General features: G+C 43.8%; 3 protein-coding genes across 5 annotated transcripts; all 3 read left to right on the top strand.

Moving 5' to 3' along the window:
- The first annotated feature begins 25,157 nt into the window (after nt 1–25,157).
- Nucleotides 25,158–49,352, top strand: MMP2 (matrix metallopeptidase 2). The gene is made up of 13 exons (XM_074370724.1): nt 25,158–25,679; nt 28,055–28,281; nt 29,184–29,332; nt 30,432–30,560; nt 30,793–30,966; nt 33,806–33,979; nt 34,789–34,962; nt 36,801–36,956; nt 38,197–38,332; nt 41,778–41,914; nt 42,979–43,138; nt 46,865–46,974; nt 48,438–49,352. Exons 1-13 carry the CDS (start codon nt 25,524–25,526, stop codon nt 48,539–48,541), a joined length of 1,986 nt encoding a protein of 661 aa, XP_074226825.1. The 5' UTR covers nt 25,158–25,523; the 3' UTR covers nt 48,542–49,352.
- A 2,099-nt stretch (nt 49,353–51,451) lies between these two features.
- On the top strand, nt 51,452–118,227 carry LPCAT2 (lysophosphatidylcholine acyltransferase 2). Of its 3 annotated transcripts, none has more exons than XM_045523125.2 (15): nt 51,631–51,769; nt 60,683–60,772; nt 65,351–65,490; nt 66,714–66,899; nt 68,193–68,305; nt 70,209–70,269; nt 71,180–71,238; nt 72,506–72,540; nt 76,096–76,150; nt 83,022–83,104; nt 85,837–85,962; nt 87,546–87,699; nt 107,369–107,467; nt 112,604–112,739; nt 116,545–118,227. In XM_045523125.2, the coding sequence occupies exons 4-15, from the start codon at nt 66,734–66,736 to the stop codon at nt 116,724–116,726; spliced, it is 1,269 nt and encodes a 422-aa protein (XP_045379081.2). In that variant the 5' UTR covers nt 51,631–51,769; nt 60,683–60,772; nt 65,351–65,490; nt 66,714–66,733; the 3' UTR covers nt 116,727–118,227. The 3 variants fall into 3 exon arrangements, with proteins under 3 accessions (XP_010961944.2, XP_045379081.2, XP_074226824.1); XM_074370723.1 differs by having other exon boundaries at nt 66,682–66,899; XM_010963642.3 differs by lacking the exon at nt 60,683–60,772 and having other exon boundaries at nt 51,452–51,769; nt 66,682–66,899.
- On the top strand, nt 94,061–101,379 carry CAPNS2 (calpain small subunit 2). Its single transcript, XM_010963641.3, has one exon. The coding sequence runs from the start codon at nt 100,461–100,463 to the stop codon at nt 101,202–101,204; it is 744 nt and encodes a 247-aa protein (XP_010961943.1). The 5' UTR covers nt 94,061–100,460; the 3' UTR covers nt 101,205–101,379.
- Nucleotides 118,228–129,151: the final 10,924 nt, after the last annotated feature.

Below are 129,151 nucleotides of genomic sequence, written 5' to 3'. Positions count from 1 at the left end.
ACAATCCTTGCTTGTCTAGTCCATCATTTATCTGTGTCGGGTTCAAAGCCAGATGCTCCCATGAGAAGTGATCCTCATCTAATGCAGCCCTGGACCCAGTCTCCTATGGAACATCACTGCGGAAAGATGTTTGGTGCAAAAAATTCTCTGTGGTCAGACAAGTTCACCTTTCTGGGTCTTAGTTCCTCACTGTAAAATACTGTTCCTGTTAATATCTACCTCCTAGGATCTGTAGAGTCACTAAGATTATGTCACGTCTCACAAAATGTAGAAAGTTACCCTGAGATGTCTGTGGATGGTGCGTGGAAAAAGACTTAGGTAATGTTGACTCAGAAAGGAAGTTTTCTTATTGCACCAAAGAGGAAGTCTCAGTTTGGTGCTCATATAGCTTGAACGCTTCTTGGACACTTGCCAAATAACCCTTAACTTAAGTAGAGAGCGAAGCATCCGGCTCTTGGTAAGCAGCAGGGTCCAACTGGGATGCTAGACGGACGCTTAGAGGCGTATGGAGTGAGCCCTGGGGACAGGAGCCAAACGGCCAGTGGCGTTTGAGCTGGGCCCTGAAGGAGGAAGACGATTCCTCTAGGTAGAGCAAGGGTGGAAGGACATACAGGAATGAGAAAGGTCACTTCCCCCAGAATCAGGGGTTCTCAGCTTGGTTTGGGCCATGGACCCCTCCAGTGAGGTCCATGAACCCCTTTACAAGAACAATGTCTTTTTTTTTTTTAAATGTGATTTGAAAATATCTGTATTGTTCCCATGGCTTTTTAAAACATTGTGATAAAATATAGATAACATAAAATTTGCCATCCTAACCATTTTGATGTGTACCGTTCAGTGGCATTAAAACACCTTGTTGTGCAGCCATCACCAGCCACCTCCAGGCCTTTTTTTTTCATCTCCTCAAACTGAAACCCTGTACCCATCAAACACTCACTCCCCACCCCTCCTTTCTCCAGCCCCTGATAACCACCATTCTACTTTCTGTCTCTATGAGTTTGACTCCTCTCAGTTCCTCAGATAAGTGGAATCACACAGTATTTGTCCATTTGTGGCTGGCTCATTTCACTTGGCAGAAAGTCTTCGAGCTTTGTTACAGATAATGTTTTCACAGGCACAAAACAGAAAAATAGGATTACAAAGAAAACAAATCCTATTAAATGATAGTTACTCAAATAATTTTGAACGCTACAGGAATTCATGAGCTTCGCTTAACCTTTAAATAGCAAGATACGGAGGTGGATCTAATAGTTATCATTTCAAGATAGTGATGAGTCTATTTGAAGATATCCTAGAGCAACTATCCTGTGATATTAAATAGCTGTAATTTCTGTGGATGACAAAAGCCACACGCAGTGCCAATACGGTTATAGTTTGTTACCTACATTCAGAATTGAAGGAAATGCTAACTTTCAGTTAGGAATTAGAAAAAAAAGTGTGTGTATCTGTGTGTGTGTGTGTGTGTGTGTGTTTGTTTGTGTGTGTGTGTGTATAAACTTTTCCTGTCTAAGCTCACAGACACCCTGAATTCTCCCCCAGGGATTTTTTAAGGGGCTTCTGCCCCATGGAACCCTAGTTAAGGAGCTCCACCCCAGAGAAGGGGCGTTTTTATTCTCTACCAGCTTACGTCATTCTTGGCTCAGAAGTGAGCCAAAGGCCAGAGCCTTCCAGCTTCCACTGAGCCCCAGAACCTGGCCCACTCTCCACACCAGCGAGTCCCTTTCTGATCCATTGGCGTATACTGGACAGCAGACAACCTTCACTAACCCCATCCCAACCCCTACCCCAAGCATGGCGTTTGTGCTGCAGCCCGGGAAAGGGGATGCTTGAAATCGAAGACAAGCCCCTTTTTGCTCTGAGAGCTGCTCCCTTTAGCCCTATGGCTGATTTCCCTTTGTTGTACGCACAGCACTCGACAAAGAGGAGGAGATGGTCTGAGACGGGACAGCCCCGACATGCGGACGGGGGCTCCTAACCCACAGAGGAGACGCACTGCCTCATTCATAGTAGTTGTTTAATTTTTCTCATCTGCAAACAGGCTTTGGATCACCAACCTTTAATTAAGATGCAGTTTTCTTTTCAAAAGCAATGTGTTCTAATAAATACCATGTGAGCTGGGGCGGGGTGCTGCAGAAGTTGTAACTGCAGCTGAAAACCATGAGACTTGCAGCAGGCTAACCATGGAGACCTTCTGGGAGGGGATAGTTTCCATGTGCCTCAGAGAGGAGCACACGCCTCGTGGACCATGTTCTCCGGCTTCAAAGCCAAGCCACCCTCCCGTCAGCTCTGCCTTTTTGTGTGGAGGAAGGACCAGAAGAGGCAGCGTGTTGGCTGGGATGACCTCTGCCCTGGCCTTCTGACTTCGGAATCAAGAAGGTACACGGAGTGAGGTTAGAAGTATTCCTACTGCGTTGAGCCTGAGGGGGTTTGGAGAAGGGAGTTCCTAGAAAAGAAGATATTTCTGCATTGAAATGTCTTGGCTTCCCTGGGACTGTTCCCTCACCCCTCACTTAGGTTTGCCAGATAACATACAAGATGTCCAGTTAAATTTGAATTTCAGATAAATAATGAATAATTTCTGAGGATAAGTACGTACCGTATGATACGCTAAAATATGCAAAACCATTATGGTTGTTTATCTGAAATTCAGATTTAACTGAGTGTCCTGTATTTTTATTTGCTAAATCTGGCAGTTCTATCCTTACTCAGATGGGGCCTCAGGATCTTGGGAAAGAAACACTGGCCCAGCCTGGGACATCCTGAGGTCAGCTGCCAGATGTCTCTACAGTCAGCAAGAACGTGAACTTTGGAGTCCTAAAGATTTAAAGTGACTTCCACCTCAGGCCTGTCTCTGCATAGTATCTGGTCCTTGAGAAGGTTACTTGGCCTCCCAGAGCCTCATCTTTGTCCTCTGCAGAATTTGAAGACTGAAAATCAGGACTGATGTTCAACCATATCCAGGGGTCCAGCCTGTCCTGGTTGTTTAAAAATTAAAGCCCTTCCCAGGCCAGTTGTTAAGTAGCCTTCCAGGTCCCCTTCCGTCTGGCCAGCCACCCTGGCCCCTCCCCTGCCTCCCCCAGACCTCCACCTCTCCTCATGCTGTAAAGAGTGAGGGCTTCACTCCATGTCCTTTCTGATTGGCAGGTATCGTGTTGTATTGATAGTTCAATAGATTGGCTATCACTCCTGTTAGGAAATCCAGCTCAAAAAGTTGTTGTAAGAATTAAATGAAATGATGTTGGAGAACTGTGTGATACAGGACCTGGCCCACAGGTGACAGACACATACAATGAATAAATGAATGAATGAATCCATATACTACTTACAAGAGAGAGTCTTGATTTTCTTTGTACATAGCAAAATTATTCTCTCTCTTTGTATATATATATATATGTATATGTATACGTAATTCATATGCATATGTATTTATATGCATATGTGTATATATACACACACATACATATATATGTGTGTATATATATGTATACACATTAAAGATCATTCTAGTTCCAATTCAATTCCTTCTGCTTTACACAGAGGAAAGCTGAAATCTAGTTTAATTTACTGCCTTATCTAAACAAGGCCACCTCTATGCATCAGAGGAGAATTGTTTTGCAGAATCGTTGCAAAGATTTTTCTGTTGTTGCACAAAAATATCTTTTATCCGACTGCTACAAAGCCTGAAATTTCCGCATTAGCATTTTCGCCATCTTTTAAAATTGAACTAAGGCTTCTCCTGGTACTTCTCAAAGCCCACTCTCTTTAAGCTAGAAATGACCCAACGTCATCCCGAGAGACTTAAGCTGGCGGGGGGGGGGGGGGGGAGCGGGTGGTAGATAGGAGATTCTAAACGAAGCTGAAAGGGCACCGAGGTCTTGCCGAAGACACGTGTGGCCAACTTTAAAACTTGGTGACAGGCTGCCTATGCACGGAAGTGTCCCACTGTGACAGTTGTACGTTTGTGCTGTTGCATTATACAGAAGGACAAAATGCATAAATACTAACTGATCCTTTCATTCAAAAGAACTCCAACAAGAAAGCCTGACCCTTTGGTGATGTCTTCTGCTAGACAAAGCTAAAAGTCTTGTGGCTGGTCAAGGGTTTTTCAACTGGATGGAGGGAAATGTTTTTCACAGATCTGCAAAACATTGATGGTAAAACAAAGCCTCAAAATATCCGGGAGCAAAAATCTAGCTGGGACCGTATCTGTTCATACACGCAAATGGATTCCACCACTTGGGTTAATGCTCCCTGTTGGTGTTCAGCGCCACTCCCATTTGGATGTGTCTTTATCTGCTGTCAGTTACACTCAGCCCACCTCCATGCCATCTGGGGGACGGTTGCTGGTATAGACGAAACTGTTTTCTCCAAAACATAATGAACAAAACCTCCAGTCATTTGATTGGCTTAGTTTGGAAGATCAGAGCCTTCGGGAAATGAAGAAAGCAACCTCTAGAAAAACAGGGTTTCAGATTGGGCATTTTCTTCCAATATCAATATTTGTGGTCTATTCATTACCAATAGACGATCACTAAAACAAGGAAGGATTTTCCCATCAGAGTCTGATGAGTTTCCTTGTCTTTTCTCTGAATTCTATTGTAGTCCACTCTGCCCATCGGCTGCCTGTTTTAATTAATTTTGCCCTGCATTCAAAGGTTTTGCGTGTGTGCCTCTCTGTTTGATTTAAATTCCTTTTTGCAAATAAATAAATAAATAAATATCAAAGCTAATGAGGCTCTGAAGATTTGAGATGTAAATATCATATGCAGATTCTTTTTTGGGGTCCCAGCTCAGCGGAAGACCAAAAATAACACTTGGAAGTTTGATTAAGAAATCTCAGGCTCCCTCCAGACAATCTTTCTGCTGGCAATCCCAGTTATTTGACCAAAAATCATGCCCCCTCAACCCCCACACCCTCAAAACCCCAGAAGCAAGTTTCTTTCAAGAACAGCTCAGATAGGCACAAGATTGAGTTGAGCCCTTTAAGATCGTCTCCCACTGATCGATTCATGTCTCTCTTGAGAGGTTGCCTGTGTACACACTCATGCACGCGTACAAACTCACACACACACACACACACGCACTCTCTCCAGACCTTCACATGTGTCCCCTACGCTCACACATACGACACACACACCAACTCCTAGACACATTGTGTATACACATGCCCTCACGTACACCCACACCCACCAACGCAGGCACACATGCACACACACGATCATACACACTCTCACACACCAACTCACCCGTATTCATACACCCAGACACCCACATCCATACTCTCAGGCACACTCACAAAAACAAACAGCACATACATTTTCACACACATGCACACAAACTCACACACACACACACACACACATTCTCACATCCAACACATGTATCATGCTTTTCCCAATCCAGGTTTCCCATTTCAAATTTATGCCACATAGGTTTGAACCGTGTCTCCAGCATCCTCCCCAAAGACATCTCTGGAGGGCATTCCTGGACCCCCTCCCTCCTTTTGGGGGTACAGGGGGCCTCCTGGGGTACAGTTATTAAACTGTATCTGAAGGGCTGTTACATTATGCAATCTGCTTTTGACTGGGGTATTTGTCTCCTTTACCGAGAAGGTCTGATTCATTTCCCAGAAATTTTCATCTGCTATTAATCTTTCAGGAGATAGTTAGTGTTGTGATATTTTCAGATATTGTTTTTGGATGGCGGGGGGTTGGGGAGAAGGGGAGGGCGGATTTCACGTGGCTGTCCCCTGGCAGTTTCTGAGATTACTCAGTGCTTTAAGCAGCTCAGAATTGTGTGACAGCATTTCCATGCAAGGGACTTACAATCATGTTTCATTAATTCGACGTGAATGAAGCCTCATTTCTGGCCTTGAGGAGCTTAAGATTTATGTGAAATTAATAACAGAACAGATGTCTTCACAATTTGGTTCCTCTGGAAAAAAAAGAGAAAAAAAAAGGAACCTGATTACTTTGAAAACTTCAATGCTTGAAAATGCAAACCCAGGGAGTTTTTACTCCAGGGTAAAGAGTTACGCCTTGATATCGTCCACATCTCAGAACTAAGTGGAATTTAAATGTCAGATTTATATTAAATAGTCATATTCCCCATTATGACATATATAAACAACAGCTTATTACTTTCATTAATAAGATGTGTTGGACATTTAAACTAAAGCTTCTGAGATAAAGCTGGCACCTCATAAGCGGGAGACACTGGGGAGGTGGAGGGGGGGATATGCAAGCAGCCTGGTTTTGAGCTTGGTTTCTGATAATTTAATCATCGATTCCTCCTAGGAAAACAAAATGCAGCTGTGCTCACACAAACTCACCACTTTATAAAGGAGTTCTCTCCGGCAGATGTCTGTGCTGGGGGAGGTGAGGGGCAAGCTCTCCATTTCACAGGACATTTTAAGTCTTGCCTCTTTATTTTATTCTTCCCTCTCACCTGAAATCTCTTTCCTTTCTTCCTTCCTTCCTTTCTTCCTTCCTTTCTTCCCTTTCTTTCTTTCTTTCTCTTTCTTTCTTTTTTTAAATCTAGGCTTCTGTATCACTAGGCACCTCTCCAGCTGAATTTTAAGACTCCTCCAGGCTCAAGTGTGGTTGCACCCAGTAGGAGCTGAGTTTTGACTTCTCAAAATCCAAAGAGGGAAAATGTTAAGGAAAGATTACCCATGGCCATGTTCTGGAGGAGGAAGTGAGAGAACCAAGAGCCCCAAGGATGGATGGATGGATGGATGGACTGACAGAGGGATGGATGGGAGATCCCCTCCCTCTGACTAAACAAATTAATGTGGTGGCAGGGGGAGGGGGAGGGGACACTAAATGGCAAAAGCCCAGAGTTAAGGTAGTCGGTTCCCAAATCAGGTCCCTCTACAACTATGATGACCCTTTCCTCTCTTTATGACCTACTGTGTGTCCTTGAACTTGCCATCGCCTGACTTCTGCCGTGGAGAAAGCAAGAACATTGGGCCAAGCAATCAGAAAGCTCCTCCAGTTCACCTCCTCTGTTTACTCTCAGTTTTGGCTTTCCAGACACTCACTGTCTTACTTCACCTCCCCACCTCTCTCCTTTCAAACCTGGACAAGGTCAGAGGTCCCCTGCTCCAGCCACCTCTGATGACTGACCTGTAGGCGCCAGTCGAGGAAAACGCTCAGGTCCAGCCCTGGCACTTACTGGGGGTGTGGCACTTACTACGGGCAAGACACAGAGTATGTTGGACTCTCCGTCTCCTCATCTGAGAGCGGACGGAATAACCCCGGCCCAGGGCTGTTGGGACAATGATATGAGCAGATGCTGGAGAGGAAGGAGGTATCATAGCAGCTACGGTTGGCATTTCACAGCCCCTCGGGGGAGGGCAGTGGACTGGAGGGAGACGAGGGGATCCACGGATGACTTGAGGAAGCTCTGCAGGCTGCCACCAAGCCCAGTGAGAGAAGATTGTCCACATCTTCTCTCCCCTTGGCTGAGTGTGCAGCAGTGAGGACCAGGCCAGACGCAGAAGGCAGGCCCCCTCCAGGGGGGCGGGCGCCGCTCAGACTCCGACCACTGTCACCCGAGGGGTGCAGGCCAGTGGCACTGGGGGGCCATGCCTGCCCTTCCATCTCTTCAAGGAAGCCAGAAATATGAAATTTTATGTGAAAGCTTCCTGGTTTTGAGCAGAGATCACTCTAAGGTCACAAACTGTTGGGGTCAGATGTATTTCAGTATTCAGAAGTTTTCCAATTTAAAAAGACTATACGGTGGGGAGGGTATAGCTCAAGCAGTAGAGCGCATGCTTAGCACACACGGGGTCCTGTGTTCGATCCCCAGTACCTCCACCAAACAGAAACAAATAGACCTAATTACCTCCCCTTCAGAAGACAAATAAGAAAAAAAAGATCATATAATGCCACTACCACTGATTACTTGTAAATACTCAATTGCGGCCAAGAGTTGCTCTTCCCTTTGCTAATAAAAACTCTATTCAATTCACATTTACCGGTCTCCTGAGGTTGTTATTTTTATCTCCATTTGACTGACCAGGAGGAAACAGAGACTCAAAGAGTTTAAGCAACTTGCCCAAAGGGACAGAAGCTAGACCTGACCTTTCCTCCCGCCGCCCTTTGGCCCATGTGGCTTGCCATTCGCTTCTACCCAATTCTCCTCTTTTTGAAACTGGGGAGGAATGGGTCCTACCCTTGAAAAAAGTGGGAAGGAAGTGGTTCCTAAGTGGAGTCCTGGTCATTCATCCTGTCCGCATTTACTGAGCTCCTGACCCGTCAGTTCTCTTAGGTTTGGGGCTGTGAAGGGGTTTGGAGGGCGGAGGAGGAAGGAGACGGAAGAACAGTACTTGTTAAGGTATAACTGGTTCCAAAATGTTTGCTCTTAGGCAAGAACCGATATTGGCAACAATTCCTGGAAAATGAGCCAGCAGTATGTAAGTGCAGATGTAAATGCAGATCAAGGTTAAGATCCACAATCGTAGGTAGCACATGCGCACACTAAAAAAAAATTTAAATATGAAAAGTCTCTCTCACATTCATCACCCAGCCCTGCAGTTTTTCCCCTTAGAAACAAAGACTTTAGTTTCTCATGAGTCCACTCAGAGGAGGTAAAGTTTGTATCAGTGAGGCTACGGACTTCTCCAGAAACTCCCCCAAAAAACAGTGTATTACCAAACTTTGTCACGTTGCCAATCCAATCAGTGAAAAAGAGTATTTTTTCTTAAATTGCCTGTTTATAGTCTTAGAACATGTATCTGTTCAGTTATTTGACTTTTATCAGTTTATGGGAACTCTTTGTATATTCAGTAAATCCGACTTTGTAGGACATAAACTGCAAATCGTTTCCCGCGTTTGGATTGCTTTTAGTGTTTTTGTTGTTGTTGTTGCTATGCAGCCTTTAAAAAAATATTTATTTGTAGGCAAAGTGATCAATGTTTTCTTGTATGGATTCTGGTGTTTCATTCACATTTTGGAAACTCCTACACAAGCTGAGTTTATTTTAAAGTTTCCCAATTTGAAGTGACTCATCTGTGATTTCTTCTGTAAGTTGTGAGATGGGATCCACTTTCCCTTTTTTCCTGATGAGTACCCCATTATTCCAAAGACACATATTAAAGAAATCTTTTCCCCACTTATCGGAAACCCCTGAAGCTTGGTAGCAACTCCTATTTCAGCCTTCTTCCTTTATTTCATTGCTTCGAGGCTAGACAATTATTTCAGGCTGATCATATCACTCCCAATGCTTGTGGGAGTCATTTTTGCACAGATTTTAGGTGCTAGAGATAAATCGGTGTCGATGAAAAACAAGGGCTGTAAGCAGACTCCAATCAGAGAGCAGCATCAGTTGACGCCGAGGCTGTGATGGAAAGACTTCCCGTCAGGAACCTCTGATTGTGTTCAGGCTCCAGCCACCAAGAGAAAAAATTTGAATACCAAAATGAGACATAAAAGTGTGTCGTTTTGTAGGCAAAAATCTGTAGCATGAGGGCTGAGAAGGTCCTCATGTGGACAGCTTCAGGAGCGAGCTGTTAAGTCAAGGTTGTGATTCCACAGTCCTGGTCACACCACCATCTCTGCCACTGGAGCCCACCTCATGCTTTACAGTGACAACCTGAATTCCTGGGTCCTGCCTTGAGCTTGAGGTGAACCTGGGACCTCCTTTCCACCAGGGAAGGCCTGGGTGCCCTTTAATCTTCTTAGAGCAAAATCCACTGAGCAAAATTATAATTTGATATGGCTTCACTTGGCCAGTAGAAACTCATACACCGTCTTAACATCATAATGCATTGTGAAAAAGAATTGCTAAGCACCATGAAACATAGAGAACCCTGGGCTTCCATTCATCTCCAGCTTTGCACGAAGGCGGCATGTTAAAGTGATTTCAACTTCAGAGCAGATCTCCCCAAAGAGTGCTCCAGTCTTAATTAAAATGTCAGTGAAACACAAAAGTGCATCGGGGACATTTTGAGAAATCGTTCCCTTTTCACTTCTGGACGGCTGGCTGTTCTTTCCCTCTTGCCTGCCTCCTGGTCCACTCAGTGCAGACACTCGGTGCTCCTTTCTTCTTTGTCACTGGGGACCCCTCGTCCAGACCCTTTACCATCCCTGTGGGAGACTGGAGGGAAGTAGGCTGCAGATGCCCGCTGGTTGCTTCTCTGTATCTCCAGCTGCCCAAGTTAGAGGCATGGGCTGGCATCACCTGGGTGCACAGCCCGGACCTACAGAATGGGGGTGTGGGATGGAAGGGAATGTGACAGAAACAGAAACCACAAGTTCAGTCTTATTTCCAGCCCCATTCCAGTATTATCTTGACTTGAGAGAGGGAGGCAGCTAGATAACAGTTTTTAAATAATGCTCTGTGTGTGTGTGTTTTAAGCAAAGACCAGGGATCAAAGTCAAGGTCTTTAGACCAGTCTTGGCTTCTAAGTTGCACTTGACTTTGGGCTAATGCCTTCCCTTCTCCAAGCTTCTCCTTTCCCATAGCACAAGCTGGAGAATCTTCTTTGAGGCTTGAGGTTTTCACCTGTGACCATTTCTGGTCTGGATCTTAACCCCATTTCAGGCCCCAGGCCAGTGCTCACGTTTGTACCGATGTCATCTCGGTTCGGGCTCACCTGCCTGAATCTGCCATCACTTCCTTCCTGTGCCCTACCTGGACCATAACCACAAGAAATCCCCCCACAATTGCTGGAATAGCTGCATTTTAGGTTAGCCCAGGGAGAGCAAACGGAAGTGACACCCATCAGCTCCCCCGAGAGAAGTGACGGCCCGGGCTGCAGTCTCTTGCTCAGAGGGGGACTCACCTTCTGTATCTCCACCGTTCTCGCCTGTCTCTGTGCCGGGGAGGTGGTCGGGGGTGTGGAGTCTCTTAATAGCACATGCAAGGCAGGCCCTGCTTTATAGGTAGTGATCTTCCTTGTTGCTGGTGCGGGGACCCTGGGAAGATGCCAGCCCTAATTGTCCCCATCTGAAGCCACTGATACCTCATGAGAACAGGACAGTTTGACCTCTCACTTCTGCATCCCCAGTGCCCAGCAGAGACACTGCCTAGAAGAGGTGCAGCCTTTGCGGATCCACTGACCCACTCGAGGAAAAATCATTTTGCTGATGGGGAATTAAGGCTCAGAGAAGAGCAAGGACTTGCCTGAGGACTGTTCTTCCCACTGTCTTCACACACACACACACACACACACACACACACACACACACACACACACACACAGAGAGATACATACTCCGATACCAGCCATACATATGCATACTCACATCCATATCCAGACACACTCACACACAGACTCCAGGCATATACACACAGGCACACAGATAAGCACAGGGACGGACACACGTACACAGACAGAGCTTACACACTCACACATGGGCACTTGTACGCTTAGACACACGCATGCAAACGCTCAGACACAGATGCACATGGAGACACACACTCATGCACAGGCACGTGCAGTCACACAGGCACACATTTGCACTGATGCACACACCCGTTTCCCCCACCTTTGGCCCCCGGAGGCCACTGCTGCCGCAATTTCTGCAGCTTCCCGTGGGAACTCATGTCCCACATGCAGAGATGCCCTTCCTCTCAAAAGGTACCCAGGTTCCTGCTGAATGTCTGACTCTCACTTGAGTAGCCTCTCTCAGGCAAAACTGTCACCTTAGCAGGGATCTCCTGGGCCTCAGGAGGTAAAAGGACGAACCCAGTAGGACATTTCTGCTGACAGGGAGAAAATGTCACGTCATTCTCGAAATCCCATCTTTTAAGTGGCATTTACTTGTCCCGAGGAGGGAGGAGGGAACACACCTCAGTTTCACGATTGCATCTAGACTCAACCTCAGCTGGAGGAATTCAATATTAACTCATTTATGTCTGGAGTTGCAAAATCGCAACAGGGCTTCTCTGCTGTTCTTTGTCAAAAAACTCAAGACGGTACTGTTAGACCATGCTTGCCTGCTCTCCCTGGGCCTGATTCTCTGAGTTCAAGGTCCCCATTTTCTTTATTAGCTTATCCTTTCCTTTGTGTCTTTGTGCCTTGTGGGTCTTTTTACGTTTCCTGCACAAATTCACTGATTTGGGGCCATTTCGGGTCTATTTTGTGATCATCCAGCCCGGGGCTTGTATTCAACTGCCTTTCAGAATTTATGGGTATGCATTTCTCCAGCAGATAATTTGGCCATAATTTAACATTTGTGGGTTTTTTCCCAACTCTTGCAGACATTCTTCTTTTATGGGGTTAGCAGCCCTGGGCGGGGCGGTCAGGGGGGACCCGGCATGGGGAGACATGCTTGGGTTTGATCTGCCTTTGTTTGAACCTGTTGCTGAGAAACGGTGTATATTTTGTTCACCATCTCATCCTTCAGCTTTTGATAGATAGCAGAGGGTGTTTTCTGTATAAGAAGGAACCAAAAGTACGCAACAGATTATACATTCATTTTACCATTATGACATCGTACCAACAGATAATCCACACACACACACAAAAAGCTTGGGATTTCTTAAAAGTGAATTTAATTATAAGGAGTAACGTGTGCTGGAGAATTATAATTATGAAAAGTCGTGTTCTGTATGGCTGAAATGACAGATTATATTTCAAAGGCTTACTGCAGAGGAATTAAAGGACCCAATTTATTAGTTGTAAATGTATGATTATTGCAGCTTTGCTTTAAAAAAAAAAAAAAGCCACACACACACGATCACAGTATATTCTAGCTGGATTTACTGTGTCTAATCCTTTCGACAAGAATCGTATTTGGCACCGGAAGCTGCCACTCCGTTAATTTGTTTGTGAGACAGAGACAGGGAACTAATCTTCGTCTTCTGATCCCTAAATGGCAATAATTTCAAGTGCTTTGTGGGCATGTTTGGTGTCTCTCATTCCCGTCCTTGCAAAATGGTTCAGAAGTTGATGGGGCTCAAAAAACAGAAATATCGCTGTCAGGAAAGAAATAGAGATGGTCTCTGGGATGTTGGTGGGGAGCGTGGGGAGGGTGGGGTGGGAGGTACAGAGACTTCAAAGAACTTGGGACGGGGCTAACTTTGTTTATGCCAGCCACCGTGCTAAGCACATTCAGCATATTATCTCAATAAAGACTCTCAACACTTCCTGGAGGTAGCTGTATTGTGAACTTGTCTTACAGATGGGGAAACTGAGGCTTGGAGAGACCAGCAAACAACTTGCCCGGGTGACTGAGGTCTAGAGTGGTGGAGACAGGACTTGAGGCCAGGTGTGTCTGGCCCCCACACCTACACTATGACCACAGCCTCCCCATTTCTCCCCCATGTGGGACTCATGGGCTCCCTGGAGAGAGGGAGAGAGGTAGGCAGTGGGCGTGTCGCAGGGCATTAAGTAGGGCTGGAGGGCTGTGTTTCTAGCACTCTCAAAGACACAGGAAGGAAAAAGGAGGAATCAATCGTGCCGGGTCAGGATGGGAGCGTGGCATTGGGGGAGGTCCTAAAGGATCAGGCAAGACTTTGTAGACGGGACATGGAGCCAGGCCCTGGGAGACAAGCAGGTTGCTCCAGGCAGAGGAAAAACGTTCCCAGCAGAAGGAACAGCCCGTGGAGGAGACAAACGCTGAGGTGTACACAGCAAGCATCCTGTGTTTTCAAACCTGTGTGATAAGAATGTGAACAGGAGCAGGAGAAAGGGACATGGTGAGGAGGGCAGCCTGGACTAGTCACAGTGACGTGTCTCTAATGCCCAGCTAAGGAGCTTAGACTTTCCTCTGTAGACAATGGGGAACCATCAATGATTAAGGAGCATGACTTGCTGGTCACAGGGGAAGAGGTTGCCAACAGGGTCCAGGTGGGTAACGGATACGAGTGATGCGGGGCCGGAGAGGTTATATAAGCCAGAGGAGGCACACTCTGTCTGGAGGGCTGGCCACTTCTCAGCTCCAGCCTGGGGTGGACAGTGAGAAGCAGGTGCCCAGCTTGTTAAGAGAACCTGGAAGAATTAGCAGCTTGGCAGGCTGCTTGCAAGCCAGCCCCATCTCTGTCCTTATCCATGCCCCTTAAAGCGTGAGCCCCTAGTTCCTCCCCTCATGCCTCAGAGCCTCTTTCCTGCCCATGGTTCTTCACGGACCCACTGAACATGACCAACATGAATGCATGTGCGTTCTCCGCCTCGGCCCTGGTGACCTTGCACCTGTCACTGTCTCCCCCTTGGATTCTGTGACAGTCAGCCTCCACCAGGTGAAGGGACGGGCAGGTGCCTCCCGGTCAACCTCTGAGTGTTGGCACTGGACAAGGACCAGCTGAGTTGGACTAGAGTGGCAACAGGATGTGGAGAAAGTTCCAGAGCTGGAAACTGACCTGGGCATCACAGTGGGAACTCCAGCCTGTGGTGGGAGTTTGTGGGTCTCTGGGCGACGGCTGGGAGGGCAGCGGACTAAAGTCAAGCTGTGGATTTTCCTATTTGAAGGGCTGCCCTGGCCTGATGGGGGAGGATGGGAGGTGCCTACAGGAAAGGGGATTGACTGGATTCTTAGAAAAACAATAGCCAGAGCTTATTGCTGCGGCAGAAGGATTGGGGTCACCAGCTGGCTGTTTGATACCGTGATTGGTTCCTGATGCTTCGGAATTCAGGGGCAGGAGGCAGCAGGGGGCTCTGGCTAAGCCTCGGGCTACCTACCCCCTCCCGAATGCCCTCTCTGGGACCTACAAGGTGTGGGATGTTCTGATTGTCCACTTCTCCTTCCTTCTCACTTGGCTTCTCTTTCACTGGAGTGTGGCAGGGGGTGAAGTCTTAGAGATGTTTATCTGAGCCATGTATGGACCTCACGGTGGCTGTGCAGGAAACTGACACATCATCTCAAGCTCAAGGCTGTTGACTTGCTGTTCCTGGCCTGGGTGCCTGCTGAGGACAGTGGCTTGCTAGTGGGGTAGGGGCCTGGCTTGGGTGGGAAAGGGAGACATTCTGAACTGGGGCTGGTAGAAAAAAGTTCATCCCTGTAGGTAAGAAACCACGTACACACAACTAAGAGATCTCAGGAGGGCAGGGCCAGAAGAAAGCACAGGGTCCCCATTGTCATTAGAACACAATCCACTGCCTTAGCTTTGCCAAACAGCACAATCTGGCCCCACAGTTACCCCCAACTTCATCTTCTTTTATTTCTACCCTGCCTCAGTAGGATTATTTGGGTGCAAGCAACAGAAAGAAATTCTGGTTAACATAAAACAAATGGGCGTTTATTGGAATGATAACAGGGGTGGAGGTAAAAGGTACCAAGACGGAACCACCAGGCCCATGGGGCATGCGTGGGCTCCCAGTGTGCTGTTTATATTGGTGTCATTCAAGATTCCATTGAGTGTTCCGTTGGCTGAGCCCAGATCCTAAGCCCACCCCTGCAGGGTGGCCAGAGGAAGGAACTGCCCCAAGAAGGCTCCAAGGACCCACGTGCCTTCTGAAGAGGAAAGGCAGGTACCCTGATGTGCCTTCCCAGCAATGCTGTTCTCAGTGGGAGAAGGGAAGTCCCTCAAAGGAAGTGGGGCAGATGCTTGGGAACCAAACCCACAAATGTCCCGTATGACCTTCACTCACTCTGCTCCAGCCACAATGGCCCTTTTGTTCTTCAAATACAGTAAGCTTGCTCCCACCACAGGGCCTTTGCACCTGCCATCCTCTCTACCTGAAACACTCTTCCCCTGGTTCTGCACATGTCTGGTTCCTTTTCCTCCTGCAGGAGTCAGATCTCACATCAGCTTCTCTGAAAGGCCCTCCCTGATCATTCATAGGTTTCCCCATCAGATCATCTTGCCCCCATCCTTCACAGGTCTCCCAACCACCCAACATTATCTTGTTCATTAGTTTATTAATTTGTCTACTCTGTATTGCCTATCTCCCCACTAGGAATATAAGCACCATGAGAGCAATGACTGTAGTTAATTGCTACTGTAACTCTAGTACCCAACACAGGGCTTTAATACATAGTTGCCAAGGCAATAAACAAATAGGAACAAGGAGACCCAGACAGAGAAGGTGGCTTGGCCAAAGGTGACCAGAGAGAAGATAATGATGTCCCCAAAGATGCAGAAGCCAAACCTTGCCTGCTCTGGGGCACTGGGTGGTCCCTGGTTAAAATCGCGGGCCTGAAGCAGACTGCCTGGGTCAGTGCCCACTAACTGTGCCTCAGTGTTCACTGCATAAAGGGGTACCCCTATGTGTAAAGGGATAACCATAATAATATATTCTCAGGAACTCGTTTATAGGATCAGAGGAACCAATACATGTGAAATGTTTCGAGCAGAGCCTGACGATGTCATGATGTAAGTTGTTATTATTCTAGACCTTCTGAGTCCTCATCCCTGATTGACAGATCAGTGCCCAGCCCCACCATCACCCCAACAAGGATGAAGAAGTGGCAAGCAAGACAGTTACAGTAATAATCAGAGAGATAAACTGCAGCCTCATATGACCAGGGCCAGGAGATCCTGCCACAGTGACGCCAGCTCACCTTTGTAGAGCCCTTCGTTTGCAAGGTGCAGGTAACAGATCCCAGGTTTCCTATTGGCGAAGGTGCTTCCCTCCTGCTTTTCCACATGCCCTAGAGCTGGGAAGGAAGATGCCTGCTCCCTCACTCACTATGTTCTCACGGGTGAGTGACTGCCACCTTCGGAACCTCGGTTTCCTCCTGTTTAGATTGAAAATGAGAATCTCAGATGTGAAGTGGGTTGATGATTTTATTATGGAATAGGTGGGCAGCCAGTACAAATACATCTCTAAGTTCCTTTAAGTCCTGCTTCTCAAACTTCAACTTTCCTTGAGTTCAGAATCACCTAGAAATCTTACCTAAAATCCAGGTTTTTAGAATGCACCCCTCCCACCCCGCAAAATCAGGCTCATTAACTCTAAAATGGAGTCATAGGATATTTAAACAATCTCCTCCAGGGATTCTCAGGTTGAAGCTGATAGTGTGTGATTGCGCATTAATGCCACTAGATGGAGCCACGAGCCCGGAGAATGGTCTGACCCAGTGGGCTCCTAGCTCTGAGGCTGCTTCACCAAGAGTGGCCACCAGATGGCGCAGTCTATCTGCAGAAGGCACTGTTCTTCCGAGGTGTGGGGTTGGGAGGATAGCCAGGCCTTGCAGAATCAGTGGTCTGAGGGGTACACAGACATCTTTCCCTGCTGAGGTTGGTTCTAGCCTGGAGAAGGCGCTCTGAGGAGACCTAGTTCTATTTTCAGGGTGATGGGAATCCAGCTCCTAGTTCCATCAGAATCCCCTCTGCCAGTGGTTTGGCTGCAGGGGTGCTGGGAGGGGTGGAAGACAGTGGGGTTGGGGTGCTGGGCTAACAGAGGACCTAGCAGCTCTGGAACTAACGGCTGCTTCAGGGGAAAGAATCAATAGACTCAGGTTCTAGTTACACTTACATGCTGTGTGTCCTTGGTCAAGTTATTTACCTTCTCTGGGCTCACTTTTCCCCTCATATTCGTAGCCTAGTCACCAGTTCATTGGGAGGACTGAGCACAGTGACCTTTGTGAAGGTGCCTGCCTCAGTCCTTAGATCAGAGTGAGCTCTTGGGAGTGCCTGGTTTTCTCTCCCTGTGTGACTTGGGCAAAGCTTCCTGTGTGCCTCAGTTTCCCCATCTTTCCAGGACAGCTGTGTAACATGGTGGTTGGGTGCAGGGGCTCTGGTGCCAGATAGCCCCAAGGGGCATCCTGGTGCTGATGCTGCGTGTGATGATCTTAGCAGGTCCTCCTCTCTCTGCCTCAGTTTCCTCAAGTATTAAAATGCAGATGCTGATCATATGACTTGCTTCAAAGGAGCACCATGGGAATTCAGCATCCATAAACGACCTGGCCCAGGGCCTGAGGCTCTCCTTCCAGTGGTGACTTCCATCAAACTGAGAGGTGTAACCAGACCCTAGGATCCATCTAGATCTGACATGCAGTTAGTCTTTAGTTAACAGCCTCTTCCTTTCTTCTTTCTTCCTGACTACACCTGCCTGTCATCTGGGGTCCACCATTAGTGCCCCAAGTGCTCAGGAAAGCCCCAGAACCTTGGACTTTGCCCCAAGTCCTCTCTGCAGCCTCCATGTCATGGGGGGCCTCAGCCTATTTGAACACATCTAAGTACAGGGAGATCACTGCCTGGTTTCCATCTACCTCCCAGTAACCCTCGCTTCTCAGGGCCATTCAAGCTGCGGTGGGAATGTGGGCCCTTCCTCACGGATGCCCTGGAGCCCATGGGCCAGATCTGCACTCCAACATCTCTTCCACCACGCGCTGCCTGCACAGGCAGAACTGACCCCCAGGAGCCTAGAAAGGGGGGTTCTCTGTCAGGCTTAGAGACGTGCAGACAGACAGGCAGACATCTTGCCAGCAGAAGCACCTCAGTGGTGAGCCTTTCCCAGGTATCATGTGGATTACCCTGCACGCTTTTAGGTACAAATAACAGAAATGCTACCCAAATCAGATTAAGTTTTCAATGGCTCGTCAAACTGAGAAATCCAATGTGGGACGGTTTCAGGTAAAGATAGATCTAGGGTCTCAAATAGTGTTCCCAAGTCTGTATACTCTGTTTCCACCTCCGCTTTTGGGCCAGCATTATCCGCTAGATAGAAGCTGGCAAGTGCCTTCTGTACCCAGAGGGCCGGGTGCTCTGACTGGTCAGGCCTGGGCCATATACGAGGGAGGGAGGTGTGGTTTCCCAGGAGAACCCAGTGTGCTGTACAGTGTGCTGAAATGGAGAGTGGGGGCTGAGCAGGCACAGATTATCCTGGCTAGAAGCCACAAACCTGGATAAAAACAAAGGCAAAGAGAGAGAGGGGAGGTGGGCAGGGGCAGAGCCCCAGGAGAGGCAGTGACCCAAGGACTCAGAGACCCTGCGTGGGAGTGATGGAGACAGAATGGAGGGCCAATGGCAAGGTGGGGGCAGCAAAGACAGAAGCTGAGGGCCCACTTGTCCTTCCCAACCTAGTCATAATTGTTAAGCTGTCTGAAGGTCCTTGCATCCACCCACCTAGTCCAGGGTGACCAAAGAAGGTTTCGCCTGTCCTCTGTCTTTCTGAGGTCCTTTGGGTGAGCAGTTGTATCAGCCTAACTTATGTCTCAGCCTAACTCATGTCTCAGCCTAACTCAGACACTTTAAGACCTCAATCTTTCTCTTCACTGTTGGGAAGTCCCACTTGAAGTCTACCCTGAGTTTCTCCTGCTGTTGGTTACAAATTAACAACTCTGTCCTGAGACTCCCCAAAGTCTAAAGCAGTCTATTCTCCCTTGACCTACTCATGGCAGAAAGGAAAAACCTAGGATGGCACAAGAGAACCCCCTACATTTTGAGTCATCCAATCCAGGTCAGAGCCCCTGGGTGCTCATTCTGGCCTTTCCTTTTACTCAGGATAACATCCCACCATTCCCACCTCCGGTTACTGTGCCTGCCCTTCCATCTCCCGACATCTAGGCGAGATTCATTAATTTATTCAACCATTTATTTGACAAGTATTAATTAAGCACCTTCTGTATGCAAACCCTGTTCAGGATACTGGGGCCACAGGTGACATTCTAGTTCAGGAGTCAATAAACAAATATTAAAGTTAACGAGATCATTTCAAGACAGTTGTAGCTGCCAGGAAGGAAACAACACAGGAGGTGGATCCTTTCTGGGGATGGTCAGTCAAGGAAGGCTTCCCTGGGGAGGTGGCATTTGAGCTGATTCCTAATAGATGAGAAGATCTGCAGGCCGAGAGGACGGGCGTGTCAGTTGCATCCTCTGGGAAGTGCATTCTGGGATGCGGTCAGGAGTTCACGAAGTTTTGGAGGATAAGGCCAGAGAAAGAAAAAGAGGGGGGAAGCAGGATGGGGCATAGCCTCCAAGACAGCGTTTCGAAGAAAACATCAAGCGGCCCCAGAGGGGAGCCCCGGTACCCTGTGTGCTCAGTCAGCATCGGGGCTTGGCCGAATGAGCGCGGCGGAGGCTCAAAAGCTGAGGCCGATTCCTGCTGCGGTGGGCGTCAGTTCACTGCACTCTTGGCCACTGAACGACATGTTCTTTCTGGAAAGAAGATCTGTGGCTGCCACAAGAGAGTTGCCATCTCTCAGGAACAGAGAGAAAGCCAGTGTGGCTGGAGTATAAAGAGTAAGTACGGGAGGGAGGAGGTGGTGGGCGTGCCGGTCAACTTCCGTTTGCTCCTCCAGGTGGCGCTCCACCTCCCTCCCTCCTGGGACCTCTGGGCCCAGACTTTGTGCTAGGGGAGCCCAACAAAGGGTCAGAGGGAGCAATGAGAACAAAGGAGGATGTTTATTCCTGGATCCGTCCGCAGGAGGTCCTTCCGGCTGCCGCTTAGTTCAAGGCCCCTGCTCTGTACAATTCTCTGTCCTTTGGGGGCTCCCAGAACTGCCCCTCTTGCCAACTTTTTGGGCCTGTGATGGTCACGGACCTGCTTCTGGCCAATTGGTCCCCCTACACTCCACCCACACACTTTGGATTTAATCCCTTTGTCACTAAGCTCTCCTTGAATTATCCTCCTTCTGATAGTGCCATCTGCTTCCTCCCGGACTCCTGACTGTGTGGAGGGGACATGGCCTGGAATCCACAGGCCTCAGCCTGGGGGTTGGAGTCCTAGTGGGAAACCCAGTGGTACCCGAGGTTCCCTGATCCCAGAGAAGGTCCTGCCTGCTATGCTCCTCTAGGATTGAGTGTGCTGACACACTCCTGTGCCCCCCAGGACTGCTTCTCAGATGTCCCTGGGACCTAGAGGCAGAGACAAAATGAGGGAGGGCTGTGACCTCAGGCAGAGGGTCTGACTGGTTCTGGTTTCTCACCTGTGTCTTTCACTCTATCAGTCAGGAATTTCAGGTTGCAAGTGACAGAAACTCAACCCAAACAGACTTAAGCAAAAAAACAAAACAAAACAAAACACACACACACAAAGTTGGGAAGAAGGGATATCAATATATCACACACTAAACTAAAAAGCACAGCATACTCTGGCTGCAGGCAGGGCTGGATCCAGGAGCTCAGGCTCAGCATTTCTGCTCTGTTTGGTGTATCTTCAACCTCAGGAAGACTCTGTCCTTAAGGATACCTCCATTCTTGCCTCACACCTTCATTTATAGCTGAAAGTGTAGACTGCATCCCAAAAACCTCCAGCGAAAGTCCCAGAATTAATTTTCATGGGCTCCAATTGTTGCCGGTGTATGCAACTGGTGTTCCAGGTTCTTGTCCCACCCCAGAAAGAATTCAGAGACAAGACGTAGTGGTTAAAAAAAGTAAAGTGAGGATTTACTAAAGGATGGATAGTACACTCTCAGGGGGAGAGTGGGCAGGCTCAGGTGAGAAGCTGCCCTGAGTTTCTTTGGCAAGTTAGTTACATAGGGTGTAAAAATGAATGGATGGAAAATTCATTGGGGAGGGAAGGGTTTGGGGTCATATTCCCTGATTATCATCCCAACTCCACCTTCCCAAAGGGAGGAGGGATTTTTGTCCTTATTTAGTCTGGATCGGAAGTGTCATTCCATCGGTGCATGATGGGTACTTCTGATCTGCAAGGCTGGTTTTATTGAAATGAGGGCATAATGAGCAAATGGTTACATTCGAACACTGGCATTTCCTGCCTTTTCTCACCTTTCTTTGTTGATCTCCAGGCAACTCATCACCCCCCAAAAGTGTGACCCCTTATCAGCCCAAATGTTCCCGCTTTTCTTTCTCTGCCCAGGGACCCCTGGTGTTTACATGATGTGTGGTTTCCTGCATTGGGCTTGTGCCCCTCCTTTCTGCCCAATTCCTGCCATTTGGTCTGCGTCCCCCTTTCTCTCCTCATATCTAGCTATCTGCCTGCTCTAACACAATAGATTCAAAAGCCTACGTCTGAACCATCACCCAGCCAGTGGTTTTGGATCTGCTTTTTAGCCAAGCCTGGGTCACATGGAGCCGGGAGGTAGGTCACATTCACTGAACCTCACAGACCAAGAATTGGGGAGAGGAGGTTCCTTAAAGGAAAATTAAGAGGCAACTACCAAAACCAGGAGGACAGGGCCTTGGAAAAGTATTAACAACAGATGGCTGCTACCTCCCCGGAGGCCTTGTTTTCTTGTTTGGTAGCTCACATCGTTGTTTTACTTCTTCATCAATACAAATTTTATTTTTTCCCCTCATTTTTAAAAATTTGAAGTATAGTTGATTTACAATTTATTAGTTTCTGGTGCATAGCATAGTGATCCAGTTATGTGTATATATACATCTTTTTTTCATCTTCTGTTTCATTACAGGTTACTACAAGCCATTGAATATAGTTCTTCGCGCTGTACAGTAGGACCTTGCTGTTTATCTATCCTGTACATAGTAGTTTGTATCTGCCAATCCCAAACTCCCAGTTTATCCCTCCCTCCCACCTCCACCCCTGGTAAATTGGTAACCATTGTTTTCTATGGCTGTGGGTCTCTTTCTGTTTTGTAAATAAGTTTGTACAAACTTTATCTTGATGCTGATGTACCCCCGCATCTGGAACAGTGTTCAGTAAAATGTTCCTGAATGAATGAATGAATGAATGAACGAGTGGCAGAAATTGATGCCATGTCCTGGTGTCACCTAATTGTAACTTGTATTAATTTCTTAGAGCTACTGTAACAAAATAGCACAAACTGGGTGGTTTAAAGCATCAGAAATTTATTTTATCATAGTTATAGAGGCTAGAAGTCCAAAATCAAGGTGCCGTCAGAGCCATGCTCTCTCCAAAGGCTCCAGAGAAAAATGCGTCCTCACTTCTCCCAACTTCCAGGGGCTCCTGACGGTCCTTGGAATTCCTGTCTTGATGCTGTGTCATTCCAAACTCTGCCTCCATGGTCACGTGGAGTTCTCACTGTGTGTCTCTGTGTGCAGATTTCTTCTCTTTTTAGGATGTAAGTCACTGGATTAGGTCCAGTATGACCTCATCTTAACTTGGTGGTACCTGCAAAGACTGTTTCCAAATGAGGGCACATTTACAGGTACTGGAGGTTAGGCCTTAAACATATCTTTTGGAGGAACACAATTTACACCTGCATTACGATCGGCTAAAAGATGTTGCAGTAACAACTGCATGCCCAGAGCTCAGTGGTCTACGAAAGTTTGTTTTTCTACAGGGAGACTGGTTGTTTTCATTCTGTGGTTCTGTCATATCAACATGGGGCTCCCAGGGTTACCACAGCTCCCAGGGTGACCATGGCAGGTTGCCACTAAAAAGAGAGCTAAAGGGGTCCACAGGGGTCTTGGAGTGTGTCACATGCACTCACAAACAAGTCCATTATCACCAGATACTGACTATGTTCTGCTAGTCCCCTGGGTATCAGTCGCTGCTGGGCACTGCCACTGCTCTGCTGGGCACCAAGGACACCTGCTTTTGCAGCTGTCCCCATTTCTAAATGGGTACCAGTCACCTACACTGGACCCCAATGCCTCTGGATTGCCAAAACTACACAGGTTGTGAAGAGGTGCAGTCAAAGCTGCCCTGTGCCAGAGGACCCCCAAAGCAGTGTTGTTTATTCCCACATGTCTTACAAAGATTTTTGGGAAAAGGTTAAACTTCAAATGGGGTGAGTGATGTAAATGAGCAAAACTGAGCTGAGTGAGTCACATGAGGGGCAATAGAGAATGGTGGGGACTGTGGCAAACCAAAGTCCACGCCTCATCTAGCGGAGGCAGCCACTCCTTAACTTCAGCTAATTGTTGCCATGTGGAAACTGGCACCCAGTCTTGCCAGATTTGGGGGAAATTTTTGAAAGAAAACCAGACAGTCAGATTTTTACATGAAGTTTCCCAAGTTTCAAAATGCTGTTCAGGCGGGATTCAGCCCACAGGCCACGAGTTTGTAAGCCCTGCTTTAGTGAGACAACTTTTTCCATTTTCACTCCCAGCTCACTGCTCTCCAACTTGGCTCTCCAGTTATCCAGAGGACTGGACTGGAGCCAAATGGGGCTGAGCTAGGAGGCAACCCCCCACCCGCACCCCACTGACCTCAGACTCACCCTCCCCCAAGCAGTCAGGCTTCTCCCTGGGTCAGGCTGATGGGCGGGTGTCCTTCCTTTGGGGTTAAATCCCTCCCAAGGGGCGCCTTTCAGACTGACTCCTGGCTGACCAACAGCGCATGCCTGCCAGGCAAGCCTGTACTTGTCTGAAACCCACTGAGACCCAAGCTGCAGAGGCTTTTCTGGTTCTTAGGAGAATGACCAGACTCATCGCTATGACGTCTAAAGTCCTCACAGGCAGATTGTTGCTGATCCTTTCAGCTCGTGACTTTGCTCCTTTAATGGGTCCCTGCTGACCCCCAGTCCTATCTCCTCACCCCGCCCCCTGCCAGATCTTCAGATAAAGGAACTTCCTTCTCCAGTGCATCAAGCTGTTGTTCGCCTATGGACATTTTGTAAAGGCTGTTCCTTAGACTGTGCCCTCAACATCCCTCCTATCCCAACCTCCACCTAGGATTCCCCTATCTTGTCGCTCTTCAGGTCTCCTCAACTCAGAACTCACTTCTTCCAGGAAGCCGTCCCTGACCACCTATGCTACTTTAGGGGCTGAGGTCAGGTGTTCCCACAGCCTGCTGGAGTTCCCCATCACAGCCTAGCACCTAATTAATTCTCCTTCCTGGGAGAGGAAGGGGATATTCCTCAAGGACAGGGACCAAGACTGCTGTGTTTCCAAGTGTAGCACCTAGCATTACGCTTGCCAAGTAAATGCTTAAACATTTACAGAAGGAAGAAAGAAAAGGAGAGGGGAGTGAGAAAGAAAGATAGAAAGAAGGGAGGGAGGGGAGGGAGAGACCCTCCACATTGTTTCCATCTCTCCTTCCATTTCTGTCCATCTCTCTCTGTCTCCATCTCTAATCATCTAAAATCTCTTTCTCTGACAATCCATCCATCAGTGCAGCTGATCATCTGTTTCTGACCCTTCCCCGCCATCTCTGACCCATGCCCCTGGGAGTGGCCGGAGTGCCCGCAGTCCTGCCCCTGCAAGTCACTCCAAGATCCGCTGCTCTCCAGGCTCAGGAGGTCAAGAGCCTAGAGTGCACGCGCCAGATGTTTCCCCACAGAGAGTCCTTAGGTTTCGCGCCTGGATTACGGAATAGAGGTTGGGCGGTCGAGCCCTGCTGGTGCTTGCAGCCGAGGGGGAAAAGGCGGAGAAAGGAAGAGAGGAGAAAAGAGGAGGAGGGCGAGAGGGGGAAGGGGGCGGAGAGGGGCGGGCCTGAGCGGCCCCTCTCTCCCAGCCGCCACACTGCCAGCGCCCTCCCAGCCCAGCCGGCCACATCTGGCTGCTGCCCTCCCTAGTTTCCGCTGCATCCAGACTTCCTCAGGCGGTGGCTGGAGGCTGCGCATCTGGGGCTTTAAACATACAAAGGCTTTGCCAGGACCGGCGAGAGCAGGCTGCGCGGCGCGGGCTGGGGCGCGGGGGCCGGACCATGCGCCGCTGAGGCGGACGAAGCCTAAACCACCGAGTCAAGTAGCCTCTTGGAGCGCAGCGCTGCGCGGCGGAGCAGGCGCCAGCCAGGCGGCGACGCGGCCGCACGCACCGAGCCAGCCACCCCCGGGCGACGCGCGGGGCCCGGGAGCGCAATGACCAAGGCGCGAGTGGCCCGGGGCGCGCTCGCCAGTCCTCTGCGGGCGCTCTGCGTCCTGGGCTGCCTGTTGGGCCGCGCCGCCGCCGCGCCGTCGCCCATCATCAAGTTCCCTGGAGATGTCGCCCCCAAAACGGACAAAGAGTTGGCTGTGGTGAGTTGCTGTGCTGGCCTCATCGAGCCAAGTTTAGACCAACTTAGGAGGTGGAGGATGAGGGACTTCCCACCACCCCACCTCCGGAGGCTGGCGGGGGAGGGGAGGGTCTTCCCGCCACCCGTCCCCAGGGTGGGCAGACAGCGTGGGGGAAGGGCTTCAGTAAACAGCCTGGGGTGGTCCTTGGCCAGGAGAAGGAGGGATCTCTGGCAAACCTCAGGAGAACTTTAGTGAGAGGGGAAGGCCTTTGATAAAAAACTTGGCAACTTTCAGGACCCAGCAGGGGGGCGAGCCGCCAGCGGGGGCGGGGAAGGGAGTGCTTTGGCAAACCCCTGGAAAGGGCCCCTTTTGCAAATAACAAGGACATTGTCTAGTATCTGAGATTTTGCAAAGGGGGCGGCTTTGTAAACAACTTTTGGACACATCTGGAGGGTTGACTAACCAGGCCCTTGGACAGAGTGCTGGTAGGCCTTTGGCAAAAAGCCCAAAGGGGTGTCTTGCAAATGGTAGCGGATCCTTTAAACCCCAGTAGGATTTAGGGGAGAGGGTCTTTTGGCACATGAGTTGGATAAATTTTCGCACACACGAGCGTGAGTGCTCTGGGCAAAACGGGACTTGGCAAACATCTGGGACCTTTGGCACACATCTGGAGAGGGGCCTTGGACAAACCTCTCTACTGGCCATTTTTGGCAAATATTTGGAGCTGGAGGGAAGCGGACGGCGCATCTTTTTCGAATGGTTCACTGAACAAATTGGTCAGAGAGGGTCAAGGGTTAGATCTTGGAAAGTTTCCTCGAACTTCTCCAAAGGGGTCGGAGGACAGAGAGAACTGGCGGGCAGGGCGGAGGGAGGGCCAGCACGAGGGCTCCGGCGCGTGGGGCGGGGGCGGACCGAGCTGGGCTTGGGTCGGAGAGCCGCCAGGGAGCCCTCCCTCCTGGCGGGGCTCCGAGCTGCGGCTCGTATGTTGTTTTGCGAGAGCGCGCGCGCGGGCGCGCCTGGCCCGAGGGGCATTCTGGCCAAGGCGTTGCACTAGCAGGGATGGGGGCAGCCGAAAGGCCTGGGGCTGGGGTCCCCTCAAGATGTTTCTTCCAGCCCGGTTCTCCTTCAAAGCCCTTACCCTCCTTCAGCCGGACCCACCCAGGGAACCACTTGTCAGGCTGTGACAGCACCCTTGCCCCTTTTCCAGCGTCTAGGTCTCTGCCCATTCTGGATAAATAGGTTAGGAGACCGTACACGTTTAGGGGGCTACTTTTCTCACGGGTCTGGAGCTGGTCTGCCTAATGATGGGACTGGGGGTGAGGGTGAGGGAGAAGCTTTGGAGCACTGGGTTCCCATACCCTCTACAGCATACGGAAGTCCATGGAGCCCAGGGGCAGTGCAGTGGGGGGGGGGGGGGGTTGAGAAGCCAGGCTCTAGACTTAGACTGCCTGGCTTCAGATCAGTGGGTGCACTGATTAACTGGCCTGGTAAATCTGGAGCAAGTGACTTGACTTCTCAGTTTTGGCTTCTTCTGCAAACAGGGTAAAAATGGTGCCTGTTTCAGGGTTAAAGGAGAGGTAGTCTTAGACACTTTGAAGGGTAACTGAGACATGGTAAACACTCAATAATCATTGGTCATTATAACAACAACAACTACTATTATTATTATTGCACCTCTATTTCCTTTTTCCTAACTACCCTCTGAAGCAAGGTTATGATGCCAGTGATAAGGTTTCCTGGCTCCTGCCGTTTCTATCACATAATTAATTTTGCATTTATTTGGTCCTTCAGCCTTCCCACACTGGGATTCAAACCCTAGAGACTAGAAACGTCTGTTGTGCACACCACTTGACCCCCACCAGCACTAGCACAGGGCGTGGCACCTTGGAAGTGTCAGAAAGTATTTGCTGAACAAATAAATGAGCTAGCTGACTGGTCCCTGCCCCCCTGCAGGGGCCTGTTTGATTGTGGCCTCAGTTTGCGCTGAACTGGCTGCGCAGTACCCGAAAGGACAGGACTGTTTTCTTTTGGGAAATGGCAGATCCACTGCTTGGGTTCGAGTTCAGTTCTGCCCTCTGTGAGCTGTGTGATCTTAGGCAAGTTTCTTAACCTCTCTGCTTTAGTTTCCTCTGTATGATGGAGATAGTAATAATGTTGACACTGTAGAGTTGCTGTGAGCATTAAATTAAATAAGTTAATATGTGCTGACATCAGTGCCTGGGCATATAGTAAGCACCCAACTTGTGCTCCCAAACCATGCCCCCTTCACCTTTTATGTCCCTCAGCTAGTGGGGTAACCCAGGGCTCCACCCAGTGCCCTTGCGTTCGTGACTCCTTTGGTCGATACTGTACCATCCTAACGTGGCTGCTTGCCTCGGGGTGCTTGTTTCTTCCAGCAATACCTGAACACCTTCTACGGCTGCCCCAAAGAGAGTTGTAACCTGTTTGTGCTGAAGGACACACTGAAGAAGATGCAGAAGTTCTTCGGGCTGCCCCAGACAGGCGAGCTCGACCAGAACACCATCGAGACCATGCGGAAGCCGCGCTGTGGCAACCCCGATGTGGCCAACTACAACTTCTTCCCCCGCAAGCCCAAGTGGGACAAGAACCAAGTCACTTACAGGTGCCAGGGCAGGGCTGCGGGAGGCGGGGCCCTGGGCCAAGGGACACTGCGACTCGTTGGGCGTTGCCCTCTCCCCACTCCAGGAACCCAGGAGGTATCTTGGGAGGGCGAGGCATCTTAAGGAGTCTGCATACAAAGTGCTTTAGGAACAGGCGTCGGACAGACCAGGACTTGAATCTCACACTTACCGGCTTTGGGGCATTGGGCTACTTCCTTTTCAGTCTGCTGAGCCTTGGTTTTCCAATCTACAAAATGGGGTTAAAGCAAAAACCTTCCTCGTAGGTCGGTTGGGAACTGGATCACATACGTAAAGGGCTTTCACAGTGTCCAGCGTTTAGTAAGAGCGTAATAAACGCTACTGTTACTGGTAGGTGGGGTCATTGGGGCAGGTAAAGTGAACTTGATGATCAGTTGCTAATTAGGTTTTATATTATAGAGTTGTTATAATTGGCTGTTAACTGGGCTAAGAGCTCCATTCTGAATGACTAGTGCTGGATTCCAAGCATGAGATCTCTGCTGTGTCCCGTAATTCACTATTTATACCCCTTCCCTCCCCACCAGCCCCCCAGAATGCGGAGACTGCTGAGACGGATCCGGGCTGATCTAAGAATTCATGGGCTCTCAAGGAATTCTGGGTGGGCTCTTCTCCCAGCGCGCTCTGCTCTACATGCACGCACATACATCTGCGTGTGCAGACACACTCACATGCACACACTCGTGCACACAAACCCATGTACCCTCACACGTACGCACACGCTTGCACACCTGTGCACATGCACCCACCCTTGTGCACAGTCATGCAGGCTCACACACAATTGCATATACACACCCTTGCACACACGCACACAATCGCGTGCATAGGTGCAGCCGTACATGCTCATACGCGTTTCTGCCACCTCCAGGATCATTGGCTACACCCCTGATCTGGACCCTGAGACAGTGGATGATGCCTTCGCTCGTGCCTTCCAAGTTTGGAGTGATGTGACCCCACTGCGGTTTTCTCGGATCCATGATGGAGAGGCTGACATCATGATCAACTTTGGCCGCTGGGGTAGGCAGAAGAGGGGCCAGCAGGAGGACTAGTGTAGAGACGGGGGCGATCTGGGCATTAAAGAGGCACAGGAGGCTCCTTTCCAGCTTAGCTAGGAGGGCAGAGATGTAGACACTGGAGTGGTGTGGATGGGAGCAGAGTAGTGTCTGCCGCGTGAATGTGAAGGCGAGGACGTGACCCTGGGTATTCCCCAGAGGCAGTGTGAACCAGAAAGCAGTGGTCTGCCCGCACTGTCCAATTTGATAGCCCTTGGGTTCATAGGGCTACTGACTTCTAAATTAGCTAAAATTAAATAAAATTTAAAATTCAGTTTTGTGGTCACACTAGCCACAGTCCTAGTGCTCAGGAGCCACGTGAGGCTAGTGCCTGTTAAACTGGACAAAGCATGTTCCCATCACGTGGGACGTTCTGTTGGATAACACTGGTAGACGCTGAGGAACCCTGATACGAGAGTGGGTCAGATACTATGGAGCAGGGTAGACTTGAAAGTAAGTGGAATAGAACCCAGGGTCAGGGGTGCCATGCTGGCTGGTGGTGGGAACACTGGCAGTAGTGTAGACATGTAGGAAGGCAGTGTAGACATACTGAGTAGTATGTGACAAGGGTAAGTGTCATGGGCACAGGAGACAATGTAGATGTGGGTAGGTGGGGTGGCCCTGGGGGGCAAAGTGGTTTCGAGGGTTAGTGCTGTGGGTGTTGGTGATAGTATTCGTGATGACATGAAGGTAGGTGATACGGCTAAGAGAGCAGCGTGGGCGTGAGTGTAGATGGTTTAGACACTGGGGACAATGAGGATAGGAGGATGGGTGCTGAGGACACTGGTGTGGCAGTGTAGTTATGTGAGTAGGTATAGTGTCGTTGGCAGTAGTGTAGACAATGAAGTAGTGTAGAGTTGGAGTGGTGTAGACCATAGGATGGCAACAATCAAGTCAGCAACTCTGTTGACTCATTCTGTCCCCAGTCCTGGATAACCCAGCTGGGACTGGGGATGGGGACAGATGCTAGGGGGTGGGCTAACGTGCCCCAACCAGGGGTGCGATATCGCTGGGTTTCAGTGCCCAGCCTGGGCAGCTAGAAGCTGAGAGCCAGTGTGTTTCAGAGCATGGAGATGGATACCCCTTTGATGGCAAAGATGGGCTCCTGGCTCACGCCTTCGCCCCCGGCCCTGGCGTTGGGGGAGACTCCCACTTTGATGACGATGAGCTGTGGACCCTGGGGGAAGGGCAAGGTAAGAAAGTGACCGTCCGCATCCCAAACCTCCTCCCCAGTCCTCGGCATGCCTCCCTGTCACCTAGCAACAAGGACTGTGGCTTCCCTGGCTACCTTGGGCCCCTCCGTCTACTCTGATGGGACCAGAGAGATGGGAGGAGGAGGGAGGTCACACACCCGGGTGAGTGAGACTCGTAGTCTCCAAAGAAAGGCCTGGAGAGGCTGACCCTCCACCCTGTGTGGCCCCTCAGTGGTCCGCGTGAAGTATGGGAATGCCGACGGGGAGTACTGCAAGTTCCCCTTCCTGTTCAATGGCAAGGAGTACACCAGCTGCACGGACACGGGCCGCAGCGACGGCTTCCTCTGGTGCTCCACCACCTACAACTTTGACAAGGATGGCAAGTACGGCTTCTGCCCCCATGAAGGTGAGCGTCCACGTGCCCCCAGGCTTTCCATCCCAAGCTCCCCCTTCCCGGCCTCCACACTCCCCATGCTTGGCACTGCCACTCAGCCAGCATCCCCACAACGTCCTCCAGGCCCCCCGTCCCAATTTGAGCCATCACTGTGTCCCCCTCATCTGTGCGATGATTCACTTAATACTTTGATTAAACCAATTCCCTTTTTTAAGTTTCGCCATTAGCCATAATATTTTTCAAATCGCAGGTTTGACGTGCTAATTATTTTTTTCTGACATGCATTAGAATTAACTTAGAATGAGGGGAGGGTATAGCTCAAGTGGTAGAGTGAATGGTTAGCATGCACGAGGTCCTGGGTTCAATCCCCAGTACCTCCTCTAAAAATAAACAAGCAAAAAAATAAATAAATTACCCCTCCCCCCGATGTAAAAATAAAATAAAAATTTTTAAAAATGAGTTAAAAAAAAAAGAATGAACTTAGAATGATTAAAATGCCCAATGATTCTCTCCAGAATCACTCTCTACACTCTAGTAGGATTAGGGGTTCAAGGGCATGAGTAGAAGCTTAGGGGTGGATCAGAAGCCTAGCAGTGGGATGGGGAGGCAAGACTCAGACGCAGAGGTTGGTACCCAACCTGGCTTGGGGACACTGACCCCAGGAGTTTCAGCCATTACTCCTGATTGTCATGCTGACTCTCTGTGTGTGTGTGTGTGTGTGTGTGTGTGTGTGTGTGTGTGTGTGTGTGTGTCTGGGCACGAGGGCTGTTCCATCTGCCTCTCCCTCTCTTGGTCTCCATCTATCTTTGCTTGTTTCTGCATCTCTGTGTCTTGACAAAGGCATTAGGTTTGACAGTATTTGTGTGTTTTTTTGTCAATGCCTGAGACAAGATTTTCATATATTTTGAAGCCATGTAGAGGAAGTTGTTTTTCAAAGGCGTAAGGGTATGAAGTACACACTCAATCCTTTTTTAGTACACCCTTGACACTTCAAAAATCATAAAAAGACAGCACATACAACTTCATACTCGATCAAGTCATTGTGTTTAATGATTCTCCAGATTGAAAGCCCAGAAAATGTGAGGAAAATGGGAGAAAATCCGAAATTTTTTAAAATACTTTTTTCTTCCCCATCTCATAAAGACCATTTGATCTGCAGATAAATAGATTCCTCTGTCTTCTTGGCTGTAGTTTTACGTGTTCGTGAATCTATCTGACTTTACTGAACCCTGAGCACCAGCCATGCTGACAGAGGGAAAGAAACAAAGAGTGAATTAACTGTGTTCCTGTTTACACTTTTAGTACCAAAGCTCACGCAATGCTTTGTATTAAGTAAGAGTTCAAAGCACTGACCAGAAAGTCAGCAGTATTTAAAAACAAATATATTTCATGTGTCTTGCATTTCCCAGTAGGGATTCAGGTGGCGTTAACCCTCCCACGTATCAACCCCTGTGATCAGAACTGAATGTTTTGATAATAGAAGTGGGAGCAGATGTAATTTGTAAGTTTGGGAAGGGTTTTTCCCTGCTCTGGACATTAGCCATTTACTTGGTCTTTAGCCAGATGCAAGTTCGCACGACATGCACGTGTTTGGGTCTTGCGGCAGAGGTGCTGGTTACTCAGCCCCTCCTGACTGCTGAGTCAGTGTCTGCCTCTCTCCATCCCTTTGGGGGCAGGATCTGAGGAGAGATAGGGGCTTCCTGGGTGGTAGAAGTGCAGCTGTTGGGAGGCCAGAGGCGGAGACTGGTCTCCATCGAGGTTAACTCTTTGCCTTTCCCACTTTGAGGCTACCAAGGCAGCTGACCTCAGTGTTGCCTCCTCCTTTAGTCCCATTGTTCTTGGTGTAGCAGGAGAAGGTCTCTGGGGTAGGGAGAGAGGAGCAGTGAGGATGTGGGTCCCCGAGACCTGTGGTGGGGGGCCAGGGAGCAGGCTCTCTTCTGGCCATGGTGGAGTTAACGGGGGCTGGTGAGGTCACCTCTGGCGCCGTTGTGCACAGATGGTCCTTGTTACGCACTTGTGGTTTTGCGAGTTGGCAAATCAAGAGACGCACCATTTTGTAGCTTAGGGGTGGATGAGGGTACGGGGGAGCAGGGGGAGAACCCAAGACAGACAAGCCCAGACTCTTAATCCTACTCTCTCCCCTGAACTCTCCAGTCATGGCGCATGTCAGAGTGGGAGCCTGGGTGTGTGCTAAAAGGTTCCCAAAGATACCACCTTCTCCTCCTCCCTCCCTCCCCCTCCTCTCCCTCCTGCAGGGACCGCAGCATCCAGGAAGGTGGTGGTGGGGGAGGTTGAAAGGAAGTGAAGCTTTCTCTGTGTGTGCGCGCACGTGCGTGTGTGACAGAGAGTGAGCCAGGGAGAGGGTGAGATGAGGGTGTTCTGTAGTTTTCAGTTACAGCTCTCATCCAGTTTTCCTGTTTCTGTGACCATGAGCAATTCCAGAATCAGCTTTCTCTGAACCCCAGTTTCCCTGTCTGTCAAATGGAGAGGCTCTTGCTCTCCTGCCCACTGTAGATGTAGGGGCACAAGAGTGGACTGGGGCCGAGGCAGAGCTCTGGAGGCCCCCTGCTGGGTGCCAGGTGTTAACTGTTGTATTGCTGGGGTGGGGTGGGGTCCATCAATTCCCACAGGAAGAATGGGGTTGGCCAGGGAGGTAGGGGTAGTTATCCATGGCAGCTCAGAGAAGCAGCAAGTCGCCAACCCGTGTAGATGTTTTTTAATATTTTACCAATGTTACAACTTCCCTGGTGTGAGCCTGCAGGTGGGGAGCCAGCCAGCTCTGTGCCCACACAGGTGTCCAGGGATGGGCAGGTGGGTGGTATCTCTCACATTCGCTCTTTCCTCCCCCCAGCCTTGTTCACTATGGGTGGCAACGCCGACGGTCAGCCCTGCAAGTTCCCATTCCGCTTCCAGGGCACATCCTATGACAGCTGTACCACGGAGGGCCGTACCGACGGCTACCGCTGGTGCGGTACCACTGAGGACTACGACCGCGACAAGAAGTACGGCTTCTGCCCTGAGACTGGTGGGTGTCATGCTTCTCCCTGCCCTCTGGTAGAAAACCGCTGAGAGCCCCCTCCTCACCCCCTTTCCCCAGGACAGAGGTGCTAGGCAGGACACTTAGCAGCTGCTACAGCACAGACGTTGGGCACCAAAGGCCATTTCGGCCGAATTGGTGATGCCTGATGTCAGTCCCGCCCAGGACCCTCTCTGAGTGACCCATCTTCTTTCAGGCCCCCTGACAGTGGTCTCTTCCTCTCTCCAATCTCAAAGTCTCTCTTCCCAGCCTTTCTTTGTCTTACTCTGTATCTCAGTTTTTTAGTCTCTTTTTCAGTAAGGACTCCCTTCCTCCTCCCTCCCTCCCTCCAACAGGTATTTACTGAGCACCTGCTCTCTGCAGGAGACACAGGTAGGCCTTCCGCAGGACTGTCTGTGATGGGTCTCCTGCCCTAGGCAAGTGTGTTGCCATCATCAGCTCTGCCCAGCTCCCTTTGCCTCTGGCCCCTGTGGCCCTATCCATGGGTGGCTAATTAAAGCTCAGGAATCTGGCTGCCTGGGTTTGAATCCCAGCCCTGCCCCTTCCCAGTAGTATCCTCTTGGGCAAGTTACTTCATCTCTCTGAGCTCCAGGCTCCCCATCCGTGAAATTGGGGACAGAATATGCACAGGGTTGTTGTGGAGGGCCAGCAGGGTGAAGGGTGTACAAAGCATTTGATCCAGTGCCCTGAGCTGAGCGAGTACTTGCTAAGCTTGTTTTATTATCCATGTCGTGTCGTTCCCCGGTGGTGGCCTCAGACCCCTCGCTGCCCTCTGACACATGTCCCTAACCCCACAGCCATGTCCACTGTCGGCGGAAACTCGGAAGGTGCCCCCTGTGTCTTCCCCTTCACTTTCCTGGGCAACAAGCATGAGAGCTGCACCAGCGCTGGCCGCAGCGACGGGAAGCTGTGGTGCGCAACCACGGCCAACTACGACGATGACCGCAAGTGGGGCTTCTGCCCTGACCAAGGTACAGGCCCTGGCCATGGGCAGAGGCACCACACACCCCAAATCTTCCAGAGTCCCCACCCGCCACGGGCATAGACACTGCCTCCCAGATGCCCACCCACCCTGGTAGACATGCTGCCCATTCCAGGGGAGACCCGTCCCCTGCTTAGACGTGAGATGGAGACATGGCCTCCAAAATAAAACCCCATCCATCCCAGTACCCACTTCCTGCATGGGAAGGAGCTTTCCCGAGGAGATGCTGCTTTCTTTCCACCTCTCCACCCCTCCAGGTGGGGCTGTCACTGCCCAAAATATCTCAATGCTGGGCGCAGGAACCCTGGGCAGGAAAAGAGAAGAAAATGGGAGGAGCCTCATCCTTGCCCCACCCCCACCCGCCACGTAGCGCAGGCGAGCCCCCAGAGCCCACCCTCCCTGCCCCATTTACACCATCCTTTGCCAAATTGTGAATGGAGGAGTCCTTGTCAGTGTCAGGTGCTGAAAACACAGCTGCCTGGGGCGGCTCCCTGCCCTCCAGGACTCATAGGCTGGAGTGAGAGAGTGTCCAGGAGACAGGCCATGACCGTACTGTGTGGTCAGTGCAGTGAGCAGGGTCCTTGTGGGGGACTGTGCCCACTCTAGTCTGCAGGACCCAGTGTCATTGGGCTCAGAGCTCCAGATGGCCAGGTGAGTGCGCTGGTCCCTGGCCAGCCAGAATTAGGTCGGCCTGTCCTTATGTTCCTTTTTTTCTTTTTTGCTCCCAATGAGATGGAGCTTAAAGAATGCCAACTGATAGAGGCTGACCAAAGGAGATTTTACTTATTTATTTTTTAATTTTATTTATTTATTTATTTTACATATATTGAATGCCGTGTCAAAGGAGTTTTTCTTACCCTCCTCCAAATCCATGCTAGGAAATGTCCTGATTTTACCTGCTCTGCTCCAGCCTCTCCCTAAAGGTGGGATGTTCCACCTGCTGGAATGGTTTAAGGCTCCAAAGCCAGCTGGGTCCACCCGGGGTGCATATTAGTTTCCTGGGGCCGCCAGAACAGAGTACCACAAACCACGTGGCTTAAAACAGTGGAAATGTATCTCTTGTCCTTAGGGAGTCACCTAGAAGTCTAAAATCAAGGTGTCAGTAAGGCCACATCCGTCCATTGTTACCTGGCCATATGTGTTCATCCCTATGCATCTCTCCTGATAAGGACATGGGTCCTTAAGGGTCCACCCTACTCCAGGATGGCTTCATTTTCACTTACATCTTAACTTACCTGCAGAGATGCTATTTCCAAAGAAGGTCACGGTCAAGTTAGGACTTGAATCTATCTTTTGGGGGGACACGATTCAACCCACAACAGCGTGTGATGTAGGGTTTACCTGCTGTCTGTGGCTGAGCCTGGGCAGCTACTCCAAGTGAGAATTTTTTATTGCTTTACCTGGGGCAGAAACAGTGGACCCACGGGGCCAGTCTCTCACCACTGTCTTACCTCTTTGGATACCCCTCAGAGCAGGTTTTGCCCCTAGTCTTTATAGAGAAACACAGAAAGCCAGGAAACAGGAATTTTAACAAATGGAACTCTAAGTAGAGATTTGTTTAAGTGCTGTGTTCTCTCCTTTATAGCACACATGCAGCCCACCTGGAAAGGGCAAGGGGACTTTGGCTGGCTCTAGTTGTAAGCAATAGGCGTGGTCTGTTAACCCCAGAATTTTGGGAGAAGGAAGAATCATGACATGCCACTTCCACAGTCTCAGCACCACCATGGGGATGTCCTCAAATGTCTCCATTGCTGGGGCCAGGCTTGACTCCTCTCTCATCTCTCTCCCTCTCATCTTGCCCCCCTCTCTCCCCTCCCTGTGGCCCAGGGTACAGCCTGTTCCTGGTGGCAGCCCATGAATTTGGCCACGCGATGGGGCTGGAACACTCACAGGATCCCGGAGCCCTGATGGCACCCATTTATACCTACACCAAGAACTTCCGCCTGTCCCACGATGACATCAAGGGCATTCAAGATCTCTATGGTAAGCTGCAGCCTGGGGGTCTTGGGGAGGAGTCTGAGGAGGTCGTACAGCTGGCAATGGAAGCCCAGGGAGTGAAACCATCCAGACCCCATCCATCCAGGACTGCGGGAGCCCAGGGCAGGAGGCAGGAGTGTTGACCTGGTCGGGGGTATCAGAGCAACACCCCAAGGGGCCCTCGGACAGCCCCTTCCTTTCCAGATAACAATAGTATCCGAGCCCCTCTGGGCTCCCCAGAGCCACACTGCGAGGCAGGCAGAGCAGAAATCAGTGCTCCATTTTCTAGGTGGGTCAGCTGAGGCCTGAGAAAGGTAACCCTTCTGGCCCAAGGTCAACCAGGTATAAACCTCCAGGTGAGGTTTGGAATCCAGGAGAGTTAGCTCAATACAGGGTAGAATTTCCCAGCGTGTGGAATGATCTTGATGATACAGGAGTGCAAGTTTCTGGTTTTCCTAACAATTCTTTTATTTTAACATGGAATAGGATCAACACAGCAAGTACCCAAAACCATTTATTTTTATTAATGCTTACGATGAGGCCAGAGTTTACAAAGTGATTCCTTTTGTTTTTTTTTAAGTAAATATATTACAGTACTGATGGTACCTGCATAAAGCCAAAACGGTGAAAATGGTCCTGGAGTGACAAAGTGTCGGGAACATTAGACTTGGGAAAGAACTGCAGTGGGAATGAGAGGCTCTGGGGTCAAGTGTGGCCTCTGTCACTCACTAGCTGCAAGAGACGGAGCTGGTTGTTCCCTCTCCAGACTCAGTTTCCTCATCTCTAAACCGTGGCTGGTTTTCCCAGGGAATGAAGGAGTAAACCCTTGAGAAAGTGCCACCCCCAGTGCTGGACCCACGTGTTCCCTCTGACTGCCTGGACTCTCGTGGGCTCATGAATCTAAGCTTTGGGTTTGAATCCTTGGGCAGTTCATACTACCTTTCTGGGCGTCGGTTTCCTTATCTGTGAAATGGGGGTTATAATGATGCCTTCCTCCCAGGGATGTTGAGAGGACTGATTTGGGGAATACTGGGAAAGCATTTATTAAAGGCAAAGGGCTTCAGGACTCTGGTTTCTGTTCCGTCTCCTTGACTCCTTGTCCCCTTGCCTTCCTTGGGCTGACACTGAGGCCAGAACACTCTTCCTTCTGACCCTCAGCGGGTTGGGTGGTCCAGCCTGGGGACTCAGCCTTGTGGGGAGAACCCCTGGAGCTGGAGAGAGTCTGAGGTCACGTGTTCTCCCCCAGGGGCTTCCCCCGACATTGATGTTGGCACTGGCCCCACCCCCACACTGGGCCCCATCACTCCAGAGATCTGCAAACAGGACATTGTCTTTGATGGCATCTCTCAGATCCGTGGGGAGATCTTCTTCTTCAAGGACCGGTGAGTGCGAGTGTTGCCTTCCTGTCCTCCTTGCCCTCTGCCTCTTCCCCATTATCCTGCCCCCATCCTTTGCTCAAGGACCCCACTGGGGACTTCCCAGGATGACCTGTATTAGACCATTTTTGCTGCATGTCAGACAGTCTCCGGATCTCGGTGGCTACCACAGCAGGCATTTCCTGGGCTCTCTCCTAGTCTGTGGGTCTACTAGGTATCTTGACTTTGGGCTACAGTTTGGGCTCAGGGGTGCTCTGCATGTCCCTCGTTCTCCTGGGATTAGCAGCTACTTGTGGCAGATGGCAGAAGCACAAGAGGCCAGATCAAACCACATAAGCACATATAAAGCCTCCACTCTCAACATGTTTGAGAATATTCCACTGGCTGAAGCCAATCATATGGCCAAGCCCAGCGCCCACTCAAGGGGGTGGTACTGCAAAGTCACATGACAACACACGTGGAGGTGTATTTCTAAAATAGGGATGGAGGAAAGAATTGGGAACAATATCTTGTCTACCACAGGCCTTCTCCTGGAATGGCCTTGACTTCAAATGTTCTATGTATGGGGAAAATGTAACCACAGGGTAGAGACAGGTCGTGTCCTTCATGCTATAAATAAAGGGCCCCACTCTGTCCACCCAACTGTCCTAGAGGCAGGCAGAATCTAGGACTGCATTAAAGGATCCCTCCATCATCCATCCATCCATCCATCTATCTACCTACCTATTATCCATCTATCATCCATCATCCATCCATCCATCCATTATCTATCCATCCATCATCCCATATCCGTCAGTTCATCCATCATCCATCCACATGTCCATCTGCACCTTCATTCATAGAGCATAGTAGTTGAGAGAATGGCTCTGGAGCCGGATTGCCTGGGTTAGAATCTTGGACCTGCTACTAACCGGTTGCATGATTATAGGCAAGGCAATTGTATATCTTCTTTTTACCTCAATTTCCTCTTCTCTAAAATGGGATTAATAGTCCAACCTGTCTCGTAGGGCTGTTGTAAGGATTAGATGAGCTTAGAACAACACCTGACACAGAGTTAAGTGTGTTCAGTCATACTAGCTGTTATTATCAACAAATGACTACTTGGCATCGACTGTGCCAAATCCTTTGCTAGGCTCTGGGAGCTGGAGGTGGGGGGTGTTGTGCTGGGGGCGGAGGGGCTACTTACTGCCTGGATCAGTGTTCTCAAAAAGAGCTCAGTGGATCTCCCACACCAGAACCACCTGGAGTGTGAGTGTTAAAAGTGTGGGTTCCGCCCCCATCCCAGGCCCTCTGACTCGAGTCTCAGGGAATGGGTCCCAGGCATCTGCATTTTAGAAAATTCACTCAGTGATTCTGATGCACATGAGTGTTTGAGCACCCCCAGTCTGGTTTGGGGAACAGAAGCAAGCAGGACTGACAGCGTGCATGGCAGAATGAAAGAAATGTGACCACAGAGGCATTGACCAAATGCTTTGTGGACGCTTCCGACTTACCTTTTCTGAGCAAAGTTCCAGAGAGGAAGCCTCACTGGAGCGAGGACGTTAATTCAGGTGGACAGTGGTGGGGCTGGCAAGTGGGGAACGTTTGAGACAAGAGAACTGCAAGAGCAAAGCTGCAGAGATGTGAAAGTTCCAGGCTTATATAGGGTGGACCAGCGAGCCTGGGGGAGCTGGAAGATGTTCCAGAAATTCTTGCAAAAGGCCTCCTCTGCTCCAGGCACTGGGCTAAGTGCCTGGGGGCCGATGCCAGTAGGGAGAGCACAAGAGTGCAGAGAGAGTTGAGACTCAAAAATGCAATGAGAAGTCAGGTCCATCAGGCCACGAACGCCCCAACCAGGATGTGTAACAGCAGATGTCCGTGCTGTCCTACAGCACCCCCCCCAACAGGGCTGGGGAAGAGGTGAGTCTGGGGGCCCCACTCCCCAGCACAATCCTTAGTCTGGATCACTTCCCCCTAAGGAAGTCCTGACCACACGTGCAGATCTGAGTACAGAGCTAGGAAAGGGCACAGAGCCCGGGCCCAAGTCGGAGCCATCCCTGGCCTGACACGTCACACTTTTCTTTGAAAAAGATGTTGATGAGTGTTTAATGGGTTCGCTGAATTAATCAGTAAATATTTCAGCCCTGACCACGTGCAAAAATTGGTGCTAGATATTGTGAGGAGACAAGAAAAGCAATGCTGTTGGATAATAAAACTCAGACTTCAGAGACAGATCTGGATTTGAATCCCGGTAATTCCATTACCTCTCTGATCATCATTTGCCAAATAAGGATTGTGATGCTTTCCTGTAGCAGGATGTTTTGGCTGCAAGTAACAGAGAACCCCAACTCAAACCAGCTTAAACAATGGAGAGAAATTACTCCCACGTGGTACAGAGTCCAGGGGTTGGGCTGCCTCCAGGGGCAGAAAGGGGGTCATTGACTCAATGAAATCTTTGTCCACTTCTGTCCTCCGTATTGACTTTGTCCTAAGGCAGGGCCACACGATGACTGCCAGTGGCAATCGGGGCTATAAACTTCCTTGCCCACATCCAGCAGAAGAGAGGGAGAGAGATCTCCAGATGTGAAATACGAGGTCACATGGCCACCGCTGAATCAATTACAGTTGCCAGGGAATGTTAAGCTCTGATAGGCTTGGATCAGTGGTTCTTAAACTTTGGCATGCATTAGAACCATCTGGAAGGCTTGTTAAAACACAGATTACTAGGCCTCAAGCCCAGAGGGTCTGATTCATAGGTCCTGAGTTGGGGCCCAATAATTTGCATTTCTAATGAGTTTCAGATGTTGGTCTGGCGATCCCACTTTGAGAACCGGTAGCTTAAACTCATCAGAATGGGGATTGGGTCCACTTTTGGGGAAGGACGATCATCAACGTGGGGTTTTATGAGGAAGGATGATAGGGAGGGTAGACCACCGAGAACGCACATTGTGTTTATAGTATTGTGACATTTACGTTTTACAAGCCACGTAAAGTGCCTGGCACTTAGTAGGCCCTCAATGAACGACGGCTCTTATTACTCTTGCTAAATGCATGAATCCATTATTTCAACTCTAGGAAATGCTTTTGAGTGCCATCAGACCCTACCTCAACTGGCTTCTAATCTGGCAGGAAAGATAAGACACTGCAAAAAGCAAAAATCAAACTACTGTTCGGGCACTCAATGTTGATGATTTTGAGAAGCTCAGAGGAGGGAGAACACAGTATGGACAGAGGTAGTTAAGGAAGGCTTCTGGAGGAGGGAGCAAGAGAGGAAGCAAAGAGATTCCTTCTCAGCCCTGGCATCTTGCAGAGGGCTCTGCCCATTCTCCAGCCCTTCTCCAGCTGTTCTTTGATCTTGGCTCCCCCATCGAGGGAAACATCCTGGGATGTTTCTGAATGGGCTCAGGGAGGCATATGTGGTTACAGCTGCAGAGTGAAGGTGTGGTTTCCTGTGTTCCCTTCCCCCGCCCAGGTTCATTTGGCGGACAGTGACGCCACGTGACAAGCCCATGGGACCCCTGCTGGTGGCCACATTCTGGCCTGAGCTCCCGGAAAAGATCGATGCTGTGTACGAGGCCCCACAGGAGGAGAAGGCTGTGTTCTTTGCAGGTGTGTGGGAGGAGAGCTGCCTGGCCCTCGGCTCCAGGGGGCGCTGCACTGAGGTTCCTGGGCACCTGTGGGTGTCCTCCCTCCTCTCCCGACCCACTCTTTCGACCATCATCTCCGAAACCCTGGGATTCATCTGAGAGACTGGTTCAGACACCCAGCATCAACTAGCATTGGCCCACAGAGCGAACGTTTCAATTACCTTTTAATTATTTTTAGTCCTTCTGATTCCTTCTCTAGAAGTAAAATGACAGTTTAGTGCTGGTGTCTCTCACTCCTGTCTAATGCTGGAGCTTTTAGCAGATGCCCATTTTAGTTAGAATTTTTTTTAAAATACCAATTTGTTTTCATTTTTAATGTTTAATTTATTTCTGTAGACTTAAGAATTAATTCCTGGAAAACACAATATTAAGTTAAGAGTTAAGTAATAGGATGAGGAATCTCTAAGTGGGAAGAATCACCAAGGTAGGGTCATCTGGCTAGCGGTTGGGAAACCCTGCTCATTAATCTTCTTTCAAGCACCTGCTGTGTGCCAGGGATTCAGCCCCTGCTCTCAGGGAGCTCATAAACTAGTGGGAGAGACAGAAAACCAGGCTGTTAACGAGGGAGCACAGTAAGGGCTGTGATGGGGGAGGGAGGCTGAAGTGGAGGCACAGGATGGCTTCCTGGAGGAGCTGAAGGCTCAGACAGCACCGTGGGTACACGTTCCACCAGCCAGCTCTCCAGCTCCTCCATCCCAGAGTGATCAGGGCAACTGCTGGCCCACAGGACACCTTTGTGCAAATTAGAAACAGCTACCCCTTAGGGCAGGCATGGCACTGAGAATCTGTGGCTTGGTGAGTGAAGCCAGGGTGGGACTCACTCCCACTGCCTTTCTTGGCCCTGTACCTTCCGTAACCAATTTGTAGAACTTTATATGTGAGCCCTGATTCTGGGCATTGAATGTGGAAGTGAGCAGAACTTGTGTTCCTGTTGTGAATGGCCCCATTGGGCTCCCCCGGCAGGTGGATGGTGGGAGGAAGAGGCTCCAGCACCTGCCACCAACACACCCTTTGCTTCCACCCCAGGGAATGAATACTGGGTCTATTCAGCCAGCACCCTGGAGCGAGGGTACCCCAAGCCGCTGACCAGCCTGGGGCTTCCCCCTGATGTCCAAAAAGTGGATGCTGCCTTTAACTGGAGCAAGAACAAGAAGACGTACATCTTCGCTGGAGACAAGTTCTGGAGGTAAGGGAGGGCAGTGCGGAGGAGGCCAGCTGCATGGATGTGGAGAAGACACTGTGGCTTCGAGCTTCCTGGGTCACGTTCGGAGGTTGGTGGGCCATGGATACCCCCCTCTCTGGTCTCTAATCTTTCAGAGCTACGGGCCCTCTAAGATATCACCAAGGGTGAACCATCCTTAGGCACGTTATTGGTACAATTCTGGTTAAACTCCTATCCCTTCTCAGAAGTCTTTTGATTGGACCCTTGCCTGTCTGGTCTGGAGCCTCTTATTTTAGGGTGAAGCACTAAAAAAGCGGGTAATAAAAATAAAGAGAACAGCTGCTACTGCTGACGCTGTGTGCCAGACACTATTCCAAAGGCTCACGAGGTGGGTATTATTATTCCCGTTTTGTAAGTGAGGAAACGGGTTCAGAGAGGTTAAGTATCTAGCTTAAAGTCACAGCCAAGTCGTGACAGACTGGGATTTGAACCCTGGGCTTCTGCTCCCAGATGACCTGCTGCTCTTCACTGTTCTACTCTGTACCTGAGATAGTGGGGTCCCAAGAGATGGGGTTGGTGGAGGCAGGGATGGCAGAGGGAAAAATATGATGAAGACTGATGGGTGTGTTGACTGGGGAGCCAGCATCCAAATCTGGCCCCACTGGAAGCAGCAGGCACCCTCTGGCCAGTCTGCCACAGGCCCAGTGGCAGTGGGTGCAGGCTGGTAGGGTGCCAGTTTGGAAGCAGGTAGCTCTCTGCTCCAGCTCATCCAACTAAAGGGAAGGGTTTGGTTTTGAGAGGCCATGGTCAGGGCTAAGGGTCAGGGAGCCCAGACCTTAGGAATTTGGTTGTAAACCTTCACACTCCTTTGATAAGCAAACTAAGCTCCAAAGAAATTGAATAACTTGTCTAAGTTACGTATAGGCAAGTGTGTTGGCCACAGAGTTAGGATTGTCACAGCTTCTTCTGTCTTCTAGCTCTGGGCCCCCTGCGCTGCACCTTCAGGGTCATTTGGTCAGTGGGGAAGGAATGGTATTCCTCCTTCCCCCGCATTGTCCCCACGCTCCTCCTGTGGCTGCATCTGGACCTGTGTCTGCCATCCCTGGAACAATCCTGCTTCCTTCCCAAGACCTCTCTCTCCTCCCCCATCTCCTCCCCACCCCTGTGCCTAGCTGCCCTGCATTCAGAAGCTGTTTATGTCCCAGTCTGCCGTGTCAGAGTGGAATTCCAGACATATCACTAAGATACTTAGCAACTTAAGCTGATTGATATCTTAAGCCTCAAAAAAGAAAACAGTCAGCCAGGAAACTGCAGAGCAGGCACTCTGCCCACAGGCTCTGAAATGCTCCTAGGCACGCACACGTACTGAAAACAGCATCTTGGCATGGTCGGCGCCCCAAATCTCCAGACCTTAGAATCGTGCACAGTAAGAGCCAGCCTCACAGAGACGTGAATCTTAGAGTCACAGTACCCTAGTGTCTTTGAATCATGGTGTTGGGAGGATATTTATAATCATCCTCCAGGCACACCCTGTGAATGTAAACATATGGGGACAGACATGTCCACATGTAATCGTGAGTGTGTGTATGCATGCACACACACGTGCATGCAGACAGAGGGATGCTCAGGCTCCCGTGGTACCTTGCCAGGCTTTGGGCAGAGTTATCTGCTTCCCAGTCCTTTTTCTGCAACAAGCCCACCTCCCAAACCCTAGATCTGGGATGGACAGCCTGCTCTACAGAGGAAGCTCTGTGAATCCTTAAAAGCAGCAGAACTGAACCAGCCATTGCAGGTCCTGGGCTGGGTTTCGAAAGGAGACAGCTCTTTTTCCCAGGAGAAGCAGTTAATGAGCTCGAAACACTGGTCCAAAGTCTGTAGATGCCCAGGCCTCCTTGCTGGAGAAGGAGGGAGCGCCCCAGTGATAGAAGATAAGCAGCTACTTCCAGCTTGGGCATCCCCTGGTTCATGCCAGGGAGTGCTCGGCCCTTGCTTCTGAAAGCTTCCACTAAGCCCACAAAAAGATATTCAATATCTCCTACGTGCCAGGCATTTACTTAGATGCTGGAAAACGGGGGTCAAGGCATAGTCACTCTGCTTGTGGAGCTTAACAATATCGTGAGGGAAAGAGGCATAGGCACACACAAATAAAACAGCAGTGGGTGGTGTGGATGGGTTGCTGGAATTTTAAGCTGGGAAACTTGGTTTTGGTACCTCAGGTCACAAGAAAGCATGTTAGGTTTTGTAAGAAGTCTCGTGATGGAGTTGAGATGAAGGAAGGCTTTCTTGGAAGTTCTCAGGGTGATGGGCAGATGGGGAAGACCCCTGTAGAAGGAAATTCATGGGGGAAGCTGTTGTTGGCATCCAGGGTGGAGGTGGTCGGGCTGGCTGCAGGGAGGAAGAGAGTCAGTGTGAGGCCCTCCAGAGGAGCGCTTGGCTGTCACCAGGATGGCATTCAGACATAGGTCTGTCTAGAAAATTAGCACCATGAGGGCAAGACTTGATCTTGTTGACTGATACGCCCAGCAACAAGTGTGAGCTCATTAAATATTTACAGAATAATAAATAGATTGAGTGTAAGTGGAGGAGCCAAGGAATGAAAATGACCCCAGCCTTTTAAAATTTCTCCAAAAAAATTAAGAAGACAGAGATGTTGCTAGCCAGGAAGAAGACTGCGCCAACCAATACTCAAGGCATTTACACAAACTGATGGCAGGGCCAGGATAACAACTTGCCCTGAGACCGGCAGCTGGGACTGAAGTGACGGGAGGTCCACCTTGTGGCTAACAGGGCTTGGGCTCGTGCAGTGTATTGTGACCTCACTGTCCCGGCTAAGATCGTCGCCCAGGACGTGGACTGTCAGCTCCACTTGACAGATGCAGAAGCGGCATGTGTCTGAGCCACCCAGTGAAGGGCGGTGATGGGGCAGGACCCTGTCCCTGGGCTCCTAGCCTAGTGCTCTTGGTACTATAGATTGTAGGAAACTAACACTTGCCAAATACCTACCCAGTACCAGGTCCTGGGACGGGCACTACGTATGTGTTATTTCATTTCATATATATGTTAATTAAATACGTTAAACACAGCCCATCTTACAGCTGGTAAAACTGAGTGTCAGAGAGCAACTTGCCACCCTGGAGCCAGACAGTCCTGGACTGGATTCCCGCTTAGAAACTGGGTGCCCTTTTTAAGCCTCTGGTCTATAAAATGGGTATTAATTGTGTCATAAGATTGACGTCCGAATTGATTGAGAAAGTAGATGGAAAGTGATTAACGCACTGCTTAAACATTAGCGGTAGAAACAAGCCTTTTGAGGACAGCTTCTTATTACTGAATCCAAGGTTATCAAATTCCAGGAATGTGATTATCATCAAAATGAGAACATAAAAACTTATAACTGTCACGGATACCATAATATTTACAAAGGACTCATTCAGTATGAAGAATAGATTCAGAAAAAGATCCCACAGGCAGTTAGACAATTTAGAATCAAAAAGTTAAAAAGAAAAAAGTGCAGTAATCACAAGATTGTTTTTATGGGACTGTCCAATCGCCTGATTAGTGAGGAGTCGGGTTGGATTTACCCAGGTCTCACTCCCCGCCCCTCGGCTCCAGTTGTTGGCCTCCCCGAAGGGCTAGGTCTGGTTTCCTGTGCTCACCCAGGAGCCCTCAGCTGGGCCCTCCCATCCAGGGGATCGGGGGGTGCTGGCCTTTAGGGAGGCCGGCTGGTTCACCATGGCTGTTTCCTTGCAGATACAATGAGGTGAAGAAGAAAATGGATCCTGGCTTCCCCAAGCTCATTGCAGACGCCTGGAACGCCATCCCTGATAACCTCGATGCCGTGGTGGACCTGCAGGGTGGTGGTGAGCTGCCCGGGCCTCTGTCCGCTTTCTAGGACTCCCCACCCCCGGCTGGGGCCCCGCTCCTTGCAAGCACACACTCCCTCATTGTGTGGGGTGGCATGCAGATCCCCGGGAAAACAAACCATCCCCTTCAGCCCAGTGCTGGGAAGACATCCAGACCCCTGACCTCTGCTCATTCAGCTGGCTCCAGGCAATAAGACCCAGAAAGGCCCCTCACAGCTGCAGGGCCTGGAGCCAGGGAGCAGGGAGGGCGGGAGGCCTGCTGGGGGTGAGAAACACGGGCTCTGTGCCCTGGATTCATTCTGGGGTTTGATCCAGGCCCTTTTGGGTTCTGTAGGAGGCCTTGTGACCGCCTCTCATTAGCAGAAGGATGGCTCCGTTTGAGACAGGACAAACTTTGTTACACCCTGCTGCTGATGTGGCAAAGATCTCCCATCAGCTCAAGTTGTCCCTGGTCCCTTGCTGAATTAAATGGCCAGTACCAGTGAGGGATAGAATTTGGAGCTTGGAAACCATATTCCTGAGGAGGCTTCTAGGAGGTCCTAGAAATGAGTCCAGTTTGGTTTTTTAGAGGATATTTCAATTAAATTCCACACAGATGCTTTTTGAGCTCCTATCCTCTGCTAAGCACATGGCCTTGACCTCCAGAGGCTAAAGGTCTTACATGTCTAAGAAAAAGCAGGATACGGTGAGGTGTTAGGTTAAGGATTATCTTCAGAAATAAATGTCTGTTGAACATGTACAACGTGCATGGATTTTAAAGGAAGTAAATGAGATCATCTATGTCAGAAGTAAGAAATTCCGAAGTCCATAGGGTCCAGGCTGGGAGCATAAATGAGTGAAGCAGGCAGAGCAGACAGTAGGGAGTGGTGGGGTCTGCGGAGAACCAGAGAGCGCATGGCTCGTTTTCAGGGGACCGTTGCTTCTCTGCTTCTGATGATCGCTGCCCCACAAGAACAGGGGAGCAGTGTTATTTGATATTCTAGCTCTTTCAAAAGAAAGCGAGAAGCCTGTATTTTCGTATGATATTTCCAGATGTTTACATGTTGGCAACTTACTCAGAATTCAACACAAGACAAAACTGTTAACAAACTTGTGTGAGCTAAATAAAACCCGTCTGTGGGCCTGATGGGACTAGCAGCCTCCTGGAAATAGAAAGTGCCTAGTTTGGTGCTTGGGCTCAGTGGAGTACTGTAATTTATATTAATAATAGCATCTATCATCTCATTTAATCCTCACCACAAGGCCTAAGAGGGGGTATCTTTATCCACATCTTAAAGATGAAGAAGCAGAGACTCAGCTCAGTTCCAAGCTATCTCCCTTCGTTTGGCCTCAGAAGGGTCTTCTGTGATGTAAAAGCTTCTTCCCTATGGCAGGCAGACTCGTAAAGCTTTCAGGAACCTTCCAGGTGCCATGATATCTTCTCTTCTCTTTTCTCATCCCTCTTCTCTTTCTCATCCCAGGTCACAGCTACTTCTTCAAGGGCGCATATTACCTGAAGCTGGAGAACCAAAGTCTGAAGAGCGTGAAGTTCGGAAGCGTCAAATCCGACTGGCTAGGCTGCTGAGCTGGCCCCGCTCCCCCAGGGGCCTGCCTCTCCATCACTTTCTGCACACCGGGCCCTGGGCACCAGGGAAGGACCCGGCTGGGCCTGGCAGCCCTCAGCTAGCTCTGTAGTTAATCAGCATTCTCACCCCAACCTGGTAATTTAAGAATCTGCAGAGTGGCTCTGCCCTATGTTCAAGGAAAGGTGCTGATTGTACCCCTCCCCGTGTCCCTCCCCACTCCCATATTTCACCAGCCCTCCAGAGCCACCCCCAAAGAGATGCTTTGATATTCTCAATGCAGCCCTGCCTTGGGCTGCCCTGGTGCTGCCACACTTCATTCAGGCTCCTCTCCCTCCACAACCATCTGTGGCTTACAGCACCCTAGGATCCAACAGAGACTGTCTCGAGAGGGCACTGGTGGCCCGACAGCCTGGCCTGGCATGGGGCTGAGGGAGAGGGGCATGGCCGGGTGGCCCCCCACCCCAGACACCTGGCCTTCTCACTGCTGGCTGCCTTAGGACTGTCCCTACATTAGCAGTTTGCTTTGGATGCACTTTGTTCTTTTCTTTTGATCTTTTTTCTTTTTCCACTTTGAAACTGCATTTCCTGACAGAAGGGCTCAGGTTGTCTGAAGTCACTGCACGATGCATCTCAGTCCACATAGTGATGGTTCCCTTGTGCGCTCTATTTAGTATGTCCCTCCTCTGTTACTTCCTTCACTGGATGGAGGAAAACCAAGCCATGGCCCCCGCTCAGCCCTCCCCTCCTCTCCCATCAACAGTTCCCCGTGGGAAACATCAACAGTATGAATAAAGACACCAATTGAGTGGCCGTGTGTTTGCTGGCTGTTTTAGCAGAGCCTAGAGCCTAGTGGGGCTCCCGCCCCAGCCAGAAGAAGAAACTTTTAAAGTCTTAAGTCTCTGCTCCCTGCAGGGGACAGGTGACATCTGGAATGGTCAGTTGCCAAAATAAGCAGCAAGATACTCTCGGGGTGGGTGAGCTGGAGTCCCTCTGTCCTGTGGAAGGAGCCCTCGAACAGCAGCTTTTCTGTTTAATCGCAAGGCCTTGTTCAAGGTTTCCATACTTCTTGAGTCTCAGATTCTTAATAATTGACAGCAATACACATTCTAATACTAATAACAATGAACACCAGTAATACCGGCTCCATTAACAGAACGCTTGCTGTGTGCCGGGCAATTCACATGCATCACTTTATTTAATCTTTACAGCAACCTGAAGGGGAGAGGCCATTATTACTCAAATTTTATTGATGAGAAAACTGAGGCCTGGAGACAAGTAATTTGCCCACGGTACCGTAGATATCGGGTAACATCCTGAGTCAAGGCCAAAGACGACCTAGAGAAGGAGCTTTAGCCAAAGGGGAGTATCTCCATCAGCCGTATTACCCTCCACCTTCCCCATAGTCCCCTAAGTAAACACAGCTAGGGGAGGAAAGTGTATGCTTTCTATTAGTGGGTAAGCTCCTTACCCCTCCTTCCCAGCTGATTGCCCATCCTTAATCCCCTCCTATATAGATAAAAATTCTGGAGCTGCTGCAAAACAAATTAAAGGTCTGGGATTATTTCAGAGGCCCCTTCTGGCTCTGGTAGACTATTGCTTCAGACCTCTCGTGATAAGGCTCTTGGGGAAGGGGACGAGGAGAGGACAGGTCTGTCTGGAGGTAACCTTGGGCCCAGAGTTCTCTTCTATGGCCTGTCCAATGGCTTAGGTCCCTGAGGGCTCTGGAGAGACTGCCTCATGTACTAAAGAGCCACAAGGGTCTGACAGCCTCTACCTGAAGACCTTATGGCTGGGGAAGCTTGTACCATGACCTTAATACATTGTTATTAAGGTTCTCTGTTATACTGAGAATATTCTGCTCCACAACATAATGCCCAGAAGGTGCCATTTCTTGATGCTTTTCTATGAACACTATTCATGCATTATTTTACTTGTTACTACAACCCTGGGGGGTAGGAACTGATCTTTCATTCTGAGATGAGTATGCAAGCTCAGAGAGGTTAAGTGAGTAGCTGAAGGCTGCACAGCTATCTGGTAGGGTTGGAAGAGTCTGTGATTCTGCGGTGGATATGTTGGAAGGAGCAGCTGTCCCAGGACCCAGAGTCAGATCTCAGGGTGCCTCCAGCCTGCTGTGAGCAGCTGATCAGTAAAGATAGGTCATTCACCATCTCCATCTGACTCTCAGGCACTCAGGGCCTGACCAGCAGGTCTCAGGTCGTGGGAACATCCCTTTCCCACCGCAACCCATATAGGTCCATATAGACCCCTGAACTTCCTCAGGATGAAGTGGAAGTTCACTTCCCTTTTTAAAGCCAGGTTCCTCATCCAGCACAGAGGGCAATGAATGGTGTTTTGTCTTTTTTTTAGTAATAGCAGCTCACTTTGCCTTTGAAAAACCATCCCCCCCACTGTCAGTCCATATTTTGAGTGGAACAGATTGCACGCCTGGCACCAATTTCTATGTTAGTCAGGACTCTTTCTGCTGTAACTAACTGATAAAACATCCCACTGAAACGGATTTAAGCAAAAACAAAACACACCAGAAGTCAAACTCGCCCTGGATAATTAATGGAATACAGCCCAGGGGTTGCTCCTCACATTGCTGAATTCAGGTTCTGTTTATCTAAGGTGTATCCCCATTTTACAGAAGAGGGTAACGAAGGCTCTTGGAGACAGTAATTTAGTCAACGTCAAAAAGCCAGTGAAAGCGAAAGGAAATTCAGGTCGGCCTGACTCTAAAGCAGGGAACTTTAACTGTCTCTTGGTGGGAAAGCATCGCTCGATAGGAAAAACTGTCACCTCCAAGAGGGCCAAACTATTAATCCCAAGGGGAAGAGCCAGACACCTAAAAGGGTGGGGCTGCGCTCAGAGGGTGGGGCCAGGGTCTGGGCGTGGTCAGAGTCGGAGGGGGCGGGACAAGACCAGGCGGCGGCTGGGTAACATTGGCGCTTGCGTAGAGGCCCCGGAGTCCTGTGCGGCTCAGCTGTGGCGGTGGCGCTGGCTTGTGCGCTCCGGGGTGGGGTTCGCTTCTGTGTGGTCCCGCTCCCGGCTCGGCCATGAACCGGTGCACGGAGGCCGCGGCGGTGGCGGCCTCTGTGCCGGGCGCGGGCGTCTGGAACGCGGGGCTGCGGCCGCCCATGGTGCCCCGCCAGGCGTCCTTCTTCCCGCCGCCAGTGCGCAACCCTTTCGTGCAGCAGACGCGGCTGGGCGCGGCGAGGCGCATCCAGGTGAGTGGCGAGGGTCTGTCCCGGGAGGCAGATTCAGGTGCGAGACGTGAGTCTGATGGAAAAGGCAGGTCCAGGGAAGGGGTGTGGGTCTGAGAAGGGAGGAGGCAGATCCAGGGGAGGGGTGTGGATCTGACAGGCGAGGCGGTTTGAAGGGGCCATGGGCCCGTCAGGGGAGGTTGTTTGAGGGGATGGTGGGTGTGATGGGGAAGTGGTTGAGGGGGGCGTGAGTCTTGGAGGCAAGGCTCTGAGAAAGAAAGAATTGGATATCTGAAAAGGAGGGACTTTTGAAGGGGTCACGAGTCTGCAGGGGGCAGAGATGTGGGGCTGAGAATTGAGGGCGCTTGGAGGATGATCTAGGCGTGAGAAGAGAAGAGTCTGCCAGGAGGGTCCTAAACATGAGGAGACTGAGCAGGCCAGCTGCAGGGGAAGCTTTCCTTACTGAGAAGGGGAAATGGCTCTTGGAGAACTTCAACTTGAGTGTGTGTGAGTGTAGTGGGAGGCCAACCTCCTACAGAAGAGTGGTGAGAAGTTTTTGTTTCTGCCTTAGGGAAGGAGAGGAGTCAGTTTGATTGGGATGGGAAGAGAGGGAGAAGGCAGAGAATCCAGGTCTGGAATTAGAACAAGAAGAAAGGCTGGGATGATCCAGTGGAGCAAGGGCAACAAGGGTGGGAAATCAGAATCTAAGAAAAGGGATGATGTGGGTCAGCTTGAGGTGTTCAGGAGTTTTTGGTCCCAAGTCAGTGTTCATCCGAACAGTTTTCCTAGATTCTAGGATGAGAGGCAGCTCAGACTTTCTTCCACTGTTAAAAATGGCTGTATACGAAAAGGAAGTTTCCTTTCCTTTTCTTTTTCTTGTAAAATGCTGCTTTTACCATTAGCAATTACATTCACTCTTTGGACTTCCTCTTTGGTGAAGTTAGTGATCAGAAAACAAGATAGGCTATGCAGGCTACATTTGTCCTTTGTGTTCTGCATTTTTAAAAAAATGGTTTTAATGTTTTCCTGTTTATCTCACTTTTTTTTTTAACTTTGGATTTGAAATAGTATAATTTTTGCACAGCCTACTTGTTTGCACTGAGACCATTGTTCTCTGTGATGCAGACAGGTTAATGCAGGGCTGAGCAGCATGGGGTGGTGGTTAGAATAATGGTAAATGGGTGGCTGGTTGAAGAAGGATGAGAGAGAGGAAGAGGGAGATGTTGAATGTAGTAATACCGCTTTGTAAAGAAGCTAAATGTTTAACAATTTGACCTTCACGTCTTTTTTAACTTTGAAAATAAATTTTGCAATAATTTTAGTCTTACAGAAAAGTGACAATAGTACAGAGGATTCGCACACCCCTCATCTAGCGTCCCCTAATGTTTTCATCTTATAGAATCAAAGTCCAGTTATCAAAACCAAGACATTCACTTTGGTGTAGTACTGTTAACTAAATGACAGGTTTATTTGGAGTTCATCCGTTTTTCCACTGATGCCCTTTCTCTGTCCCAGGATCCAATCCAGGATCTGACATTACATTTACAGGTTATTTCTGCTTAGTTTCTCCCAATCTGTGACAATTCTTCAGTCTTTACCTGTTTATGTTCACAATTTGACCTTCATGTCTTTTAATGGATAGATGTTCCCTTTGTATCTTAAAGCTTCTGAAACACTTTAATAAATACATTGACTATCATTCAAGATTCATTTTAGTCTGGTTTAGTTAAATCAGTCATATACTTAAAAGCATGTCCATCTGTTTGGCTTCATATTTTGGAGAAAGGATCAAAGTGGCATTATTTATAAGTATTTACATTGCACCTAGGGTAAATTATTGTTTCCCTTTTTTAAATAGCATTTCTGTTATTGTTTAGAGAGCACTTCCAAATTATTCTGTAAGAGCTATGGTATACCCTATAAGCGCTATATTAACTTAGAATAATGATACATTAAAGGAGGGTTAAAATTAAGTGAGATAATGTATGAAAGAACCTGGTATTGTTTGCCGATCTTAATATTGATAGTTATACTGTTTCTTGTCTGCACATTGTATATAGAACTTAACATTTACCACTTGGATTGGATGGAATAGAATATAGTCACAATATTTTTAAAAAAATTAAAAATCCTTATAGACCAGAGATTTGAAAGTTTTGTTGCAGAAAAATGTGTTACAGCTCAGTGTTATAGCTCAGTGTTACAGCTCAGTTGTGACAGCAACCTGGATCTGGACGAGAGACCAAACAGCGCTCGGAGAGTTGGAGAACTCAGGTTTGTTATGCCAGCAGGCCCAGAGGAGTTAACACTCTGGACCCCGTCTGTAGGTTTACACAGGCTTTTATAGACTGCCAGTTTACACTTTGCAGCATCATATACAAATGAGGTATAATGAAAGTTGACTAATTAGGAACAAGCTTTGTAGAAATGGACCAATCAGGAGTGAGAGAAATAACCAATCAGGAGTGAAGGAAATAACCAATCAGAAGTGAGCTCAGGGAACCAATAGAATTTTAGGGGTAAGTAAGCCATTTCAGAGGCAAAAAGTGAGATAGAGCCTCTGGGCCAGGGAACCGGATGGTGCTGGCAGGAGAGTAGTGGCCCTGCCTGGGGGGTCCTGCCTGTCTTTTTATGGGGCTCCCCACCTCATTCCCCCTTTCTGATGCTCTCATTAACATCTGTAGTTAGCATCAACCTTTAGAGTGGTGCTCCTTATTCATCATTGGGCTCTTCCTGGTCCAGGGGCCTGTACTGAGTAACTAGTAGCTGTAGCCTTAGTGACTCTATTCGTGAGCTAATGAAACGGGTAATGAGATTAAGGATGCAGGGACCAAACAGCAGTGCTAGAAGGATCATAAGGAGGGGGCCTGCTAGAGGGAGGGGCCAGGAGGCCCAACTCCAGAGGTTATTCCATTGTGCCCAGGAATTTTTCTAATTCCTGGTTTCTGCGTTCAGCTCGAACTCGTAGTTGTTGGGCCACATTTCTGACAATTCCTGATTGATTTACATAGAAACAGCATTCCTCATTTAGGAAGAGACAGAGTCCCCCCTTTTCACTGGTGAGCGAGTCTAAACCCCTCCTGTTCTGTAGGACTACTGCTGCTAGGGAGTCCAACTAGTTTTGTAGAGTCCTTAAGGACTCAGCCACTTGCTTTAAATCTTCAATGACCTCAGCAGATAACTGCTGGTAATAGTAGGATGATGAGGCTATTCCTCCTATTCCTCCTAGGAATAGCCCACTCCAGTTGCTATTCCTAGCCTAATGAGTAGTGGTGTTAACTGGATGGCCCTTTTTGATTGAGTGTGGGTCATCAGGGGTACAGGAAGGCTCTGGTTACTAGGTATTATGTCCATCTGTGGGGCAAGGAAGGTCAATGTGCAAGTACCTGTCCAACTGGCTGGCAGGCACTGGTAGGCATGTGCCCCGCATCCTGGGCTCGGTGTGCACCAGAGTTTGGCAGGCATACAACCATAAACAGTTGTGCAGTTATGGGTTTGGGCACACTGGGCAGTGGCCAGATTTCCTACAGAATGTTCTGTCCCCGAGTTATAGATGCAGTCGGGAGCTGTATGGGCCAACTGTATGTTAACTGACTTGGGACTTACATCTGCGGAGTCTGGGGACCAACCAGGGCAGCCATTAAACTTGGTTAGATCTGAGAGACCTATCGGGCTGGCTACATGCTGGAGGGGGCCGGGACACAGGCAGAGCCAGCAATCACTTGCTAGTTTTGGGTTAGCAGCATCAAGAAGGTGATGGACCTTGCTTAATAAGGGACTTAACTGGGGGTCCTGGTTATAAGGCGTGGACCTAGGTCTATTTTTCTTTTCCCAATCCTTACTAGATCTATAGAAGGGCCCTGAGCGTGTGGGCCGGGGATTTTTTCTGGGAAAGTCCTTGCCAAATGCAATTTGGCGAATGGGTCCCATTGGAACCCCCGCCATTGAAAGAGATATGTCAACAACTACTTTTACAAGCAGAAGAAGGGTTTGGGGTTTCATTTTTTCTAACAGGGAGGTATGGTTCCTATAGCAGACACTGACTGACCATTAGGCTTTCTATTGTAGAGAGAGTACAGCTAGTATTAGTTTCTGGCCTATGTTCCAATCCTGGGGTGCAGTGGCTATCAGTCCTACAGCTAGCAATATAGTAACAATACTCATTAATAAAGTAAGGGCAGCAGTTCATTTTATGTCTTGATTGGTGGTTCCTCAGGCTTCCGCTGTGCATTGACTAGCCAGCTTCCAGGTGTGGCTAGAGCAAGGCTTGGTGCTCTCTGGCAGGTGAGGCGGGAGTCTCTGGTCCCGATTTCAGGTGGTTCCTCGAGGTCCTGGTTGATTTACCAGACGTTCTCGTCTCGCGGTGGTGCTTATCTCTTTACTCTGGTATGATGAATCCACGGGGCGATACCTGCAACTTAAAGAGCTGTTGGGATGGTTAGTATAACTGGGTAGGGGCCCCTCCAAGTAGGTTCAAGGGGCTCCTTTTTCCAATCTTTTACCCCGACTTAATCTCCCGGCTCATATGGGTGTAACATTGTTCCCAGTGAGACTGGGATCCTGTCAGTTACCCACCTATGGACTTTTTGCATAGTTTTTTCGAGACCCTGCATTTGCTTATGAAGTTCTAAGCTTCCCACCTCTCTAACTTTTTCTCCTAGTAACATCAGGGGAGGGGGCTTCCCCTATAAGATTTCAAAAGGGGAGAATCCCGTCTTGAACCAAGGGGCATAGAGTACCCACCGGAGAGCCAGGGGCAGTGTCAGTCCAAGGTAGTTGAGTTTCTCGACCGAGCTTTATCATATCCTTTTTTAGGGTCCGCCCATGCTCTCTATCCTCCCTGATCGCCGAGGCCCGTAGGCCTCATGTAGATTCCAGCAGATGTTTAGTGTTTTTGCCACTTCTTGTACTATTTCCACCACGAATGCAGGTCCATTGTCTGACCCTATGGTTAATGGCATCCCGAATCTGGGAATAATGTAATAAAGGCCTCACTCAGAGACTTCTCTTGTTTCCTCAGTCCGTGTTGGGTATGCTTTTACCCATCCTGAAAAGGTGCAGATAAAAACCAGCAAATAGTTGTATCTTCTGCTGGGCCCCATTTCTGCAAAGCCCATTTCCATATCTTTAAAAGGAGCCTGGCCACAGCACTGGATTTCTCTTGGTCCAGTTGACCCCCATTGTGCGTTATTCTGAGCACATCTGAGGCAGCGCTCTGAGACTGAGGCACAGAGGGATGGAAGTTGAGGGATCAGACAGTACTGCTCCAGCAGGGCCTCTAAGGCAGTCTTTCCCAGGTGGGTGAGCTCATGTTGCTGAAGGACCACCTGATGGGCTAATCGTTCAGGTATATATATCTGTTTGTCAGGCGTTACCCACCATCCTTCCTTTCCGCTGGTTCCTCCTTTAGTTTTGGCCCATGAATTTTCCTTGTGGCTGTATGCTGGAGATGTTAGCAGCAGTTTGGGTGCTGGTCGAACCTTTGGGAGGGCCCGATTCACTTGCCACTTTGTGCATAGCCTGATCTGCTAGTTGGTTTCTTCTGTTTATGGGGTCATTTCCTTTTACGACGTCCTTTATAGTGGATATTTGACATGTTTGTGGGCTCCCAAATTGCCTCTCACCGTAGTACATGGGGGACTTGTCTGGCTTTTGCAGCACAGTGGTCGTAGACATGTTGGTTGGTTTCTTTGCCCCGGCTCGCAACCCATGTAGGGGGGCTCTCCGTTAACTCCTCAGAGCCTCCCGTTCGGCTTGGGAGTTAGTGTTCCATTCTGGTCTTGTGTCTGGGGCTGCATTCCGGGCCCATTCCTCCACATCCGTGGTTCCCTCTGGGGCCTGCTCTTATAGCCATTTTCTAGTTTCTGTTATGATCTGCTTTCTTTCTTTAGTATTGAAGAGTGTCAGGAGCAGCTACTGAATGTCATCCCAAGTCGGCTGGTGGTCTGGAAGATGGACTCTAGGAGGTCAATCATGGCCTGGGATTTTTCCAAATATGGCCAAGTGTGGTGTCACCAGTTTAGGAGATCCGTTGTATTGAAAGGCTGGTAGTACAGGATGGAGTGGCCGGGCTGTACGGGGTCATCATCGTTAACTTGTTGGGGCTCTTGAGTCTCCCGGAGAGGCATCCGGAGGGTGGCCGCTGGCTGGGCGGCCTGCAGGGCTGAACAGAGTTTCCTACCCTTGGGCTCTTGGCTGTTAACATGTTGGGGCCCTTGGGTTTCCCAGAGAGGCATCTGGAGGGTGGCCACTGGCTGGGCAGCCTGCAGGGCCAAACAGAGTTCCCACCCCTTGGCACCCAGCTCAGAGCCCGGGGCCACCGTGGCAGTACAGGCGGTGGTGGACCGTCCAGTAGAGGCAGCTGTGGTGGAGCCGCAGAAGCAGGAGGAACATTTGACAGGGGTAGCATTGGCAGTTCTTCAGGGTTGCCCTGAAGAACTGGCCTCATTGTGTCTTTTTCCATCTTTAATGTCAGAACCATGAGGATCTTATATGGTCCTTGACCATTTGTGTAGACCTGGACCCACGGGGCAAGGTTTGGGCGATCATTAGCTTAGAATCAATATACGGGAATTGGTCACGGTGCCCTGCGAGCATGGTGATTATACAGTATATGCTCCCTACAGCTGACAGGTCGAGTGTACCTTCCGGGGGCCATCCCACTCCAAAGGTGGGCCACAATGACTCGCACAACATGCGCAATTTTTTTGGTGTCAACTTAATTCGATAGTTTCCTGAGAAACCCTTTTTGAAATTTTTAATCATGCCGTCCAGAACTGCCAGCTTTGATTCTCAGGATCCCATTACTGTTAGTTGACAGATTTTATGGCCTACAGGTATGGGTCTGCTTCTGGCACTGAGGACTGTGACCCTAGTATCTTATTCCCACTCCTCAAAACAGTGGAGTTCTCAAAAAGCTGGCTGTCTCACTGGGCCTAACATCTATCTGCTTGGCTGCAAGTGCTGCCGATGAGTTCGGGTTTCCACATTAGGCAGGTAACCCTGAGGCTCCCTCAGGCCTGGATGAGCTCTAGGGTTCCCTGTATAAAGTTTTTATAGCCTGAATTGACAAAATATGAGGCCAGGATGGCTGGCCAGTGGCAGACTAAATGAACCAAAATAAGGGGGACCTCAAAAGAGAGTTCCAGCCAGTGCTGTGTTGGCTCCCTCTGGCTCAGGTCTTGTGGTCTTAATTTTAGACTGAGGAGTATATTGAGGCTGATAATAAATTAATTGTGACAGGATATTCCAGGGGACTGGTGACAAGGTTGTGTCTGAAACTCTTTAACGTAGTCTCATCTTAGTCCCTAAGGGCACAGGGGTCATTTATTCATAAGCTGTTCTATGTCCCTTTCCCTCCCATATAGCCACCCTGTGCCGGTGTCGCAAACAAGACAAAGGGAGGGTTTTTGCTGCATCCACCTGGCTACTCCCCTCGCAGGGAGAAAGGTGCCTCTTAGCTTTGGCTGGTCAATATAAACCACTGACTCCGACTGATACCCCAAGGGGCCGATACCGCCACGAGCCACTTGAGGTCACCACGGAACCGCAGGTTGGGACTCACTCAAACTCCGTAGCAGAATGCCGTGGGGCTACAAACTCGAACCTGATCACATACTTTTCAGGCTGCACACAAACACACAGAAATTATTTGCACATTCCCCTCCCTATCACCTGTGCGTCCCTAATCTAACCTGATCTCCCCGTCCAGACTACCGTCAGGCGGGGAGCCTGGAGGAGGTGATCAGTCTCCTCTTCTGTCCACTTGGACACAATCTGATTACCCTAACCTAAATATGGACACTTCCCGGGGCTCCTACCTTGTTCGGCTGTGTTGCTTGGTGAGTTGGTCCGTCCCTACACTGAGTCTGGTTGGGGCACAGCCGACCACAGGACTGAATCACCTCCGCAAATGATGACCCAGAATACTGTCGGGTGGTGCGCCTCCTCATTTGCTTTCGGAGCTCCCAACTTCCAGGCGGTTACTCCACTGCCCCGGCAGCTCAAGGGGCTGGCGTGGTTGGAATCTCTCTGGGGCCTCCAGAAATGTTGCAGAAAAATATGTTACAGCTCAGTGTTATAGCCCGGTATTACAGCTCAGTTGTGACAGCAACCTGGATCCAGGCGAGAGACCAAGCAGCACTCGGAGAGTTGGAGAATTCAGGTTTATTATGCCAGCAGGCCCAGAGGAGTTAACACGCTAAGCTCTGGATCCTGTCTGTAGGTTTACACAGGCTTTTATAGGCTGCCAGTTTACACTTTGCAACATCATATGCAAATGAGGTATAAGGAAATTTGACTAATTAGGAACAAGCTTTGTAGGAATGGACCAATCAGGAGTGAGGGAAGTGGACCAATCAGGAGTGAGCTCCATGCAAATGAAGTACTACAAATGGGCCAATCAGAAGTTAGGGAAATGGACCAATCAGGAGTGAGAGAAATAACCAATCAGGAGTGAAGGAAATAACCAATCAGAAGTGAGCTCAGGGAACCAATAGAATTTTAGGGGTAAGTAAGCCGTTTCAGAGGCAAAGAGTAAGCTAGAGCCTCTGGGCCAGGGAATCAGATGGTGCTGGCAGGAGTGTAGTGGCCCTGCCTAGGGGTCCTGCCTGTCTTTTTATGGGGCTTCCCACCTCTGTTTAAGTATTGTCTGTTTTGTCTAGTTTAAAAGATTGATATACTTTCTTTTAAGTATGACTCATTATAATTAATTCAGATTAAATTTAATCTTAAATGGTGATCAGCATCTTGCTTGAGGAGTATTATCACATTTTGCATCTCATCATAGCGCTTAGCTTTACTCTTCCCCTTCTCTTTTTTTGACTATTTAAGGGTCTGCATGGGAAAAATTAGCTTGGATTTTATTTCCTCAATTGAAATGAGCGTTTGGTTGTAATTGTAGAGTCATTTACCATACCAGAATTATTTGTGTGCCAGGCACAATGCTGATCTCTGGAGATATAGCAGTGAACAAGAAGAAGGACCCCGCCTATCTAAAGCTTATATTTCACTGAAAAAGTTAAACAGGCAAGTACAGAAATATATAAATCTGTGTTTTAGTAAGCGCTATGAAGAAAATCCAGAGAGGAAAATAATTCCAATAAGAGTGTTGGAAGAAGGCCATCCTACAGAGATGACATATTACCAAATGGAAATAGGATGGCTAAGCCTCTTAATTTGTCAAATAATTACTCAAAATTGATTTATAGTTAAGTGCTATTATTTGTCACAAACCTAGAAATGACACAGGAAAAAAAAGTTGCCCAATATTTGACAGCTTAATTAAAACCCATATTAGCTTCTCATTGTGAATGTCTTAGTTAGTTAGTCAGTTAGTTATTTTTAAACAGAGGTACTGGGGATTGAATGCGGGACTTCATGTATGCTAAGCATGCACTCTACCACTGAGCTATACCCTACCCCCACATCATGTTAGTCTTTTTTTGTTTTGTTTTGTTTTGTTTGGTGAATGTAAGTCGTATATAAATATGCTCTCACCTCATTCCAGCTCTATCTCCAGGGTCTATGCCCATGATCCTTTCTTGCAGTCAATATTTCTTGGTCATTTGCAAAGTTGTCTTTATTTGCCCTACCTTAGAGATCACCCACTGCAAATAGTCTTTTCTCCAGGGGTGTTTGTCAAAAACAATCAGAGGTGACTGCTTAACATCACAGCTGCCTTGGCAATGAATAATGATTGGGGCAAACAATAACCAAAAAGCTTATAGGACAAAGCTAGGAAATGAGATGTCCGTAGTGGACTTTGTAAAGCTTTTTCATATTCCTGAGAATCTAGCAGGCTATCCACAAGTATAGGTCTGCGTACTTGCCCCAGGCTATGCACAAACACTGTTGTTCAACAAACAGTGTTGTGAGAAATTAACACAGATTTACATAAAATGAAGAGATATACCATGTTTATAAGTTGGAAGAATCAATATTATTAAGATGATAGTTCTTCCCAAATTGATCTATAGATTCATTGAAATCTCATTAAAAATCCCAACAAGGCTTTTTTGTTTGTGTAGAAACTGACAGATTATTTTTGGAATTTATGTGGAAATGCAAAGGATCTAAATTAGCCCCCAAAAAGTTTGAGGATATATACTTGATTTCAAGAGTTACTACAAAGCTACAGCAATTGAGTCAGTGGAGTATAGACAGAAGGACAGATGAATAGATCAAATTGAGTCAGTGGAGTATTGACAGAAGGACAGATGAATAGATCAACAGAACAGAATAGAGAGCCCACACATATATATTCAATTGATTTTTGACAAAGTTGCCAAGAAAATTTATTGGGGAATGTCAAGTTTTTTCAACAAATGATGCTGGAACAACTAGATATATTTATGGATAAAAATGAGCCTTGATCCCTGCTGCACACCACACAAAGAAAATCATTTAAGATGGATCATAGACTGAAATGTAAAAGCAAAACCCATACATCTTCTAGAAGAACAAGAAAATATAAAATATCTTCATGATCTTGAGATAGGTGAAAATTTCTTAGAAAGGACACAGAAAAGAACTAAACAGAAAATAAAAATTGATAAATTCATCTTCATCAGAATTGGACTCCTTATCAAAAGATACCATTAAGAAAATGAAAAGGCAGCAGGGGGTGGGAAGGGACAGACTGGGATTTCAAAATGTAGACTAGATAAACAAGATTATACTGTATAGCACAGGGAAATATATACAAGATCTTATGGTAGCTCACAGAGAAAAAAAGTGACAATGAATTATATATACATTCATGTATAACTGAAAAATTGTGCTCTACACTGAAATTTGACACAACATTGTAAAATGATTATAAATCAATAAAAAATGTTAAAAAAAAAATGAAAAGGCAAGCTGTGGGATGGGAGAAAATATTTTCATTACATATATTGACAAAGGACCTATATACATAACATATAAAGAACACCTACAAATTGATAAGAAAAGGACTAACAATCCAGTAAAAATGGGCCAAAGACATGAATAGACAGTTAGGTTCAAGGGATGGTCAATAAGCACATGAAAAATGGTGCTCAACATCATTGTTCATCAAGGAAGCATGAATTAAAACCACAATGAGGTATCATTTTACACCCACTACAATGGCTACAAAGAAGGACAACGCTGAATATTGATGAAGATGCGAAGCAACAAGAACTATCGTACTTTGTTGGTGGAGATATGAAATGACACAACCACTTTTGAAAACAGTTTGGCAGATTCTTTAAGCATATCCTGTTCCAACAGGATCACTCTTCATGAAATGAACATGTATGTCCACACAGAGACTTGAACAGTAGTGTTTACTCATGATAGCTAAACACATAATAGGCTAAATGTCCCTGAACAGATAAATGGGTAGATTAATTGTGATATATTCATACAATGGAGTATTACTCTGCAGGTGAAAAGAACCACACTGCTGATATATATGACAACCTGGTTGAGTCTCAAAAATATGAAGTGAAAGAAGCCAGACATAAAAGAGTACATACTATGTAATTTCATTTATATGTAAATATAAAACAGGCAAAAACTATAGTGAAAGAAAGACCGTCAGTGGTTGCTTTACACTGAGGATGTATTAATTGCAAAGAGGCACAAGGGAACTTTTTTGGGTGATGGAAATGATCTACATCTTGATTATGGTGGTGTCTGAATAGGGTTGTACATTTGAAAAAAACTTATCTCTACTTAAAATAGGTATATTTTATTTTATGTAAATTATACCTTAATAAAGTTGATTTTTAAAAAAAGATTACAAACACCAAATGTCAACAAGGATGTACAGTGACTAAAATTCTCATGCACTGCCAGTCACACTTTAAACTGATACAACCACTTTGGAAAACTATTTGGCAGTTTCTTAAAAAGTTAAACCACATCTTTGACCCAGCAATTTCACTCCTGGGTATTTACCTATGAGAAATGAAAGAACTATCCCCAAAAAGGCTTATATAGGAATGTCTGTAGTGGCTTTATTCGTAATAGCCCACAAGTGGAAACAACCCAAATGTTCATCAACAGGAGAATAAACAAATTATCATATGGTCATATAGTGGGATAATACTCTGTAGTCAGAAAGAATGACTTAACTGATACTGAAAGCAACATAGTCGAATTTCAAAAATATTGTGTTAAGTGGGAGAAGTGCTACACACAAGAATGCATGATGTGCGATCCCATTTATATGACACTCAGGAGCATGCAGAACTAATCTATGGTGATAGACATCCAGCATTGGTTGCCTAAGAGGGTAGGAACTGACTGGAAGAGGTACGGGGTGACTTTCTGGGTGGCGGATGTGTTCTGCATCTTGATTGGAATGATGGTTACAACAGTATACATTTATCAAAGCTCATTGAATTATACACTTAAGATCTGTACATTTCCTTGTATATAATTTTTACTTCAAACACACACGCACGCAAGTAATTTGACTGAGATCTGATAACTAGAACGTTTTTGGCATTTCTCGCAAGTTATTTAATGATGCTCAGATTCACATTAAAGGCCAGTAGAGAGAAGAAGGGAAGCACTGTTTGAGTAGTGTAATTGGCAAAAAAAAAAAAAAAAGACATGGGTAGTTTATTTCACTTAAAAAGTATTATAGGATAGCATTAAGAACAAGAGCTTTGTAACCAAATGTGGTGCAAATTCTGGTTCTGCCACGTACTAACTGTGTGATCTTAAGCAGTCTAACTTAATTCCCTCGGTGCCTTTCTTGTATGTAAAACAGCTTAAGGTTGTAAGACTCAGATAAGTTCCTACGTGCCAAGAGCTTATAGTGCCTGGTACACAGTAAGCATGTATTATTTGCTATTCTTCCTGATTTAGTTCTCATTTATTTTTTATTATTTATTTTATATTTCCTCCCCCATCTCATTATTATTAATTATAAAGGGCTGGCAGCTATATAAAATAATACATTTACTTTTTCACGCCCTAATGCCTTTATTAATATTCATCCTACTTAGGACTCTCAAAAAGCTGTCTCCCCTTCTTACCTTGCTAGCTTTTGCTTGCTTCTGAAAGCAGGACGTTTCAGCTTCGACTCCTCTAGGAAGCCTCCCTGACTGCTGAGTCAGACACACCTTTTACTTGTTCCCTCAGCAGCCTCTGTTCACATTCATTAATATACAGATCAAGTAGTCTTTTTCTTTTCTTTTTTTTTTTTTTAGACCTATCTCTCCACGTTTAATAGCTACTTAGTGTTCCATTGCAGGGATGTATCTTATTTACCTCTAGCTGTCTAATTAGATTGTTTCCAGCTTTTCAGCATCATAAACAACACTTAGAACATCTTTATAAATTCACCTTTGTCCAGTGTTTGATCATTTTCTTTTCATTTTTCAAATAGTCTTAAAGTATTTGGTTTTCTTCCCTGTTTCTTTTGCCACATAGTAGGCTTTATGAGGTCAGATATAACTTCGTAGTTTTCTTTGTACTTGGATCCTTGTCTGGTGCAGGGTAACGTGCAGTTCATCTTGGAGTGCAGGCATGAGCAGCTTAAAACTTTCCTCTTACAAGTTTCTGTTTGGTAACTACAGCATTCAAATAATGTCATCTGTTTTTTTTTTAATCAACTTTTACTTTTAGATTTTCTTCCTTGGAATTATCCTGCTTCCAATTCGTGTCCTATTGATTGCATTCACTTTGTTACTGGCATGGCCCTTTGCGGCCATTTCAACAGCATGCTGTCCTGAAAAGCTGACCCACCCAATAGCTGGTTGGAGGAGGTAAGAAATAACTATTTTGGAATGTCACTGTTAGAGACTACATCACTATAGATCAAAAATAGGAGATATGGGAATTCTGTGAAGGGATGAGCTTTTTACCTTTACAGAGATAGAGATCTCAGCTCTAAACTACAGGGCAAGGAGAGACCAGTCATTTCCCTGTGCCCTCTGGAAAAGTACTTTGGCTTTCTGTGTCTCACTTCTCCTTACTGTGAAATAAATTTAGAGAAACTTCCTCAGGAGCTAGTTACTTAATAGCTCTTCCCTATATTATTATAAGCATGTTGAGAGAGTTAGGTAGGAGGCGCATTTTTTAAAGCTCTCATGAGAAGTCTTACAGAAAACACACGTATTTTTCATGAAAAGCTATATGCTTATTCACGTGCGGAGATGTCCACCATGTGTTTCCATTTCTAGGATTATGTTTTTGCTTCTCTGCTCAGTTGAGTTTATCATGGACAGAGACCGGATCTTCTGTGTCTTGTGTGTCCAGCACAGTTCTTGGGACAGTTCGATGAATTAACTCTTCTGTAATGACAGATTCTTTTTAAAGCGTAAACAGTTAGATGTCTGGAATTAAGTGCATCTCTGTTCCAGGGAAGGGGGATGGTGAATTTGCTTTTTAAGATTCTTGATGTCTGTGGGCTGTAATGATATAGGTAACAAGGCTTACTTTTAAAATTTTGTTCCTGAAGTAACTCTGAGGACAATTTCAGGGCTCAGAAAGTGTTTTGGGAGATCGTGGCATCTTTGTTACACCAATATAGATTTCCAAGGTCACTCCTTTAAGGGCAATACTGATTTGGATTTCTCAGTGGAGGATGTGTGTTGAAAATTCATTTTTATTTCTTTATAGTCAAGAATAATTGAGCCACTTACTAGCCATGTGTCCTTGGGAAAATTGCTTCTCTGGGCCTCAGTTTTCTTGTCTGTAAAATGGGGAGAGTAATAAATGCTAGCTGTTTCATAAAGTCAGGCTAAGAATTAAAGAAATTAATATATTTAAATTACTTAGAATAGTGCTTGGTGGAAAGAGCTCCACTAACCTGTTAGCTGTTCTTCTTAGCTCATATTTTAAAATGAAGTATTCTGACCTGTTTTGGTTTTTGCATCGTGCTCTAGAGAAAAACCCTGCTGTTAGCCACAGTTGGCAAAGCTAATTATGTCTTTTTTTGTTATTTATTTCCAAAGGAAAATTACTCAGCCAGCTTTGACGTTTCTAGGTCGTGCCCTGTTCTTTTCAATGGGATTTAGAGTTACCGTGAAAGGCAAGATCGCAAGTCCTGAGGAAGCACCGGTTTTTGTCGTCGCCCCGCATTCAACTTTCTTCGATGGAATTGCCTGTGTCGTCGCTGGGTTACCTTCCATGGTATCGCGACAAGAGAACATGGAGGTGCCGCTGATTGGCCGTAAGTACTTTGCAAGATAACAAAGATGAAATATGTTCATGCCTTATATTTAGAATATCATGTATAGTTTATTGGTGTAGACTTCTTAAGATCTTTAAAATAATAAAACACTTCAAACATACTTCCTTGCTTTTAATGAGGGACTATTATCAAAAGAATGAACTTATGAAAAAAGATTAAAGGCTTCCCTATCTGTACCCTTATCATCCTTTTAAAATCTTATCCTGTCACTGTACCATCACTTCTGTCTGCTCTTAAATAAAACCAGAAAGAACAGGTTTTAAATACCAAACATGGTAGATTTTTGGGGGAGAGAGAATTTAATTGAAGACCTTGTGAAAGCACTGGTTACATGCTATTTCAGTGAATTTCTCTTCGGGGTATTAGGCTGATAAATGCACTAAGTCTTTTCTCCTAATTCTGTTTTCTTCCTTATTGCCCCCAAACCTCCACGGGGGACCAGTGTGTAACTTTGAAAATTATCATGCGGAACAATAAATGCTTCCTGCTGTAAAAGATAATGAAACAAGTGAAATTTTTTTCCACCAGATGCTTTGCTGTCTCTCCAGAGGATTAGTCTCCAAGTAACAGCTCCTAGTTGTTCCAAGGTTATTGCCAAGCACCAAGTGATGAGAAAGTGGGTGTGAAAATTGCCTCATGTTGCCTTGGTGGAGTAATAGTAGTTCTTAGAGCTTTGTCATTCAGTTGAGAAAGACTCACTCACTCTCTCTCTTTTTTTTAGGGTAACCACCTTACTTTGTGTAATATGACACTTTCCTGAAAAGTGGTTTAGCAATAGATTTTTGGTAAATTGAGGTTTATGTTGCATGTGCTGGGAAGCTAACTACTTAGAAGATTATTGCACTGAAAATTTTAGTGAGATAACTAATAATTGCCCCCTACCCGTATGTCCTGTGACTTCACGTAATCAGTTTGCAGGATATTCCCAAAATAAAGCAAGATAATCTTTTAGTATATTCCAAACATTTAAAGTCAGTTGAGGAAGAAGTCTTTTAAGGAGAAAATTGCATTTGTTGCTTTTCAGATTCCTGCTGCTAATTTCTGTTAAATCGATGAAATATATTTAGGTATAGATATCTACCAGTCATTTTGAAACTGGAAGCTAAATTCTAATAAACTTTGAATTAGAGGTTTTTTTTTAAAGTTATTCTCTTTGATTTGCTGTCATTTTAACTTTCCATAAAATTTGTTTTATAATTTATCTGGTATCATTGCTGTAGTAGGCTTTAGCCAAAAAAATGACTTGGTTGTGACTTTTCATTTGTTTTAAAGGTCTGTTGCGGGCTTTGCAACCAGTTTTGGTGTCCCGTGTAGATCCAGATTCTCGAAAAAACACAATAAATGAAATAATAAGGAGGGCCACATCAGGAGGAGAATGGCCCCAGGTAAAACGCAGTAGATATTTATTTAAGTATATTGAGAGTCTTATTTATTGTACGTTTGTATACACACTAATTTGTATCCACAGATAACAATGGGACAGGGAGCAGTCTTTGCTAGATGTCTTTAACATAATAGAAGCAGAATAAATGAGTATTAAGAAATCCTCTTCCCCATAAAATATTCTGTGGAATTGAATGTATCATTCTTTTTTATACTCCAGACTCTTTGAACTGGTTTTTACTTTGTCATAAAAAGTGCTTCTCTACCTCTGAATGTATTTACTGTTTTACAGAGGAGATACTGGAGCTGAGTTATCCTCCACAGTATGGTGGGTTTATTGAAAGTGGTGAAGATCTTTAATCTTTATCAGAAGTATATCTAGATTGTGCATATCTAGATTGTGCTTTGTAGGTTCAGAGAGCGTATCAGAATCACCTGTAGAACTTTTTCAAATTTTCCTGTCCTACCACCTCCTTCCCCTGGAATGCTGTTTGAAGGTGTGGAAGAGGGGCAGCACTGATTGCATAAAGAGAGACTCATGAGTGATGCTGATAAGTGTCCCTCTACTTTGCCCAGGACTTTGCTCATGGTCCTGCAGGGACCTCGCCACCCATGATGATGGGTAGATGTTAAAGTACAGAGATGAGTATGATCACCCAGGAGGTTTTAGAAACCAGGGCATGTGCGGAATGATTTAAAAAGTGACTGGGAAGAAATGGCATTTGGAATAAGGGTTTGATTTTGTTCTTTGGACCCAAGAAATAGATCTAGGACTGGTAGATGAAAGTAAACAAGTAGATTTAAGTTCATTTTGCTCATCTCAAGGAACTTTCTCTCCAGAAGAAGAGCGGTCTGACTTGGAATCTCTTTATGAAATTTTCAGGCATTGGCTAAGCAACCAACTGGGGGGATATTGTAGAAAGAATTCAAGCGATAGAGCAACTACATGACTTTTCATGCCCTTTCCAGCTCTTGAGATTACGACTTACTCTATATTAATTTACTGTTCATAGTATAGCTGTAGAGTATCCACTGAATGAATCTTATTTAATATTGTATCCAATTGTGATAGGGAACCTTTTTTTTTTAATTGAAGGATGGAATTGCACCTATTCCTAATTTTTATTTTGCAAATAACTTATGGTGGCAACATAGCCTAATAATGTTTTCCCTCTCTAATTATTATAAAATGCCCATTACTAACTGCAATGAGTGGGAGGGATTTTGTTCTGTTTTGTTCTATGTACTTAGCAATTTACTCATTGCTAAATTCTAAAAGCTTCAGAAAACCAAGCTGCTGTTTTATTCAGTTGGGAACTATACGGCATATCTTTTGCATGGAAAACATAAAGAAGTATGTTAAAAGCTAAAAATGTGTCCTCAAAAAAAAAATTATTAAATTGTATTCCATGTGTTAATGAAGTCAAGTAAGCATAAAACATATGGCAGGCATTTCCTCCGTATGTCCTGAAACTATATGTTGTAAGAAAGAATATCATTTAGTGGGAAAACGGAAACAAAGAAACAGGAAATGCTTTGGTTAAGCATGTGTAGCAGTAGAAGAATTTAATATTGCCTAAAATGCACAATCTGACCATGACTGAGGGTCTGCATCTTCTTTTAAGCCTATTCAGATCACTGGCATCATGATTAGAAACATTTGCTATATGTATTCTCTCTTCAAAGCTTTATTTCATTTTCTAGTTACCTTAATGGTCAGACTACGCTCCTTTTAGAGGAAAACCAAATAATGTGATTCTGGCTTTGACTAGAATCAAGTGTTGGCCTTTTATTTTATTTTTGCTTTATAAAAATTGGCAACTATTTGTGAAGATATAAGAAAGCAAGTAAAGAGGTAATCTATTAATTAGACTGAAATATTAAATCTATTCCTTTTCTCCCAAGATGCTAATTTTCCCAGAAGGTACTTGTACTAATCGGTCCTGTTTGATTACTTTTAAACCAGGTGAGATCAATTAAATTATGTGTTGTGACAAAGTAGTATGGAAGATTTCTCAAATGACTTGATAATAAATACACAAAATAACTCATTAGTTTGCTCCGAGCATTTCTTCTTAAATGTTTTCAATGTTGTGAATGCACAGAACTTACTGTGTCACTTTCTCTTTTGATATCATAATCCCTTCTTCCTTAAAGTGTCTTGTGTGTGTGTGTGTGTGTGTGTGTGTGTGTGTGTGTGTGTGTGTGTGTGTGTGTGTGTGTGTTTGAGCAAAAACCACTGGAAGATTTTTATTTTCATACGAGCATACCCTCACAGACACCTGGGGTCCTGTGTCATCAAGTTAGAAAATCTATTTCAATTATCGTTATAACGCCTTCAATGCTCCTAAGTTTCACTTCTTTTTAAAATATTATGAAATTGTGAATTTTATAGTAATTTGTAATTTTGTATGTCATTTCATGGTAATTCATAATACTTTAAAATGTTTTTGTATTGGCTGCTAGAATGCTCTGAACCAGTTAGGACTCGCTTCTAGCAAGTGTGATAGTTAATGGTTCAAGCATTTGGTTTCACCTAGATTTTCTTCTCTTTACTTTCTCTTTGTATTGATTTGTCATTCCTTTTTTTTTTTTCTAACCATGTTGAATAATAGGTATATGGAAAATGAGAACAAATGGAGATATAAATAATATTTTAAGTGGCTTAAGCATAATATTTAACCTTCTGCTTATATAATTCTGAATTTAAAAAGTGTCTCATTTTGGTCAACACTAAGGATTTACCAACATTTATCAAATAGTTTATGTGTACTCTTAAAACATTTAGTGTATCATTTATTATTCCTTTTTTTATTTATTGTATAACTTATATTCATATAAAGGGCATGTTATAAAATTTCAATGTGTGATTCTAGGAGCCTTCATTCCAGGAGTTCCAGTGCAGCCAATTCTGCTCAGATACCCAAACAAGCTGGTGAGCATCATTTTTTCCTATGGGAAGAATCCCATAATAAACAGTCCAAACAGCACACATTCTCTAGGACCCTTTTTGTTTTACTAAATAAAATAGATGAATAGATAAATGGTGGAAGCAGATGGGAAGACTCATTCTCCTTGCGACATTTAGTTTTTTAAAAGTTTGCAAGATGGGCATATGTTGGTTGATACCAGCTTCACACATTGCTTTTGCTGTTACTAAGCTGCAGGAATATATTTCCCTAGCTTCTCTGTTGTCACTGTGATGGTACAACTGAGTCTCAGATTCAGGGTCTCTTAGAGTGGACGTGAGAAAACTCTCATAGATTTGTGATTTTCGTTCAGCCTAGAAGGAAACGCCTCCTGATGGAGTGGTCACAGTGGGGAAGGAGTGAAGGAGCAGGGTAAATTTGGAAGAGGCTTGGTGTTTAATTACTGGCTCAGTACTTAGTAGCTGTGTGATGCTTGGCAAGTAGCAGAAATAAGAAAATATCTGAAAAGGACCTGATATCCTGCAGACAGTCCATGGAGTCTCTTTTGCTCCAGCAAAGTACATTGTCATCTTCTGGATATTGATCGTGTCACCATTTTCCTAAAGAAAGTGTTTTTCTGGTAGGGGGAGGGACGTGTTGTTTCTGAGGGATTTCTTTACTAGAGAGTTTACATTAAAAGGCAGGGTGTAATTAGTAACAATATATGTTGTGTAAGATTAAGAGTTCTTGATCAGTTCAACTTTCTATCAGTGGCTGATTTCTCAACCTTAGACACCTATAGTTAAAAAATTAAAATTTATCAAATTTGTACTCATTGTACTTCTGCCTATGGGTGTATTCAAATGTATTCAAGTTCTCACTATGCACTACTTCACTACTATAGTCTTTTCTCCCAAATAACCTTTTTGTTTTTGTTTTTTTTTGAGAACTGGTGTAGTCTGGTTTTTGTAAGCCAATTAATTATCCAGATTTGTTCATGTTAGGAGAAAAATAGTTAGGCATGTACAATCATTTTTTAAAAATTCAGAGCAACTTAATTCTATAAAAAGATAGGTGGTTACCTATGGAAGACAAATCTTTTCCATGTAGACTTATAATCTAAGAATTTATAGATCAGTTCACTGTTGTTTAACAATAATAATATGCTTGTTTTACTTTTCAACATATTGCTTTTAATTTAGAAAGAAATACGAATACCAGTATCAAAATAAGATTTTTATTTTATATGATATTTTTTCTGAACTAACAGTTTGAATTCTATTGTTATTATAGGATACTGTGACTTGGACTTGGCAAGGATATACATTGTAAGTCGCTTATATTGTTAGTTTATATAAATTTTATTCGAATGAAGAAAAAGAAAAAATTTATTCCTTTTTTTTTTTAAGCCTTGTTTTTGCAGAAGTAAAGATTTCTAATCAGATCCTTAAATTTTGTAATGGATAACTCTCTGTAGAGCATAACTGTCATGCCCATTAACCCCCAGTGTCTCCCGTGTGCAGGATTCTAGTCGTCTGTCACGTACTAGTGGGTCTCAAGTGTTTATCTACCAATTCTTAAGGAACATTCCAGTGACCTCATTTGCATTCCACTTAGTGTAAATTTTAGTTTCTTTTCCATTGCAGATTTAGCATCATCTAGTGTCTCCATCATTATTTTACTATATTGGTTTAAGCAGTCTAGAACAATTTAGTCATAGTGCCTGAAATAGCTGTGATGTGTCTGATTTGAGTTGAGGAAATAGCTCACCATGCTTTCAGTTCTATTCTTGGATTTTGAAAGCCTAGGGATCAGCAGTTTCTATAAGTATTTAAGCGAGGAGAGGAATTTCAATATTAAGCAAGCTGAAGTGAAATAGACCTTTAAAAAGAACAGAACATGTAGAATCTGGCATTCTCTCAAGAAGTTCTCTGGTTTAGTTCCCCTGGATGAGACTGAGCCTGTTTAGCTGCCTCCTTTAGTCCATTACCTGAGCAGAGAGCGCTGACATCCCTCTGTGCTGACCTCAAGGAACCTGGCTGGCCTCGGGCTACAGAAGAGACAAAAAATAATAATAAACCTTCCCCAAAGTTTCAAAAAAATATATATAGCCTTTTTACATTTCGGATTTGAGAGCTTTCCCAGGGCTTAGGCAGTAATGCCTTCTGATACTGTTACACACAGAGCTCAAATAGCATTGTTGATGGATACATGACAACCACTTGGAAACATTGAAAAGAAATCATTGTTTGCCTTCAAGTACATTGTAGACAATGCAAACAACTTTTTTTTTTTTTTTTTGGTGGGGGGAGGTCATTTTATTTATTTATTTATTTATTTATTTATTTATTTATTTATTAGTTTTTGGTTTTTTTTTTTTTAATGGAGATACTGGGGATTGAACCCAAGACTGCATGCGTGCTAAGCATGAACTCCACCATTTGAGCTATTCCCTCCCCTACTTCTGAAAATTAGATTTTTCTTTTTACTACCACATACTTAGTTTCTCCATTTTTTTTTTTTTTTTTTTGGTGTGTGTAAATTGCTTTAAAATAATACATTTAAATCAGAATAGTTGGGCCTGGATTTTCTGATTGCATCTGTGGGTTTCATAATGAAAACCTTAAGTTCACATATGTAACATGTATAATAAACATTGACACATGTGAGACATTTACATTCCTGGTATGCTTCAGTCCTTGGTAGGCGAAGTTAAGTAAATAAAACCAAGAATAAAGGGCATAAATTGTAAAGGATATCTAGACATGACGTTACCTTCAGCTCTCCAGGAAATCAGTGTATTCTGTTGGCTAGAATACATGTTTCCTGCTGCTGCTCATTTCGAATTCCTGGTTTTCAGTGTTTGTACAAGGGAAAATGAGGAGAAACAAATAGTATGAGAGTATCTTAGAAAAAGAAGTGCCCAACAATTGAGTGGATAACATATTTTTATTTCCTGAGGTGTGTCATCTTTGGGACCTTTACAAGTTAAGTCCTTATAGAGATAGTGATTTGGGGTTCACTGTGACTCTTTTGGGGATTTGCAGCAGTCCAGCTGGATGTAAAGGTCAAATGGGAGCCTTTTCTGGAAGGGAGACCAAGGGTAAATTAGAGTGGTTTAGTTCATCTGGCCTTCTACCCTGAGACGTGTATGATAGAGGGGGAAAAATAGACTGAATTCAGCAGAGAAAGAGAGGGAAAAAAAAACATATTCAGAGTAAAAGATTTCTTATAAACAAAGAGAAAATCTAAAGATACAACCTTGTTTTGTCCTAGTGCCACTTCTCACTTACCTGTGGTGACCTCCCATTTCCACCTTTATCTTCTTTTTCATTTATTTTTTTATTGAAGTATAGTCAGTTTATAATGTTGTGTCAATTTCTGCTGTCTAGCAGAGTGCTTCAGTCATACATATACATACATATATTTATTTCCATGTTCTTTTTCATTATAGGTTACTACAAGATATTGAATATAATTCCCTGAATATGAACTTGTTGATCTATTTTATATGTAGTAGTTAGTAATCTGCAAATCTCAAACTCTTAGGAGTTCCACTTTTATCTTGTGACCTACTTCACATTCTACTTGGCACTGCATCTGTTACTCAGTCAGCTTTCTCAGTTGTCCTTGTTTCCAAGTACTACTCTGAACTCAGAGTCTAAGAAAGGGATTTTACACAAAGCAGAGATCCTAGGGAAGAGAGGGCTCGGAATAAATGTCCAGAAGGGGACTCTACGGAAGAGCTGTTTTGTGTCAGTCTATTAAGTGGTGTTTGATTTGTCTGGAGTGTGAGGAAGTCATGTTTAAGGAGATCTTATGTGTGGTTTCATTTTTTTTTTATAGCATTCAGAATTTTGAGAACTGAATATCTATTCAAATCATTGAATGCCAACACTCAAGTTAAATAATTAAAGAACAGTTTACTTAATGACAGGCACTGTGGATTGACTTTGTGGCTTGGAGTTGTTAGTACAAGATTTTTTCCCTTTCAGACAGAAGGTTTGAGAACCAACACTTACAAGAACACTTTATAATTAATTATGGAATTGGTAAACCTGTTTTCCTAAATTCCTTCTTTTAAGTAAACTCCTTGTTCAAACTCCTAAATTCCTTAAGTTCCTTCAAGCAAGTTTTACAGATAAATCATATTTTAGTTTCTTAATAGCAAAAAAAAGTTTGGTTGGTCGTTTTCTTAAACATATAGTCCAATCCCCTCTGCCTGATTTCTCGCTCATCAGATACATCTACATGAGGCTAAATAAAAATTCTGTAGAAATTTTAACCCTGGAACGCTGCAAGTAGGAACAGTTTCAAAACTTATCTTTCACAGGTGTGGTTATAACCACTTTGAAGGAAAGCCTTTGTCTAGCTTAAAAATGAAATTTGAAACTTTTCTGAAAATTTTCAGAAAATTAGCTATGGGAAACATGTTAGTAACTGAGATAATGATGATAAAGTTTCAGCTTTTAAGGAAAGACCCACTTTTTTTTTTGGTAATATTAGAAAAGAATTTAGTAATGTGATGTTCTTCTCCGGAGTTTTTCTATGAACACATTAATGCACCTTAAAACGTGGCCTTGGGTAGTTCCTCTAGGGAGATGAATCTGAGTTGTCAAGGAGACTTCAAATTTGAGGTGTGGTCTGTTGAGCTGTGGCTGTGGCTCAAAATACATATTTGGTATTGCATTCAGCAATTCAATTTTCGAGTGTCAAGAATAGGTCTCTAAGCCCAAGAAGCGTTAGAGCTGTAGTGTGGTATTTACAAATACAAAACACATACGAAGCTTGATGTGGGGGTGCTTGTGTGTAAAGCAAGGATTACTGAGTCATGTTAGGTGGTCCTTGCATTACCCGGTAAAGATGTCCTTCTCTCTTTCCAGCATTCAGCTTTGTGTACTCACTTTCTGCCAGCCCTTCACAAAGGTGGAAGTTGAGGTAAGTTGTTCAAAATGTAGCCTGAGAACCTGAGATCTGGCCTTTCCTTTCCTTGTGAGTTTTCAATCTAGAGAGACCATATGTGGAAAGATTGGAAGTTAAGTCCTCCAACTTGAAAGTAAGCCCTGGTCTTTGGCAAATTATGTATCTAAACCCACGCTGTTAGAGTTAGCCCTTAGAATTGCATTAAGAAATACAATTTCCTAACTTCTGGGGACTTGCAGCATGTCGCCATGCTGGCTGGCCAGGTGTGCATCACCTGTTCCTATGTTTTTGTTCCGCTGAGTGCTGATCTCTGCCTGGTTGCATGATACATCTTCACACCCTGACCAGAGGGGCTTCAGTAGCTGGTGGAGCCACATAACTTCTTGGAGAAGGATGTGCTATGAAAGCGGAGAGGTGCTGCTTGGGGTTGTGGGAGAGACACAGAGTCAGAAACCATCACTTTCAGAATCAATCTGCGCACCCTGTTTGAAAGCCTGAGGAAATCGTATGATAAGAGCCGTGAAGGTGGCTTGTATCATCATTCATAGGACAGTTTTTCAGTTTGAGTTACAGTGGCAGGTGGGGAGTGGAGGAGGAATTAGAGTGTTCTGAAAATTCTAACCAGATTTCTGAGACTCTGAAGGTTGATTCCAAGAACTGTGCTGAGTTTCTAGGGATGATGTGGAACGGACCCCTGAATTCAGAATGTTGTTGGTTTTAGCAATACCCTCAGATAGCCTCTGAAGAGAGGGGGTCAGAATATGAATTCTCCAGACTCTTGCCTGGATTTTCCAATTCCATCTATGGGTTTCATAATGAAAACCTCAAGTTCACATATGTAACTCAGAGTCCTGAGTGGGGGCCAGGGCTCCAAGTGACAGGACTCTCTAATTAACATCACAATAATCCTTCTTCACTTTGTTAGGTAACTTAGCTGTTCAGCCATTTAGACGTTGTCATCGATACCAAGTGACGCAGGAGGACAGGTTATATTTAAAGTAGTTTAACTTCAGTGAAATTTTTCAAGACTTGCAGCTTGTCCACCTGCCTTGAAAATACCTGTTTATTCACTACATGCGACACCTCCCCACTTTTCAAACCAGTCAGTATCTCTCAGTGTGACCAGAAAACTCTCAATCTTGGAATATACTTAGATACTTCTAAAGGGGAAAAAAAAAAAAAGAATCTATATCCTAGTAAGTTTAGGAAGTACCAGGGTAAACAAAATAAATCAGATTTCTTTTCTCAGGACTTCTCAATACCTTTGAAATGTTTGACCACCAAACTCTTTTTTTTTCCTCTGGATACCTCCCACGCCCAGTGTTCCACAGAATACATTTGGGGAAACCCTGTTTGAAAGAAATATCTTATTATGTTTAAGTACTCTGACTGAGCACTGCTCTTCCTTCTTAAATAGCTGCTTAGCTAGTTAGCCCTGTTTTGTTTCTCTAAAAAATCCCCAGAAAACCCACACTTAAAACAGCCATACTGTCTTCTCCACAAATTCAGAGTAAATATATATATTTATTATATGTTCCTTCCTCTAAATTTACCCCTCTTTAGCTAAGATCTAGCAATAGATGTGGAAATGCACATAGCACTGTGCATTTTTTTGTCTAGCACACGTGTCAGTGGTCAAACTGGGTTACAACAGAGGTATGCAAATTCTTCATATTTTTGCCCTGACCACTGTTACCACATTTCCTTTCCGTGTCATGGATTTCTTTCTTTTCAATTACAGTATTTGCATTCTCCGACCAGTTCTTAGACCGGTTTGGATAACATTTTCTGCCAAGGAAAGAATATATCCTTTGGTGGATAACTCCACACACAAAATGGCTTTCAACCAGTTTAAAACAGTTGAATAGGTATGGATTTGATGAATAAGAATTGCAGTGCAGGGCAGGAAGATGCGAATGTGTGGACTTCCAATTGGATGTTCTTATTTTAATTAGAATTTTATTTTAGATTTATGAGGGGACTCCTCTAACTACTTCATGATTTTTGAATAGTTTAATTCCCCACTGTTTGGATGTAACTGGGAAATGTCTCCCAGCAGCCTGCTGGACACTCAGGGCACTGGAGAGCTGGGCGCTGACTCTGAGGCCCGCTCTTCACCATGTCGAAGGAAGCCCAGCCCACCTTGAGCTGCCCCGCACGCAGCTTAGTTAGAAGTCTCAGTGCACTTAGTTGCTACAATTTCAGTTGGCTTGGTTGTTCAGAAACACCAATCCTCTCCTTCCTTTTTCTTCAACACTGATAGAAATCCTAGGTATTATTTTTAACATATTTTTAGACCTCCTTGAATATTAATTAAGGAAACCTAATTCAAGAGGTGTTATTCAAGCATAGGGTCTTAGCTTTATGGTTTTTAAGATGAGCTGTGACTGGATTGTTATGAAAATGTCCTTTCAGACACCCTTGCTCTTGTGAGTCATGGGACATCTCAGTATGTTGGAGGCTGTATCCGTCAGTTTCACAAGTGGCCTTTCATTAATGATGATTATCAGACTCTTTAATTACCAAAATCATTCATTATTCAAAGTCTAGAGAATATAATATATAGGACTGTTTCCTTGCCTCCTGTACCCACGCCCTCCCCGCTTCCCCAACACAGACTTAGTTTTGAAAAGGTTATTATTTCCTTGACTCTTGGATCTTAAAAATATAGTAAGTTCCAGACCTCACATCCCATATAATTGATCTTCTGGCCTCCTTGAATGGTGATGCCGTGTGTGTCTACAGAATGGTTCCACTAAAAGTTATTCTTTGAATCATAATGTGGCATAGTGGGGGTACTTAAAGCATCTTTTAATGGTCGCTTTTATCGGCCAGCTACTTCACAAGTATGACTTAACAAGCAGATGGATTAGGGGCATAGGGAATAAGATAGCTAGTAGGGAACATCCCCAGATACGGCATAAATTAAGACCCTGCCAGTTTATCTCCTGAGAGAGACCATAAGCAAAGTCAGACTATATAGCACTATGCAGACAGCAGCTAGTTTCTGAACGGAAACACAGCGTTCGCAGAGATTGTACCATCAGTTTCCTTCATGGGCTATATCTTAGTTTACATTCAAAGTGTATTGACTTTAAAGCAACTTGTTAAAGTAAAGATACATAAAAATGACTTATCTATAGACATAGGGACTTTTTTTGGCTTTAGGAAAATTCCTTTGCAAAGCTTATAGTGAGCTTCCTATGACTGCTAGCGTTAGTGGAATTGCAACTTGAGAAGCATGGACCATGTGTGAAACAGGAAGATATGATGGCACCAGGTCAGAAGGGGGTGTAAGAGGGCTGCCAAGCAACTGTGAGGTTCTGTTCAAGGCACTTGATCCTCGCCCATCACCTTGACATTAAAGAAATAGACTCAGTGTTAGGATCACATCTTTTGGCACATCTGCACAGATTAGAAAGATAAAGGAAGGTCTTTGGCAAAACAAACAAAAAAGTATTTTTATATTGGGGGACAGACAGCATGGTCACCTTGGGAAATAATTTTTCAAGCAGCTCTGAGGACCCGAGCATGAATTTGTAGTAGCCTCAGCCAATAAAGTTTGGTACTTTTGCTTAGTATCCCTCGGTTAGCATCACTCTAACAGGAGTGGGAAGGCAGGATCAGAAGAGGTGACCGAGTTTGTGGTTAGCACCATGGATGTGGCAGAAGTGACAGATTCTAGGTGACAGGCCACATGGGAGTGTCTGACACCTGATGTCCAGCGTAGACGGATGTTGCCAGGAGGAAGTGGGTAGAAAGGGATGAATAGGTCCTGAGAGTGACCGTCAGGTACTTACAGTCTCTGCAGGACCAGGTTGGGGAGAAGTAAATGAGGGGAAACTGAATGAAGAACTTGTCAGAGGAGGAGATTAGAACTGTGTGTTTTTTGTCATGGCCCAGGTGGAGTTGAGAAGGATATCTGTGGCCAAGTGAAGGGGCTGTGAAATCAAGATGTCAGAGGGGTCATCAATGGAGATACTGGGGACAATGAGAGAAGATAAATGTGGAAAGGAAATCTGTGGTCCCTGGGGTCACTGGGGTATTTAGATGTGTGTTGGGGTTCAGTAACAGATAATGGTAGTCCCCTCTCTCTGGCTGACATTCCTTTCCAAATGAAGGCTGTGTTCCTGCTGTGAGCGTTGAATGCCTTTGTACAAATTGGAAATGTGATACAGAGGGCAAGGTCTCATCCAAGGAGAGGTGACTTCTTATGAGAATTGCCATTCAATTGCTCCTCAGGAGGCGTGGGGCCTCCAAGACCAGTGACTGTCAAATCCAAACTTTTAATTATTTTGAACTCTCAGAATTTTTTCTCAAGAATAAATGCCATGCCAATATGAGAATTATTAAAAATCATTTTATGGAAAATATTCCCTGCACTAAGAAGAACCAAGCCCATAGTTCATTGTATTATATTTGGTTAACAGTGTAACAACACTTTATATTTAGAGTTTTCAATATGTGCTTTTATGACCTACCAATCAAGTGTATCATAAATGATCTTTTAGCTTTTTTTTAAATGAAGGATTATATGGCAATTTAAAACTTTGATTGCACTATTTTGTTAGATGTTCTGTGAGCGTTGATTTTAACATACTGTTTTCTTCCTTGGGTTTCTTCCTTGGCGAATAGAAGAGATTTTACTAGAACAGGATGGAGGGAATTTTTAGAAATATTTGCACAGATTGCCCGTTGCTCTGGATATATAAGTGATGTGGAGACCTCTGGTGGCTTAGTTTATTTTTCCATTTTAAAGAGTGACTGGAGACTAAGTGAAAAGCTAGACTTAGAACTCCAGGGGGAAAGGACTTTAGAGATCATCTAGTCAAAATTTTTCATTTGACGAGAGAAGGAACTGAGGCGCATAAAGGCTAAATGACTTTTCTGGAGTCACACAGCAGAGCCATGGCAACAACCCAGGCCCAGGGCTTTCTGCAGCATTCCGCTGTCCTCTTGGAGAGGATGTTAATAAAATAAATGTGAGAAGTAAAATGACATCTAGCACATTAGCCTATGATTCATGTCCATTTTCTCCTAAAAAGGCCGCTTGGGTCCATACTGGCCTCTTCCTCCTCCCTTGGATTCCTGGTCTTACCATCGCTCACAGGGTGATTGAAGGAGCCTCCAGGGGGTTCTCCCTGCTCTTACGTCTTTTTCCTCTTTCGTTCATCTATTCCTTGCTACCCAAGCTACTGCTCAAAAACTTGGACCTAGTCATTTCACTCCCTTGCTTAAACTTCATCTCTGAGTCACCATTGCCCGTAGGCTTCTCAAACATGATGAACGAGATTTGAAAACAGCTCCATGTGAGTCCAAAAGTGATGTTATTTATACAGATCTTTTCTTTCCTTTCACATCGTGACCCTGCCTTTTTCTGTGGTCTTAGTTATATTGTTTAACCTCGTGGAGCCACATTCTTTACCTGTCGAAGAGAAATGTTAGAATTTGCCTCAAGGAATGGTTGAAAGAGTTAATCATATAAAGCCCTTTATGTGAAGTGCCCAGCACACAGTAGGTGCCTGATGGATGGCCGCTCTTGTTGGTAGACTTAGCTTACTGTGTCATAAATTTCTACCCCACTGCAGGGAGAGCTCCTGGAGGGCAGGCCTTCATTGTCGTGTCCTCGGGGCCTAGTGCAATGCCTGGCATATGACAGGTGCTTAAGCAGTATCTGTTGAGTGGAAATGGGCCATGAAACCTTGAACAAGTCATTTAATCTTTGTGAACCCCAATTCCTTATGACTAGAACTAGGAGGATTAGGGAAATGAAATAACACATATGAAGCACCTAGCATGGTACCTGGTTCATAGTTACAATTCAATGACCAGTGCCTACTGGCAAGATCACGTTCATCCTCAAAGAGTCAAGATCAAGTATTAGCTCTTCTGTAAAGCCTTTTTGGCTGCTTTTCCCAGCCTCCTGGCCAAATTAATTATTTCTTATCCTTCACTCTCATATTCCATGAAGGATGGTTACGTGGGGAAAACAAGGGTTTTAGAATCTGACAGCCTTGGGCTGAGTCCTGGTCACGTAACGTGTATAAAGTTAAGTAAGTTAATTAAGCTTTTAAGCCCTCCCACTAAGGGTAATGATAGTTAGCATGTGTTGTGTCGGTCTATTCTACTAAAATATGGATCTTCTTGAGAGCAGGAATTAGGGTCCTGTTCATCTTGCCTGGTATGTAGGAGGTGCTCAAAAAATTTGCAATGGCATAAACATAGCACCAAAACCTTGTTAATGTTAGAAAACCATGAATAAAAACAAAGGCAGTACAAATGAGGTATCACAGAATATCAAGTGAAGAAAAAAAAAGTGAAGTTTATGATAAGCCAAATACGGTGTTAAGCAAAAGGTAGAAAGCCCATATAAGGGCTGAAAAACAAGCAAGAGAAATGACTAAACATAAAGTTTGATCAAGTGATAAAAATATGACCAATATAGGAATGGATAGAGAAGATAAACTATAAAAAACAAAGTATTACAACTAATAACATTTTCACACAAAGAGTGGGTGGTAGAAAAGGCAGCTTTGAGAATAAGATCTCAGTAGCTACAGTTTTACAACTTCCAGAATTCCAGGCATCCGTCGGCTCATTTCATCCTTATGACAACCAGGGAAGGGAGTGATCATGGCCCTCTTCTTAGAGTCGAGAAGACAGTTCAGAGAAGTTAAAGGTCATGCCAGTAACACACAGAAAGACCCAGGGCTTGGATTCTAATCTCTTGAGTCCACGCACAGTGCTCTTCGCATTATATCATGTAACCCATGTGCTAGAAAGGCAAGGGGCTACATACAACGACAGGTAGCTTATAAATGGATTTATTTAGCATTTAATGTCTTGGGCCTCACAGGTGTAATGGGAAGATGTGTTTGTCTTTCAGTTTATGCCCGTTCAAGTACCCAGTGATGAAGAAAAGAACGATCCTGTCCTTTTTGCTAGTAGAATCCGGAATTTAATGGCAGAGTAAGTATCTGTATGTGGTTATAATCGGTAAATTGTTTTTAAATTATTGGCAAGGGGCATTTAATATAGGTTGAAGGTTTGTTTTTTCTTTTTTTAATATTTTTTTAGAAATGGAGGTACTGGGGATGGAGCCCAGGACCTCAAGCATGCTAAGCACATGCTCTACCACTGAGCTGTACCTATCCCCCCATGCAGGTTTGTTTTTTCTTTCCAAGGGCCTCGTTTCCCAACTCATTTTGGTAAATAAAATAATGTGCCCAGAAATGTGGTCAGTAAGGCAATCTATAAATATTCTCCCAGATGAACCCCCAAACTAATGGAGATGTGCCATTGCCGGAAAGGGAACGGGGGGGGGGGGGGGTGTACGTTAACCAGAAGAAACCAGCCAGTGACTTCCCAAGGGTGGATTCTCCCAAGCTGGCCTGTCGATGTCCAACAAAGCTAATGCTGTCTGAGTGGTTCCTGCCGTGGCCCATTTTCTATCTCCTCAGCCTCCATATGGCTGCCAAGACCCGGTGTTTCAAAGGCATTAGTGATTACAGCACCAAAGAGGAGAAAGTTTGTAAGGGAATGCAGTAGGTGCATAGAAAAGGGGAAAGTCACCCCCTTAAGGGATGGCTATAAACTTAGCATTTAGAAACTGCATAACATAAGGCAGGTATTTTCCTGCATGGAAGGGAGTTTTAACTGGCCACTGTTCCTATCAGATGTATCACCTCTCCTCCTATAATGAAAGGATGGGTTATCCCCACCACCCAAGCAGCCTCAGAGCCCTCCAGGTGTGCATCTGCTCCCTAGGCACCACCTCCCTCAATCATTTCCTGCAGTAGGTACGGATCTAATAAGCCAACAGTATTTATTCTCTTAGTAAAAATTCTATGAGAACTCTGAATTTAGCTTCATATCTGAATTTGGCATTATAAGCAAATATTCATATGTTTGATATGCATACTATATATTGATATTTCCCAGGGGAATAACTTTATTTTCAAGAAAGAATACATGTTTCAGTGTTTAGCCAAAAGAGCTCTGTTGCTATGTGTCCCTACATGTACTTGATTTATCTAGTTTCCAGACCAGCTACAAATTTTGCTTTGATGTCTTCCTCTTTTTTCCCTTATGTTTTCAGACCAGCTTGTGTCCAACAGTTAGGAACGAAGATGAGTATTAGGAACTGAGAGAAATTATGTCAGACACTCTGACTTCCTCAAGTGTGTCTAAAAACAGGATGGATTAGTTTAGACGGCTTTTCCCTGGGCTTGGAGGCCTGGAAGTAGAAGGGCTTTGGATAAAGAGTAAGAAAGACCTCAATTGGCTGTCCAGTCTTGGACAAGTCTCCTCCAAGACTGCTTTCCACATGTGTAAAGGGGGAATTCTAATCCTTGCCTGGCCTTTCTCATGGTTTTGGTTATTATGAGAGTCAAGTAGGAAAGGACATGACAACAGCATCTGAAAATGGTGAAGAGCAAAGTCGGTCTAAGGCAGTGGTGTTTACCACCAGTAAGCATTCACCAAGTGCTGTGCTAGGCTATTCGCTTGTGCTATCTAGTAGCAGAATCTTCATAGCAGCTCCAAGGCAGGTGCGGAAACTGGGGCTCTGAGGGCTAAGTGGTTTGCCCAAGATGATGGCAGATAGTGGGGGTCGGGGCTGGGACTCAAGTCCACATTCCCTGTTACCAACACCCGAACTCTTAACCATTATGTTCTGCTGTTTATCATTATAATTCCTGAAGTGTTTTTAATTTTTATTTTCCTTATATTTGGTATGTTCTTATACCAAAAAAGCCATTAATCAAAAACAGCCTAGTTGCAGGTAGGAAAAAAATGCTTTGTTCATATTGCATTCATTAAAAATTTAATGTTCTTAGCGATGATTCAACAAAAATCAAGTAACAGTTGATGACATAATTTTATGATTTTTCACTGAATATTTGTGAATAAAAGTTTAACGAAGAGGGATCTACAGGAAATTATTTTATCAACCACATAGGTTTTCTTCTTGTCACTCACTGTTTTTTTTTCAAGTTCTTATTAATACATTTTTTCCAAGTCTAGTTCACTATTATTAGGTCTCTGAGCAGGAGGGAGGTAGTAGGGGTTATGCTCTCCTCTGAGGATGGAGGATGTTTAGGTTTGGAAGAAATAAGAGCTTATTATCAGTTCTCATCAGTATTTTTTGAACACTGCAGTGTAGCAAGAAGGCAATCTTCAGTCTCAAAAGATGAAAAAATGCAGATGCCTAGCGATTTGGATAGACTGTTCACTTATAATATGTCCAGTTGCCATTGATCCTTTTAACTGGCACTTTCACAGGCATTCTTAGTTGGTCCTTACAATAACCCTGTGGAGTAAGTATTCCTGTGTGCAGATGGGACGAGTGAGGCTTAAGTTAAGTGCCAACAGGTCCACCGCTGGTAAAAGACTCCACTAGGACTTGAACCTGTCTTCTCCTTACTCTCCACGGACTGAAGTCAACTGTTCTTATCGTTACAGTTAAAACACAAAATAAAAATGACCATTGGCAGAAGCACACAGACATGAGGAGATTAACTCGGGCCACAGTAATTTGTGAAGTAGAGAAATATGTCACTTTGGGAAAAGAGCCAAAGCTACTGGTTCAAAAAGTAGTAAATACTTTTCCATTTACTGTCCCTTGTTGACCAATTCCAGCCTAATGAAAAATCATTACCTTTTTTAAAAAGTTGAATTTGTGGGCTTTTTAATACTTTTAGAGCATTGGAAATCCCAGTGACAGATCACACCTATGAAGACTGCAGGTTGATGATTTCAGCAGGACAGCTAACATTGCCTATGGAAGCTGGCTTGGTGGAATTTACCAAAATCAGCCGGAAATTGAGGTAAGCGCATTTTAAAACCACTATACTTTCATAAAGATGTCCAAAAGAGATCTGAAATGCTGTGTGTTTATTTTCTCTGGTTTCATGAATGCTCAACTCTAGAACCTACATGGGGTTTGTTAAGGAAGACAGGGATGTGAATTTGTCTCCCATTTAGTTCATCTAGTTTTGTTTTTTCAAGAACAGTTAACTCAAAAATAAGTGTGTTGATCACAGGAAGAGACCAAGAGATAGTAAATATGAGTCACAGCAGATCTGCTTCCTGACTTAGAAATGACTCAGAGTAGTCAGTCAGTCCTGCTACCTTCTTACAAGAAGGATGGCGTAATTAGATGGTCCTGGCATGAGGTGGTCAGAACTTCTCATGTGAAATCTGAATTGACTTGTAAAGTAGCAATTCTGAATATCACTGAATTTTAAATCCTTCCCCAGATAACCTTTTCCTTCTGAGTATATAATTTATTTTTTAAGGCAGAAACACTCCTTTGTGATTCTAGGATCTAGTTTAAACTGTTTAGAACATTCCTTTTGAGCTATCTGGTATGAAGGTGTAACTCCCACATCCCTCTCTTATTACAAGTCATTCTGTTTGCAGCTCCATCAGGGAGCTGCAGAATTTATTCATTCAATAGACCTTGGCGTCCTCTGTAGGAGGGAGCTGCAGAACCAGTTACTGTACTGAAGTTCAATATTACAAAATAATTTTGGTAACTGATACAGCAAATATTATTTATATCTTCTAGACAATAGTGTTTTTTAAAAAGTATATATATTTTTAATACGTTTTAAATTTTGTATATTTTTTACAGTAATTGTTTTTGGGGTGGGAAGGTAATTAGATTTTTTTTTAATTTTTTTTTAATGGAGGTACCGGGGATTGAACCGAGGACCTCGTGCATGCTAACCACACACTCTATTACTGAGCTATACCTTCCTCCAAGATGACAGTGTTTTGATGTTGTATTTTTACACTATTCCTATAGATTTGAAAAATTTAGTCTCTGAAGCTGGATATAGAAGTATTTGTTAAGTCACCTATTTAATTCTACAAGACAAAGACAGGCAGGCTGTGATGTACACTACAGTATATTTTCCAGTGTTTTAAAAGTGTTTTGTAACTAATATTAGAGGAAGTGCACATAGTCTAATGCATTTCCCATCACCACATTTTGTGAAATGTGAGTTCGTTGTCAGCCAGAAAGCTCCTTGAAAGCAAGAATCATGTTTTTTTTAACAACTTAGTATATACTGTTGACTTACTAAGTAATACTGGGATTAAAATGCGATTTCACACTTTCTTCTCATGTGTCGTTTATTATTTTACCTCATCGCTCTTCTTCCCAGTTACTTTTCTTTCCCTCACATATTTGGGACCATTACAGTTAATGCTAATACCCTTTAAAAAATTAGAAGCCTATATACATGTTCAATATGTGCTTTAAAATATCCATTTTATTCTCCTTTTCAAATGTGACACTGAAAGTATTTTTCCCTCAGACAAATGAATAAAACTGTGCTCATAAAATGTCCATGGGGACTCTAAGGGGCTAGTAACATGTCTTTATGATTCTTTGTCTGCACAGACTGGATTGGGACGGCATTCGTAAGCATTTGGATGAATATGCCACTATTGCAAGTTCCTCAAAAGGAGGAAGAATCGGGATTGAAGAATTTGCGGAGTATTTAAAGTTGCCTGTTTCAGATGTCTTGAGACAACTTTTTGCACTCTTTGACAGGGTAAGTTGAAGCTTAATTTTAAACATGCAAACATTTTTATTTTGCAAGTCCCCACAGAGTACAAATCAGTATGGCAGGTGTTAGAAAAACTTGTGAGGTCCCTGTGAGAAGAAGCAAGCTGAGCCTCTGGTTTAATTGCATGACTTTTGTGCTTTCTTTTCCCCTTAGTGGTAGTAGTAGTAACTAATATAATAATTGTGTGTCTGTATATGGCAACAGATCGGAAATAAATATTGTGACTACATAACCATGTCTGTTACATGGAATCAAAAAGGCTTATACAGCTAGCAAGAATTTTAAAATGTATGGCAAAACTCCTACATTGATGACATGGGTGGTATATTCTTTTCTGAAGGTTGCTGGACTTCCCCCCAAACATCTGAAGACCAGGTAGATTTTATTTTATTTATAACAGAGTTTTCAATTAAAACTTGACCTGTTTGTCCTTATATTGGGGTTCACTTTTCTGCTTACAAATATGTAAGTACATGGAGCTAGATCATTGAATTGTCAGAAAGTTTCCTTTGGAAAAATGTATCAAGATTTCCAACTTCTCTCTTTTTTCATTTGTTTTTTAATATATAAAACTGACAATAAAGTTCACTTTTTGGTTACAGTTTTATGAGTTCTAACCAATGTGCAAAGGCATGTAACTATCACCACGTTCAAGGTACACAACAGTTGCCACACACACACACACACACAGATTTCCCTGTAGTTACTCTTTTGTGGCCAAGCCCTTCCCTCGCCCTTAACCCCTGGAGATTACTCCATCCCTATGGGTTTACCTTTTCCAAGTGCCATATAAATGGAATCATAGCAGCATATCCTTTTGAGTCTGGCACCTATCACTTAGCATAATGCATCTGAGATTCAGCCATGTTGTTGCAGGTATCAGTAATTTGTTTTCTTTCATTACTGAGTGGTATTCCATTGTGTGGATGTGCCATATTTGGTGTATCCACTCCCCAGCTGAGGAAGATTTGGTTTGTTTCCAATTTGCAGCAATCATGAATAAACTGGTCTAAGCATTCGTGTATAGATTTTTGTGTAAATGCAAGTTTTCATTTCCCTTGGATAAATATTTGGAGTTGTGATGTTTTTATTTTGCATTCATCCCTGGGGGATATTTTGGTCAGACATATAGAGAGAATTTGGAGTTGATAGTTCTTCCCTGTCAACAATTTAGTAATGGTGTCCTGCTGCCTTCACTGCCTGTCTAGTTCTTCTTCAAGTCCTTCCCACTATGGTATTTTGTCCAGATGTCGTGCTTTTGGTGTTTTGATCAGAATTTCCCATTGTAATGAGAGAAGAAGAGATAGGCTGAACTGGGCTCATTCCATCCTGGCTGCCACCAGAATTCCCAGTTCTCTGTTAACCACTGGGAAAAGACATTTTGCAAAGAAATTATAGCTTGATGACCGAAATCAGGGCAGAGCTTTTCCTTCTTACCCAGAGCACACTCAAGCTCCTAATGACTTACTGTGAGGTCTCTTAGATGAACTACCCTGTAACATGATGCAGTCAAGCAACCTTCTTCCATACAGAGTGCCCAGGCCTCTCTTCTGGGCTTGCTGCAGCCTACAAATAACCCTTCCTCATCCATGAAATGGTAATGTGTCACCGCAGTGGTGCTGCTATAAAGTGTAATGAAGATTTAGGGGAAAGGAGAGGTAAATTATTGGATGTCATAGTGCATGTGGGGAAAATAGAGGCACTTTTCACTTGTACTTCTGTGAGATTCATACAGTATCTTCCAGTTTGGCTCTGGAAACCATGCATTGCAAGCAATTTTAAATTAAGGTTTCTATAAATATGGACTTAGTGACAGGAAGGAATGTGGCAGGGACATACCAATAAGGACAGGAGATGGGGAATTGGGAAATGATGTGAAACAGGGACCAAGAAGTTCAGTGCACATCATAGACTTTATGCTCATCAGGATTTTTAATCAGGATTAAAAATAATCTCTCCAGAGGTTGCCCTGTCTTTCAGGCATCAACCTGTCATAACAGCAGTAACAGGATTGTTACGACACCAGTTGCGTCTTTTGATGACTGATGATACCTGCCCATGGCCCCATTGTTTCTGTAGCACTGGGAAGTATGGGAAGATTTGAAAGTAGAAAGGGAGTGTGAATCAGGGATTAAAATAACCCCCAGTTAGCTAGACTGATTCACTCTGAACTAGAGCACGCAGTTGGCCCCAAGCAGTTAGGAGACCCATGAGCCTTTGTGGCCTATGTGGTCAATCACATTTCTACACGGACTACTTCAGTCAGCTCACATATCAATTCCAATTGTGAGTTTTCCTCACTCCTTTGTATAGTGTGCAGACTTGGCTTTAGCTACAGACCATGAGTTGCTCTTTAAAACACTTTTCTTTTCATCTCCAACATACTGGAAGGCAGAGAAAATAACCTGGAGTATTAAAGACCAATGCATTTGACCTTTCTTTCTTTCCATCTTCCCTTCCTTCTTTCTTTTTTCTTCTCTCTATCTCTATCTTTCTGTCTTTCCTTTTTTGTTTTTAACATAAACTGCATGTCTGTGCCTGTGAAGATCTGCTTTGTTTTGAGAAGCTGAATTATGCAATTTTTGCCACACCCTGTGCACATCCCCACTTCCATGCTAGGCTCCGTTCCCCTGTCTCTTTAAGGGATTTAGCTGGAGAATGTTCCATGGGAAAGACAGAGAAGTTCCCTAACGTCATAGTTTGTTTCTCTCCTAGTAGCTTATCTTGCTAAACTCAATGCTTAATGAGGGGTGGAGGAGGAAGAGGGTGGGACAGAGGGAGGGCAGGGTGTTCCTCTCGCTCTTTCAATAGCTGTAAGTTTTCGCAGTGCAAAGGGCTCCCACAAGCCGCTCCCAGGTGCCTTTCCCACTTTGCCCTCCTTTTCCCCTTCCCTCTTTTCTTCTCTCAGTCTCTCCCCAAATCTGGTGCAGTTGTGGTTGGTATGTTGAGGAAGGGGAGAGGAGTATCTCCTCTCTCCACATTCTCTTACTTTTTCTCCCCACATCCATTCTTGGCTAGTCTACAAAAACTTCATAATGGTTTTAGTCTCAGTTTGTCCTAAAAAAACAAAAACAAAAACAAAAAACCATGTTGTCCATTCAGTTCCTTCTGACAGTCTGATATGTTCTTTTAGATGGTCAGTTATTTGATGGCAGATAATGTAAAGGTCCAACAGAAATGGAGCATTCATGCTCCAGAGCATGGCATGGCTCACTCATTTGGGATAATTCCCCTTGGAGAGGTCTCACCTGTTTGGGGGGAGGGGGAAAGAAAGAAGATGCTTTCTATCTCTAGGTTCCATTCAGCTCCCTTATTTTCCTGAATGTGCACTGGTCTCGCTGGATTAGAGGCTAATTGGGATTAGTCAGAAGTCCAGATGAGTTAGAGCTGAGAGCTAAGACAATAGCTTTTAAAACAGTGGCTTCTCAACATTTTTATGTATTCATAATTCAGTTTTCAATACTAGATTTTTTAGCCAGCACGCTCGAAGGGATTTAAATACACTTAATGAGACTGAGAAGTAACACTGGCTAAGTCAGAGATAATTATGACACAGTCATTTTCACAGTTGTAATGTCTCAGATTGTCCATACAGCATCACTTCATGCCATTCGTCAGCACTGTGTTATTGAGCAGAACCATGTGCTGCCCTGCCAGAAGTATCTTATATAGTATATACCATGAGACAGAGTCCTCAAATATTCCAGCCCACATATCATCTTTGTTGCTTGCTTGACAGTACACCATGTTATCTGCCTCTTACTAGCGGCAAGTCACGTCTCATCCACATCTTATGATACAATCAGCATAATGTTCCATCTGATACACATCATCCTGACGGGATGTATATTCACTGGTGGCAAAGCTGTGTATCTCAGGGATCAGCAGACTTTTGCAGTAAAGAGCCAGATAGTAAATATTTTTGACTTTGTAAGACATTTGGTCTTAAACTTTCAGTACAGCTTATACAACTACATAAAAAAGTTAATCCATTCCACTCAGAAAGATTGCTCTGTTTATTTCCAATCACTTAAGCCATGTGAGTGTCTTAACTCTCAGCACGAGCAGAAAATCTGCATGATATAACACCCTACCTTCTCTAACAGGAAGGAGCAAGCCAGGGTGCTTGTTATTGTTGGCACTCGTGATTTAACACTTGAACTCATGCCAGGAACAGGGCGGACAGGAAGAACTTGGGATAAAGAAACGCATTCATTCCACACACTGCGAAACAGTAATAAAAGATCTACAGACGTTTGCAGTAGACAAAAATGCTGGATTGTCAAAGTGCTAAGGTACACACACACTTTTCCTGTATATATTTAAACAAAGTACATAGTAATGCCGGAAGGACTAAGTACCAGTTAGAAGGCCGAAATGGGAAAAATCATAATAGTTTTCACTTTTTTTACAGAACAGAAGTGGTTAACCATCTCTCTAAATTTTATTAGCCTGTAGTCTGTTGTGTGCACAACGGTATTGGTAAAAAGAGAGCGTGAGCTCATGCCAGACTATAGCTGAGTAATTAGAAACCAGCCTCTTTCATCTGTGAAGGTGAATAATATACCACTGGTTAGAACTGGGGAGGATGTCAACACGAAGTAGACAGATTCAGTGAGAATAAAGATTCAAAGTGATCCTCTTTAAATCAGGTGAGGAACAACGGTCACTGTGAGTGCTGACTGCAGCCCTTCAATCCAGTCCTTAAACTTTACCAGCATGCTTTGTTTTCATTGGCTTAGGAAATTATAGCAGGGTCAGCAAACTACAGCCGATGGACCAGATCCAGTCTGATGCCTGTTTTGTAAATAAAGTTTTATTGGGACACCGTCATGCCCACTTGTCTACGTCTGTGGCTGTCTACGGCTGCTTTCACAATGCAGTGCCAGAGGTGAATGGTTGCAACAAACATTGAAGTCTTCTGTCTTTTAAATTTGCAGTTCAGGTTTGATATGGACTGTAGTATTTCATAGCTCATGTGAAAGAACTCATGTGGATTCCAGTCTCAATTAATCAGGACTTGGTATATGAAATCTGCTCTAAAGCTCTTATGATAGAATCAGAGAAGAAGGCTATAACTGTCTGAGTGGGCCAGAGGAACGTTTCTATTCAGCTGTACAAGTCGTCCTGCAAGTTTGGTGGTCCTGTATGTCTGACCATTTCCCTTTTCAGTTCTCAGGTTGACTTAACTCCCCAATGTAGTCCATCATGGTATTTTCCCTGCCTGAGTACTGTTACACTAGAAATACCCGTTTAAGCATGAGAACTACCTGCTTGCTTTTTGGTTTCCCAATGCAAGTCCACCTAGGAGATGCTTAGAGGAAGCAGAAAGGAGACTGCATCAGTTGAAGTTGAAGTTTTTTTTTTAAATTGGAACAAGTGAGCAATTACTGACCTCCTCCAAGAGCATAAGGAAGTAAGGAACAGGGCTTTGTAAAGAGCAAATTGTGTCAGACCAATTTAATTTCCTCCTGTGACACAGTGACAGAGATGATAAAGAAAAAGAAATAGATGTTATCTATACGGACTCTAGAGAGACTTTTGATTTCATCCAACACGACATCCTCATCAATAAATCAGGAAGGTCTGGCCCAGATCATGGTGCAGTTGGGTGAGAGCCCCACCTGGCAGGAAAGCGTCACTGTAAGTGGGAGCTGTGCATCCTTCTGTGTTATTCTAGGCCTGGTTCAGTCACCCCACCTTGGAACTCTGTTTGGAGGAGCAACATACTTGGTAGGTTACCAGAATACTTTTGAAACCAGACAATATGTCAAAGTGAGTATAAGGGTAAATAAGTATGTCTCTAAAAGTTGAGGAACCAGACCCAAGAAAAGATTAAATTAAATTCATATATAGCATAAAAACACTGGGGCACAAGAAGGAAACTGAATGTAAGATATGAATGAAGCTGCCGTCACCACTTCATGGCACACGAAGACCTCGACTCACAGATCTAGAGCTGAAAGGACGTTTAGTGTCAAATTCCCCATCTTCCTCATATCACAGAAAGCTGCCAGCCCAAGAGAGGAAGTTATGTGCTCAAGGCTACACAGCTGGTTACTTGCAGGACTGGGACCAGAACTCTGAGTTCAGTATTCTTTTTACTACAAACTGTCACTGTTGACTTTAAAAAAAAAACAACAACTTTCTTGAGACATATTTTAAATATCATGGCATTCCCCTGTTTTAAGGATACAACTCAGTGACTTTTTTTTTTTTGGTAAATTTACCAAGTTGTGCAGCCACCCCTGAAAATCAATTTTATTTATTTATTTGTTTGTTTGTTTGTTTGTTAAATTGAAGTACAGTCAGTTACAATGTGTCAATTTCTGGTTATAAGTCAATTTTCAATCAGCTCTTTTTGGGGGGAGGGGAGGTAATTACATTTATTTATTTATTATTATTATTATTTTTTAATGGCGGTACTGGGGATTGAACCCAGGACCCTGTGCATGCTGAGCACACACTCTATCACTGAGCTATACCTTCTCCCCTCATAAATCAATTTTAGAGCTTTTCCATCACCCCAGTAGGACTGTCATTAACTGTTAATTCCTCTCACTTACCTATCTCCTAGCCCTGGGCAACCACTGTAGAGTTGTAAGTCCTTCTGTGTTATTCTAGACCCGGTCTAGAATAAAGACTAGAATAGAGACTTTCTGTCTGAATAGATTTGCCGTTGGTTGACATTTCATGTAATGGGATCACACAATGTATGGTCTCACGTCTGGTTTCTCTCACTTAGTGTAAGATTTTGAGCTCCATCTGTGTCATAACATGTATCAGTAATTCATCGCTTTTTATTGCCAAATAGTACTCCATTATACAGATATATCACATTTTGTTTATTCATTCACCTATTAGTGAATGTTTAGGTTGTTTCCACTTTGGGGCTATTATGAATAATGTTGCTAAATAACATTCATGTATCACTGTTAGCTTTTTAAGTTCAATAACTCTTCCCCCTCAAATTGAGGTTAAATTTTCCATTGACTGTGGCCTCTTCTCCTGTGGTTTTTCTCCAGATATGGACAGTAGAGTTCCCCCAGAAGGCAGCCAAAGTTGCTATTAATGTTCTAATAAATAGCCTTGGGGGATTAACTAGTCCAGAGAAGAAAAGTCTTGTTAATCTAATAACAGTCTTTTATTCTATGATGGCTTATGAGAAACTGTTAGCCAAATGCTCTCCATCTTCAAAGAAAATAAATGAGAGGAATTGGATTTAAACTTCAATTTAAAAAAAAAAGCACTACAGATAGACATAAGGAGGCCCATTTTATCTGGCAGTGGATGCTATCAAATTAATTTGCAGCATTATAAAAACAAAGCCCATGTCATTTCCTCAGAGAGAAGCTTATGTGAATGGATTTAAATCTGTCTGAGGCCAGATGGCCCCTTGGGATCCCCTAAAGGGAAGACAGTCCTTTTGTGGTGCTTCTTCTGTGTGGTTAAGGAAGGCATTTGGCCTTTGGTGTTCACAGGGACCATGTCATTGTGCCCGTGAGACCAGGTATTGGAGTTCTTGTGCCATAACCAGTCGTCGGAGAGTGTTTCCCAAGCCCCTGCGTGTGGCAGAAGGAGACACGTCTCCCATGTCCTACACAGAGCCGTGTCCCTGGCTATTGTCCCCTCCCTAGTAATAGCTAGAATAATCATTATTCAGTTCTAGAACTGTGCGGCTTACAAAGTAACTTTACATTTAATCTCCTTTTGACTTCTATCAGAGCCTTGGTAGTGTCCACAGGAACCTGTGAGGAGTTCCAGGTCCTTTCCAGTTTTATTCTATCCTGCTGTGCTGCCTTTGAATCGCATCATTCCCAGCAGTAAACTCTCATCACATCAGAATGTTCACCACCCCCTGAATAGCACACATCCTTTTGTTCCTCTCTTTTTACTGTACTGTCTCTTTAAATATGTCTCTTGTCTGTTTGGAGAACCCTAACGCAGCCTATAGTCAGGCCTACACGTTGTCTCTTCTGTAGGTAAGTGTTCTCCGTTCCTTTGCCTCGAGGACCTCATTGCTTCCCTTTTGGGCATCCTTAGTGGTTTGATAATCCAGTACCGTTTATTACGTGTACAACCTTTTATAAGTAGCTTAACTTCTCTGAGTTTTTCTTTTCTTTATCTTGAATGCTTTTCTTTCATTCAGGGGAATTCGATGAAACCTACATAACAAAGAATATGTTATACAAGTATTCTATACAGATGTAATCGTTTAGCATTAATAGTAGAAATGTGAAAATAGACTTCAGATTATACTTACAACTACTTTTCTGTGGGTCTCTGATCCTTGAGCACTGCGATCCTGATATATTCATCTTTATCTGCTAAACACTGAATCCAAGACCTGAAACATAATAAATGAAATTGAATCATGAATTAGGCAGGGGAGATACAATTATAATTTTGCAGATTGAAATAAAGGCCCAAAATGCTGGGTGATATCATGATTTAGTTATTATGTCCTGGCCACCTTTCCCTGAGTTTACCAATAGAACCTCCAGAGACTTCTGAAGGACTTGTACCCTGACTCTACTTTGTATCAAAGGTAAGGTTTCTCAAAGTATTGTCTGGGACCACCTGTCATAGACTGATTTCTGAAAATACTTATTAAAAATATAAAATCAAATCTCACTAATATAATTTTGAGCAAAATAAGCCAGACACACAAAATCAGAAAAGAGAGGCAGTACTACCAATTTTACAGAAATAAAAAGTATTACAAAAGAGTACTATGAGCAACTGTATGCCAACAAATTGGATAACCTAGATGAAATGGACACATTCCTAGAAATGTACAATCTACCAGGACTGAATTATGAAGAACTAGAAAGTCTGAACAGCCCTATAACTAGTAAGAAGATTGAATCAGTAATTTTTAAAAACCTCCCGACAAAGAAATTCCCAGGACCAGATGGCTTCATTAATGAATTTGAAGAAGATTTAACACCAATCCTTCTCAATCGCTTCCCAAAAATCAAGGAGGAAGGAATACTTCCTAACTCATTCTGTGAGACCAACATTATCCTGATACCAAAGTCAGAAAGAGATACTATAGTTGACCCTTAAACAACACAGAGGTTAGGGGAAGCGACCTCCTGTGCAGTCGAAAACTTGTGTATAACTTTACAGTTGTCCCTTTGTTTCCATGGTTCTACATCCACAGGTTCAACCAACCTCAGATGATATCATGCTGTAGTATGTACTTATTGGGGAAAAAAAGTCCTAGTAGAAATGAACCCACATAGTTCATGTTGTTCAAGGATCAACTGTACATGAAAACTACAGACCAATTTCCCCTATGAATATCGATGCAAAAATCCTGAACAAAATACTAGCCAACAGAGTTCAACAGCACATTAAGAGGATTTTACATCATGACTAAGTGGAATTCATTCCCTAAGTGCAACAATGGTTCAAAATCAGTCAGTGTAATAAACCCCATTAACAGAATGAAGGGGAAAAAAAAAAACCTGGTTATCTCAATTCATGTAAAAGAAAAAACATGGATGAAATTCAACACCCTTTCAGATAAAAAACTAGGAATAGAAAGAACGTGCCTCAGCATAATAAAAACCATATACGGAATGCCCAGAGCCAACAAAATACTCAGTGATAAGAGCCTGAAAGCCTTTGCTGTAAGATTAGGAGCACGAAAGGATGCCTGCTTTCTGTACTTCTATTCAGCGTAGTACTGGAAGTCTGAGCCAAAGCAGTTAAGCAAGAAAAGAAATAAAAAGAACGTCAGTTGGAAAGAAAGAAGTAACATTACCTCTGCTCACAGAATACACGATCTTGTATGTAAAAAAAAATCCAGCAGATTAAACACACACACACATACACACACACAAACACACACACACACACACACACACACACACACACACACACATACACAGTTAGAACTAATAAACTAATTCAGAAGAGTTGGAGGATACAAATCAACACACAAAACTTAGTTGTGTTTCTATACACCAACAGTAAACTAAAAAGGAAATTTTAAAAAGCCACTCTATTTATAACAGCATTAAAAAGAATAAAATACTTAGGAATAAACTTAACCAAGGAGGTGGAAGATTTGTACATCAGAAACTACAAAGTGTTGAAAGACGTTAAGGAAGACATAAATAAGTGGAAAGACATTCTGTACTCATGGATTGGAAGACTTAGTATTGTTATGATGTCAATACTAACCCAAAGTGGTCTTACAGAGTCGATTCAATTCCTATCAAAATCCCAACTCCTTTTTTTTTTTTTTTTACAAAAGTAGGAAAATCCATCCTAAAATTCATACGGAATCTCAAAGGACCCTGAATAGCCAAAGTCATCTTGCAAAAGAGCCAAGTTGAAAGTCCTATACTTCCTGACTTCAAACTTAACTACGAAGCTACAGTAATCCAAATAGTGTGGTGCTGGCATAAAGGAAGAAGTATAAAGCAATGGAATAGAATAGAGGGCCCAGAAATAAACCTGTGGGTGTGGATACAGATGATTTTCAACAAGGGTGCCAAGACCATTCAATGGGGAATGAACAATCTTTTCAACAAAATTGTGCTGAGAAAAGTGGATACCCACATGCAAAAAAGATGAAGTGGACTCTTACCTGATGCCATATAAAAAATTAACTCAAAATGGATCAGAGACCTAAACATAAGAGCTTATAACTATCATGTTTTATCTTAGACAAAAACATAGGGGAAAAGCTTTGTGATACTGGATTTTTTTGTTGATTTTTTTGGATATGACACCAAAAGCACAAGCAATAGAAGAAAAATTAGATAAATTGAACTACATTGAAATTTAAAACTTTTGCACACTGAAGGACACTTGTCAACAGAGCAGAAAGGCAGCTCATGGAATGGAAGAAAATATTTGCTAATTATATAACTGATATGGAGTTAATATCCAGAATATAGAAAGAACTGCAGCACAACATCAAAAGCAAACAACCCAATCAAAAAGTGGGCAAAGGACTTGAACAGACATTTCTCCAAAGAAGATATACAAGTGATCAACAGGTATATGGAAAGATGCTCAACATCACTAATCATTAGGGGAATGCAAATTAAAACCACAGTGAGATATGTCACACCCATTAGGATGGCTATTACCAAAAAAAAAAAAAAGAGAGAGAGAGAGAGAAAAAGGAAAAAAAAAAAAAAAAAAAAAACAACCCAGAAAATAACAATTATCAGCCAGACTGTGGAGAAACTGGAACCCTTGTGCAGTGTTGGTGGGAATATAAAATAATACAGCCACTGAAGAAAATAATATGGTGGCTCTTCAAAAAATTAAAAACAGAATTACTGTTTGATCCAGGAATTCTACTTCTGGGACTATAGCCAAAAGATCTGAAAGCAGGGACTTGAAGAAATATTGGTACACCCACGTTCGTAGCAGCATTGTTCACAAAAGCCAAAAAGTAGAAGCAATCCAAGCATCCACAATGGAAGAATGGATACATAAAATTTTTGTACATACAATGGAATATTATTTAGATTTGAGAAGGCAATAAGTTCTGACACATGCTACAGCATGGAGGAGCTTAAAGACACTGTGCTAAATAAAATTAGCCATTCACAAAAGGACAAATACCGTATGATTCCACTTATATGAATTACCTACAACAGTCAGATTCATACAGACAAGTAGAATGGTGGTGGCCAGAGCCTAGTGGGAAGAGGGAATGTTTAATAGGCACAGAATTTCAGTTTTACAAGATGAAAAAATTTCTGCAGATGGATGGTGATGATGGTCGCACAACAACGTGAATGTGCCTAGTGCCCCTGAACTGTACACTTAAAAATGGTTTAGATGGGAAATTTTATGTTACATGTATTTTACCAGAATTTTAAACATTTTTAATTAAAAATTCAAAAACAAGATACAAAAAAGTATATGCTGTATGATTCCATTTATTTAAGGCTCAAAAATGAATCAGTGATGTTAGATGTCAGGATAGTGGCTACCCTTGGGAGAGGAAGGTAACTGGAAACAGGCATGAAGAGGCTTCTGGGGGGTCCTGGTGATTTTTCTTGATCTGGCTGTTATGACATTGGGATATACAGGTTGTGAAATTCTTTGAGCTATACATTTGTGATGTGTACAGTTTTCTATAAAATATTGCACTTCAGAAGGACTCCAAAAATGTAGCTAACAAACACAACAGGCTACAGAGTCAGAATCTCTGAGGGATGGAACCAGGAGACCCTGTGTTTTAAAAATCCCCCTTCCAATTTTTTTTTAAGAACATCGAATGCTGGGAATCTTTGCTAAAGGAAGGGAACTAGGTAAATATTTTAGCAATGCCCAAGAATTCTTCAATCATACTCTAACAATAAATATTCCTTAGAAAAGAAATTCTTGATATCCTGGAGTCATTTACTTTCTCTTGTTAGGAAAATCCATATCACCTTTCAGGTGCTAAGAAAGAACTAAAATTAGCAGCATATAGAAATGTATTGTTTAACATATTATATTTAAAAATATGATTTCTTCTAATGTGTCAGACACAGTATAAGTTAGGGATATTTTATTGAGGTCCTCTGATAAATGGCAGGTGCTAGGACCTAGTGGAATTCGGGCAACTTCATTAGAAGGTGAACTGTCACACCCCAGGGTGTGGTACAATGTAAACAGATTCAGAAAAGCCAGTTCTCCCACTTGTAAGCCACTTAGACTCCATTTCATCTGATACCACCTCCAAGATTTCAGCAGCTTTTACACTTGCTTGGTAAACCGAAAGTATGTTTCTGGCAAAGGCTCTTTTGGAAGGAGCAGATCAAGGTCTTGGCCATGCTCTTGGAGGCCTTCTTGGAGGAGGCGGCCAGAGAAGAGGAGGAGGAGGAAATATTGGAGGGATAGTTGGTGGGATTGTGAATTTCATCAGCAAGGCTGCAGCAGCTCAGTATACCCCGGAACCGCCTCCCACCCAGCAGCATTTCACCTATGTGGAGGCCAACGAGAGTGAGGAAGTTAGGCGGTTTCGGCAACAATTTGCACAGCTGGCTGGACCGGACATGGAGGTGGGTGCCACTGACCTAATGAATATTCTCAACAAAGTCCTTTCTAAGCACAAGGACCTGAAGTCCGACGGCTTTAGTCTTGACACCTGCCGGAGCATCGTGTCCGTCATGGACAGTGATACGACTGGGAAGCTGGGCTTTGAAGAATTTAAGTATCTCTGGAACAACATCAAGAAATGGCAGTGTGTTTTTAAGCAATATGACAGGGACCAGTCTGGGTCTCTGGGAAGTTCTCAGCTGCGGGGAGCGCTGCAGGCAGCAGGCTTCCAGCTAAATGAGCAGCTTTACCAAATGATTGTCCGCCGATATGCCGATGAGGATGGAAGTATGGATTTTAACAACTTCATCAGCTGCCTGGTCCGCCTGGATGCCATGTTTCGAGCCTTCAGATCCCTGGATGGAGATGCGGATGGCCTGGTTCAGGTGTCTATTCAAGAATGGCTGCAGCTGACCATGTATTCCTGAAGTGGGCACTGAGAAGTCAGGTCGCCCCTGCAGGACAGGACCGCTGGGGTCCCCGCCGTGCTCTGTGCACAGTTGCGGAGACGCCATCCAAAGCTGTCACTCCCTGCTGAGCCCTCCCTGTTTCTGAACTTGTGCTGCCTCTCCTGCTTAATTAAAACAGATTTTTCATGAAAAATGTTCTGAGTGGTTTGTATATCAGCTATTTGAGATATAGGATTTTTAGGGACTTATATATGTGATGGGGGGTGGTGCAGGGTGGGCTCTAATGGAATAGATTTCAATAGGTCATTGCCTGTTTGACTTCCAAAGAGCAGGAAATGTGTTATTGTTAAGAATGAGCTTTTGAAAAAAAATCCTGGAGTAAATTAAGAAAGCACTCAGGAGATTTAGTTTCTCTTTAAAAAGATGAGGAGGGAAGTTCAAAATCTGTTTTTGTCTTAATTTCATATCTGGTCTTTCCCTTGCATTAAAAAAAAAAAGTAAAGTCTTTTCCTGGAAACCCATTTAACTGTATAGAAACAGGTTCACAAATGTGAAATTAAGCAATTTCATATAAGGGCAGAATTTTTTTTTTAATGATGGAGCTACTATCTAAAATTCTAGAAGTCCTGTTTCTCTAGTAAAATAAACATGTAACAATTTAAAAAAATATTTTATTTACTTATTATTGTATTATTTCATCGTTTTATTTTGGCAGGGAGGGGAGATAATTAGGTTTATTTATTTTTAAGGGAGGTACTGGGGATTGAATCCAGGACCTCATGCATGCTAAGCATGTACTCTACCAGTTGAGCTATAACTCCCCGCCTCCCAATTTTGTTTTGATATATTTGTAGCGAGGGTCAGGGCATTGGGAAATAAAAGAGTGTACTTGTAGTCAAAATATCTCTGGCTGCCTTAATGAATCAAAATGATCACGCTTAACATGCACTTCAGACAAACCCAGGCACATCAGCTATGTTAGCCAGCTCTTGTCATGTCTTGCCCTGCCTCGGAGCAAGGAATATTCTTTCATTCCTCTTTGAAAACTGCAGTCAGGAAAAAAGCAGACAGACAAAAAGAAAACGTACATAAGTCATAACCAGTTATTTGGTATTAAAAGCAATAGATACATGAATGTATATAAATCTTGCTGACTCTTGATGCAGTGGTTCGCAGCCCTGGCTGCAACTTAGAATCACTGGGAAAGCTCTTTGGGAATCCTGAGAGCTGAGTCCCACTCTAAGTGAGTTAATAAGACTCCTTAGAGGTGGGGCCCAGAGATGAGTATTTTTAAAGGTCCATCGGTGATTCTGATGCGTAACCGAGGTTGACAGCCTGTACTTCAAGGTAAGACCGTTTTTCGATTCAATCTCAACAGAAAAGTGAGACCAGGCAGGAGTCAGTGTTGACAGCACCCAAAAGAAGGAAGTAGGAGTATGAAGAAACTGCCGCCCAGAAGCCAGGGTAGTTGTGCCTTTCTTGTGAATGGCCCCTGGTTTGGCTTTTTCATTCTGATTCAGGTGGTGACAGCGGGGCACACAATTCAGAGTTCCCCGCCAGTAGCCCCAGCTAAAGCGGTTGCATTCGCCAGGGCTCTGTTCACCTGCCCACTAATTGGTTTCCATCCCTCCTGCTTTTCTGATTTTTAATGCATTCCCTCTCTCCCAGTCTACTTTTGAGGATCATCCTGAGGTTGAAGATAAAGCCTTACTCTTTTTTTTTTTCTTTTCCGTTATGGTTTATTACAGGATATTGAGTATAGTTCCCTGTGCTATACAGTAAGACCTTGTTGTTTATCTATTTTATATATAATACTTTGTATCTGCTAATCTCGAACTCCTAATTTATCCCTCCCCCTACCCTCTTTCCCTTTTGGTAACCATAAATTTGTTTTTTATGTCTGTGAGTCTGTTTCATAAATAAGTTCCTTTGTGTCATGTTTTAGATTCCACATATAAGTGATATCATATCATATTTCTTTTTCTGACTTACATCACTTTGTACAATAATTTCTGGGTCCATCCATGATTCTGCGAATGGTATTATTTCATTCTTTTTTATGGCTGAATAGTATTCCATTGCATATGTATATCACATCTTCTTTACCCAGTCCTCTATCAGTGGACATTTAGGTTGCTTCCATGTCTTGGCTATTGTCAGTGGTGCTGCTATGAACACTGGGGTGCATGTAGCTTTTTGAATTAGAGTTTTCTCTAAATATTTGTCCAGGAGTAAGATTGCTGAAATCCTTCCTCTTTTGACTCATTTAGAAGAAAATTATAACGATGAAAATGATATAACTGACCTGTTAAGAGCCCTCAGCTGCCTGTTAGAAATCCCCAGCGAAACTAGGAGAGGTTGGTATTTGGCCTCTGCGTTCACCATCATCACCGTCATATAATATTTATGAAACACCATGTGCATATAATTCTGAGTTGAGCCACGCACAGAGATCACGTCCACCTTCCTCAGGGGAATTGTAATTTAAGCTTGGTCTGATGAGCTGCTTAAACCAGGTGTGGTTATATAACAGTGAGGCAGCTGCCAGCAACCACACATTAATACCAGGATCCCTATTTTGGAGTAAGCCCGCTAACATGTTAGGCATGGGCGTAGTAGTAATATAGCCAGAAAAGGGGAAGGCTGCCAAGATGCCTTTTAAGGTCTCAGAGTATTAAGTTTATAATGTAACCTTTCCATATAATGGTTGGGGAAAAGAAAATGTAGCTGACTTTGCTCCCTTCACTTCATTTTAAATGTTTTATGAAAGTTCAGACAATTATCTCACACTAGGGGTGGTATTAGTTAAGGGATTACCTGTTTTTAGGATGCTTTTCCTGCATACACAGGGCAAGACATCCCGAAGTTACATAAGTTTCTCTTTTGTTCTCTTCTGAATTTGTGTAAAAGTTGTACAGGTAACCTCAGGCACTAGAGCACATCCCAGAAAATTTAGTCCAAAGCCTGGATTTTTCCAATAACCAGACCTTTGGCATTATATGCCACCAATAGCTTAACAAGTGATTGAATTTCTTAGTTTCCATCCAATGGGTTTTTTTTTTAACTTGATGTTTTTAAAGGCACATTTTCAATGTAAGAGGGAGTTTTTACCTGATAATTGCTTTAAAATTTTGCCTTTTCTACGTGGAAGACTACTTATAGCCTAAGATGAAGGACTTTGATTCATAGACCTCCACCTCATTATTCTTAAATTTATAAAAGCAATACAATCTGTATAGTAAGTTGAAAATAATGATTTTGCTTAAATGTGACATTATACGTCTACATTTTAAAATTTCAAAATAACCCATATAATTTTGAAAAACACCTTAATCTTGACGCAGTCCACTGAATTCTATAACCGATAGCAACGAGAAAATTTGTGTTCTGTACCTAAAAAACAGCAAATGCCAAAAAATATTCAGAATTTGTATGTCATCTTAAAGGACACTTTGAAAATATTTTTTGAGTAGTAGGGCATGTGTTTTTAAAAGTTGATTCATAGATTAACCTCGATCAGAAATTTCATCAGTAATGTTTCACAACTAACCCACAGCAGGGCCTTAAAAAAATATTTAAGGAGGCACCCGCAGGGCACTGATTATCTAATGTACCTATAGGTTTTTTTAATTCTTATTTTTTATTGAAGTGTAGTCAATTTGCAACATTAGTTTCAGGTGTACAGCAAAGCAGTTCAGTTATGCACATACATATGTGTGTGTATATTTTCAGATTCTTTTCCATTACAGCTCATTACAAGAAATTGAATACAGTTCCCTGTGCTATACAGTAGGTCCCCATTGTGTATCTATTTTATATATAGTGTGTACCTATTAATTCCAAACCCCTAATGTACCTATGGATCTTGAGGTGCTTTCAGAATTACTTTTTTTTAATGTCTTATTTTTACTGCTAAGTGGATTAAAACCATTTAATTCCTAGAAAATTGGTCATACAATTATGTAGGTGGGTAGAAATATCCTCTTAATAAGAATTTTGAGGTAAACAGAATACCTCTTCCCTGAATCTCCTGGGTAACTGGAATTTACAGAATTTGAATACTCCTCCTCCTCATGAGGAGTTCAATTGGTTTTTAAAGGAAAGAACCGCAAATTTGAGGAATAACTTTTTAGCATGAAACTGATTTGAAATTGAAAGAGTATCCTTTATTATCCTTTGCTTGTATACTTTATGATCTGTTTTTGAATATATTTTATCAAGTTACTTGCTTTAATTTGAAAGATTGGGAGTCAGATTACCTAAATTTTAATTGTAGTTATGGCAATAACCAGTGAGTTTTGTGACTTCAAGTAAAACTTATGTTTTGATTTTTTTTCTTTAGGGAAAATATAGAAGTTGAATGGATGATTTCTAAGATTCCTTCTGGTTCTAAATTTTATTATTCTGAATTTGGAAACTTAACAGTGCATCATTTTATTAGTCCAATAATAAAACCTCTCAGAATAATTTCCAAGCTGCCTTTTCTCCTTCACATTATGAGGATGAAAACTTACATAGCATTTCCCATGTGATTGGTTATGAAGAGTCAACTTTAACATTCTTTTGCCAAAGCCTCTCACATGAGACTATTACTGAAAATCAGGGGTCCAGGGTTTTACCTTGTTGTGTGACTAGCAGTAATATTAAAGTTCCTTTATATTTCTGTTTCTCCATCTGAAAAGTAAGTCATGAGGCCTGACCTATGTTATACATAGGGTTCTGTGGTATGGATAAAAGTCAGATGCTTCACAATACAGATACAACAGAAATTCAAAGGAGGATTTCCAATCATACTATCTGTGACTGTGTCTTCAGTGTCCATAGATCATTCTTCTATCCATTCTTCAGAACATCTGTTCAAGCTGTCTGTGTTGCTTAGTGGAGAAAACTGATGGCAGAAGAACCTTTATTGAGCACATAGCCACAGTTCAATAAGCTGTTCAGTCTCCGAGGCCTAATGAACATAGTGCATGGGAAAAGTAAATGGTAGTGACACAACAGGGAAAATTATGTCCCTTAAAACTCTGCCTTCTCTGAAACTTCTGGGGTGGTGACAATGTTGTAGATACGGACTGCACACAGGGAAGGCAGTCCCCGCCCTGGGGGAACCCTTGATGTTTGAAATGTAGACACTTAGTCACCGTTAAAGATTACATTCTTTTCGGTGCCAAGCATTATTTGCTCACCTACCAAGTACCGCACTAGCTTTGTTGTTACTAGTTCAGAGTTTATCTGGGAATCCACCACTGGAAGATCTTGCTGCCACAGTGGTTCCACACCTGGATCGTAATCCTCGTGCTCATTGACTCTTCTCTTTCTCCCTCCTTCTCTCTCCTCCAACTTTCTCTTCCACTCTCCATCTCACTTTTCCTTTCTCCTCTTCCCCTTCCCTTCTTGTTCGTTCCCATCCTCCCATTTCCTGCCCCCTCCCTTCCTTAGGCTCTCTCTCCTTTCTCCCCATTTCATCCTCGCGGTGTCCTGTCTAGGTGAGTAGTTCATGTGTGGGGAAAACGCTGCACTTAGCATGGATCAGAATGACCAACCCCTTCTTTCTGTTGTCATCATGAAACACCTCCTGAGGGTGTAGACATTAGCATCATACTCATGAGGTTCAGTTTCCAGAGGTTTACAAGTGCAGGATCTTCTGGGGCCTCATGTCACCAAGGGGCCATTGAGGTTGCTCAGGTTTACTCTGTTCTCCTGCTTTATGGCAAATTCAGCCTGGAAAGAAGAAAAGCTGCAGCTGTGATCATTGCCTCAGTTTGGCCTTCTTTTCCTTCTATCTCCTACATGTAGAGGGTCTCTTAGTGACCCACTGGTATTGGCCATCATGGCAGGGTACCAACCACAGAGGAAGGAAGGCTTCAGTCCCAACTGGGGTGAAATCCTCCATCCTGCTTCCCAGAGAGGCTCCCATCAAGGCGGAGCTCCGGGACACACGCTGAGAACCATAGAGCTGCTCCCAAAGAGCCTCAGTGATAAAATGTCTGTATTTGTGGCTGAACAGAAATATATTTCTCCTCCTTCTGAATTGGGAATGGGCGGGGCCACTTGCTAGCTGTTCCATCTCAGTGCACAATGATGTTGAGCTGCATGGCATGCCTGAATTTTACCCTGCGGGCTGTGATTAATGGTAATTCGACCAGTGGCCCTGCTAATTGATTTCTCCCATCCTTTCACAGAACCATGATGGCAGTATTGACTTCCGAGAGTATGTAATTGGCCTGGCTGTCCTGTGCAACCCTGCCAACACAGAGGAAATCATCCAGGTGGCATTTAAGGTACTGTCAGCCCCACTGAAAGCATCGTAGTCTGTCTCGTAAACAAGTGTTGACGCTAAGTGTATTATTTGAAAATCAGTGCATCTATTACAAGTGTTTATAGATCCGTGGTGACATGTACAGGAGGGTAATGTGATTAAGACAGTTGCTACTGAGAATGAAGAAAACACAAGCATCATTTAAGCAAAAAAAAAAAAAAAAGTCTTTGGAAGCAGCCTAGTTAACAGCATCAAGATCGAAGAGCAGATGATTTAATTAATTAGCTTAAAAATGGTTTCTTTTCAGCCTCCCTCCTTTGAAGCCCCAAGGTAAGGTTGTAAATAGACACCACCTGTCTGTCACTGGTCATCCAAATTCAGCATGCAGAAAGTTCTCATCCATCCTGATTTTCTCATTCTGTATGTCGAAGATATTGGAGGTGGTCTTTTCCTGATGGAGTTTATTTTGTGCTGGTGGTGTCAGGGGAACACCATCAGAAACGTCTCACGTTTCCACCCTGTGTGTTTTCCTGTAGTATCACATATATGGTCGCAGCAGTGTTGGGGGTGGGAGGGCAGACGACTAAAATCCCTGGCCCCAGACCCCAATAGAATTTCATGGAGGTTCAAATGATGAAAAACTCAGATTCCATGTATTACTTATCTGTGCAAAGAGAAGAGTACATCCCCAGAGTGCATTTTTGGTTCTTCTGAGATGAAAGGTGCTTCGTCTAACTGGTGTTTAAATGGGACGTTCCCTCCAGAATTCTAATCTCACGTGGTCTGCTCTCAAGTGAAACAAAAACTCGAGCTCCCTGCTTGTCTCCCCAAGCGGGGTGTGTTGCCTCTTATCACCTGGCCACTTGCGTCTCTGCTTCATCCACTGTGACAGCTGAGGACCCTCTCCAGGCCTGTTTCTACTCTTGTTTCTTCTAATTTTCTCTGAGAAGATCCCCCTGTGTCCTCCACAAGTTTTTACCCCTCTGTCACCTAGAAAGACTCTCTTTTCTCTCAGAGCCCTTTCTCACATCTTAGAGGCCACCAGGAATGGCCTCAGAATTTCCACGTGTTCTCTCACTGACAGAGTGTTGGGGGGGACTAGGTTCTTGCCTTGCGCAGGGAAGAATTCAAGAGCAAGGCATGGTAAAGTGAAAGGAAGCGTATTTAGAGAGATATACACTCTGAGGACAGAATGCGGTCTGTCTCACTCTGAAGGGAAAACGGTTTAGGAGATACACACTCCATGGGCAGAATGTGGGCCATCTCAGAAAGGGGAGAGGGAGAGAGACCAAGAGGTGGGGCCGTTTAGAGTAAAAGTAGATACACGCTTCAAAGACAGAGTGCGGGCCGTCTCAGAAGGTGAGAGGGACAGAGCGAGAGCAACCACGAGGTGTGGCGTTGTTAGGTTTTATGGGCTCGGTAATTTCATATGCTAATAAGTGGGAGGGTTATTCCAACTACTTTGTGAAAGGGGCGAGGATTTCCAGGAAGCGTTCCCCCTGCCCACTTTTTGACCTTTTATGGTCAGCCGGGGAGCTGTCATGGTGCCAGTGGGTGTGCCGTGAGGCTCAAGGTCTACCGGAAGTCGAGTCTTCTGCCATCTTGGTTCTGCCCAGTTTGTCCTGTCCTCCATGGCTGTGTCACCCCTTCAGTGGTTGTGCCCTGACGCCTTTCCTCCCACTTCAAGAGGAGTCCCCCAGCTGACTGGTTATTTCAGATTGGTCTAAACGGAGTTAACTGCCAGACCTATAAAGAACCTAAGAGGTTGATGCTTAGCAGATGGTCACAAGACAAGGGCCAGAACTTTTTCCAAGCTGAAAACTTTTGGCTTTTGCAGACTTATTCATCATAAAACCTAAAATTATACACAGAGCTAACTTATTCCGATCCAGATATTCCTGTTTCTGTTTTGGGATTGTCTGTGTAATTAGACGTTCAGCTGGACAAGTGGTCAGTTTGAATTTACCAATGAAAGGCCTGATGGAAAATTTGGCCCTTAATCATAGTAATTATTGTTTTTAGAGAAGTCCTGAGATTTTTCTGCAGTCTAGACCTTGGGGGTTTTTTAGGAGGGGAGAAAGGAAGAAAGGAGGACCTAAAACTATAATTAGCTCTTTTTTCAGTAAGGCAACAGTCATGCTTTACATTTTTTTTTAACCTTCTCACGTGTGTTTGATGTTTTTGAAAATATTTTGGCATGCTTCTGTTTTTTATTTAGTAGTATCCATGTATATGTGTATATATACGCATACATGCACACACATATATATGTACGTATATATATATATACATATACAGTCCATTCACATCCTTTTATTTGGGTAGCACGTCACATCATCACTTCACATGGGAAGTTAACTTCCCATCTTTGATCTTATTTCATCATCTCAGTGACCTTTAGAGGCAGAATATTAGCGTTCTTCAGTTGTAAGCGGTAGGCGTAGACTCTGGCTGGGGAATCAGCTGTGAGGACAGCGAGTAGGCTCCAGGGGAGACTCAAAAGCAGGCAGCTCCAGAGGCCCCAGCCACAGGAGCTGCTCTCCAGGCTGCTCTCCACTTTCCTTGGGCACTGCGTTTAGAGAGAGCAAACTCCAGCCCTGTTCATCGTTCATATTCCAGGGAAGGTCCATATGATCGTGGACCACGTGCTTGCTGAGAAAGACAGGATCTTTTGATTCAGAGTCCCCCAGCACTCTGCATTGGGGAGCTATCACTTCCCCATTCTCAAAGGAAACCGGGGTGTTAAACCTTCAACCAGAGCCCGGAGCATGGGATTTACCTTAGATCTGGGAACTTTGTGGCAGGGAGGCCCCCAAGAGTGATGAATAATTGAGAGCAATTGAGGGGTTTTGGTGAGGGGAACAACCTGGGGTAGTTGTGACGAAGGACAGGTGGAGAGGAAGTAAAAGTCCCCAGGATGCATGTGTGAAGGGAACTTACACAGAAGTGAGTGAGAGCCACCAAGGCACCAAGTGTGACAGGAATGTAGACCATTAGATGAGTTGATGAGAATTGTTTAGGAATGGAGGAGTTTTAAAGAAAACCTAGAGTTTGTGAGAAGAGGGGCTGGGATTGAAGCCTGGCAGTTACTGTCTAAAGTCCAGGGCCCATAAAGAGCCCTGGGGCTACCGTTTGTGGAAACAAATGCTAATTCACTTTTCACTTTCCAGCTGTCTTGTGCCCTCTCCAGGGGCTGGGTGGCAGCCAGCGGACTGGAAGTCTGTGCTTTCTCATCTGGAGGCAGCAGGTCACAACTTCAAATTAGAGTCTCCTCCTCCCACCCTAATGGGCAGTCACAACACTCTTCAATATTTGCTTTGTCTTTTCATGGTTATCACACCTTATCCAATGCCTGTTTTTGATCACGTATTTGGTCGGAAGTGAATACCTAACAGCAGGAACTCTAGATATTGCCTGCCTGCATTTGGATGCCAGCTCAACCACTTCCAAGTTGGGTGACCTTGGGGAAGTTACCCGACTTCCTTGTCCCTCAGCTTTCTCATCTGTGAGATAGGGTTAATAACGACACTCCCTTACGTAAGACTTTTTGGGGTTAAATTAGTTAATACTTACAGAGTGATTCGAACACATTTGATCAGTGCCTACAAAGAGTCAGTGCTAATATCATTAAAAAATATTAATACCCTGGAGAGGATTTTAATTATGGATATTAATTATCTGTCAGTTACCTTGGTGTTCTGCTCAGCTTTCAGTTGATCCCACCCTTCTGCCTTTTCCCCTCTACCCATCAACATATTCAGTCTCTCCCTTCCTGAAAGCAGTCTACATTTATGCATGGCTGCTACCCCATTTATTTCCTGCCCTTTATTCCATAACTTCTTACTTTTTTTATAATTGAAATATAGTCAGTTTTCAATGTTGTGTCAGTTTCTGGTGTACAGCATAGTGGTATTCTCATAATTTCTTGAGAAGAGTCCATGCCTGTGACCTCCAATCCTCTCCTCCATTCATTCCTTGAGTCTCACCTCCATCCGTCATCAGGATCTCCTAATCGCCAAATCCAGCAAAACTTCCTGCTTTTTGCTTGGCCTCCCTATGGCATTTTACTGTGCTGGCCATTACTATGGTTGGAGTTTCTTCCTCTTTCCTAAAAGCCTTCTCTAGCTTCCAAGATGCACGTGCCTCCGGTTCTCCATCTCCTTGACTGCTTCCAAGTTTTATTTGTTTGTTTGCAAGAAAGAAGTTCCTCTTCCCTGCACACACCTCAGCTCTTGCTGTTCCCAGGGCTCTGCCTGACTCTGCATTTTCCACAGATAAGCTCAAACATGCTTGGAGTTTCTTACCTGATTTCCTATCTAGAGCCTTATCACTCTCCTCAGCTGATGTGTTGAATCTTACTTCCTTCTGGTGCCTCTTACTCAAATTTAACCTCTTCTGGTCTATCCCTTGACCTCACTGGTTACCTGTTCTCCCACTCTTGGTAACATAACCCACGTTCACCCACTTGCCAAAGCTGGAACACCTCAGCCATCGTTGGTGCCGTCTTTTCCATCACTGCAGACCTCTAATTGGTAGGCAAGGCCTGGCTTTGCTTCCTGATAAATTCTGTCCCTCCCCGCCCTTCCTGCTTCTCCACCTCAGACTCTTAATTGTTTTTCCTGCCTTTAGTCTTTTCAACCTTCTGCCCTCATCCCTGTCCTCCACAGTCTGCCTCAGAGAGTTCCCTCAATTCACATACGATCACACCACAGGCCTCCCCATTGTAATCCTGCAAGGTTAGGTGAGGCCTCAAATATCCCTCACGATCTGACTCCTGTTTGTCTGTCTCCTGACTTGAGCCCCAGGCATTCATCTCCCACGCCTTGTATATTCTGGGACTCTCTCTTCCTGTTCTAAGACCCAACTCAAATGTCATAAAGCCTTCCCTGACCTCTCTGGGTGGGACTCATCTTGTCCTCCATGGAACTCCCCTGTGCTTTTGTACTTAATATTGTCATCGCCCCTATTTTAGTTCTGTCTCTTTCTACCACTAAACCACAAGTATAGTGAAGAAAGCAGAGACCATCCCTTCTTTTGGGCCTCTATCCCTAGCCCCTGGCGCAATGAATGCTTAAACTACTAAAGAGTTTACTTTCCAGGGTTATTGCAGACCACCACTGCTCTGGGAGAGCTAATTCTTCTTTTCTTTTCCCTTCAGCTCTTTGACGTTGATGAGGATGGCTTCATAACGGAGGAAGAGTTCTCCACCATTCTGCAGGCTTCCCTTGGGGTGCCTGACCTCGATGTTTCTGGTCTCTTCAAGGAAATAGCCCATGGGGATTCTGTCTCCTATGGTGAGTAGGCAGTTTGGCTCCTGATTCAGCGTACGAGGAGGGCATCCAGACGGTGACCGACCCTCTACAAGAGTGTGTTTCCTTCCCCTAATATATCAGCACTAGAAATAATAGTCAGAATGATGGTGATGGTAACAATAGTAGTAGTGGTGTAATGGTAGAGGCTAATTATTGAGGACTTGTTGCTGAAAGATCGGCTGCTCATCCCTGACTAGCCAAAGAATTCAGAGACCGGGTCTTGGAGCTTAGAAGAAGAGAGGCAGCTTTATTACTTTGCCAGGCAAAGGGGACTCACAGCAGGCTAGTGCCTTCAAAACTGGGAACCTGTCTTAGGGTTGGGGCTTAGTGATTATATAGTGAACAAATTGGAGAGTAAAAGAGGCTGTCAATCAGCAAGAGTCAATGAATGGTGAAGCTTCCTCCTAAATCCTGGCGAGTCTGTCCGGCAGCAGGGGACCGTCCCGGGATCTGGAGGGTTATCAGCCTGTGACCTTCTTTATCTGATCAGACTCATTAGGCGCCAGGAGGGACTTCAGAGGGTCTGGTTACTCTCTGGTGACTCCCTTTCTAGGGGAATGACTCAGAATCCAAACATGATTGTAAATTTCAATTGCCAGAGTGAGGTAAAACAAACAGGAAAATTAAGAACTCTAACTCTAATTGTAACAATGGGCCTGGGGCTGGGGGCGGTGTCCGGTCAGTCAGATTTGCTGACTGTTTTAAAAGCAAACGACAGGTATAAGGTCAGGAATTAGTTAGCCTAAGCGCTGCCATCTTGTTACTTCTCCTTCAGACTTACCAAATGCCAAGCACTCTTTAAACTTTTTATATATATTAGTTTATTGATTCTTTACAGCAAGCCTATTAAATCAGTACTCTTCATTATTCTTATGTTACTGGGGAAGAAAAAAGAGATGCAGAGAATTTAACTGACTTACCTGAGATCACCACTAGAGAATGTCAGAGCCAAGTTTCCAAAAGCAAGGCAGTGTGGCTTTCGAGCCTGCACCACTGACCTCCACACCGTAGTGCCTCTCGTATTGGCTGCCCCGCCTTACGGAGCTTTTCTTTTCTGCTGTCAGTGTGGCCAGGCAAAACTGAGCAAGATAGCCCAGCCGGGTTAGAATCACAGCAGAGGGACACGGGCTGAGGGACCAACAGCCCTAACATTAGCTAAACCATCTATTGGTGTTTCCTGTTCGTGGCTCAGGAGAGCTTTCATGTTCATTATCTCGCGTCATGTTGATGGCACCCCTGTGAGGTATGGCCTGTCACAGAGGAAGACCTGGTGGCCAAGCGACAGGTCCATCCAGCAGTGACCAACCTTCTCCTGACGGCACATCAAAACAAGTCCCCTGAGGGCTGAAGGCATGGTTCGTCAGTTTCCACTGATTGCACAGTGCAGTGGTTGGGAAACCCACCCCAGTGGCGAGGCCTGGGTGAGGGTGTCCCTGCCTTGGCTTTGATGTGGTCGTAAATGTCAGCGTGGCTTGTCTTCCCTAGTCTTCTCCTGCGGGCTGGTGGGCGATTCCTCTTGAATGCCTTTTTCTTTCTGGGGCTCAAAGAGTTTGCAGCCTGATAGCTTTCATAGGATGGGGGAGTTAGAGCACGTACTTCTCTTACTCTCTGTTTTTGATTACTCTCATTTTGGCTGCCCTTTATTCTATTTTAGGTAATGAAGTGCCTAGGGCACTTACGCTATTTTGTTCATTAAAAAAAAGATAGAAAGGATAAAATGAGAAGTATATACTGATATAAAACTTAAGAGTCATAAACCCCATGTGTACTAACTCTCTGAACATTTTCCTTGCGTAATTAAGATTCTCTCTTACGGCAAACTACCAAATTTTGAAAAACTGGAGTAACTATTTCAATGGCAGCTAATACTAAAAATTATTTGTAGATAGTCCTGTCATATTTTTACCTGTGAATTTTAATATATTTTTAGGGAAATCTGCTTTGTTTTTTGGAGTTCAACCTTTTTCTTTTTGGAATACACAGACTATCTCTCTTTTTCCAATATTACACAAGCCCTTTTTTTTTTTACAAGAATGAGGTATTTAAGTGTGATTTTATAAAATAATAGGTAAAGAAATGTATCATGAATGTGACCATTAACGTTATTTAAATATGATTATTTAAATTGTTTTCCTTCTTGTTTTTCCATTAGGCAAACTGATGCGCAAATTCTGCTTTTTGCCATCTCACAGCACTTTTAGAAATGAGTTACTCTTTAATGTCACTGGCATCCCCAAAGAGAACAGAAACCTTGATCTTTTGAGCAGAGCACAAATCTTAAACCTGAAACTCATGGTTCCAGTAAATCAGTTCTCAGGCCCACTTTAAAGGACTTATTTACATTCTCTGTGTCTCCATCATTGATACAGACTCGTGCAGATAAACCTTTATCTTGGATGTTAAGAAAGAACAATTACTAGATTACCTGATTTGGGAATATAAAGTGCTCTATTAATGCAAAATAATGTAATTGCAAAGAATGATCTGTGTACAATCCAGTGACTTCCTCATCACTGAGACCTGTTTTTATCTTCAGGAGTTGTTAGGTAGTCTAGTGTGCCTTGAAGTAGACACTTGGTTATCAGAGATTAATGAATAGATAGAAATAGGATATTTGGTGAAAAGCCTTTTATTATAGAGTCAAATGGTGAGCTAATTCAAAGACCAGGCTCCCTTTGCTATATAAGCTCAATAAAGGCTTCTCCATCCAAACAGGAGAGAGAAATTTCAAAGTTGAGGGTAGCGTCATATTTTAGAAACTCCAGGTTATTGGAGGCTTGAGGGTCAGATTCTGATGGTTAATTTAATAAGCCTTCTAAACTCTGCCTCAGTTCCCAAATCTAAATCATCTAAGGTAAAAAGAGACCACTACTCAGGGGTCTTGTGACGTGACTGTTGCATATTGTACACTCTCCTTGTCCTTATTGATCATAAGTCAGACCTCAGCTTTCAAGACGGTATATTTCTATACCAGAGTTAAAGGTTAAAATAGTTTTAAAAGCCAGTAATAGAATGTCCTGGGTCATAAAATTTTTTAAACATTTTTTTCTTATAAAAAATAACAAAAATACACTAAAAATGAACAAAACATAAACATATAGCATAATAAAGTTTTACAAAGTGAACACTTGTACACCTACTACCCAGGTCAAGAAATAGAGCTTTTCAAGAACTTGAGAAACTTCCATGTGCCCCTTCTCATCTACAACCCCTTCCTCTGTCTTAAAGGAGGGAAATGCTGACTTAAAAAGGAATCTCTACCTTGCTTTAAAGATGTCACGTCAGAAGCACACATCTTTAAATGTATTTTAGTTTTGCCTAAGTTTTCGAACTTTACATACTGGACTCAAACAACATGTTCTTTTGTGTCTGGCTTTTTTCATTCAACATTATGGTTTTAAGATTCATCCACATGGTTACAACACAGCTGTTCATTCATTTTCATTGCTGTATAGCGTTATGTTCCGTGAATATGCCATGATTTATTTATCCATTTCAACTGTTGACTGTCATTTGAATTGCTCTCATTTCTTACCTATTATGAATGATGTTGCTCTGAACATGCTCATACACATATGCACAAATTTCTCTACCTTGGAATAGAGTATGCATGCCTTCAGCTTGATGAAGTAATGGAAAAAACTATCTTCCAAAGCAGCTGTACAATTTATGAGGGTTGAGTAAAAGAATTTTGCAATAATAGTATTATTAAGATCATATGTTAATCTGCATCACACCAAAGGAAGATTCACCTCAATTTATTGGATTTTTTTTTCTCCTCTTTTAGAGGAATTTAAAAGTTTTGCCCTAAAGCATCCAGAATATGCTAAGATATTTACAACCTACTTAGACCTCCAGACGAGCCATGTGTTTTCACCAAAAGACATCCAAGCATCTCCCTCGGTTGCAAGTAATAAAGTCAGTCCTGAAAGTCACGAAGAGAGTACCTCAGACAAAAAAGACGACTGAAAGCAAATGTTCCTAACAAGCAAAATGCAGTGGTTTTTACCTGAAATTGTAAAGGCACTTATTGATGGTATTTTATTTGTGATTGTTGCGTAATGGTGTTTAAAATGGAAAGCTGTTTTATTAAAAATGATAGGTTTTTCTTACTGAAATGCTTTTATTCACATGTATAGATCAAGTAATATTCCTTCTCTTTTGCATTCTATTTTGCTTTACTGGTGATAAATACGTTTTTATGGATTTTCTAGTTAAATTTGCATATCCAAATGAATGAAATGGTCTCCTTTACTTACTGATGGGCATTAATCAGCACTGTAAAAAATTTTTAAAGTTTAAACCCTTTTTAATCTACCTTCCTCTAGAGAAAATTATATTCTGTTATCACTAATCCCTTCCCGTTCTGGAAATAAGAATGAAGAGTCTGAGGAACATTGCAGAATTTTATACCTTGAACTTCACAGATTCATTTTATTTTTCATTTGCATTTCAGTTTCTTGGATCACTGACTCTGGGGGGAATTGGAAGGGTGATAAGACTTCTTAAAAACTCATATTCTCTCGAGCATGCATCCCTATTGTACATTTCTTTAACCACCTGCTAAGGAAATCATACCATTTGCATGGTCTGCAGATTTAGAATTTTGTTTTAAAGACGACACTATGGCCAAAGGCTATGCGGGAATTGCCTTATTGAAGGTAACATTAATTGCCTAATGAGAAAATGAATTGTTTGCCACAGAGTTTAGTTGAATTTGAGTTGGGTGGTTTAGAATGTAGCGCTTACCCAGTCAATGAACCAGATTTACTTTATTTATATAATATTATAATTAATATATTTTACGATCTCAGTGGGAGTTTTAATTTTATTAAGTGTTCTCTCAAATTTTAGAGCTTGCCTGAAAGACCTAGAGGGAAAATATAAAAGGGTCCAAATTATCAACAAAAGCTAAGGAATCCAAAAAGCTACATTATTAACGCAGGACCACAATTTAACCATCAGGCAGAAATTTAACGCTGATATTTTTGCCTTTAGGTTAAGCAAGAATTGCCCTCAAGTGCCATTTTATTGATGTCACGGATGCTTGCTTAAAAAGTTTCATCCTTAAGTGCAGGCGTATAATTGTTTGCTTTTTACATGTCTTAAAGCTGTTTAGACAAAGCATGGAATGAGCTGAGAACAACTGCTTAAGTAATTACGAAAGTACATCTTTATACTACTGTCTGTCACATGCAACTGAATGTATGCAATACTCAGGTACCATGATTTTTTAATCATAGAAAAGCCACATATTAACTCCATGAATCATGAAAAAGTAGCATTTTAAATGAAAAGCTTTCTATGAGGCTCTGGAAAGTGATCCTGTTGTTTTCCTGTTTTAAAATAGTATTTTATGCTCTTTAATTTCACCTCTGCCAATGTAATATTCCTATTTTATCATGTAACTGAATAAAAAACTTGCTACATAAAATTCTTGGCAATTAAAAATTCTGGTTTTGCCATCGTGTCTCAAATGTAATATACCTTTTTAATATTGTGGTTTGGATATAAGTTTGCATATTTATGAATGTGATTAATCATTTTTGTTTACATTTAAGCCTTATGAAATGTCAGACATAATTTTACTCTAATGAAAGACCCAATTTTAGCCAAAGCAGCAATAGTTAGTATTCCTAAAGAAGTTGACTTTTGGCTAGTGGGGTGTATGTAGTAAGTCATGACCATCACTATTACTACCAGTTAGGCCTCTACCTTTATGCCATCTAAACAGGGATTTCCTTCAAAGGGGCTTTTCTCCTCTTAGAATTTAAAGTAAGGAATTAAATTTCATTAAGTCAGTTAAATGCATTGTAGTTTTACATAACAGTTTGAAAAAAATGAGGTTCCTCTTTAAAATGAGAAATATTAGATCCTAAGACCGGTAAACCATAAAAATCTTCAATCAGAACAGTTCTGTTGAAGGATAATGATGGACTGAATACTTACAGAACAAAGTGCTTGTATTATGCATATTTAATTCTCCTCTGCTGCTGCTTTTAGAGTTTTGGAAGGCTGAGTGTGACCGCTGGTAGTGCTACCTCTAATGCATATTTAAAAGAGCCCCTTTTAGAAGATGCGGGGTCTGCTGTCTGCATGAGGCACAGCAGTGCAGATATCCAGTTCCCAGACTCAGGAACTCTCCTCTCCGGGCTGTTACAAATGCACGGTGGCGAATTGATGGTAGTTAATTTATACTCTTGAGAGGGCCACTGACTATAAAGGAGTCACTCAAGAGAATAAAAAGATACTAGGAAGAAGCCATTCTCTAGAAAAGCAGACATATTTATAATTCTTTTCTTTTCTTTTCTGTGCATTTGGATGAACTTTTCCGTTTTTTGGTTAAATTATTATACCAGATTATTCTGTCAATGCTATGAGTTGATGGAGAGGAAGTTCCTCACAAAGTTCTTGACAAACATCCTATATATGTATCACAAACTGGTTTCTACTTAGAACAATAACCTGAAGAGCTTTTGCCCTTTTATTAATGCCGTTTAATGTAACTCTTGTTTCTAGGTAATCATTCTCTTGCAACAAATTTCTCAAGTGTCTTTGTAAGGCCCAGCATGTTCTACCAAATTGTCTCCATTATGTGTTGACCCAGCTTGCTGTTTTCTCTAACATGTCAACTGTATCCTTTCCTTATCATTCTTATAAAAGAATCTATGCACATTGGAAAAGAATAAACAAAAAAATCATGTTTACTTTCACCACCCAAGTCAACTATTACTAATTTTTAACATATTTTATTTTACCCTTTTTCCTAGATATTCTTAGGTTCTCAAGATAACAGTGTATATGGTATTTAAATCCTACTTGCAATATAACATTTTCCAGTATCATTACAATTATGTGGAAATACAATTTTTTTCAAAGTATACCTGCTATTCCTTCATGTAGCTGTAATATAATGTGTGATCATTCTTCAAATATTGAAACTGTGAGTTTGATTTTCATTTTGGAACTATTAAAAATAATCAACTTCCATGCTCCATTAATAGTTCATAATTATGAATAGATTGCTAAGGGGCTTATTAATACTTTCTGAATTCCAAAATGAAAAACTTTACTAAAGATTTTATAATTATTAAACTTTATTTTAAGCTAATTTTATTACAGGACCAAAAAATTTGATTCCATAGAGTAAAGTAATTTTAACTTCATGTAGTAGGTGACAGGTTCGTGTCTTTTAAAGGTAAGTAGACTTCATCTTTTTAATAGTATTTTTCCCTTTGTAAAAGTAACAGACTTACTAGTTTTTACAATAAGTAATAATAATAACTACCAATTTCCTTATTATCCATCAGGCACTGTGCTAAGTGCTTTATAGGCATGAACATGTTTCAACACTCAATGAAGCACAGGTATTGTTGCCCCTAGTTTTACTAAACAAAATTTAGAACAATTCCCAAAGTCACTCATTAAGTGGCAGAGCTTGGAATTAAACCTAATTTGGTCTGATTCCAAAGGACAGGCTTGTAATCATTTATAAAAAGCAGCACAGTTGCCTGATGCATAAAATTTATAGATTTCACATCTGCCATGTATTTTCCTACTTGTGGGGTCTCGTATCAAATTTTGACTTAGTTCTTAAATGGAAGAAAGAGATGGTTCAAAATGATTCCAAGCAGTGGATGACATGGGGGAGAAGATTGGTGAACCCTCCTGCCTCTCTCCCTTGTGGCCCAGGATAGGTCAGCTGGAAGCCCTGAAACCTTCCTGCAGGACTAGCCCAAGATACTGTAAACCAAAGACGAGGTGAATGTTGACGCCGCAGTAACCCTTCTCCTTTGTGGGGAGTGGTGGAGCGTGAAGTCTCTACTTTTCATGGGCCCCTCTGCTGTGGTGGTCTTTTCAGTCACACCTCTGCTCTCAGACTAAAGTATCTGATCAGTAAAGCAGAGTTTGAGGGACTGAGGACAAAGCCAGAATTGGAATATCTGGGACCTTCATTCTAACTGTCGTGAAGCATCCCTTAGCTGGTCTCCTTGCTTAGATTCTTGCCCTCCTATAAATCCTCTTGCCATACAGAAAGCACAGGGACTGTTTCAAAGCATAAACTAGATGTCACTTCTCCAGTGAAATGTTTTCAAAGGCTACCACCCATTGTAATTTGGAGAAAATCCAAAATATTCAACATGGCCTGCAAGGCCCTGCATGGTCTGGCCCCTACCACAATGTAGTTCACTGTCTCCAATCTCCTCCCTCACTAAACTCCCACCACCCAATCCTTCTTTTCCTCCAATGGATGAAAGCCCCTTCCAGCCTCAGGGTCTCCGTACTGCTGTTCCCTCTGGCTGGAATGCTCTTTCCCAAAGACTTTCACCTCGCTTTCTCTTCTTCCTTCAGTCTTAAAAACAGTTTCATCAAGGTATGACTGACACACCATACAGTTCCCCCACGTAAGGTGTACACTTCAGCGTTTTTTTAAGCATATTCACAGAATTGTACAACCATTACATCCATCTAAATTTTTTATTCTTCATTCAGATTTTAAATCAAATGTCACATCATCAAATAGGAAACCCACAACACCTAAAAAAAAACTGTCTCTACAGACATTCTCAACCCCATTACCCCTTTTATTATTGCACTTAAACTTCTGGGATTTCTGTAGTTGTTATATACATAAGAAGTATGTATTTATTTTATAATTATATATAAAAATTTATGTATATAATGTTCATCTGTTTATTGCCTGTTATTCCTCCTACTTAGGAAGGGATACGTGACACGTAGTAAACACTCAACATTTGAAGAATGAATAATGATAACATTATTTTTGACTTGTACCTTGTCATGGTATTAGAAGAGAGGTCATTTTTACAGCAAACTTGAAAACCTAGGATCATGACCCCTAAAACTCATAAAGAAAATAAGGCTTAGAGTTACATAACTGGTGGGTACAAGGCCTGGAATTCAAACCCAAGGCTGCCTGGCTCGAAATGAGGGGATTTTTGATTAGGCCAAGAAACTTGAACCCATTAAATAAGTAAAAAAATGATATGACAGGCCTCAGGTTCCAGAAATACGGAAACTAGATCATCTGAGAATGCTCTGGCCACAAAACCCCTGGAATGTTGAACAAAATGTCACAAACTTATTTGAAATGCGTAGCTGAGCTTACATGATACTGAGGGAAATCCTCCAAGGCCAAGAATGAAAAGGGAGCTGGCACCCAGCACTGCATTAAGGCATAAATGTTCTAGTTGACCTGCGAACATTTGTCAGTCTCAGTAACAGAGAGACTGGTATTTTGTGGCTGTGGGAGACAGAAGACAAGGTTTTTATATGATGTGGGGGATTGGAACAGATCTCAGGAAATAAAGAAAACATTTTGAAGGGCTACACTCAGTAAAAGAAAGAACTGGGCAAATTCATCTGGTAGAGGAAGACTAGGAGGAAATTTTTCTGCCCTGGCCTGGGTTCTAGGTTGGGGGAAAAAAATCCTCCTCTGATAACTTTGAAAATTTCTATTCTAAGTGTTTTGAGACTCAAGGCTCAGCCTGTGGTATGTTCTGGTGAATGTCCAATGTATACATGTGTATTCTGCAGCTGTTGGGTGTAATGTTCTATAAATGTAAGTTAGATCCAGCGAGCTGGCAGTGCTGTGTAAGTCCTCTATATTCTTACTAATTTTTTTTGTCTACTTGTTCTATTAATTATTGAAAGAGGGCTGTTGAAATCTCCAACTATAATTGTGGTTTTATCAACTGTCAGTTTGCTTGAAGTTTTGCCGTTGGGCTCATAGTCATTTTTGATCACTACGTCATCTTGACAATCTGACCCTTTTAACATAATAGATACTCTGCTTTAATTCCAGTAAAATATGCTTTGTTGGTTTATTAACGTAGCCACTCCAACCACAACAAGCTTCTTACGATTAGTATTTTCCATCCTCTTTTTCATCCTTTTACTTTTGACCTGTCTGTGTCTTTACATTTACTGTGCATCTCTTAAATGAGTGTTTTGTGGTCCATTTGGGTCTTTTTTATCCTGTCTGACCTTTGATCTTTGAGCTTTTCTCCTCCTTTCCTGACTTTTTTTTTTTTTTTTGGATTAATCAAATTTTTTTTCGTATTTTATCATTGTATAGTTTCTTTTGGCTTGTTAGCTATACATATTTATTTTTAATGGATGCTCCAGAGCATACAATATTTATCTTTAACTTAATATAGTTTACTTTCAAATAGTAGTATACTTTTTTCACTTATAGGAACCTTTTAATGATATACTGTTTTTTTGTAGGTTTTGGGTTTTTCTTTTTTTAATTCTTATTTTTTATGGAAGTGTAGTTGACTTACAATGTTAGTTTCAGGTGTACAGCAAGGCAATTCAGTTATACATATACTTACATACATATTTTATTTCCAGTTTCTTTTCCATTGCAGCTCATTACAAGAAATTGACTGTAGTTCCCTGTGCTCTATAGTAGGTCCTTGTTGTTTATCTATATTATATATAGTAGTGTGTATCTGTTAATCCCAAACTGTTGTCATCAGAGAGGAAAGCGGGGAGAGGGAGGGGGTGGAGGGATGGATTGGGAGTTTGGGACTAACACAATGATATACTTTTAATTTACCCCATCCCATTGTTTATGCTATTATAATATATTTTCTATGTGTTTTAAACCTCACAAGACACTTTCATCATTTTTGTTCTAAATAGTCAGGTAAAAATTTGAGGGGAAAAAAGGTCTGTTTATCTACATATTTACTGTCTCCTGCACCCTTAATTTCTCTGTGTAATTCCATCTTTCCATCGTTTTTCCTTAGCCTGAAGAATGTCCTTACACAATTCCTATAGTGCACATCTCATGACAGTAAATTCTCTCAGCTTTTTTTTTTAATTTAAATATGTCTTTATTTTGCCTTTATTTTTATTTTTTAACATTTTTTATTGATTTATAATCATTTTACAATGTTGTGTCAAATTCCAGTGTTCAGCACAATTTTTCAGTCATTCATGGACATATGGCACATTTTTTTCTCTGTGAGTTATCATAACGTTTTGTGTATATTTCCCTGTGCTATACAGTGTAATCTTGTTTATCTATTCTACAATTTTGAAATCCCAGTCTATCCCTTCCCACCCTCCACCCTCCACCCTCCTGGTAACCACAAGTCTGTATTCTCTGTCTGTGAGTCTATTTCTGCCTGTATTTACGCTTTGTTTTTGTTTGTTTGTTTGTTTTTGTGCCTTTATTTTTAAAGAATAATTTTGTTGGATACAGAATTCTAGGTTAACTATTTTTTTTTTTATCTTCCAGTACTTCAAAGATTCCATTGTCTTCTTCCTTTTCTTGTCTCTGATAAGAAGTTAGAAATATTTCTTTTCATAGCTCTCTTGGATATAATGTACTTTTTTATCATTGGGCTACTTTTAACATTTTTTCTTTACTACTAATTTTGAGAAATTTTGTTATGACTTGCCTTGGTGTTTATCCTCTTGGAGTTTATTGAACTTCTTGGATTTGTAGGTCTAGAGTTTTCATCAAATTTGGAAATTTTTTGTATATTATTTTTTCAACTACTGTTTCTGCCCCTCACATTTCTCTTTTCTCTCCTCTAATTACACCTGTGTTAGTTAAACTGCTTGGGTTACCCCACTGGCCACTGAGCGGGACCTCAAGCAGTGGGACTTTTTCTGTTTTTTCCGCTCTTTCTTTCTTGGTGTCCTTCAGTTTTGATCGTTCCTGTTGCTCTTCAAGTTCCTGATTGTCTCTTGCAGTGTCTAAACCACACAATGGAAGTGTTTTGTTTCAGATACTGCAACTTCTGCTTTGAAAATTTTTAAATTTTTAAAAAAATTTTTTTTCTTCTTTTTATGAGGGGGAGGTAATTGGGTTTATTCATTTATATTTGGAGGAGGTACTGGGGATTGAACCTAGGACCTCATGCATGCTAAGCATGGGCTCTGCCACTTGAGCTATATACCTTCTCTCCACCTGAGAATTTTTGTTTGGTTCATTTCTTAGTTCCTGTTTGACTAATGAGAAATCCTTATTCCCTCATTATGTTCACAGATTCCTGAACATTCTGGAATATATTTATACTAGTAGTTTTTAATGTCCATGTTTCCTGTCTCATCATCTCTGTCATCGCTGGGTCTGTTTATAATGGATCATATTTTTCTTCTCACATGTCTTTATCCAAATTATTTTGTACGCAAATGTGTATAAATTATTTATACAAATAACTTTGTAATATTTCCTGTATGTTAGGGATGCCACTTTATTATCCTTAATAGAGTGTTGAGTTTTGTTCTGCTGGGCAGCTAATTTACTTGCTGACCATCACATGAACTTCACAGCGTATACAAAAAAATAACTCAAAATGATCACAGATTTAAATGTAATGTGCATAACTATAAAACTTTCAGAGAAAAATGTATGAGAAAATCTTTAGGCCCTGTAGGTAGGTAAAGAGTTTTTAGGGTTGACACCAAAAGCATAATTTCATAAAGCAAAAACTGATCAATTGGAGGTCATCAAAATTAAACTCTTTTTCTCTGTGAAAGACCCTATTAAGAAAGTGAAAACACAAGCTACACGTTGGGAGCAAATATGTGCAAATCACATATCTAACAAAGACATATTTAGAATTTATAAAGAACTCTCAACACCCAACAGTAAAAGCAAAATAAAATGATCCAGTTAGAATATGGGCAAAAGACATGACCGAACATTTCATGACAGAGGATATACAGTTGGTAAACAAGCACATGGAAAGATGTTCAACATTGTTAGTCATTAGGGAAATGCAAATTAAAATCACAATGAACTACTCATTGCACACCTGTCAGAATAAAAAAAAAAAAAAAAAAAGAAACTGACAGCAGCACCTACTGGCAAGGACATGGGGAAACTTGATTGGTCATACATTGCCCATGTGAGATGTAAAATGGTACCACTGCTGGGGAGAATAGTTTGATTGTTTCTTGAAAGAAGAAAGATGCCACATTCTATGACCCAGCAACTGCACTTCTGGGCATTTATCCCAGAGAAATCAAGCTTATGTTCCCACAAAGGCCTGTACAAAAATGTTTATTATTACCTCTTATATGTAAATAATTTTTTTCAGGGCTAACATCTATAAAAATAAAAATGGGTGTAGTATTGATGACAAAGGATTAATTCTTTAAGCAATAAGTGTGAGCAGATACACGAACTCATTCGAAATCTTTCCATTTTATTAAAAGATGCATTTCCAGTGAAATTTGTATTCACTATTAAATTCCTCTGTTCAGGTGAGTGATAACTTGGGGAGCTGGAATTGGAGGAAGGATAGAATCCCTTCCAGAATGGTGGTTTGTGTTAGCATTACTGAATTGTAAGTCACATCTCTATAGCAGAAATGCCAGAAGTTTCCCCTAAGCTTATTTTGCACACACATACACCAAGTTTTCTTCAGTGAAAAACATTCACAAGATAAACGTGCAGATTGTTCCAGATTTCTTGGATTCAATCACCTGCTTGTCAGTATATTAAAGTAGAAGATGCCACAAATTGAGATCATTGAAGCAAAATCTTAGCACTTGGCCCAATTGTTAAGAAAAAACAATTTCTCTTGAAAGGTAAACACAGGCTTTGTGAACTGTGTTAATGGGCTACTGAAATCACCTTCACTCCGTTCAGAGTGACTTTCCTTTCAGACTCATAGGCTGGAGAACAAAGGATTTGTCAAATAAAATGAACGGGAAAGTTTAGGGAGCAAACAGGGATTTCTGATCCAGCAGATTTATTTTGAACACAGGTGTTTTCTCAGAAAATAGATTCAATGTGCAGTAAAACCCAGCATTGGTTCAGTAGTCCCCCAGCCTGATCACAATGTATCCGGTCTCTCCATCCAAATCCTGCCACGTGTGTAGACCTTGCGTTACCCCCTCAACTCTGCCATGATATTTCTGGACAAATTGGTAAGTGAGTACTCTCTACTTCAGAGTTTCTTGGCAAAGAAACAAAAGAGATAAATCCTGAAAGAGAAGCACTGTTACTTCCTCCAATGACAGTTTGGCTCTTTGTTTAAATTGTGTGTCAACAGAAACCCAACCTGCGGGTAAGCTGCCTTTAAATCTGCCAAAACCACCTCTTTCCCCATCATCACCCTGCACTGCCTGCGTCATGGGCATGACTAACTAGTTTGGCAAATGCTGGATGGTTGAGGGAACATTCAGACGTGAACCATAAATGGCTCAGAAGTGAAGGAACCAGATCATTGGTCCCGTGGTACGTTCCGCAGCTCTCTGGCCTTCAGAGGATGTCTTTGGGAAATGACTTTGTTTTCTGCCTTGAGCTTACTCATAATAGTCACATGTATACCTCAGTTTTATCTCCATTCATTCATTGACTCAGTAGGGCATTTGTAAGATGGAGCCAAAAATGTTTTCTTTTTTTTTTAATGATTCTCAAGGTAAATAAAAAAGTAGTTACCTCTTTGGACCATTGTAGTGTCTCCAAAGAAGCAATTGGCCTCTTTTACAAATGAGGAAGCTGAGAGCCCGTGAGGCCAAGTCACTGCGGGTCCGGCTCTGGGGGCAGACAGTTCCCACAGTTCTGGGGGCAGAGCTGGCTTGATTTTCCGAATCCCCGAACTCATCTGTTAGCTCTGACCCCCCCCCCCCCCCACAGAGCCTCTTCCATCTCTCCGAGCCACCGTTCCTGCCTCTCTAAAAGGAAATCATCACCATGGCTTTGTCTACCATGTAGGGCCTTTGGAGAAAGCTGATAAGACATGGTGGGAGAGGGCTTAGGACCCTCGTGAAGTCACACCTGAGGGTAGAAGTGGTCATATGACCTTGAACAGAGGCCCCCTTCGTTCTGATCCCTCACATGGCAGCCCTTGAGCCACGTCAGAGGCCCATACTTCCTCAACCATGGTCTGTGCAGTTTACAGACGAGTGCTTACAGAGGTCACCCAGCCCCAGTGCACCGACAGCAATGAGGCATCGACCCTGGGGTGGGGTCAGCACGGAGAGGGGAGACTGAGGGACCTGGGGTGGGAGGAAAAGCCTTGTTTATTCCCTGTTTATTGTCCTTGATCAGGCTTGGGGCAAATTTGAGCAGGACGGGGGATGTGGGGACTTCTGCACGTTGCCAAAGAGACTGCAGACGGCAGCCGCCTGGAAAGAATCAGGAGGTTCCCGTCCTAGAGCTCAAGGCTTCCCCATCCCACTCTCCACTTTTGCCTCAGCGCACCTCACCTCACTTCCACTTTCGCCTCAGCTCTAAGCATCCCCGTAATGTAGGGGAAAGAGCGCCTGGGTAAGGAAACTTTGGTTCCGATCCCTGTGTTCATCCTCTGACTTATTGTCACATCCCTCACCTTCCCTGGGACTCAGTTTCCTCATCTGTAAAGTGGAGATATTACTTCCTTTACATCCTGCCACTGAGATTTTGGGCCAGTTCAGACCAAATATGTGTGTGTGTGTGTGTGTGTGTGTGCGAGTGTGAGTGTGTGTGAGTGTGTGTGAGAGAGAGAGCATGAATGGGCATGCGAGAGAGAAACAGAAATAGAGAAAGACAAAGACAGAGAGACCGAGAGAGTGAGAGTGAGAGAAAACCCTGCAAACTGTAACATCCTGGCAAATGTAAAGTGTTTCCTTAAAAGCTAACATTACTGTCTGAGCTTTGGGAAATCTGGAGACTCAGGTGGATATAATCTAATATTTCTTCCCCCAGAGGATCTCAGAGCTCAGCAGTGAACTTGCCTGGATTGTCCTGGGCAACCCATTTTGCAGAGGTATAGAGAGAGGCAGAGGTAGGACCAGGGAGAATGGGAGAGATGGGTGCTCATTCTCCCAACCACCTCCACACAGCAGCCGAGGAGTAGAAGGAAGGGATGCTCTTCGATTTGTCCCAGGTGCAGTCACATGCTAGGGATGGGGGATGGGTGATGGGGGTGGAAGAAGTGGAGGTGTATGGAGTGCTTACTATGTGCTGGGTACCAACGTCCTGTTGACAACTTCTGATGACTATAAACTGCCTTCCTCAGAACAAGCATGCTTTTCAGTCTTGTCCAATGATGTGAACCAGAACTTTAAACTGGAAAAAAAAAATCAAGCTTATTTTCTAAAGCTTGAATCAGATCAGTCATTTTTTTCCCCTTGAATTATAAAGGAAAGTTAAGTTGTGGCTTCCTGCTTATCCCCAACATCTGCTAATAAATCCATTCCCGTAGGAATCAATTTTTAATTTTTCTTTATAACTAGTGTACTAGGGGAAAAAAATCCAAATATCATTATATCATCTGAACTGAATACATTTGCTCTGAGGCTGTGTCACATAAGATCATCCTCCAGTTCAGACACCACCAGAGGTCCAAGGTCCCCAATCTGAGCCTGATCAGAAGAAGCTACCAGAAAGCTTTCAGCCTCTGTCTGGAGCAACTCAT

Source organism: Camelus bactrianus, chromosome 9 (assembly GCF_048773025.1).
Source record: "Camelus bactrianus isolate YW-2024 breed Bactrian camel chromosome 9, ASM4877302v1, whole genome shotgun sequence".
Taxonomy (NCBI): Eukaryota; Metazoa; Chordata; class Mammalia; order Artiodactyla; family Camelidae; genus Camelus; species Camelus bactrianus.
The sequence above is the reverse complement of the archived record's forward strand: the minus strand, read 5'-3'. Positions and strand labels throughout refer to the sequence as shown.

Excerpts from the sequence above, each read along its gene's own strand:
- MMP2 (XM_074370724.1), top strand. The coding sequence starts at position 25,524 with ATGACCAAGGCGCGAGTGGCCCGGGGCGCGCTCGCCAGTCCTCTGCGG. Across the intron at positions 30,967-33,805 it reads CGGCTTCTGCCCCCATGAAG|CCTTGTTCACTATGGGTGGC; the intron begins GTGAGCGTCCAC and ends TCCTCCCCCCAG. Across the intron at positions 41,915-42,978 it reads GAAGGCTGTGTTCTTTGCAG|GGAATGAATACTGGGTCTAT; the intron begins GTGTGTGGGAGG and ends CTTCCACCCCAG.
- CAPNS2 (XM_010963641.3), top strand. The coding sequence starts at position 100,461 with ATGTTTCTGGCAAAGGCTCTTTTGGAAGGAGCAGATCAAGGTCTTGGC.
- LPCAT2 (XM_010963642.3), top strand. The coding sequence starts at position 51,599 with ATGAACCGGTGCACGGAGGCCGCGGCGGTGGCGGCCTCTGTGCCGGGC. Across the intron at positions 65,491-66,681 it reads CCAATAGCTGGTTGGAGGAG|GAAAATTACTCAGCCAGCTT; the intron begins GTAAGAAATAAC and ends TTATTTCCAAAG. Across the intron at positions 112,740-116,544 it reads TGGGGATTCTGTCTCCTATG|AGGAATTTAAAAGTTTTGCC; the intron begins GTGAGTAGGCAG and ends CTCCTCTTTTAG.